The sequence below is a fragment of the Diceros bicornis genome, chromosome 1 (genome assembly GCF_020826845.1).
Source record: "Diceros bicornis minor isolate mBicDic1 chromosome 1, mDicBic1.mat.cur, whole genome shotgun sequence".
NCBI lineage: Eukaryota > Metazoa > Chordata > Mammalia > Perissodactyla > Rhinocerotidae > Diceros > Diceros bicornis.
In genome coordinates, this window is record NC_080740.1 from 2,332,079 (window position 1) to 2,476,257 (window position 144,179).

The 144,179-nt window shown below is 46.8% G+C and overlaps 1 protein-coding gene across 1 annotated transcript; it reads right to left on the minus strand.

The window, feature by feature from the left end:
• Window positions 1-3,036: 3,036 nt before the first annotated feature.
• On the minus strand, window positions 3,037-64,196 carry ZNF366 (zinc finger protein 366). The gene is made up of 5 exons (XM_058558900.1): window positions 64,086-64,196; window positions 19,446-20,791; window positions 16,044-16,235; window positions 6,509-6,683; window positions 3,037-3,578 (listed from the first exon to the last, which is right to left on the minus strand). Exons 2-5 carry the CDS (start codon window positions 20,775-20,777, stop codon window positions 3,037-3,039), a joined length of 2,241 nt encoding a protein of 746 aa, XP_058414883.1. The 5' UTR covers window positions 20,778-20,791; window positions 64,086-64,196.
• Between the last annotated feature and the right edge of the window lie 79,983 nt (window positions 64,197-144,179).

The following is a 144,179-nucleotide window of genomic DNA, read 5'->3' on the forward strand; positions in this document are numbered from 1 at the left end:
AGTGACCCATTTTCAGAATGTCACACTGCGATGAACGTCACACTGTCCTGGCCCTTCGAGCGCAGTAACCTTGGACGGTCTCATCTCTAATTCTCCGAGGATGGCCCAGGGCTTCTCCTTCAGGCTTGCGTTCTGGCTCATTAACTCATGAGGCAAGGTTGGCCAACCCTTCTCTAACTCTGCACTTATGCATAGCATGTCCATACAATATACCACCCAAACTGGGACACTTTTGAGAGTTAAGGTGACACTATTAATAATTACCCTGGGACAACAGGTCTAAACCAAGGTTGTCCCAGGCAAACCAGGATGTGGCTCACAAAGAAAACCAGGGTTTTGGCCTTGGTTCTCAAAAGGTCAGTGTATACTACCATCAGGTTAGATCTAGTTAAGTCTCCTACCCAGAGTCAAGAACGAAAAACAGGCATTAGAACACACTCCATAACAATGTTTTATTACTTTTCCTAGACCTGTTTTTCCTTCCTCCAAGTGAAATCTTACCTGGAAGGCTAACATATAACACGGGTGCAGCGTGGGCTGCTCTGAGTGGAGCGGGCATGAAGGCGAGGGCCTCTCCATCTCCCCACTGCTGCGGAGGGCCCAAGAGGGGCCTCTGGCTCCTCAGCACACAATTCGAAAACCACCGTTCTAGACCATGCTCTCTCCATCCCAACACTAACCTGTTCCTCAAACATTCCCACACGCTTCACCCGGGCTGGAAAAGACTAGACCTTGCTATTCGAGACTTCCTGGTTCCTATTCCAGCAAGGCATACCCAGGACAAACTGGAAGTCTGCAGCCCCTGTAGCGGGTCCTGAACACACGGCTACTGGAAGGATGACCACGTATCAGGACCCTAAGAGCTGGCGGCCCTGCAGACCGCGCTGCCAGCCTCCTGGGTGGTTTCATCGGAAGCACTGATGAGCTTTATTAATAATGAATTAGTAATTAATAATGAGTGGAAGGCAAGCAAATGGCCCTTCTGGGGACTTGGAGCAGGTTATCGGCTGAGAGTTGTGCTTGTAACTGCAGAAACCCACAGAATTCCCTTCCCCATCTGCTCTGCTATGCCCTGGCCTCAGGACTGGGGTGACAGCAGGAAACGCACGCAGCTTTGGCACTTTGTGGTGGGGCTGAGGCGGAAGGAGGGAGCTTCAGGCCAGGCGGCAGGAGAGTTGGGTCAGGACTGACCAAGCGCACGGGGGACGAGGAGAGCGTGGCGAGCTGAGCGGGAAGCACGTTGGCCAAGAGAAAAAGCCAGCGTCCAGCAGTCAGAGGTGGGCTAGGTCTTCTAACGAAACACATTGGGCACTTTGGGAGGAGAGGAAAGCAAATAATACACAAGCAAGAGTTGAAACTACCAACCGAGAGGCAGTTTTTACATAAACGCAGCACAGAACCAGAGGTCACTGCGTACGATCAGTCACACGTATGCGGTGTCCTGTCAACACGAGGCCTGCCCACTGGGCTCCACCCACCCGTTCTAGTCACCTCTCTCCCTGGAATCATGATGCAAGCACCGAGAAAGAAATCATTAGTCACTCTAGGTCGGCTATGTATTTTTAAACATACTCAGTGACCATAAATACCCCAGGCACCATCTTCTAGTACAAAAAGTATGTGTTTATACAGAGTGTGCTCACGTGTGAGTGTGCATGTGTGTGTGCGTGTCCCCTCGTGAGGCTCTCACAGAACAGGTAAAAAGGCCTACGTCAGCAGTGTGATTTCCAGGTCTCCTGCCCTCTGTCTTAATGAGTCTGAAGCCATAAACAGAAATATTGACGTCCTGGGAGGGGTCCAGTCAGTCTTCTCATCCTGGCTGCATGTAAGAATCATCTGGGGCACCTTGGAAAATGCCAGGGCTGGGGCTCCCCTCCAGACCAATGAAATCACAATCTCAGCGGGTGAAGCCCCAGCATCGGTAATTTTAAAAGGTTCCCGGAGATGATTCTAATGTGAAGGCAGCATTGAGAACACAGTCGTGTCCGCCTACTAGTGACTAGCTGATGGTTCCTCTCATACCAAAGTACGTCAGAGCTTAGAGCTCAGGGAGAATTCCTTCCCCATCCAGCCCCAGCACTGAGGAGAAGCGCACTGCTCAGGGAGACACCTCTTCCTGCAGCTGCTTCCTGGGGCACGAGGCCTCAGGGCAAGGTGTCCAGGAGAGAGAGCTCTGCGCAGGACACCAGGGTCGTTAGCCTGCATCCCCCAGCACTGCCAGCCCGTCTGAAAATCCGCTCCAAGTACCACATCTGATGAAGGTGGTTGAAGCTGGACGAGGCAAACCCAGGCAGGAATCTGAGTATCGCTGGCGTTTCCTTAGTCAAAATGATTCATAGTCTCTTGCAATTTTATCTCGTATCTGCAGCAACTACCTGAGAACATCCTCCTCAATAACTCACCATCCTGTGTCATTTCTGACTATTTAATAAAGGCAATTTTTATATATACAACTACTAATATTTTCATCTATCTGGAAAAATATTATAACTTTCACATATTCAACTAACTAGTCATTAATAAGGTAACATGTCAAGCACCATATTTTTGCAATTAGAAAGAAATTGACCATGTATTGCATATTAGTCAAAGGAAAATAGAATTTCTAAGAGCACCTCTGCATCAGCTTACAATCAGGTATCTAGAAGGGTATGTACAGTTTATTACACTGGAGATCCACAAAATAACACAGAAGAAGACCCTGCACGTGTGTGGTAAACGTCAGGGCCCAAGGAAGGACCTGAGAAGCATCTGCATTACAATCAGGTATCTAGAAGGGTATGTACAGTTTATTACACTGGAGATCCACAAAATAACACAGAAGAAGACCCTGCACGTGTGTGGTAAACGTCAGGGCCCAAGGAAGGACCTGAGAAGCATCTGCATTACTGAGGATGGTTCCTGCTCGCTTACTCTGAGCCATCTAAAGATCTGCCCCTTCCATCTCTGCAGCAAGTGACGGCTCACACGGAAAGCTATATTTGAACTGCCTGGTTTTCACTTTCCAACTGGAGTTTTAAAACTCCAGTTTTAAACTTAGATGCCTAAAAGCACTGCTGGCTTTTCCATTTTCCTCTCCAGTAATTCTTTTAGACTCTCATCTCTGTGCTGGAAGTCCAAATAATCAGAGAAGGTGGGCCCCCGCCGGGAGGTGTGCAGAGCCCTGCGGCTGAGACACTCGTCCCTGCAGGCGGGGCCTCTGTCCTGGCCGCCCTGGGCCCCGAGGCCGTCCCTGCTCTTCTCCGGGCCCTTCTCCTGGTGTGCTCCCTCGGGCCCGGCCTCCTCCTCCCCGCTGGCTTGCCCCCGCGCCCTGGGGGCCGGCTCGGACTGGGAGGGATCCTGGGGTGCGCAGAGCCGCCTGCTCTGGGAGGCCAGGCCCGGGCTGCCCCTCTCCACCTCGTAGCAGGGGTCCTCGTCCTCCTCCTCGTGGCAGGAGCTGCCCCTGGCACTCTCCCCGTCCGATTGGAATGCTGGCGCCTTGGCCCCGCGCTTCTGGGACAGGTCGAAGGGCTCCTCCTGCTCCAGACCCCTCAGCACCCCCGCCGTCTGCGCCAGGGCGATCCTGCCTCTGCCAAAACCTGCAGGACAAAGGCAGCAGTGAAAATGGGTCCCTGGGTCCCCGGAGCCGAGTAGCGCAGTGCGATTTCACATTTGAAACGTAGGTACATTCCCGCAGGGCTGTGGAGAGACGGGCCTTGACCCAGGTGGGGTCACATTGGCACAGCCCTTCACGGTGGATTGGTCAACGTGCACCAAAAGTTTGAAATAAGCCTGCCTCTGACCAAGCAATTACTCTACTGAGAACTTAAGCCGTGAAAATAGTCAGGCAGATGCACAAAATGTAGGTGTGAGGATGCTCCTCTCCACACTTGTTACAGTGAAACTGTGCAAACAATTTATCTATGTAACCACAGAGGTTTGGTTAAATTAACAATAGTAGATCCACACAATGAAATATGTGTAGATGTAGAGACCTACCAATGATCACAAAAGGGTATTCTCTATATGTCTTAAATAAAAAACATATATATTTATAGTATAGACCTAGCTTTATCTATCTATCTATCTATCTATCTATCTATCTATCTATCTATCTATCTATCTATCCATCTATCTATCTATCTATCTATCCATCCATCCATCACCTCTCTCTCTCTCTCTCTGTCTCTACCAAAGCATGTCTGGAAGGATGTATATCAAAATCTCAAAAGTGAGGTGGTTTTGACATTTTTCTATTCACTTCTAATGTATTTCTGCTTTTATTACTTTCAGTAGCATGTACTTTACCATAAGAAAGAATAAAACAATAATAAACGTATTTTCATCTTGAAAAACAACAAAGATATTTCATTTGGGGTGAGGAGGCCACCCATAACCAGGACTGCTAAGCATAAGCAAAGCAGGGAGGGCACAGAGGTCCTCTGTGGAGCGCCAAAGCCCCCGTGTCCCACACAAGCATCCCTGTCCTTGTCCGGCACCGTGATGCGAGAGGGTCTCAGTTCTAGTCTCAGTTTGAGGGCCCTGCAGGAACAGGCTGATTGGCAGCCAGCAGACAGGTGGTGGCCCTCCACCTGATGTGACCTTGAAGGCCTCTGCCCATGGTGGGCCAATGGTCAGTCCCTGAGGAACAGGTGAGGAGGAGAAACGGGAGGGAAGGGTCTGGATTGAGCCAGAGCCCACAGCGCGGCAGGAGAACCGGGCTTCTGGGCTGGAACCACACAAGGGAAGCTGAGGTTCAGCTCTGCCTACTTTGCGATATTGTCAGGCAATGAAGGTGCCTGTGGCTTTAATCTTGTCATGGGCACAGGGAGGATCTTTTTAACGTGGGTCATGATTTTTGAGCCACTTCAAAAACTAGAGTGAAAAAATACTAGCCCTTTTTGTAGATGAAAACATTAGAATTGTTGAAAGTAGGTTAAAAACTTTTAAAGCAACTCTGATATATAGTAATGCTCTTTATTTTTCCAGAAGAATGAGAGTTGTTAGGAGCCTTTTAGGATCCGAGCACCCAGTGGGGTGAGTCATGGTGACCAGGTTAGGCTTTCCAATAGAGGACTGCGTCCTCATTGCCTTCTAGGTCTCCAGCCCCAGCAATGGAGAAAACTTCACTTATTCTGGAAAAATCCAAGCCTGGCTTAGGAAGTGGCTTACGTAACTCAGGATGCAAAGAATAATTCAGAAGAAAAACGTTCTCATGTTTTATGATGACCACGGTTCTGTCACCCAGGAGTCACCACAAACTCAGTGGGTGTTGTGAGAAACCCAAATGCTCTGATCACACTGCTCCACACTGTGCGTGCACGTGTGCATCCTGTTTGTGAACATGTCTGCCTGTTTTACCACCGCGTTTGTAAAGGGTGGGAGAAGCAGCAACCATAAATGAAGCCCCCTCATTTCCCCTAGAGCAGTGAGTGCTTGATTTGGAAATTCTTGAGTTAGAATCCTGGTTCTGCCTTCAGACCTGCTGTGTGACCTTGAGCAGTCTGTGTAGCACCTCTGGGCCTTGGTCTCCTCTTATATAAAGTGAGAATAGCCCAGTCTACCTGTGGAATTGTGGAGATGAGCAACAACGTCTCTAAGATGCCTAGCCCCGTGCTTTGATCATACTAGTGATAAGATAACAGGAGCCAGTTAATTTTGGTCTCACTGCCCTCGAAACTGCCTGGCTCAGGGCACTGCGATGGACAGAGCGCACTGATGGCCTGTTGTTGAGGGGTGGCTGGGTTAGGTGCCTAAGGAGAAACCTGCTGAATTCAGTAGATCAGGAACACAAACTCTCATTGCTAAGGGCCCTGGGACTGAGATAACAAAGGAGGCGAGAACCTTTCATCAGCTCAGTTAGGACTCAGGGCGGGACATGGAAGCCTGTGCTCTGCAGGTGGGCCAACCAGCCCTACCAAGCAGGAAAACGGTCCTTGGGTGTATCTGGTTGTGGGCAGGGAGAGGTGAGCTAGCTACAGACATGCCTGCTGACGGCAGAGCTCACAGACCTGTCCTTCAGAAAGGAAAGAAAAAATCACCAGCCCTTTAACAGCAGTGCCAGGAGGTGGACACAATACTGGCTTTAGAGTCTGGAAGGTCTGTGTTCAAATCCTGATCTGCCACTTTGGACAGATAACGTCTCGCAGCCTCCCCCGTCAGTTCCCCATCTGTGACACAGGGACAATCGCAGCCCTTCCAGCCCGGAGCCGCCGTGAAGAGTCAAGGAGACAAGCCCTTGCTGTGGTGTCTCAACAAAGAACTAACGATGGAACCAACCGGCGTCTCCAGGATGTTCCAATTCACTCTCTGTAGCTCACTTTCACTCACTGTCTTCAGATGTTAGCATCGTACTGGTTACAATAATATTGTCAGCCTGTGCCTGCTACTCTGCTGGGGCCTGGAAAGTTACACTCCCTTTCTCAACAATAGGAATAACCCCCCAAAGTAAAGCCCCCTAGAAACAAGTTCAGCTCCCGCTTGCTGTGCCTGGCTTCGGCAGCCTGGGGCCTCCTGTGAGAGGGATTACCTTGAGAATGGAGGCCCCGCTCCATGACCCCGTGCTTGACCTTCATGTGGCGAGTCAGGTTCCCCTTCAGGGTGAACTTGCTGGGGCAGTAGAGGCACTTGAAGGGTTTGCTGTCAGAGTGCAGGTGCATATGGCCCATCAGGTTGTGCATTCGGTTGAATTCCTTCCCACACAGCTGCCGAGACGGGAGGAGGAGAGGGCAGGTTACTGGCGGGCAGGGACCGCACCCAGGTGAACCCCGTCTGGGCCGTGTGAGGACAGAGGAGCTGCCACCCACACGGCTTCTGCTTTGTCTGGATCTCGGCATTCCAAGCCGCTTCCAAGGAAAATGTCCCCGTAGAAGTCGGGGGAGGGTGGGGGCTGGACTGTGCCCAGGCTGGGGGAAGCAGGTGGGGATGGACTCACGAGAGCTGCGCCCGTTGTTCAGGGATTTTAAACTCAAGGTAAAAATTGCAAGGCTTTAATAAAAGCTTCTTTTGATGCAACCTTTGGAACAGAAGAAGCTGATCTGAAAAGCAACTGCTCAAAGCGTGCTTCGCTTTAATAACAAGAATACAACTGCTTTTAACATTTATGGAGCATTTACAATATGGGAGGCACTGTCCTCTATCTGCCATGGAATGCCTCATTTAATTCTCATACCAGTCCTGTGAGATGGGTGCTGTCATCACCCTCACTTACAGACGGACAAACTGAGGGATTAAGGCACCTGGCCAGGGCACAGTTCGTGGGCGTGGGAGCTGGGATGAGGAACTCAGGCCATGGACACCACATGGCCGGCCACCACACCTCCTGTGTCCCCAGCATAACTCTGCTGTCAGACTATGTCAGGCAGTGCTTCTCTAATTTTTCAATTCGCTAATTATTGGGATGGATTTCAATGTTAAAAGGAGCAAAGAGACATGTAAAGGAAGGAGTGTGTCTTTTCTCTGGGTAAAGATTTGAAGTACTGAAAATATTACCTTAGATATACAAAAAATAAACATGTTTTTCTCATTTCTTTTTTTTTCATTTCTCTCTATTTCCATCAAAGTGCAAATATATGATGGACCACAGCAGTGGTTCCACAACTTCCTTCAGAAGAGCAGAACCTTCCTTTTCAAAGGCAAGGTGTGCAGATGCAGAAGGTGAGAGCAGAGACAGCTGCCTGCTGCTTACCTGTCCCCACGCCTTAGCAGAGCGGGGTGTGGGAACCCGGCCCTTCCTCGGCCCACTGGGAGGAAGACAAAGAAGGATTCTGTGTCTGTGCTTGGATCAGAGTGCTGAGGGGGGAACATTCTCCTTCCCTGCCCAACCTCAGGCCCACGTCATGAGGGCAGCACCACAGAGTGAGAGATGCCATGGAGAGAGATGGGCACAGCATCCTCGGAAGCTGACAGCAGTCTTCCTTCCTCCCTGAGAGATGTTTTCAGGGCCAGTGTGGGGGATTCTGGGTTGAATTTTTATTCATGAAAGCCACATTTTCTGCAGGGGGCTATGGAGGTGAGAGTTGAGCTGGCCTTGGAGGAACGGGTAGATCTAACAAATGGTGACCTTGGGAGATGACCCTGAAAGGATGCTGGGTGCTAAGAGGAAACCAGCCTGGGATCACAGGTTTGTCACAGATAACCCACGCATGGATAACGAATGGCTGGTTCTGTATTTTTAAGTGATTCATATTTGGGGGTTTTAAGTACTTTTTCCCTTTTTACTTTCTTACCAACAAGAATGAATTCAGCACACTGGTGTCCCACACTCAGTCTTCAGTGCTCCCCTACACCACACTCATTTGGAAAAGGTGACCCAAGAGGGGAGGGCTCAGCGGGTTGGTCTAATTTCAGCAGAAAGCCCCCACGTGGGATGCTACTTGCTTTCTTTTTATTCTCAATAGAGACAGTTTATTGAGCTCTATCAGCCTGTGCTCAGTTCTGTACGTGTGTGGGAGTTCCGGGAGAGTCCTATTTATCAGCTCAGTTTATCCAGTTCTCCATCCTGGCTAAGGAAAAAGAGCTTTGAAGCTCAAGATGCTACACTAGGTATTTCCAGTCTTGGGTCATTTTAGAAAAGGTCTATTGTGTCCGGTTTGTGGGACCATCCCTGATTATCTCGAGTGATGTTGCTGTGGGAATTGCTGCATATGACAAGCCCTTCAGTCAGTATTTGTTTTAGTGGTGTCCTCGCTGGGTAGACTGCAACATCTCTGAAGGCTCTGCCTGCCTTTCTGTCGTAATCCCTGCCTAGTACCGGGCTCGACACCCGATGGGTCCTAAGGAAGCGTTTGCCAAGTGAGTGAAGGGGTAGGCACTTTGCAGCAGAAGATCTGAAAACAGCAAAGCCACTGGTAGTTAAGCACAAGACGCGTAGGGGGAGCGGGGCTAGAGGCGGGAAGCTCAATGAGGCGACTGCACTCATCCAAGCCTGGTAGGTCTCACGGTCCTAAAGACTCTACAGAGAACACTGAAAGGAAGAAGTGAGTGCCTTCCGCACCTGGCTCCCAGGAAGGGCAAGATTCCACTCTCGGACACTATCTGTGATTGCTGGGGTGTCAGAAGCTGGGCCGTTTTGAAGGGTTTTATAAAGCAGATAGAATTTTAGCCTAGCCTTGAAGTACGCATACACTGCCCTTTGTTTGTGTTTTGACACAAGAATAAAGTCTCTTCATCAAATATTTTCAGATACTTCAATCAATCGTAAACTACAGGCACGGTAACTAGCACTGCTGTGACGAGAACCGCTTGTCGCTGCTGTGCCTTTGGGGTTAGAGCAGGGCCTGTGATTCACCTGCCCAAGGTCCCACTTCCCTTCCTGCCACCCCACTCCGCCCCACCCCACCCCACACACACAGAGTGTGCACATGCCAGGATGGCTGCTGGTGGGTATTTTCCAGATTCTTCCTCAGCCTTAGACAAGCAACCTTTTACGACCCTTTATAATAGCCCGGTCGGTGCTTTTCTCCTCTAATGTTTTTTTGGATCAATTCGTTCAGTACTGAACTTCCGGGGACAAAGTGGTACATGGGGACATTAGGACATTAAAATGATATTGTCCCCTGAAGTCAAGGCCTATGGCCTTAGGGAAGGTCCTCTGCGGGACACAACTGGTCAGCTACATTATCTGATGTGTGATTGGTAAAGGATACTGATTTTTGTGCTGTTGATAAAATTTAATTTTTATATACCAGAGCTATCCTTCATGGTTTATGGTAGCATACTGGTGGCCAATGGAGAGCTTTCCCAGGCCTGAGTAAAGTTGTGTCAACTCCAAAAGATGTTTGGGGCACTATAAGGTGTGCCAGGTAGTCTTCAGAAATGCAAGGACTACCTTCCTTTTCTTTCTTATTTATTTATTTGTGAGGCAGATCGGCCCTGAGCCAACATCTGCCAATCCTCCTCCTCTTGCTGAGGAAGACTGGCCCTGGGCTAACATCCGTGCCCATCTTCCTCCACTTTATATGGGACGCCGCCACAGCATGGCTTGCCAAGCGGTGCGTCAGTGCGCGCCCGGGATCCGAACCAGCGAACCCCAGGCCGCCGCAGCGAAGCACATACACTTAACTGCTTGCACCACCGGGCCGGCCCCCACCTTCCTTTTCTTTGTGGTCAACCTCAGCATCAAGCACAGGATTACACACGTAGTAACACTTAATGACTATCTAGGTATTTGGTTGGGACAATAAACAAATAAGTCAGGAAAATATCACCACCCTGCAAAAATTCCAAAAAGCAGCCATTACCAACTCTCTTCCTTTCCCCTACTAAACCTATACACACTTGTTTGGAAACCCAAATCCTCAGCGGCAGAAGGATAGAGACAATTAACTCAGGACCTAAAGTACCTGGACACCATTCACATCTCAGGGGAAGTGCCTTTAGCGTCTTCCTCTCAGCCTCTGACCTTCCACAAAGCTTGGCCTCTTCATCTTTCTCAGAAGATTGTCCTCACAGACAACACACAAGTGTATGGAGATATTTTGTGTCTGTGAAATTGGGAGGGAGCCCTCCCAGTCACCGTTAGTGAAGAGGGGCCAGAAAAAGATGATTGGATCGATTAAAGACAGCGCCCTGGGGGGTCTGAGATGTGAGCTGCAAGCAGAATCGTTGTGGTAGAGGAGGGGAGTTAGACTAGATGGAAGAAGAGGGTTGGGAGGGAGCATGCAAGTCTAGCTGCTTCTCCTGGGAAGAGCAGCCATCTAAAAGGCCACCTCTGGTCACAAGATGTGAGGCTAGGAGCTTGCCCAAGTCAAGACTTGCTGAATCATCTCCTGCCAAGGTCCCTGGAGATTAAAATGGGGCGGGTATATGGAAGCTTCTGGAGTGGTGAGGACTCGGGCTTCATCTTGCTGGTGCTCATCTCAACCAGGCCACCCCCATGAACCCTCAGGAGCTCTGTGGGCGGCATTAGTGCACCTCTGACATAAAATCTCAGCTTTCCATCCCCACCTACGTCTATATCTACTTTTTAAGAGGAAGGTGCACCTCAAAGCATAATAGGAAATTGGAACAAATGTTTTGAACTGTCCTTTAAAGATGGGTTGGTGGATGATCAGGCTTTGAGACGGCAGAGCAGAGAGGCAATGGTGAGACCCCAGACGATGGAGAACTTGCTCCATCTTCTCCTCAGTAAAACGTCGATGACAATCGTAGTTTCCTATGAAGGTTGTTGTAAGGATCAAATGAGATAATTCATGTGAAGGCCTTGGTAAATAGTAAGAGCTCAATAAATATTAGCTCTTATCACTATCATTACCATGTCCATAGTAGACTCTTTTACATTCCAAAGATAGAAAGATCTTTGATGGGGGTGCTGTCTTTTTAAACCAAATTATTTGGAGAGAATATTAAAGGACAGACCAAGCGAGGAACCGTCTGGGTAAATACCTACCAGGTCACCAGAGGCACACTAGAAATAGAGGCAGGTGTGTCCGATGCAGCACTGGGAGTGTGGATGGAAAGAGGAGATTCATCCCAGGTTGCAGGCTTTGCGAGGGCCTATTATCTGGCTCTCTGATGCCCAGTCAGCCCTTTAAACAGCTGACAGGTGCCCTGTTCCTTCATCTTCATAGGAGCTCCTAATTCTGGCCTCCTGACCCCCCTTCTCTCCCTGGTCCTAGAGGTGCCTCAGGCAACTTCCCGTGAGCCCCAGCGACAATGCTGACAGCCAGAGTCACCGAGAAGTCGCTGCGTGCAGAGACAAGGTGATGGCAGCAGGCAGCAGCTGGGCTGGGGCCAGAGGCCCACAAAGCCGAGAGGAGGCACACCACTTCACACCAACCAGGCTGATCTGAGCCTCAGGACTGAGATGCACCAGGAAGCCTGCACTTTCCTACTCGGAGGGAAGAGGTCAAAGAGCTGCAGCCTGCAGCCCAGAATGGCCTTCGCTCAGCTGCCCTTCCCTTCCATTCTTCTCTCTCTCTCTTTTAATAAGAAGGGTGTTCCTTTCCTCAAAGGGAGAGAGAGGGAGGGAGGGAGGGAGAGAGAGACTGTAAACTGTCCAAAAGGACCGTGAGAAAACAGGAAGCTTTGAAAAGTACAAGAGAAAGCAAGATGAAATCTATTTGCAGGCGGGCCCCTGGGGACATGTGAGGCATTGTTAAGAGGCCGCTCATATGGCTATATCCTTCCTTCTGCTGAGGAGGCTTTGCTGCCAAAAGGCTGCTATCTGGTCACTGCCTTAACCCCCTCAACGCCAGCCGAGAACCCTGATCCCAAGCACCGGGCCCCCTAAAAGTCCCCATCTGGTTTCTCCCCTGATGCAGCACCCAAGAGCTGGAGGGGAAAATGCAGCCAGTTTGGCAGAGGTGGTGGGCACCCTTTTCAGGGAGACCTCATCCTCTGCCCTCAGCCCTCTGCTTCAGACCAGGCTGCAGATGACCTGGTGATTCATAACTTAGGCAGCTCCCGGCTTCACCCATCTCAAAGGAGAATTTGTCCCGGAAATTCTGGATGGCTGCTTTTCCTGGACAGGTTTCCCAAAGACGGCAGCTGGTTCTTTGCTATTATGGAGTGTGGCCACCACAAGGACAGCATCCAAGTCAACCCCTGCATGCTCACGCAGAATCTGGGAAGAGTATTTCTGAAACACGGCTTAAGTCTACAGGCACAGGGCTCTGGAGAAACTCCAGCTGGCTCCCAGAAGCAGAGTCCAAAGACGAGCCAACAGCAAAGAGCCCAGAAGGGCAGGAATTTTTTTATAAGAAAAAAAAGAAACATAGAATGGAAACCTTTCCTCTCCTCTAATTTTCCATCCTATTGTTAACGCTTAATCCCACAGTGAGCGAACGTTTCTGTCTGCTGTGGACAGCTGTCTCCACCACACAAAGAGCCCAGAGAACCAGCCCATGTCGTGACAGGGAGAGGGCTTTATGTTAGGAAGGATTTTTAGTGGTGAGAATCCCAAGAAATTAGAATCTGTTACTGAGAGAATCTCCCTTTTTTGCACGTTTCTGGGTAAAGAAGACAGAGCTAATTCTTAGAGGATGGCTGCAGAGGGGGCTGCCTCTTTTTTCCAGCCTTGTCAGTCATGTGAAGGGAATAGCGCTCCCGTGTAACCATGCGGAGGCTCAGGTTGAGTTGTCTGGGCCTGCTCCCCAGCATCACCACGCAGCCAGCCGGCCGTTCTTCTCTGAGGGTTATGAACTGCACAGCGATGAGCAAATGGCCCTCCATTCCTCCCCCAACTCCCAACCCCCCAACAACCTCCACCCTGGGCCGGCTTCCCAAGAAGCCAGCACAGCATAGATGGGAAGCGAAGTACACAGGACACCACCTCGATATGGCCTGTCTCACAGTGAGATCTGGGCTGGTTTACAAACACCCAGAGCCCCATTACATAACCCCAAACCTCAGACGTGCTCTGAAATTCTTCTGAAATGAAGAAAGGTGACAGTACAAAGAGGACACCATGCAGGATGACATTCTGCAGGGAGATGGGACTAGGAGAGGAAGAACCTGGTGGTATGCTTCTGAAACTTTCCAGGAGACAGAGAGCTCCTGATCGAGATGACTGAAACCTGTTCTTGATTCAGAAATGTCTAAGAATGGAGACAGGCCACCTAAGTTTGACACAAATCCCCTTCAACATCCAGTTCTTTCTGTTCTAATGATAGACACACTGGCCTGGGCAGCCTCCTGACCTGTAATGTGGTCTCCTAAGAGGACCTACCGCCAGGAGGAAGTAACCTTGCAGATGGCCAGTCCCATTCCTGCGCCAGGCCCGTCTCCCAGGCTCTCCCAGGAGAGCGTAAACTGTGCATCGTTTCAAAGCTGGCCTTCCATGCCACAAGCCCCTCTCTTCTGGGATCCGATGGTGTGGACCAGACATCCAGAGCCTAGTCTGCCCTCAAGGAGAAGTTACATTGAATTTCTGAATCATGAAATTGACCATCAGACACCCTCTGAGGCATGTCTGGCGCCCTATCCCGGGGTGGATGCAGAGGAGGGAGGCCTGACACGTCAAGCTGGGCTGGTGCGCCGCGTCAACGGGCCCGGGCTGCACTGCGCTGTGCAGTCTTCGATGCGCTGGTACTAGAGGGAGCCCTCTGAACCCTCAGACACCACCGGGTCCAAGAAGTCCTCCAGGCCCCCGAGGCCCTGGGGGGGAGGAGCAGAACTGCCTCTGTGCCCCCGGCCACACCCAGCCTGCAAGCCTATTCCTGTGTTCTCTGCCCCCTGACACACTCCTCTGTCTCAGGGACCTTTTCCGACTGGTGTAACCACGACCGCTGGACCTGAATTGACGTGGTGGAGGGAGTTGGATTGGACAGCTTTGGATTTTGGGGGGACTGTAAACTATGCCAATGGATCCCTTCATATTTTAACAACTTTATGTGCTCTGCCTGCAGTGCTGATGAGATAAAAAAATACAGTTCCTGCTCAAAGCCTAAGAGTAAACTCAAGGCAAGGAATGAAGAATGGCCAGAGGCCCCACCTGCACCTCCCTTGTAGGAAACACAAACCCCTGGCGGGAAATAGTTGCAGGGAAGCAGTGAAGCAGGAAGGAGATCGAAGTGCCCAAAGAGAGAGAAGAGGTGGTCTGGGGGGCCAGAGGCTCACGCAGCCAGGGCTGGCTTCCCGGGCGTGCGACTGTGCAGGCAGCCAGGCCCCCAAATCAGAGGGTCCCCAGCTCGCTGTAATGCTTTCCTTTCACCGTCTTGAAATTCTTAACAATCTTGACCAAGGGGCCCCGTCTTTTCACTTTGCACCAGGCCCTGTGAATCATCTAGCTGGTCCTGCATGCAGCTCCCTCCTCCTTCAGCTCGGAAGACTCGAGATGGACACACATGGACATTCAAACCACTGGCAACTTGAACGAAAGCAGGGGAAACACAAGTGGGCGGCAGGAAAAGGGCTGGAGGGAGAGGGCCCCCTCCCCCGCCTCCGGAGAAGGCCCGCACAGGTCGGGGGAAGCTCTGGCTCCTGACCCCCTCACCCCGTCCAGGAGCAGCCAACACAGGAAAGAAGTCAGCTTCCCAGGGGGTTCCTCCAAGTGGGGGACAGGCAGCAGAGGGTTAAAGCAGGAATGGTCGCTGGGCGCAGGGACCCCACTTTAGAAATAGGGGTCGACGGGCACAATCATTTGGACCCTACCAGATGGCAGCAACAGAGAGGGAGCTCTGCCATCGCAAGCAGAAACGAGCGAGGTGCTTTCCCTCGTCTTCCCCTCAGCCTCTCTTCGTGACCAGCGTGACACTTGCCGGGACATTCCTTGAGTTAAACCACCCGATCCTGAGCCAGATTCCTTCTCGTTTTAGAAGTGGAGAAGAGAAGGGAAACAAGGCGGGGAGGGGGACCGGCGTGGGAAGCTGCAGCATTTCTGGGTAAAACCAGCCAGCGCCTTGGGCTTTACAAATCTCCAGCTCAAACCCAGTCTCAGCAGATGAAATAAAAGCCCAACCAAGTTCATCTGACACAGATTTTAAGGAAGACGCTCAATCCTTGTGCCCCATGGTACTTAGAAATAAAGACAAACACTCAGACAACCATGCACACAGTTCTTCCTCGGCCCAAGCAGGCATTTCCGAGGTCCTCTGAGGGGCTAGCCTCAGAATCTCTTTCATCCTCTCTGGGAGCCCAGTGCTCAATCTACACTGCTCAGCCCAAGCGTCTGGAGAGCAGCAGGGAGGAGAGGGAAGGGGGAGGGGCAGTGATGGAAGCTTCTCTGACTGCTTTCTGTGTTCTCCTCATTGGCTTGTAAGGGGAAGAGGACAACACCCCACGGCTCCTTTCTAGATCTGGGCGTCTCCAACCCCTTCATCCTTTAGCAGCCTCATTCCCCAAGTGGGCCTTCCCCCTCAGACCTTCCACTAGCGGCCACCTCCAACCCCCGGGCTCCGACTCCACAGTGAGACAAACCGGCAGCGGCTCAGGGCCCAGTTGAGGGCCGGTGTGAGCATGGGTGTGGTGGAAAGAAGGACGGAGCAGCAGATGGGTCTGGGGTTGGCCGTGAACCTACTCTCAGCCTCGGTAGCCCCACTGGTGAACAGAGGAGAAGGCTCCCTGGAGACCTTGCCCATGGGGCATCTGCACAACCCTCCGAGGCCTCCCGGCCCACCACCCACCTTGCATTTGAAAGGCTTCACGTCAGAGTGGACGATCATGTGCGCCTTGAGGGTCTGCTTCTGCACAAAACTCTTGTAGCACAGGTGACACTGGTAGGCCCGGATGTTGGTGTGGATCAGCACATGTCTCTTCATGTTGGCCAACAGTGTGAACTCACGTCCACAAATCCCGCATTTGTGCTCCTTCACGCCCTGGAGGGAGGCAAGATTCAAAAAACCAGGTTAACAGGTAACACACCCCCATGAGGATTGCAGTCTTCGTGTTTCTCTTGCCACATAAATCCACAAAGAGCTTGGTGAGAGATGTTGAATTCCAAATGGGGTGGCTTTAGCCCTGTTAAATTGCTGTTCTCTTGAAAAGTGTTGATTATGCAATCTTTCTTTTTCTTCTGAAAACCATTAACTAGCCAGAACTTTAGAGGAAAAAAAAGCTACTGCTTTTGTTGTTCCTGCTGCTGCTGGGGTTAATTCTACAGTGACAGTTCTGGGGATTAATAGGATTTTGGTAAGAGTGCTGTGGAATGATATGTGCAAAATGAGTCTGTAATCCAGCTTTCATGATAATGAAAAAACAAAACCTCCTACACTGATATCACCATTTCCCATATGAAAACCGACGTTCTCTTGAGTTCTCATTAATGGACTTGAAAATCCCAGAAGAACAACTCATATCCACACTTCAGTAAATCACAACTTGACAATCACCTCTTGAGGTGCCCCCTGCCGGGTTCCCACAGGCCACAGTGACCTCTGTGCGACTGACTGTGGAGCGTCCTGGTGGCCCGCTTCTGTCCTATAGAGAAATTTGGCAGAGGAGAGCTTTCTGAATTAGAAAACAGGACAGAAGGAGATTTTCTGGTTTCCTGCTGTTCACGGGGAAGTGTTTGAAGACTTAAGCATCGATGCCTCAACTGAAAGCCTTTCCAGGGCTCGTAGCATGAGCAGAGTACCAGCTAATCTTGACTGACCCGTGCTTCCCTGTAAAGGCTTTGGCAAGAGATCTGGGCCCAGACTGACTTTTTGGAAGGAAAACTTAGAGAACTATGGCATTAAAACTAAAGTTATTACAGATTTAGGACAGTGGCTAAGCTAACAATTGCACCTTATAAACCCCACATATGTACCTTATATGGCCTGGTATCCATAGTGACCTAAGGTGGGAGCGGGTCCAGGCTTAGCTCTCTCTCTGCCCCTATTTCCATTTCTTTAATTCGGGACACGGTGAGAAAGTACCACTCCTCAATCTGGGTGAGCCCCGGCACCAGCCCAGCCTTTACTGGCTGCATTGCCTGAGACAAGTCTGGTAGCCTCTCCCAGGGAAGGCTTCCTCATCTCAGGATGAAGTGGTCCACCAGTCAGGAGAGCCTGGGGACTCTTTCCCGCTGGAATACTCTCTCGTCTAAACGACTGCAGAGGAGCACAGATTTATGCTAATGAAGAGATCTAAATTCTAATGTCCTCGTAAGATGAATGTTTAAAATGTGTTGCATATTCAAACAGTGAGTTTAAAATTATGAAATTAATGAAAACAATTTTCTGGATGGGTTTTAAAATTTACTTCAGCATCTTTCTTCTCAAGACTCTCCCTATACTTGGCCAGATCCAGTGGTGCTGGGACCAAGGAGAAGAACCTACTTATCACTGTTTTGGGAATTCTCTAAAGAGAATTCTGTGTCTAAAGTAAAATTCACACGTGGGCCTGCCTAGGACCCAAGTGACCGGGAGCCGGGACACAGCTTTGGGGAGCCAGAGAAGCTGCTGAGTCTCTCACAAGATCAGTGAGGTCACGGATTGGGAGCCTGCGGGGCTGTTGGGGTGAGGGCAGGAAGGGGAAGTCCAGACAACAGTGTTTGCGCTCAGGTGCTGGCGTCACAGATGCTGGGTGATGTCCCCACACCTCGGTGTCTCTACCTGCGAATCTGAAGTAATGATACCCTAGGCAGCCCTAGAGCTGATGAAGAGGATTCCGTGAGAAGTCACACTCCCAGCACGCAGCAAGCGTTCGGTAAATCCCCCCTCTCGCTGTCTGCAGACACATTTAACTCAAATGCATTTTGTTTCCTAATTCAACTGAGACATTTCAGATACCAGGCTGTTTTCCCCATTTTGACTTCATTATCTACTATCTTACAGAATTTGTAGATGTTCTAAAAGGTACCTTTGATTCCTTTTCCACACATGTAGGAGTCCCTGAAATCAGCAGAGGGTCCCCTTGTGGCTGGATCTCAGCCTAGGCTCTTTGTTGATGGTCCCTGCACTTGGCAGGCACCTCCTCTCTGGATGGTATCTCCAGGCGCCTTTTGTAGGGCAGCAGCTGTATGTGCAGAGCCCACCAGGCAGCCCCACATTTTGTCCCACTGCAGAGCCAGAGATGCCCCGTATTTTGTCCTAACCTATCAAATGAACCTCATTACGACAGAGCAGAAACATTACCTTGGCTGGACTAAGTCCTCCCTGACCTTTCTGAATTAAAGAATGTTTTAGAAGTTCGGGCTTGCCAGAAGTCTCTCCCGACAAGAAAACCACTTGAAGTCAAGGGTGTGAGGGTAGAGGTCAGTGGGGCAAACCACCCTTTGGAAGCTCAAAGCAGACCCAAGTCGCCTCAGCTGGGTGCGATGTCAGGGACACTGCTGGGGTCTCGCTTCAGCTCATCCGGAACAACTCCAGGGCTTCCGCTGCAAACTAGGCTGGACTTAGACCTGGGGCCCTTGTTTCTGCTTGAAGACCTGAGCCCAGGGAAGATAAAACCAAACCAGAGAAAGGTGTTCTCTCACGCCTCCTACAATACAAGCCACCAGGCACTGCACCCAACTAGGCAGGGGCTCATGGGGGACACACAGGCCCCACCGGACGCCGGCCAGCCTCTGCTCCCTCAGAGCCACCTGTTCACGAAGCAGGTCTCACAGTTGAAAACAGGAGAAAACAACCCAAAAGGTAGCCACTGCTTCAGCAGTGAAAGACCAAGAGAATTCTCTAGATTTTTCTAGAAGGCTCTGGTTAGTATGTCTCAGGCACACTAATCTAGACCACTAAGAGCTGGTCTTGGGTGCGCAGGGCCTGATGACACATTCAGGCTAGTGCCCCGGATGAACTTTCCAGAAACAGAAGTTTAGGGATTCGAGGAGGCTAAGAAGCCGCACACAGGACCAGCTGCTTCCTTCATCCTTGCTCCCCTCCTCTCCAAACTGTCCGCACTCCTTATTTCTAGGCCCACCGTGGGCCCTAGACGGCCAGCAGGGAAAGGGCCTCACTGCTGGTCTCCCCGGCCTCCCCCACGCCCAGGGGAGGGAGGCCCCGGGCCGGGGTCCCAGCCCCGCGGCGTGGGAGGTGCGGAGCGGCGCGGGGGGCCCCCCAGGGCTGCGCTGCTCTCCCCGAGGCCCCGCGGCGGCGCGGCGCGCGTACCTTGTGGGTGAGCGAGTGCTGCTTGAGGTGGTGCGGCTGCACGAACTCCATGCCGCACTCGGAGCAGATGTGCGGCCGGATGTCCTTGTGCTTCATCACGTGGTTCTGCAGCTGGCTCGGGTACTGGAAGGTCTTGTCGCACTCGGAGCAGCGGTACTGCACGGGGCCGCGGTGCGCCGTGAGGTGCCGCTTCAGCTGCGCCAGCGTGGGGAAGTCGAGGCCGCACTCCACGCAGACGTGGTCGCGCCCGCTGGCGTGCTTGGCCTCGTGCGCCTTGAGCTCGCTGGGGTAGGCGAAGCCGCGGCCGCACACGCGGCAGTTGTGCGGCTTCACCTCGCTGTGCTGCATCATGTGGCGCTTCAGGTGGCTGGTCTGCGTGAAGGCCTTGTGGCACACCTGGCACTTGTGGGGCCGCGTGCCCTGGTGCGTCAGCATGTGCGTGTGCAGGTGGCTCAGCTGCTTGAAGAGCTTCCCGCAGCGCGCGCACGCGTGCGGCTTGATGCCGCTGTGGCCCAGGATGTGGGTCACCAGGTTGTACTTGGACGTGTAGGACTTGTCGCAGGTTGGGCACTGCCAGCGCTTCTGCGCCCCGCCCACGGCCACGTAGTAGCTGTCGTCCACCTGCACGTTCACGTCCACCCTCTCCACCTTCTGCCTGGCCTCCTCGGCCCCCGCGGGCTCGGCCTTGTGGGGCAGCAGCGGCTCCGGGGGCGGCTTGGGCAGGAAGGCGTGCCGGCCGAAGGGGAAGGGGGAGGCCGAGGGCAGGAAGAAGGGGAGCAGGAGGCCCGGGGGCACCTTGGGGTAGTAGGGGTAGGGCGAGGGCAGGAACGGGGGCGCGGCGGGCTGGGGCCACACGGCGCTCGGCTTCACGGGCTCCTGCTTCACGGCCTTGCCCCCCAGGGGCTCCAGGGCGCGGTAGAACTGGAAGCCCACGTTGCACAGGTCGATCATCTGCGAGTCCTGCGCGGGGCGCGGGGGCTGCGCGAACAGCAGCGGGAGGCCTGGGGGGCCGTGGGCCTTGCTCTCCTCGGGCGGCAGCGCGAGAGCGGCGGCTTCCGCGGGCTGGTTGTAGGGCATCTTGGTGGGCATGCTCTTCCGTTTCCGAGACCCTCCTCCTTCAAAGACCCCCGGGAACCCGTCCAGGTCTCCCGGAGGAGGTTCATACCGAAACTGGGGAAAAGGCCCCCGGAGAGCTTCCGGGAAGGGGTGTCTTTGGGGAGCTTTCTCCCGGGAAACCACTGGCTGCAGACAGTGGGGGAAGGAGGCGGCTCTCTTCACACCCAGACCGAAATGCACATTCTCATCTTTGATCCTCTTCATCTCCTTCTGCATCCTCGGCGATTCTCCTTTAAAGAGAAAGAAATTTATTGTTTAAAGAAAAGATCCCTCTTTCCCTTAAGAGTTTTGGTTAGGTGGCAGTACTAATTCATGAAGAGTAATGCTGGTTTAACACCGACCCTCATTTATCCTGGGGCTGTCAGAACATCACTGTCTTTTCACCTTGCAAACCTGGTTACTAGTGTGGGAAGCACTGGCCTCCTGGAAGCGGACCCTGGGGCTCAGTGTAAATGCTCAGCCACAGAACCAGAGCTGGGGGGCGGGGGAGCTGGGGGGGGGATGCACATAGAAGTGGACTGACTGGGAAGAGACCTGCCCACGCATGGGCTGTTGTCCCCACTTAAGATGAGGGTACCAAGGCCCCAAGACATGAAGTGACATGCTCAAGTCCCACAGCTACTCAGTGCAGGAGGCAGAACCAGCTGCACTCTGCTGTGACTTTTCAGCCTGAGATGAAATTGCATCTGCTAACGGTGATATAAATATGTCTGAGTTGTTTCTTCTCTAAGAGAACCAGTGATTTCCACTGCCTCTTCCTGTCTTGAGGCCTTTGCTGCTGGAGGATAGGGACAGTGGAGGCTACACAGGAGAAGGGACTTTAACGCTTAACTCAGATCTCAGATTTTCTGAGCATCCACGCCGAACCAGGTGTGCTGCTGGGGTGTGTCGAGAGGACGAGATCCCTATGATTAAGAAAAGCACGTAACCCAGTGTTACAAAGTCATCTTGGCAACTTATGCATTCTAATTTTCCACTCAAAGCAACTTCAGGGGAAAAATTCCAAGATTGGAAGTCTCTAAAACTGCACATGGGTCTCCCCCTTCCCGCGGCTGTCACAGTCAAGTGCAAAGCGTGGCCACATTTCCAGTGAGTGAGAGCCCTATCTATTCAAATCCTCTGAGTCTGAATGGGATTGGTCCCCTTTGCTCATCAGAGGATCCCTCACGGCTGCTTAGCTGGGCCGTGTGTAAGGTCGGGCCTCGGGCCATTGGAGACAGGGCTGGGATAGGGTCCTGGACTAACTCAGGGAATGGCTTGGGAATGGCTGCATGCTGAGCAGTGCAGGCTGAGGGTCCCAGGGGCGGGTGAGAGGACCAACAGCCTCTAGTGATTTTCTGTAGTGCTTAGCGAGGCAAACGCAGTTTTTACCAGTACCCGGATGTACACAGATTGCATGTGTGTCCTTATGAGAGGTTTGAGAACTGCAGCACAATTCAAACAAAAATGGCCATTTTTATATTGGATCACCAAGTCCATACACAGACAATCCAACTGAGGGAAGAATATGTGTCCTTATTTTATGAATATTTGGGCGTTATTTACAACTGTTACATGAAAATGTCGGAGAACTAAAAAATCACGTCTATTAATCTTTGTGTTTATGTGAGTGGGAAGATAGCCCTGGCAGGTCTTCTTTCCACGGGGCTGAGACTTAGGGATTAAGCAAGAGGGAAAGCTTGTGTGTCCTCTGGCGAAAGGGAGGCCCAGTTGTGTCCCATCCTTCTGCTTCTTCCTAAAATTCTTAATGAAACGCTAGTCTTCTGCCACTGCTGCCTCAGGGACCAGGCACTTGCAGGAGGGCAATGTGGACGGGAGAATGAACGTGTGGCTGTATGAGACTGGGAGGTGTGCGGGAAGAGCATCGAAATGAGGGCAGTGGTGCTGCCTCTGTGGAAAGGACCAGGATGAGGATGGGGAGGGCAGAGGCTCAAGGATGGTTTTCCATGTTTGCTTGATTGTCTCGGCTTGCAATTCAGCAGGTCTTGAGCCCTAAATTCACGTGGAGTTATAGAGAGTGTGGCTCTGGTCCAAGAATTTGTTACATCTATAAAAATAATTGGCTTTCAGACAAGGCTGATGTGTCCTATCGAAATAGAGGGAAAAAATGGCGGCTCCTTTCTCTGGAATTTCGTTTTGGCCACAGTTGGTTTTGTACCCCCTTTGGAGCAAAAAGGCTGCTCAGACTGGAGAGAACTCTTCCAGGCTCCAAGTGACAATGGCAAACCACAGCAGAGCCCATCCAAATGAAACTGGTCCTGTCTGTTTTATTCTGATGTGGTTAAGAGGCAATGACCCCTGTTTCAGATTAGAGAGCTTGATTGGAAAGTTAGTGAAAAAGAGACATGTCAGAGCATGGCCCAGAACTTGTTGAGTTTTTTGTGTATTTTATTGTTAAGAAGGTATTGGAAAATGCACAGCTCATGACATCCAGTGTCTTTATACCATGTGCTATATCTTATGCTTACCTGGAAAGGAGTTATCACTAATTTTCAATAGGAAGGTATTTTGGTTTGTACACATTCTTATTGCCTTTATTCAATATTTTTGTTTTTAGTTATGACATAGTCTCCTAATTGACTTGTTTTAACATATTAGGAGTTATATTTCTAATATAATGCTAATTTCAAAAACATATTTATTTTCAGTGTTTGCATTTTTATTTTGTCACCATTGATCTAGTAAAGCAAAGAAACATTGTTGCATGGAGGCAATGGGTTTTTCAACATAAACGGCAGAATTACGTAGCCCAAATGCAGAGACCTTACATACGTACGTACATTTTGGTTTCCTCCATCTGTTTTTTTTGCTGAGGAAGATTGTCCCTGAGCTAACATCTGTGCCCATCTTCCTCTGTTTTATATGTGGGACGCCGCCGCAGCTGAGGAGTGGTGTCGGGCCGCACCCAGGATCCAAACCTGCAAACCCGGACCACTGAAGCAGAGTGCATCAAACTTAACAACTACACCATGGGACCGGCCCCCGATTTCCTCCCTCTTTTAATATGATAAAAATTTTTCCCCAGTTTCTGACTTGTGCATATACACACCCTCACCCCTAAAATAGTAGTGTGCCTGCTCTGGAATAAAATCATTAACTCAGGAGGTTTAAAACAACGTTGTGATCCATCCACGGACATTTTTCCAGATCTCTAAAACAGCAGTCCCTTTCTGCATAAAGATCTGAAGGAGCATTGCCAGTCCCTTCAGAGGTCAAGGAGAACTAGATCTACTTCCTCTTGGCCTCCTTGAGAGATGTCAGCTATAGCTGCTGCTAGTTATTAATATCCCTGTCTTTTGAGCACAGGGTGCTAAGAAAAAGCCCTAGGGGGTAAAAGAGAAACATCCCAAAAATAAATCCATATTGCGGATAGGGAGTGTGGAAGGGAAGAGCAGGGAAAGGAAGTCTTCCTCGGGAGATCATTTATCCTAAAATGAGCCAACTTCAAACTCTGAGCAGCCTCTGCAAAAATATTAATAGACTCCTAGAAAACTTCAATGTGGGCCACCCATGAGTTCCCCTCTATTTCTAAAATAGGTCCACAGGCATCCATGACAGATACGGGATTCCTATGCAGGAGGCAAGAGAGGCTTGGAGGCAGCAAAAATCTACTCAGCCAAGAAAGGAGGTGGGCGATCTGCGGGCCCTCCCTGGTCAGTAATCTGTGGCTGCTCCCAGAAAACCAGCAGGTTGTAAGGTCGTTGCCCACCAGGACGTGCTGAAACAATATGTGGAAAGAAAGAAGAACTGAAATTGTAGAAGTACACAGCTAGGGGATAGTGGAAAGAGCACTGGGCTGGAGCCTCAGGATCTGGGTTTGAATGCTGGCTTTGTTAGCAGCTGTGGGAAATTGAGCAAGTTAATTTGAGGGTTTGATTTTCTCATCCATGAAATGGGGGTTGGGATATCCCCGTAGGGTTGTTGGAGACTTAAAATAGAGTGTGTATGTGAAAGTGTGTTAAACACCAGACAGTGTGGTGCCCTTGAGGGTTAAGAAAGAGTGGACAGGAGAGGAGGGCTGGGGCGGTGATGGATGGATTGATGCCCACTGACATTATCTGTTCTCCAAGCTGAAGCCTTGGTCACCATGGACTGGCATCTGGGCCTCTGCTTTGCAATTTCAAAACCAAGACTCCACCCCTTTAGCTGAGTTGGTCTTGTTGCAGTAGTGAATGTGTACCACACTCAAAGAGTCCGATAGGTAAGGCCAGGATGAGTCCATTCATTCAGTGTGGAGCTCAACCTTCTGGTTTAAGAATACTCCCCCATCCCTTCTCTACAGCTCTCTTTCCTACTATGGAGAGGTCTTCTGGCCTACATTAGTAACACATGGCATTGGTGAGTGGGGACAAAGGGATTGGGTGTCTCGTGAACTATTTCAGCCAGTCTATGGGAAGCTGTCTAATATCAGAGGTCACCTTCCTAGAGATAGGAGGACTTGTTTGACAAACCCAAAGTCTCAGACCCTGGGACAGTGCTGGGTCAAAACCAGCTCTCGAAATTCCTGCTAGACTGTGGGGGCAGGGACTGAGTCTGTTCATTCACGGCTGCATTTCCAGTCCCCAGCATGGCCTCTGCCACAAGGCAGATGCTCAGTGAGCTGCTGTGGGATGAGAGAAGGGATGAATGGTTCTTGTTTCTAAAGTCTCCACATGGAACTTTAACATGTAGAATTTTATTTTACGTTATTTAGACTGCAGGTGACTTTTGGGGATGTCCCTAATCAGATCATGAGCACGCTCATAAATGCTCAGGTGGTTATTATGGGAAGAACTCAATATACACACGTGTGTGCTGTTGCTTTCCCTCCTCAGTGTCCAAGGGCACCGTTCTCTGAACTCACCCTCAGGTTCTAGATAAGCCCTAAATCCTGGCTACACTGATGCCAGGGAACCGTCCTCAGAGTGCCACAGGTTCTACGACCCGTCAGAAAACATGCCTGGAAAGTCCAACGGGCAGTAGGAGATAGAGAGAAAGACCACTAAACTGAGGATATGAGACATAAGGCAAGAGGGGGTAGTCACCCTGCACTCTTTCACCCAAAGGAAAAGTTTGAGAAGTTAGTGACAGTCCACCCTTTGTACTAATGTGGGGGTGGGGAGGGGACGGAGAGGCTTTAGAACAATCGTACATTTTCATTGCTGTGGTCAGAGAATGTTCTAGGTTCCTGGCTCTCTTCCATGTAAACTCAATCACTCAATAGGCTATACGTCAGGAAGCAAATAGTTTGAGGAGGAAAATACTGGATTGATCTGTGTTAGGGGACTCTGGGGCTCGGGAGGTCTTCTTTCACAGGTATCATCCATGAGACTTAGATGTGAGGAAATGGGGAATGAACGGATTTTAAAAACAAAAACAAAATCTCTTTTTTGAACCATAATGACCAATTAGAAATGGAAGGCCTAGCCAAGATGAAACTACATATAGTTTGGGGGGAAAAAAATGCTTCTAATAATGCCCTTTAATTGGGAATTCACCTACTGCACCAAAATATAAATATTCCCCAGATAAAATTACTGGTATTTTGTGGTTCTCATTCGAATCGAAGGTCATTCCGGTAAGTGCTCTCAGAAGAGTCATGATGAGTCAGCATGCCAAGGGCAGATCTGTCCATCTCCACCACACAACACTGATTTCTGTTCATCCTGAAATTCAGGAGAGAATATTCTCTCACGTTCTTTATTCCTTGAAGACTTCCTGTGTTTCATTGGAAAATGTTCTCTTTTACTCTTGGAGACACTGGCTTCCCTTTTAATTTGGGAGAGTGGCACTTGACTTATGTGGTCTATCCTGGGAGAGGGAAGCAGAGAGGAGGGGAGGGTTGAGGAAAAGTCTAAGAATAAGAAGTGAAGGGTGGGAGCTGTGGGAGGAAGGCAGGCTGGACACAGATGGACTGACTCTGACTGCTCTCTGTTCATACAAAGGGATCTTGTTAGCAGGTTCCTCCAAAGTGGGATTTTACTGAATCACCTGGTTCTTTCCGAATTTGTGATAACAAAAGGAGACTTCGAATCTTTCAATGAAACGTTCTAATGATTCAACATAATTGTCTTAATATATATGTAGTTGTACTGCTGAGCTCTTCAGCTGCATTATTTGGCAAGTAATGATCCAGTCTTGCATTCCTGTGATTGGCAGAAATAGATGGGCCTCTGCACCCATCTGGCAGAGAGAACAATGTGTTCTCAAAGAAGTGAATGGTCTGCTGTGTCACTCCCTGGGTTAGTGGTAGAGCCAAGAAGAGGTGACCAGATGTCTGGTAGCCAGACCCCAGGCCCTTCTGGATACCCTTCTGGCCCCTATTTAATTTATAAACCCAAATTCCTCCCATTTTTTTAATAAAAGTTAATCTGTCAGCCCATGACGTGGGCTGAGTCTCCTAGGTGGTCAGAAAATATTGATTGGTGACCAGAGCTGTTCACATGTGAAATAGTCAATTGAACTCACATAACATATTTTTTAAAAGTTCCTAAATAGCACCAAGACATAACATAAAGTCAAGTTTAGTTTTCCATTGTTTAAATTGTCCATAATGAGCATGCTTATGTACCATTTATATATATGTATATAAAATACATATATATATATATATTTGTTGTTGTTGTTTTAAAGAGCCCTTATGAAAACACCAACAACAAACTGAGCTATTGATTTGCACAGGTTAAATGGACTTGGGTTTTATTTAGGAAAGTGCTAATGCTTAGGTCTAGTTTCTGGAAAGCAGGAGTCAATGTAATTTCTTGAGCACTAGAACAGCTGCTCTTGTATTGGGGTTATCTCCGTCCTCGTGACCCATTTAAAGGAAGGAAATGAATTGGAGATATGACTTAGCAGTTCTCCGTCCCAACCCTCAGAGCTAATTTATCTCTTGTGGATGGAGCTCCCACTGGAATGTTAGAATTTCTCTCCAACTTTCTTTGGGGAAAATGTCCTTAGAATATATGTCAGTTTTTGGTTTTATGTTCATAGATCAAGAAACCTTGATATACTCACTCCTAGCTCAGCAAATATACATATGCGTGTTAAAAAGCTTCGTTTTGTCCATCTCTGGGAATGGCAGCATATTTGGTCTGGTGGGCCTCAGGACTGGTAGATATTGTCAGAAAATATGACCCTTTGCAAACAAAAGTGATGAGAATTAACACATAATAGATAAGGTTAGCCATCTGTGGAAGGAACATATGTTTTTGGGCAGGGATTGAAGAACTGTTTTGTATCTTGATTGTGGTGGTGGTTATACAACTCTGTATTTGTCAAAACTCACAGAACTCAAAGAATGACTCGTACTGTATATAAATTAAAAATTAGTTTAGAAATATAAAAGGAACATACAAAAAAATGCTACTGCACGCATCATTATAAAAAGAGTAACTGAGGATACTTGGGAAATATTCAACAATAGTCAAGGCCACCAGACTTCACCATCTAATCAACTCAGAGCCATGGCATGCACCCAATAATATGCATATGGTATATAAAGAGGGGAGATGGTTTGTAAGAATTTGATGATATCAATTCCTGCACTTCCTCCTTCCCCAATCAGTGCTCAGCCCTCTCTGTCGGTGTGTTCTATACAACAGAGGAAGACTCTGGGGACCTACGAAGTGGGGCTAGCCTTTGATTAACCACTAAGAAAGCCAGGTATATATAAGTCAAAAATAAACTACATTCAACCTTGGAAGTTCAGATAAAGACGAGTCTGATGTAAAGATTCAATGTCATTATGGAATCACACACTGCAAATATGACTGATGCAGCTTCTCCCTTCTCGCCATCCCTTAGTTTTTCCTTGGCTCATTCCCAATGCTGAGAAAGAAATCTGAGGTGCTAAGGATGAGACTCTTGTGTTTTGAGCAATGTCAGGTCCTCCCCAGGGCCCTAAGGTAGTGAAGTTGCTTAAAAGCTCCTTTCAGGCTTAAATTAAAGTCCAATCTTATTTATGCTACTGCAGAATCCTAAAATGTCAAAGTGTGCCCCAGCCCTCAGAAGGAGTGAGTCCCTCCTTCCCCTCGGCTCCCAGAGTCTGTCCCCACAGCTGGGGCAGCTTCCTCCCGGAGAATTGCAGCCATCTGCCAGCCCCCAACACTGACCCCCCGGAGGTCAGGACAATTCCTGAACTTTTCTGCATCTTCACTGCCTTGGACAGTGACTGGTACTTCCTAACATTTTTAAGTGATAAATTTTCAAATTGCAATAATTTTCTAGTCTTAAAATGATTTTATTCTGTTTTTTGGTTTTTTTTTTTTTTTTAACAATCACTAGTAGATAAAACTACAAAAAAAATATCTGTGGAATTCTTCCCTTGTATGCTTCCCTTTCTGCTCCCCTTCTAACAAATAGGAGAATGAGCTTTTATTTTGTTTAGGATTAGTCATCAAAAGGGATATAATTTGTTTCCAGATCTGGTTCAACTTGCTTGTTAAGCACAAAGGTATTCTACAGGCTATTCTAATGGTCCACTGTGTGTGGTGTTTAGAGAACAGCCCTGGAAAGCAATGCTCCCATTCCAGGAAAGAGCAGATTCCTATCAGAATCCTCACCTTGAACCTAACTCGTCCCTTTTCTGCACCTCAGGTACTTGTCACATTAAAATGTAATAGTATGTCAGGATTTGATATTGCCTCAATACGTCTGATTCCGGGATTTTTCTTTGTCAACTTCTCCTTCTAATAAGTTCTCTCATATCCATCCCAAATGTTAACTTGACACACAGAAAACAAATAATAAAGGACCAAGAAGTCAGTTTGCCAGCGCCTTCCGCTTTGACCACTCGTTGTTGGGTGGTTGTGAGAAAATCTCGCTCACTGTTGCTTGGAAATGGCCATGAGCTTCTCACCTTCTCTCTATTTCCAGATCTAGGACTCTGGTCCACGTGCCCACCACTTCACTCCTAGATTACTTTCAACAGTTTCCATCTGCCCTTCCAGATCCTTTTTCTCCTTCTTTCCAAATCCCTTGAATACCAGTGCCAAATCCATCTTCTAAAAAGTCATCACTTTTTCTAAGACAATTCTCTGTTCGGGAACCTACAACCACAGCGTAGAACTCGCTAACTGCTGCTGTAATACCCATTCCGCCTTCTTCTTAAGAATCAGAGCCTTGATTTTGCCTGTGGGGACGAAGTGCCTAGCGACAACACCAGCCTTCCCAGACATCCTTTCGGTCATGGGTGGCTTTGTGCCACAGTTCTGGCCAGTGGGATGTAAGCAGAAGGCTGCTAGGGATTTCTGAGAAAGGTTTTGCATTCCTAATGCAGAAACCACCTGCTTTATCCTTTCGTGTCTTTCTTCTTTCTGCCTGGAATGTGGATATGTGCCTGGAGGTGAAGCAGTCACATCGGAACCATGAAGCAACAAGGTTAACGGCAATGCTTCCTACAGAGTACGGTAGAGGGGAGAGGAGGAACATCAGTATGGAACTCCTGCTCCTGCTTGGTGCTGGTCTTGTTTTTGAGAAAATGAAGCCTTTACTTGGTTAAGAAAATGTGTTCAGAATTCTGTGGCTTGTAGCTACATACAATCCCCACCTGATAAACCATGCAAATCAAATGCACACTCTCCCCCTGACTTTCAGAGTCCCCTATGAGCAGGTCCAATTGATTCCCTCTCTCTAAAATCCTCTCAATCCAGGCAGACCAGGCTTTCCCTCCTCTCTACATGGGGCAAACTCATTCCGACCATTTTGCCTGGGTCTAGACTGGTCGGCCACCCAGGAATATTCTTTCCACTGATCCCTCCCATTCTTCCAGGCTGAACTTCCAGTTCAGCTTCTTCCGGAAGCCTTTCCTCCCTACTCTTAAGCCCAGCGTCTCTCCCTCCTTTCAAATCCTATAGCGTCATCACACAGAGCTGTGGGAGAAGCAGTGTTTTCCCTGCATCCCACTCTGATGATTTCGTGGTTAGGTTTTGTGTTCCCAGCCAGCACACGGGCTCCCTTAGCCTGGGGTGCATACGCTGTCTCCCACTGAGCCTTGCATGGCACTGACGGCTGGGAAGATACTCAGTACAGTCGTTGTTCTGGTTGGGAGTCTCTTCCTGGGAATCGATATATCTGCTTTTTAAAACAGGTCTGTCTGTGGCTTTAAGAGCAGATGCTCATTCGGGTTGTATTTCCATCCTGTAAGTTAATACTACCACTGGTTGCCAGTTCAGAACCAGTCTGAATGCATTTGCCCTGTGGAGAAATTTACAGCGGCAGGCATCGTCACTGTGGGCTCTTTCCTGCTGTGAGCATGACGTGGGGTTCAAGGCCGACAGGCCATGTGTTGGGATTGGAGAACAACCTCAGGCCCTTAAATCTGGGTTTTCGGCATCAAGAGAATGTGAGATTAGGACTCTTTGGCACGCATTTCTCCCTGTCTCAGAAGGACCACAAAGGCCAGTTAAAAGGCTCGGCTTGGGTTAAGGGCCACATATCTGCTCTCAGGCTCCTGCCCGGAGCTGGGGCTGGGTGGCTGCAGTGGGCAGACCCAGCTCAAAGTCTCCTTGAATGACAGCGCTCCTCCGCTAAATGCAAAGGAAGACAGGAGAGGAAAGGGGAAAACGCCACCAGTGCTTACACCTCGGAGGGTTTCGTTACTCTTCTAGCAAATTGAAATAATCATAGACTTATATCCGAGACAGTTTTGTGTTCTTCCTTAGGCATTTCAACTGTGAAGATCAAAAAGGACATCGGCACAAGGGAGGAGGTGTCCAAATTCAGAAGGAAGGTTATTGTAACTTCTCAGTTTTTTACGTGAATTTGTCTTCAATGAGGTATCACCACATTCATTTCCTCGCTCTCTTCCTCCCTGCCTCACACATACACACACACGCATGCACATGCACTCACGTGTGCTGCTACATTCTTTGTGTGTGTGCATCTGTTATTTTACTAAAATAGGGGTGCAGCTACTATGGAAAACAGAATGGCGTTTCCTCAAGAAATTAAAACTAGAACTACCACAGGATCCAGCAATCCCACCTCTGGGTACATACTCAAAGGAATTAAAACTATTATCTCAAAGAGATACTTGCACTCCCATATTCATTGCAGCATTATTCACAATAGCCAAGGTATGGAAACAAGCTAAGTGTCCATCAGTGGATGAATGGATAAAAGAAATGTGGTGTATATGCAATGGAATATTATTCAGCCTTAAAAAGGAAGGAAATCCTGCCATTTGTGACAACATTGATGGACCTTGAGGCCATTATGCTAAGTGAAATAAGTCAGAGAGAGAAAGACAAATACCCCCTGTTCTCACTTACATGTGGAATCTAAAAAAGCTGAACTCATAGAACAGAGCCCAGGTGATTACCATGGGCTGGGGGTGGGGGAAATAGGGAGAGGTTGGTAAAAGGTACAAACTTTCAGCTATAAGATGAATAAGATCTGAGGATCTAACATAGAACATGGTGACTATAGGTGTAACCATGTACTGTATAATTGAAATTTGCTAAGAGAGTAGAACGTAAATGTTCTCATCAAAACAAAAAACAAAACAAAACACAAAAAATGAGTAAATATGTGGTGATGGATGTGTTAATTAACTAGATGAGAGAATCCTTTCACAACATATATGTGTATCAAATCATCTCGTTGTACACTTGAAATATCTTATATCTTACAATTTTATTTGTCACTCATACCTCAATAAAGCTGAAAAAAATAGGGGACTCTCTTCAAAGATATAGCTCTCCTAATGCCTTAAAATATCAGCACAAGTCTGCCTTATGAGTAATGATCCCTAGTCTAGGAATTGCAATGACTTTATTTGGTGTTTTAATCTCAGTTTTTAAAAATTCAATTAGCAAAACAAAAAGGAAGGGGAGCATAAAATAACATTTCTTTTGGATTTTCCATGGGACAGACCTTGGGGCAAATGCCCACAGGACTGATTTATAAATGTCTGTGAGCTGGTTAAGGGCACTCTAAGGAGTCTCAATGTTGCGTGAGGAAGACTCCACCAGGCAGCCTCCAGGGGAAAGGACAGAGTCTGAGCTTATGAGCAGCAACACTGAGGCCTGTAGGCCTGGAAGCTTCCTTGAGTGATGAGGCCAGGCTGCCTCCACAGGTTGATCTCTGGTGTGTTTATTGGCCACCACAAGCAAGGCCCGTGGGGGCTGAGGAGAGAAAGATGTGTAAGATGCAATGCCTTTCCTCAGGGAGCTTGCCTCCTAGTTGAGGAAGCGACCTAGAGACTGTAGAACCACAGATTCTCCGAGGTGGAGGGAATCTAAAGGATCTGAGATGGCAAGCCACAATCCAAGTCTCCTCACAGTTCAGAGCCTTGGTTTCCACATGTATGAAGCGGCTGATGAAGCCTGCCTCAGCGGAGGGTTACATGAGATAGTATGTGTGCAGAGTGCCTGCACATAAGAAGTGTGGTCCAGTCTTCTTTTTGTATTATCATTATTACAGGTCAGCAAACTGTGTTTCATAAATGGTGCTGACAACAGGATATGGCTTCAGAGTGGAGTGGTCAGTTAACAGTAGGTGAAAGGGAAAGAGGGCGGGGCATTCTGGGAGTAACCCACGAGGATAAGGCATGCTCTCTGAGGTGGCTGTCCAATCAGGGTCTCCCGTTATCCCTCAGCCTGTAGAAACTGGGCTCGGGGACCACAGTGACGCCAGCTGTCCTGAACAAGGAACAGACGTCTGTCCACAGACCAGTCGCTGGCCCTGAGCGCTAATAGAGCTTATAAGCAAAGAAGAAAGTAGGACCCCACAACGATGCTGCCCTGACCACTCTACAGTTGGGTAACCTGAAGTTACAAATCTCCCCATCCTCCAGCTCTCTTCTTCACAGCCCCAAGTTTTATTTCCTGGTAGCACTATCAGAAAATATCTTGGCCAGTCATTTATTGATCCTCTGTCTTGCTCCACTAGACCATAAGCTCCATGAGACCAGGTGGCTTGCCTATATTATTCACTGTTGTACCCACCTAGAAGAGTGCCCGGCACATAGTAGGTCAGCACATTAGAATCATTTGGCACATTTTAAACATACAGTATCCCCCATGCCTAAAAAAATGCAATGCCTATGCCCCTCCTCAGATCTAAATTTCATCAAGATCTCTGGGGAGTGGGGCCCAGGCATTGGTGTATTTTAAGAGCTCTGTCAGTGATTCTCATGACCCCCGCAAGGTTAAGAACTACTTTAGGGAGGTGCTCCACAAAGCCCTGTTGAGTGTAAATGACAGAGTCTATACAAGAAGGGAAGTGGGAGTGGGCATGGGATGGTAGCAGAGGGATCCTGATGGAGGAAGCCCTGTGACTTGCAGTCACCCATGCTTTTCCACCACCTACCCAGGCTACTAGTGATGGAGTGGGGAGTGGGAGGTGGGGGAGATTCTTCTCTATGCCAAGGCCGAGTTGATGAAGCACAGCCTATGGCAATGGCCATTTTGGGGTCCAGGTAATCCACAAAGGGAAGCATCCTGGACAGGTCGTGCTGTACCTGGGGGTGGTGGGGTACCACCCGTGCACCATCTGTGTGCACATGAGTTTTCGACTGGAGAACTCCCCACCCCTTTTCCTCCTCCCAGGCCTGCACCCCACCCCAAGACCCTGCCCAGCCCCACTGGTGAGAAGCTAGGCTGGAGATTTGGCTCCCCATGGGGACGGTGATTCTTGGCTCTTTTAACCTGCAAAGCTTGACAATGAGGAAGAGGGTACAAGGAGGTTTTCTCACTACATGACTATGATACTTCTGAAAGGTTGAGCTGTGGGATTTTTTTTTTTTTTTCACTTCTCTCTTGGAAATCACCTCCATATGCTGATTGGGCTATAGGATAAGACTTCTTCTTTACGTTGAGAAAGCGTTTCCCACTATATTTAGGAGGCAAAGTGGGGCTGCCGTTTTCAGCTTCCTTAATGGCTTTCGATGCCATTTGTCAAAGTTGGTCTTCTTTAAAAAAAATTTTTTTTTAATTTTCTAACAATAAACAACTAGATGTAAAATCTTCCCTTGTACTTGGATTGATGGTTCCCACCTTTTGGAATATCTAGCTCATATTTTTAGGAGGAGGCAGCTGGTACTTTTGCCATTCAATTCCAACCAAACGCCTCCTCGATTCCCCTCTCCCAGAGAGGCACACAGACTACTGGCGAACATCCAAAGACGCTGATCCAAATGTCTGCATCAAGAGAGGAGGGAAGGTAGGGTGTGCTTTCAATATCCTGGAAGCTGAGCTAATGGCATTGAAATGGATGGTCTTAAGAAAACATGATTGCGGCAGCAAAGAGTGACTGTTTTAGCTGCTGTTGGCATCTGCAGGGAGAACCTTTGACAACTGGGGTGGACAATCAGGGCTCTGTTCCTGGGTCAGGATGAGTGTTTTACCCCACTGTAATCCATACCCCACTGGTTTGCTGTAATCAATGGGATGAGTAGTAATAATGATAGCTGGCCTTAACTGAGGACTCACCATATGCAAGGCTTTTACACCAATTGTCTCCTTCAATCTCTGTTATTTTTATTCCTATTTTATAAGATAAGGAATTTGAGGCACAATGAGTCTAAATGATTTGTCTAAGATCACATAGCCTGGAAGTAGCAGCTCTCAGCCAGGGGTTGGCAAACTTTGACTATAAAGGGTCAGAGAGTAAATATTTTGGCTTTGTGAGGCCTACAGTCCCTGTTGCAACGACTCACCCTGCTGTTGTAATGAAAGCAGCCATAGTTGCCTTGTAAACAAATGGGAGTGGCTGTGTTCCAATAAAACTTTATTTACAAAAACTGGTGGTACGCTGGATTTGGCTTTGGGGGGTAGTTTGCTAACTCCTGCTCTTGGCCATGACACTAAGCTCTCTCTTGAGCCTGTTGATGGACTGTTTTACTTCAATAACCCTCTTTCAAGATCTCGTATATTTACATATGCGCTATTGCACACACTCATCAAGCCTACTTGTACAATGGCCTACTGAGCAAATAACTGGGTTCTTTAATGAATCATATTCTTCAATGCCAGCAACACTCCAAATGTTATGATGGGAAAGGGCTTTTGGGTGAGTGGGATGATAAACCGCTCTACGACCCTTCAGAGAAAAGGCTCCAAGCGCCTCTCAGCTCTCAGCAGCGTGTAAGTTGGCATGGTGGGAGAGACTTAGGTTTGCAGAGTCCGCTTTGTGCCAGGTCCTGTGCAGGGGCCCTTCATGCTCTCCCATTTCTTCCGAGTGTCTTCACATAGCACTCCTTCCATGCAAGTTTCAAGGTGGCACTCAAAAACACACAACCCCATCAAGATCAAAGAATCCAAGAAAATGGAGCGTTACATGATTTAATCACCACATCAAACCTGCAAGACAAGTACCATTATTCCATTTTATAGATGAGAAATAAAAGCTCAGAAGGGAAGTTACTTGCATGAGGTCAAAGAGCAAATAAGTGGCTGAGCTGGCATTTCATCTCACATGTACCCATTTCTTTGCCTGTGCACCTTCTCTTAGGCCCCTTTATACTGGACTGTGCACCTCACCTTGCTTCATAACTCAATCGCTAAGTGAGTTTGGAAAGTCAGTTAAATTTGAATTTCTGTTTACTTCTACCCTGTAAAAAGGAGCATAGGAAACCCTGGTGCACCCTACTTGCTTCACATAGCTGCTATAATAATCGAACAAGGTAGAGTGTGTGAAAGATCCTTGCAGACAGTGAAAGGATGTACTCTGCAGATGTACAGTGGTGGCATCTGTCAGGGACCAGTCATAGTTGTGGTGAGGCATGCCCTTTCACCTCCTTACCACGCTGCTGCCCACTGAAAGGGGTATCCTGTACCCAGGAGACCCTGTCCACTGAATCATTCAGATTGCCCAAGTCTGGGAAGGAACTGGCCCCAAAAACTCCCCTGAAATCAGCCCAAAGCTCAGGAACTTGGAAAAGGTTACAGAATAGTCATCCAATTTCTAGTCACATAATGACTGTTATAAACACACACATAAGTGACATCACCATCCCTCCCCACACCGCCTTCCTCATAGAGACTCTCCTCCTGCTTCCTCTAGTTTCAGAGTGGGCTCTTTCTCCTTGGGATGAGTATAAAGCCAGCCCTTCCTCCCAGACCCACCCCTGCCCAGGTGTTTCAACAATGTGGGAGGGGACATCACACCAGCTTCATTCAAAGCCCAAGGCTCCAACTCATCGGTAGGAGGGCTTTCATGTGTCTTTGCCTTAAACCTGTGACCTTTCAATGCCCTTGGTTAAAAGTTAGAATTTAGAAAAGTTGACTAGCTTGATTATATATGAAAAAAATTTCCTGTATGTCAAAAATCACATAAAATTATAAAGGAAATGGCAAACTGGGAAAATATTTGCAACTTATGACACAGAAATAGTATCGTTTGATATCTAAGAGCTTCTACAAATCAATCACAAAAGCAACTACTTAAAGTGGAAATCTGGGCAAAAGCCATCAAAAGGTAATGCCCAAGAACAGCTCTAAAGACAAATGTTAAAAACCTGTTTTGGCTGGTTTCATGTAACCCCAGACACCCAATTCTCATAGAATCACCAGTAATGGAAATGTTTTTTTCCATCTCCATCCATCCTGAACATACAGGATCCTGTCTGGCATGTTCAAGTTGCGGATATGCGCCCGGGTGTGTAATCTTTATAAACCTATAACTGCTGAGAGTTTAGATGACTGGAGAGAGCGATGCTGGAGACAAGGATTGGACTGAATTTCAGATTCAAAATTTATGAAAATATCATATACCAATATAAGCAAGATTTCAACTCTGGGAATTTGGCAAAGGGAGAAAGAAATATACATATATACATTTAGGGAGAAGATGGAAGCAGCCTCACAAACCGCTTTTGCAACAACGTCTGGAATGGAGCACACAAGGCCTGGGGCTCATCTCACACAAAGTCACAAAGGGGGAAAATCATCCTGATGCGAATGACAGTTCATGAGTCCTGAATGAAACTGAAGTGTGAAGGACATTTTCCAAATCAATGTAAAAGTGTGCAGAAATAACCGGATCTAAATCGAATAAGAATTGTGGGACAAATTGATGAGGTGGTGAGGAAAAGCCAGTTAAGATACTGATGGGCCTGTTCCGAGAGTCTGAATGCTACAAGACTGAATCTAGAAGATTTCAGGAAAAGAATATTTCTTTGGAAGAGTTAGCAAAAGAGTTCTTCTAAGTGCTTTCCCACGGTATATTTTCTGTTCGTTGGAGCTTTTTGACTTTGAGCAGTTGGGAACAACTTGGTTTGGGTTGATCTCAATCTCTCTCTCTCCCCCACCCTCCATCCTTTACCAGCAACAGGCTGATTCTGTTAGATTATTGACCTTCTCTGGCTTCCTCATAAAAAGAGTACATTTGACAACATCATTTTATGGGGCACTTGGGAAATGGTCCATTCAAGTTTTCATCTTCATTTGTGCTGATTGAAGAAACAGTGAGACTAACTTAAGATAGAACTAATTCAAATAAGTGAATAATGGAGTGAACAAATAACAGAACACCTTTCTACTGAGAGTCTTGCCTGGTAAGAGGTAACTCATTTGGATCCATTTAACAATAACAAAATATGAGCAAATTCAATCTAGCTTTTAGGGAATTTCCCATGATTTCTAAAATCTTTGGGTTTTCAGGGTAAACAGCTATTCTGTAGGGACTGATGGGAAATTCAACATGAGTGGAGAATGCTCCTGCCAGAGAACTTCTTAGGGAGAATCAAGCAAGCCACACTTTAAGAGTGTTGCTTGGTATATTTTATTCTAGAAGAAAGGAGTCCTGGACCAATTCAAGTCTTGTGAACCTCATGTGAAGAAAGAATGTGTGGGATATTCAAGGAAGGAATGAGCACCATCTGTGGACACCCTAAAACTGACAGTGACTCAGCGCTCTGGGTGCTCTCTAGGCTGCTGGCAAATGACAGGCATCACATAAAGCTCCCACAGCGCTGTATTAGCAGAACAGAAGAAAGTCGTGAAAGCAGTTGAGATAAACTGGCTATTGATCAAGATGGATTAAAAGACAAAATGAGTTGGCACCAGAATTAGATTAAGGTGAGCAACTCTACACAATTTATTTTTAATGACCTTTAAATAATACAAATTCATTATTACCATTGTAAAATTTAATACTGAAATGTTTAAACAAGAAAATGAAAACAATCAATAATACCACCACCAAGAGTAACTGTTAATATTTTGGTTTGTGTCTTTTATGTCTTTTATATGCACGAATATGTTTTCTTTTACAACACTGACTATTTACGATACATCTCTGTGCACTATACAAATAACACTGCCGTCGACAACTTTACACATAAATCTTGGTTGAGTCTCATTTCATTAGATTGGATTCTCTAGAAATAGAATTGCTGAGTCAAAAGATATGAATTTTCAGGTCTTAGTACATATTGCTAAATTGATTTCCAGAAAGGCCACACTAACTTATACTTAAACTACTCATTTCTTTAAATGTATCTTTTTACCTTCTATAGATTCTTCCATTTTCCACCTGAAAGTAAATAAGCTCCTAAACCTGACCCAACATTTTTGTAATAGGAGTAAAAACCAATTTCAGGTTTACTGAGAGAATTATTTTGTGATTTTGTGGTAACTTACACGGAGATAATTCTCATCTTTTTCAAAAACTTTCATACCCATTATTACATTCAGTCCCCACAAAAAAACCCATGAAATGAAGAGAATGAATTGTAGAATGTTTCAGGCATGGGAGAGGATCTCAGGTGCCATCTTGTTCAGATTTCACTCATGTCTCCATCTGACAGAGGAACAGGGAGGATCTGAGAGATGTGAAGTCATAGAGCCCAAGCGTCTAGAATCTCAGTTCATATATTACCTGCCCACTGCATGACCCTGACTCTGTCCTGGTCCGCGTAAGGCTTTGTGTCATTCCCAATTTTCTCCTCCCCCTGTACTGTTTTATCAATCCGTTGGGAAGTATGCCGTTCAACCTCTCCCTGTCACAGGGATTTGCAAATAACTGGAAATCTGGACTCACACTCATAAGCAGAGACAGAGCAAGCTTGAAACGAGCACTTCATCTGTGATGTACATGACGACCTAGAAAAGAACCCCCAAGAGCATGTGGATGACAATGAGCCGTTGAGTCATGTCCGAACTTGGGGTGAACTTGATAAACTGAAGTGGTCAAGGGAAACTTAGTAAGAACAAGTCTAGGGCTCCAGGATCAATATATTTTGCTACCAGACTGTTCTGACCATGAGGACTGCTGAATGCTGGGGTACGCCGAGACACAGGGGGAATTGTTTCCATTGGATAATTCCCACCTGCTCATGTGACTTAGGTAGCATAGGTGAGTTCTGTCAACATACAGGAGGAATCCTTAAGGAAAACTGCCAAGGCTCCTTCCATTCCAAAGATTTGGACATTCTTTGCAGATTATCACCTAATTAATGGACTATGGAATTACAATATATTGCCTAGAAGTTAAAACAGTATGCTGCTGATGTTTAACGGTCAACCAACGGTTCACCAGGCCCTCTGGTCAGCTGTTGCCTCGTTTTCCCCCAGGGGTCAAATTTATTTTATTTAGAAATATCTCAGTAGCATTTACATTTACTTTTTGTGTGTGTAATTTTAAATTCGGAGAACCCATTTCTTAAAATGCCTGACATTTAAGAAAATCTGGCACTGTATTGCCACCACTGAAGCCAAGTATCACGTGCATAGAAAGTAGCATAGTTAGCATGTTGAGTGTGCCAAATTTTCCTTAAAATTAACATTGGTGCCATATGTTGGTGCCCTAAACTCAGTTCTCCTCTGGCTGATGAAAATGCAAAAGGAAAACATTCTCAGACTGAGTCCTGTTCTCTTTCTTTGGAGACACTGTTTTAGGTAGACATTAGCAACGATCTTCCTTTGGGAGCGAAAATGAGCACATGCTCTATAATTCTTGGTGAGAGGTCAAGCACCCAAAAGTGTGGAAGCTGGAAGATCTGAGCTTGTCAGGCAAGGGTGCTTGAAGGAATTGGACCTGCAAGATGGCCCTGTGTCCTCAATTTACCATTCAGCTCATTACAGCGCCCTGGGCAGGAACTTGGAGGTAGACCCCAGTCTCCTCATCCCCCATCAGGATGTTTGAGGGGCAGGTGCTTAGGAGGTGGCCAGAAATCTCTCACTGAATTTAGAGAGAGCATTATGCCAGAAGTTTAGACAATGCCTAGGCAACCCAGGGCAACAAATGACCTATGCTCACACATCCCCCTTGTAGGTCCCTGGCTTTTGAGGTCACATCCGCTCTGAGTCCCTTCCTCTGCTCCTACCTGTTTCGTCCCCTGTAGCCTCTGTGATGCGAGGAAGAAGTAATGTCTCTATGGCTGTGGGCCAAGCGCCTGCACCGCTCTGGTTTGCAAGGTGCTTTGTCTGTGTGATCTGTCACCATTCTCTCTGGGCCCCCGTGTGGCTCGGGCAGAATCTGGGGTTCTCCTCCACACAGAGGGCACAGCCCTCTGCTGGTACATATTGATCCTAAACCTGTACCAGAGGTTAGGATGAGAAGGCAAAGTCACACAACCACTAAAACCACCAGAGATTAAACTACGATGGGAACTTTGTGCCTGGGGCTTCATTCCACGGCAGTATTAAATAAGAATCGGGTGTTCTCGACGCTCAAGCAGGCTTTTTCACTTGTACCATGAAGCATGCATGGTATTTAAGGGGAACGTTTGAAAAACCCAGCTGTCATAGAACCTAAGAAAGTTTGGAAATCTACCTTTTTAAAAAACTTTTTATTATAGAAAAATTCAGGCTATAAAAGTAGAGAGAATGATACAATGAATCCTCATGTCTCACAGCAAGTTTCAATTATGACCGATCTTATTTCATCTGTAGCCACCCACTCCCCTTCCTCCTAATTAGGATGACTTTCAAGTAGATCCATAACAGCATATTATTTCATCTATAAATATTTCAGGATGTATCTCTGAAATGTAAGGATTTTTTCTTAAAACGTAGCCACAATACTACATGTAACAGTGTAATATACGCCTTAAATATCCAGTCAGTATTCAGGTTTCCTTAGAAAATCCAACTTTTTTGCCTTGGAATGAAAACCATTGTTGGAATTCTGTTAGTTTACTATTGAACTAGCCAATTTTCCACCTTTCAGATTTCATAGAAAAGTTTAGAAGATTGGAAGGAAAGATCTCTTTCTCATAATTAAGATGAAGAGAAGGGAAAACTATTTGAGCTTCCTTAACCTGGAGTCAGTGACTGTTGAGACTGAAAGGGCCGTCCGCACTTCAGCACACTTCCTTTTTGTCAGCTGAGGCATGCAGGAGAAAACTGACTTCCCCGAATTCACACAGCTAATTAATGACAAAGAGTTCAATTTTAAAATTTAAGAGGTTCTATTTAAGGTATTACTTATCTTTTAAATTACTACAGAAGGACCTATATTTTGGGTGCTTTGCATGTGGATTTAAGATCTGTGTGGCTGCTCTGATGGTTCAGAGCTGTGCTGTGTGGGTCAGTATTCACCAGCCACGTGTGGCTTTTGAGCACATGAAATTTGGCCAGTCCAAATTGAGACATGCTGTACATGTAAAAAGCACATTCGATTTCAAAAATTTAGTAAAAAAAAAAGAGACCTAAAATACTTCATTAATAATTATTCTGCTGATTACATTTAAATAATATTTTTGATTTATTGGGTTAATTAAAATTATTCAAATTAATTTCACCTGTTTCTTTTTACTTTGCTACCATAGCTACTAGAAAATATAAAATCACATTTGTGGCTTGCATTATATTCTGTTTCTGTTGGACAACACTGGTTCAGAGATTGTGTTTCCAGGCAAGATTCCTCCATTCATCATACACCTAGGCCAGAGGGCTGGAGAGGGCTGGGAGGTCATCCATCCCGCCCCTGTCTTCCCTGTAAGGCTGGACATTCATTAAACCACCCCACGGTGAATCTCACTTTTAAAGATTTGCCAAAAAATAAATTTCTAACTCTCCCCCGTGTCGTGGTCTAACTAAGCAGATGAGTTCTACAAGCAGGAGAGTTGACACCCACGAGGACAAGCATTTTAGACAAACACTGGGGATTATTCTTGACCTCGCCCTCTGCATCAACCCTCACGGCCAATACAAACCCGAGCTCTACTTTCCGAACACCTCTCAGATCTCCACCTTCACCGTCATCGTGATGTCCACACCGGCTCCCCGGCCAGCCCGCGGCCGTCTCCCCCGAGCCGCGGCGCTGGCGCCGCCAGGGGTCGGCCAGGCCACTCCCGCCCCGCGCGCCTGGGGCGCGTCCCCGACGCAGCGCGGCGAGCCCCTCAACAGGCTCACACGCCCGTGTCGTCGCCCGGCGTCGCGGCCCCCGGGAGCCTCCCGCCGGCTGCGGCACGAGGTTCCAGATGCGCGCGCGGCCCACAGGCCCCGCGCAGCCCGAGCCCCGCCGCGTCTCCGGCCCTCTCGCCCGTGCTCCCCGGCTGTCCGCGCTCGCCTCGTGGCGGCCTGCTCTCGGCTCCTGCTCCACAGCCCGCGCCTCTCCTGCGCAACCTCCGCGCACGCCCTTCCCGCTGCCTGGACCGCGCCCCCGCCTCCCCGCCTGCGGGACGCCTATCCACTGGGGTCCCGGCTCGAGCATCCACTCCTCCTGACCGCCTGAGCCGGGCAGGCGCACCCATTCCGCACTCAGCGCGCACCGCAGTGGTCATTTCACCTCTGTGTGCGGCTGTCCGCTTCACGTCCGACGCCCTGCAGACCGTGCCCCGTGAGGGCAGCGAGCCGCTCAGTTCGCGTCCACGGCCGTGGGCCCACACGCTGCCTGGCGCGTGCCGGCCCTCAGTTCACAGGAGGAAGGTGAGGGGGGCGTCCCGGCGCGAATCCTGCCTCTTCCTCCCTCCTGCTCTTGACAGGGAGGAAGCCCCCTTGTCACCGTTCCCTCCCAGCTCACTAACGTGCTCCGGACAGACCACCAGAGCCCCCCGCCCGGTGTTAGGATCAGCAAACTCTGTGGGCTCGGCTTTCAGTGTGTCTCAGAAGCAACCACTTCTTACCTCCTCTGCTGCCCCTACCCTGGTCCCAGCCACAACCACCTTCTCCCAGGGACTTCGGCTTTTACTCCGAAATACATGGAAACTGGCTTCCTAGCAGCCTCCTAACTCTTCCCCTTACTTCCACCCCTGGCTCCCTTTAGCTCACTCAGCACAACAGTCAAACTGATTCTATTAAAGTGCAAGTCAGATCTGGTCCCTCTCCTGCCTGAAACCCTCCAGTGCTCTTCTATTTCAGAGTAAAAGCCAAGCCCAGCGGGGGGGCCGAAGGCTCCAGTGATTTGTTACCCTCTGACCTCACACCCCCCACACTCTCCCTTGCTTATTCCACTCCAGCCCCACTGGCTTCTGCTTGTTTCTCACACACCCCAGCCAGTCTCCCACCTCAGGGCCTTTGCACCAGCTGCTCTTTCTGCCTGGACAGCTCTTCCCCAGACACCTACATGGCCTCTCTTTCGCTTACTTCAAGTTTTTGTTCACTGTCCCCTTTTCAGTGTGGCCACCCTAACCCTGTCCCCAGCGCCCCCTGTTCTCTCTCCTTCTGTACTTTATTTGTCCCTGTGTCTTCGAACATAGTATACAGCTTATTTACGGTATTCATCATCCATTTTCCTCTACCGGAACGCTAGCCCCATGAGCACAGGATATTTGTCTTCTGTTCCCTGACTTATCCTCAGTGCCTGAAACAGTGTCTGCCAGGAGGTTGCTGCCTGGTAAATGTTTGCTGAATGAAAGACTAAGGCTCAGCCCATGCCCCTGAAAAATAGGCAGGCCTGACCTGGCCACCCAGCATGACCGTGCAGAACTGGCCTGTGCTGTCAGCTGGCCGACTAGGCGCCACCTTGGAGCTGCTTCAGGAGACCTGGGGGCTCCCTACGCCCGGAGCAGCTGCCCAGTCTCCCAGCTCAGTCCTGGTAACCATCTAGGAGGCCCAAGGAAGCAGTTTGGTTTCAGAGAACATCTAAGTGGCTCCTCTCAACATCCTCCCCTCTGCCCCCTCCTGCACCCCACCACACACAAATACACCACACAACCCTCTCCCTTTCCAAGGACACAACTCAGGCTATTTCTAAAACGGAGATTCTGATCCAAAACAGTAGCCAACACATAGTGCATCTCCATGTGCACAGGAAAAGACAGGAGACCTCTGAGCAATTTCCTGGCCCTCTATTTTTCCATTCCAGTAAACGAGGCCTCCTTTAGCTCAGGAACCTCTGTCTGAACCAAGCCAATGCCTTAATGGTGCATGCCATTTGTTACCGCCGGGATCATTTCTTTGTTCTTTTATTTTCCATTTTAAGTGATCCATGCCTGGGTCCCTCTGTCATAAAATTGTTGACAACCAGCTCTACCAGGTGTGGACTACTAGTTAAGGCACATACAGTGCTAATGGAGAGTTGCCTTCCTAAATAGGTATTTTATTTAATAATACATAATACTTAAATTGCACTCTCTGCCTTCGAGGAGTTTTGCAAACTTTACGCTCCATTAGGCTGAGCAGCTCGTGAGTTCATGCTTTATGGCTGGGAAAGCAGCACGGATAAACGATTTGCCTAAGGCTATAGCGAGCTGTGCTTCAGACAAACGACTTAGTCTTTTTTAATAGGTAAGGAAAATATGACCAATAAAAAATGTAGTTCTTTAACAGCTGTCTTAATCTGTAAATTACAGAAGTTCTGTGTTCTTTCCATGTGCTTTTTTTTGTGTGTGTGTGTGTGAGGAAGATCAGCCCTGAGCTAACATCCATGCTAATCCTCCTCTTTTTGCTGATGAAGACCGGCTCTGAGCTAACATCTATCGCCAATCTTCCTCCTTTTTTTCCCTTTTTCTCCCCAAAGCCCCAGTAGATAGTTGTATGTCACAGCTGCACATCCTGCTAGTTGCTGTATGTGGGACGGGGCCTCAGCATGGCCGGACAAGCGTTGCGTCGGTGCGCGCCCGGGGATCCAAACCAGGGCCGCCAGCAGCAGAGTGCGCGCACTAACCGCTAAGCCACGGGGCCGGCCCCTTTCCATGTGCTTTTTAGGCCACATTTGTGACCTGCTCCTCCTTGTCTCCAATACCATTTCACGGTCCTCTCTTTCCCCTCCTCCTCCTCTTCCTCGCCTTTGTTCTCTCCTGGTTTCTGGGGTACTCCAGCTGCCAGGAGGAACCTGACAGTAACCCTTATCCTTGTCCCTCTGGGACTCACTTCAGGTGGTAAGCATATTGTTGTTGATGGATGGCGACAGCTTGAGGTCAAGTTCCTAGGGGTGAAGAACACCATGGACTAAGTTGGTGTATCTTCCTGGCCTACCAATTTTATGTAGTGGTGGGTAATTTAAAACATTCTAAATGAAAACAAATATGGATATGTTATGGGGCAGAATGCAAAAAGCCAGGACAAGTTAAAGTCTGAAGTTCCACCTGTGGTAGACCACTTAGGATTTCGTTTCCAGATTTTTCTCTCCCATTAGGGGTACTTGGGTTGGAAAAGTCTGAGAAGAGCTGACATAACATAGCGTTTCCTCTGGTCTCCAGAGAGATGAAATATTGGGATTGATTTTCTAAGGGCTAAGAGAATCAATCATGCTATTGTTCCTTTGAGCAAGGATTTTTTTTTTTTGAGACTGTCTTGAAAGTAACAGAGGGAATCTGGAGCATCCTTTCCCCTGGACCTTGAACATTCACCACACAGCAGCCTCACCAAGCGAGGGGCAGAGTGGCCCTTCTCTCATGATTCAGCAAATAAAAGCAATAAGCAAGGAGACCTATGGCTCTCGAGACTACGATTAAAAAGGAAATCTGGAAAGGCGAAACTTCTATTACATAATGATTTCACACTGAATGTGTTGAAGACCTGTAGGGGGACTAGAAATGAGTAAAATACAATAAAGGCTGAGCACAGCACCCTTGATCTGGTTCTAGCCCGCCCAGCCCCAGGTGCATGTGCAGACCTCCTCGAGCCTGAGACACTTTCGCCAGCACGGTGTTTGGAGAGAGGGTGCAGGTGTGTGACCTGCTTGTAGAAGGCAGCCACAGCAAGAGAGCAAAGAGCTTGGGAGACGAAGTCAGAAAGCCTGGCTGTGAATCCAGCTCCCTCACGGACTGACTTTCCTCAGCCTCCATTTTCTCAGCTGTCATCACACTTTGTTCATCAGGTATTTCTAGCTCTCCTGGGCACACAGCTGGATTGCATTTCCCTGTTCCCTTTATATGGAGGCATGGCCCCGAGACTTGCTTTGGCCAACAGAATGGGAGCCCAAGTGACATGTGTCATTTCCTTGTGGAATCTTTGAGAAGTCATCCATGATTCCACATGATTTTCTTTCCCTCTGCCATAGCAACCTGAACATTTCCCAAAATAGCTCTTCTGTCAGAATGGGGCCTAAAGTGAAGATGACCTGGGTCAAAGCTACAGTTGATCCTATGTGATGGTTATGCAATGGAAAGGAGATATAAATTCTTGTTTTCTTTTTTTTCATTTGTTGAACCATGGCGATTTGGAGGTTGTTTGTTTTTAAAGCCAAATCTGGTCTATCTTGACCGATACACTACTTCATGGATCTGGAGAAAGAGTAGAATGAGATACCACATAGGCAATGTGCCTGGCACATAGCAGAGGCTATGAATGCTAGTTCCTTCCTCCCTCACCAGGTTCTCTGCTTTGTGATCTTTCTCGGCCCTTCCTTATCAGCCCTGAGCGACACTACTCTTCAGAGACTTGTTTTCAGTTACAGAAGAATGAAAATGAACTTTAAGACTTCTTAAAGTATTTGCTAATACCCTTTAAAAAAACAAGAGAGCCCCTGAGTGGAACAGAGTTGGGAATACCCATAATGGGAAGAGAATCTTCTCTCTGAAATTTAAAAAAGAGAAAAGAGCTAAGGCTTTTATCAAGGAAATCAGCCAGAAAATAAAACCAATATACTCTGAAAATTTCCGACCACAGAGAATGCTCCAACCTGCAGCATCATGCTGCTATCCTGGAGCTGGACCAGGGCACAGACGTCTTGTGAGGATCCAGGTCTGCTCTCCTCTAACAGGTTCTCTGTCCTGGAGGGAGGTGGAGTCCTTGATCTACTTAGTACCAGCGTTCCCAACATTTCAGTGAGAGTGATGAAGATGGTCAGACCTCAAGCTTTTAGCTTTTTCTTCACTGCTCCTTAAGAGGCCTCTCCCTTCCTCCACTACATCCAGGCTGTAGCTTCATGGGCCTGGCAGGGGAAGCCAACAGGGCCACTGCTGCTCCTTAGCCAAATCACTTAGTCACTTAACAACTCATTCAATTAGGCCATCAAGCTAATACCTTTTTAGGATGTTTAAATCTACGTTGCAGGAAAAAAGAGTTCCTACTTAAAATTACTCTAGAAAGCCATGTCTTTGAGCTTTATTCAAAGAGTAAATTGTAATTGATCAATTTAGAAGGCATTCATTAGGGCTGTGAGTCTCCAAATTGTTGAAAATTTTGAGAAGAGGGGAAGGGAAGAGGAATGGAGTACAGATGAGACAGAGCTGTCTAAGGCCTCCACCTTTGAAGTCACTTCCAGAAATTAGAGGCAAACAGGACAGCTCTCTTTCAGAATCTCCAGTGGGAGAAGAGACACGCAGAGAAAGGGGAAAGGCGACAAAGAGAAAATTCATTCAAAAGATTTGTATTAAGCATGTATGAAGGGACAGGTACTGTGCTGCACTTGGAGGGACAATGGTGAGAAGACCGTTATGGCCCCAACCTTCTCAAAGGGAGCGGACGCTACTGCTATTTTGTGTGGCTTCATTGCAGAACTTTAACATCTCTGCCCACCCCCAACACTAGATGCCAATAGTGCCCCCTAGTCCCTCTGATAACCAGAAGGCACCCTCCCTATTTCCAGATGCCTTCATGGGGGACTGGACTGCCCCAGTAGAGAACTCCTGAACTTGACTATGATGGCTGCTGAAGATGATACAATAGAGAGCTCTCAAAGGGACCCCAGTGAGGGTAGAAGGAGCCAAGGAGAAGGCGACCCTCAGACACCCTTCCTCTCCCTGAAATGCCACTTGCTGTCTGCATCTTGCCCTGACCTATGGACTCAGAGGTCCAAAGGAGGTAGGACCACGTTTGAGGTGCCGTGGAGCTCTCAATAGACACTGAATCCAACTGGATGGTTTGGGGGGTGAAGAGAACTATTTGAAGACAGAGAAGGAAGCTACGAGAGATGAGGATTGGTTAGGAAGAAGCCCCAGACACCCCCTGCTAGTAAATAGGCTTAGTGAATGTTAACGGGGGCCCTTTAGACCTGATCCACTGCCCCGGGGGGGGCTTAGACCATGGCAGAGTTCATGTTGCATGCCCACCTCGGGGGTCTGGCACATACTTTTGGCAACTCAAAGCTCCATTTCTCATTTTCAGGCTGTGTGTGATTACTTGGAGGAAAAAGAAGGATGATAAGAGAAAGAGAAATGAATATTTATTGAGCCCCCAGTACGGCCAGCAGAGCACTAAGAATGTCCGAATGAGTTACAGCACAGAGAGGCAGAGCGATGTATAAGAAGGGGCATGAACTTGGAAGTCAGGTGGCCCAAGGTTTGAACTCTAGGTTTTCCACTTACCAACTGTGACAAGTGACTTAATCTCTGAGCCTCAGTTTTCTCGTATGGAAAATGATGATAAAAAAATCATAACCCATCTCACAGGGTTATTATGAGATTTCATAAAATAAGAAATATACAGCACCTGATACAAAAAAAAAAAAAGAGAAAACGGCACTCTATAGTAGTAACTTGACTAGTATTTGGGCTTCCTAACAGCACTGGTAAGAAGATATTCTCCTGATTGTAAAGACAAAGGAGGAAGACCGAAGATTAGGGCTGGGAGCTAGAAAAATAATAAAGCAAATGGAGAATTCTCACCCCATGCTCCTTGTTGTCACTCCAGGCCCCTTCATCGGGACCCTCTGAGGGAGAAACCTGGAAAGGGGCCTCCGAGAGCCCAGCTCAATCATGCACTGGCCAAACCATTGGGATTGGGGGAGAGGGGACACTCTGGGTCAAACCTGATGGATCGGGACAAACCAGAGAGTAAGCAGAGGCATGCAGCCTGCTGGTGAGGAGATAAAGCCATAACTTACTGAGATGGTGGGAGGAACCTGGTGTGTCATGAAGGGGGCATGCGAGAGGCCTGGGGCCTTGAGAGCTTCCGTTTAAATGCTTCAAAGAGCTGACACTTAGAAGGACTGGGTTTGTTTCATGTGATCCCAGTCGGCAGAAACAGGGCCAGTGGATGGAGGTGACAGGGTACAACCATTAATTTACTGGAAACTTCTGGAAAGCTCAACTGGATCTTATTCACTTTAGTGCCCATAGCACCAGCACAGAGCCTCACCCACATGGGACAGCCAAGGAGCAGCAGCTGCTGGCATTGTTACTGGCTGGTCTTGGAAAAAGCCACCAGCCCTGAGAAGCTGACTGTCTCTGCATTGGCCCATCTGCCTGAGACCTTTGTTAAAAAAAAAACAAAAAACGGTGTCAGCCAGCACTGAAACTCAGGGCAGCCCATCATTTAAAGTCCTGCAACAGGTTCTTTTCTCCTACCTTTAACACCTCAATTTGCAAACACTAAAAAAAAAACAAAAACAAAAACTGTTTCTTTTAGGCTGAAAGGTTGTTTACGAATTAAGCTAAATGACTCTCCATGAAATGTTCTGGAAGTGAAATTTTAAGCTAGATAAATGTTGAGCCTGCTACGAAAGTTCATTCTAACTTCCTCTGACCCTCTTCTAACTGTGGTCCTCAGCATTTTGGTTTGTGGCAAGAAAGCGTTGCTTCTCTCCTCCTATGTGGGTGGTCTGCTGGTCTTGTTTCCTCTTACAGTTTTTAAGGAGGACTAAGGCCTGTGCTTCACTTCAGTTCCAAGCCTGAACTCCTTCTGCCTGATCCCTTAAATGCAGTCTCGGTGCAGCCAGCACAGAAAGCTGATAGACTTGTAAAGTCTGCTGGACCAGAAGATGGAGAAACATTGTCCTCTCTCCAGCCTGAGCTCACTGAAGCGAATCCACCCAAACACAGCATCTGCATAAAGCAGCTGTCCCACCTGCCCGCCTGTGACTAAGGAAACGTAGACGAGGAATTACATGTCTAGACTTGCCCTTTCCTCCTATTTCACATTTTCCTCTATTCATTAACTCATTACAAAAATATCTATCAAGTTCTGACTGTGTCAAAAACAGTGGTACGCAATGCCTAACACCACAACAGCGTGTGCTGGGTGCTTCGTGTGTGACGGGGACGTGTGGAGACATCACATGGGTTAACTCATGTGACCGTCACAGCATCCTCCAAGGTAGGGGCTACTCTCTCCCCCATTTTGTCAATGAGGAGACTAGGACACAAATGGGTTGAGCAAATTGCCCAAGGTCACACAAATAATAAAGGAACGCACTGGGAGCTTTTTTGGAGACAGTTGTTAGAGGAAGGACAACATTAAACAGTGATGGTGAACACTTCCAGACATGCTCTACACATCTATCTGACACACAGACTCACTCCAGGCAGCAGTGTCAGAATAGAAAAGCTCATTGCCGCCTGGAGACCCCGGTTGTTCCAAGTACCTCTCTACAGTTCACCAATGAACCCCGGCTTTGGTCTACTGCAGCGGTTCCCAGGCTTCTCGGCGTGAGGACTCTCTTTGTAAATTGAAAAATTAAACCCATTTTGCAAATCTGGGTTAGAAAAAATACAAAATAACCAAAAGCTGTTTTGAATTCAGTAACATCTTTAAATTAGTTTATATATTTTTAATGACCGCACTATAACCAGATTAGAAAAGCAGAGGTACATACACGTTCAAAACAGGACTTAGTCAGTCTGCAAACATTGGACACTTGACATCTCAGTAAAGGCTCCCTGGCTCCTTGCAATGACCCACAGACCCTGTGATCCACAGAGCTGTGTAACTTCAGGTGAATCATTTTCTTCTCTGAGCCTCAGTTTCCTCAACTCTAAAGTGGGGATAATAACTTTTTCAAAGGATCTCAGAGAGAATTAATGTGAGACCAGCAAGAATTTAGAGGGCTCTTCTCCTAGAGAGTACAAAAATGGTTAAAAACACAGTCCCTGACAAATATGATTCTGCTGTAGTTAGGAGACCAGACACACACGAGAGAATTAGTAAGCAGAACAACCCACTAAACTCAACTGTGCCTTGTGTAGGCTCGTTCTAGAATGTGGTATGATAATACACGAGGTGGGGAGTACACGCACAAGGGGTTCACTCTCACCTTACACACACACACACGGGAAACTCAATTCTTTACAAGCTATCAAATATATTTTTGGGGGAGTGGGAAGAGCTGCTGTCTATGACAGACATTCTCAGTCACAAGGATCCACGAGCTATCTGGGTTTAGACACGTCCCTTGCTGTGCTGCACTGAGATTGAAGCTGGGAAATGTGGGCAGGTGCACATCACTGTGATGGAAGATTTGGGGTTGGGTCGGTTTGAGTTTGGCCTGAAGCTGCAACTCAATTTATTGAATGGCTACCATGGAGAGGAGGTTATACAGAGGCCCTGATGTTAATGTTTAATGATATTTTGATCCAGATGTAATTTAAGGCACATTTGTCACACAAACTGAAACTTGCTGTTTAACTTAACTGCCTCAAACTCCCCCCCCCCCCACCATAATGTCACAACCTAGCAACTTTACACCTGCATGCGTCACGTTTTCAGGATATAATTGACTCCAGGGGATGGAATCTTGGAAGAAGTTTCTCTCAATGCTATTGGCTTGGAAGCAGCAGAAATTACTCCAGTCTCCCCCTTTGGGTTGTTGGATTGAAAACACAAGCTACCCCATCTCCCAGGACCCCCAGTTCACGGTGCTAGTGAGCACACAGCTCAATAACTTCACTGCCTCTCTTTCCCCACCCCAGGAAAGCTCCAGGTCCCATGAACAGGGGGAGATCACACTAATAATGAAAAGGTCTAACGTTTATTGACTATGACTATGAGGCAGGCACTGTGCTAAGCAATTACATGAATTATCACTCTTAATGCTCACAACAAATCGTAAGGGGTGGTGCTATTTTATACCTGTCAGGCAGACAAAGAAATTAGAACTCCCGTGGTCACACCACTGGCAAGCAAGAGGGTTGGAGCTGATCTCAAGCAGCGGCCCCCAGGATGTGGCTGTAATCACTCCTCTATATTGTCTCGCACTCATCCCATACACACACCAGCTTTCTGGGCGGCCTCCCCACCCTGGTCGACACTCATGTTTTACATGTTTCCAAAAGGACGGGGACCCAATAACCTGAGAGGCAACTGAGTGAGAAAGAACAAAGCTTTTGGTTGTGGCTTTATATGTGGCAGTTGGTGACATGCTGCGAGGGAAGGAACAAAAGGAATGTAGACAGGTATGACACGATCATCCTTAAAGAAATTCTCACGGCACGGAACTTGAAATCAGAAGCATCCTTAGAGATCAACTGGTCCAACCGTTTCATTTCACAGATGAGGAAATTGAGGCTCAGACAGAAATAGAGGAAAAAGAGGTCTCTATTTCCTAGGCCCACAAAGCTAGTGTGGGACTCAAAACTCCTATCTCCCTTAATAGGAGAGATATTAAGGAAGATAATATCCCTTTTATTAATAGGAGGGATTAATCCTCCTCCTTCTCATTAATTATTTTTGATTGAGTACAAAAGTATATACAGTGAAAATTTTTCCCTTACACTGCTGTCCCCCACCCCAGCCATTCCACTCACTTGCCCAAAGGCAAATCCTATTAGCTGGTCTATTGTATCTTCTAGAGGTATTTGACACATATCAAAAATATGCTCTGTGAGTGTGTGTGTTTTATTAAAAAATGATAGCGTTCTAGACACTGGCAGAATCTTGCTGTTTTTACTTAACTATACAGGTTGGAGATTGCTCCATTATCAGAACCCATAGAACTGCCTCATTTTTTCCTCCACTTTTTAACAGTTTTATTGAGTTGTACTTTACATAATATAAAATTCATGCATTTTTAAGTGTCAGTGTGATGGGTTTTAGAAAGTTTATACAGTTGTGCAGTTCCAAAATCCAATTTGGAATAATTTCATCATCCCCCAAAAAGTTCCATTATGCTCATTTACAGTCACTCCAAGCTTCCACCTCCAGCCCCAGGCAACCACTAATCTACTTTCTGTCTCTATAGCTTTGTGCTTTTCAAATTTTCATATAAATGAAATCATTCAATATTTATTGTATATCTGGCTCTTTAAATAATATTGGCTCTGGCTTCTTTCACTTAGCATGATGTGTTTGAGATTCATTCACATTGTTGCATTTAGCAGCAGTTCCTTTTTATTGCTGAGTAGTATTCCATTGTATTCATATAGACCATCTTTCATTTATCCACCCCCCAGTTGGTGAACCTTTGAAGTGTTTCTAGTTTGGGGCTGTTATGAGTAATGCTGCTGTGAACATTTGTGTACAAGTCCTTATGTGAACATTTGATGTCATTTTTAGAAGTCAGAAGTAGAATTACTGGGTTGCACGCTAAGTATATATTTAACTAGCTAAGAAACCGCCAAACTGTTTTCCGAAGTGGCAGTACACTTCTACATTCCCACTAGCCATGTATTAGAGCGTCCTCCTTATTAGAGTTTCTCCACATCCTTGTCAACATTTGGTAGTTTCAGTCTTTTTGGTTTCAGTAGTTTTATTGCGTGTGTAGTGGTAGCTCATTGTGGTTTTAGTTCGCATTTTCCTAATCTATTGATATTGCACATATTTTCATGTGCTTATTTGCCATTTGTATATCTTCTTTGGTTAAGTATCTATTCAAAGCTTTTGCCCAGTTTTTTGTTTGTTTGTTTGTTTTGTTTTTTTGAGTAAGATCAGCCCTGAGCTAACATCTGTTGCCAACTCTCTTCTTTTTTTGCTGAGGAAGGTTGGCCCTGGGCTAACATCTCTGCCCATCTTCCTCTACTTTTATGGGACCACAGCATGGCTTGATCCGAACCTGCACACCCCGGGGCGGTGAAAAAGAATGTGCAAAATTAACCACTATGCCACTGGGCCGGCCCCTTTTGTCCAGTTTTTAATTAGGTAGTTTGTCTTATTATTGAGTTGTTAATAGTTCTTTATATATTCTGGAAACAAGTCTTTTATCAGATCTGTTTTGCAAATATTTTCTCCTTGTTTGTGGCTTGTCTTTTCATTTTTATTATGGTGTCCCTTTTTCTGAAGAGCAAAAGTTTTTAATTTTGATGAAGTCCAATTTATCAATTTTTTAATTTATTGTTTGTGCATTTTGTGTCATAACTAAGAAATCGTTGACTAAACCAAGATTACAAAGATTTTCTCCTATGTTTCCTTTCAGAAATTTCATAATTCTAAGTCTTACATTTAGTCCATGATCTACTCCCAGTAAATTTACGTGTATGGTGTAAAGTAAGAGCTAAGTTCATTTTTCCATTTACATGTAGATATTCAATTGTTCCAATGCCATTTGTTTCAAAGACTTTCCTTTCCTCACTGCATTACCTTCGCACCTTTGTCAAAATCAGTTAAGCATCTACCTAGAGGCCATTCCTGGATTCTATTCTATTCCTTCATTCCTTTTTTAGAGCTGCATAATATTCCATCATATAGATGTTCTGGGTTTTTTCCTATTTCAAATAATGCTGTGGCAAATATATGGCATTGTAGGTATGTCTTTTAGTATCTTGTATTTGTAGGATAAATTCCAAGAGGAGTCAATTTTACGTTTTGATAGACATTCACAAATCACTCTCTAAAGTTCTACTAATTCACTATCACACGGCAACGTATGACAGCACTCCCTAGATCCCCTGAGACAAATATGCTAACAAATGTTTCACCTTTTGTTTCATTAAGTAGGTAAAAAACAGTATGTCATAGTTTTAATTTGCATTTTTTATTATGAAGTAGGATAAGTATCATTTCTTTTTTACATGTTTAAGAGCCAGCTGTATTTTATATCAAATGTGTTTCACGTCATTTGCCCGTTTTCTGATCATATTAAGTTTTTCGTAATACACATTACATACATTTCTCCCAGTTTTTTTGGTTTGTCTTTTGATCTCATTTATTGAGTTTTGGCCCAGTAGAAGCTTTTTATTTTAATGTAATAAACATATAATAAATGTTAAGGCTTCTGGGTAAAACTAGAAAGACTTGCCCTCCTGTGAGATTAAAAAAAAAAAGTCTCCCATTTTTCCTAGTGTTTTTATGTTTTTAACATTTAAAATTTTTGCTCTAACTGGAATTTGTTTTAAGTAATAAAGTGAGGATATAAGCTTATTTTTTCCCAAATAGCTACCTAGTCACCCCAACATCATTCATTGCATAACCCAACTTGCTGCTCTGATATGCAATGTTATTTTTATCATACACTCAATTTCCATATGCACTGGGTTTACTAGTGTGCCATCTAGTCATGTGTCAGTAAGTACACTCACACCTCTATTCTGACTCCAAGTTCAGCCTTCCCTCCTGCGTTGCTTACGTTCTCAGAACGACACACGTGAATGAAGCACTTCATGAACTGCTTGTAGTAACATTTGAATCTTCTCTCACCTTCTACCCCACTGCCACTAGCTAACAAAATCCAAACTCTTTCTAACTTTGCTAAGAACAATATGATTAGGACAGTAAATGTGTTTGGAAGTACAGAGGACGGCGAATCACATACTACACTCTTGAGTCAAACAATCTGGTGCTAACCACGGTTTTGGACAGGCTGCGTGTGTGTATTTCTACACACGTGCATAAGGCACATGTGCCAAGTAAGAAGACGTAGCACTTTATTAAGTAAACCAACCCCCCCTCCCCAAAATTTCATATTAGTTTAACAGCAAATACGTTTGGCACTTTACGTTCTAATCCTTCTGGGGTGGGATTTGCTCGAGGATTGACGTCCATCCCAACTTCACGTATTAAACATGTGATACGGAAATCCCTCTCCTGGGAGGCTCAGACGGAGCACGAGGGGGCCACCGTCGGCCTATGGTAAGGAGGGGGATATCTGAGCACTTGGAGCTTGTGGAGACACGCCAAACGAGACTGCCTTCTTCAAAACGAAGTAGTATTGGGCTGCAGCTTCTTTTCCAAAAACTGGGCTCCCTGCTCCTCCTCCAACGTCCGGGTCAGCCCGGGGCCCAGGCTGCAGCCAGGAGAGGAGAACTCTCCCTCCCTGGGGACCCGGACGGAGCCGGAGACGGGGGGGGGGGGGGGGGGGGGGGGGGGCCGGAGGGCCGAGGACGACGCTCGAGGAGCCGCCCCCGGCTTGCCCAGTTACTGGATGTCGCCTGGGTGTCCAGAAAGACGATGGCCGGGACGGTGGCTCCTCGCCCGGCTCTCTGCACGCCCGGCAGGGCGGGACCCGGATACACCGGGAGTAGCCGCGTAGACCGCACACGCTCCTCGCCCTGCGAGTTCAGGTCCAGGGGTTCAGGAGCCCCGTCTTCAAGGAGTGAGCACCGTGCCCCTCAGCACCGTGTGTTCACAAGTACATTCTTCAGAAGGCTGGAAGGCCTCTCCCCGGACTCTCCTAACTGTAAAGCCCTGGGGGGGGGGCAGCCCCACTGAGCTGGGGAGAAAACTAGGAAACAAAGCGGTGGCTGTGGTGGGAGGTCCGTAAAACGGAGGGAAAACGCGGGGCTCCCGGTCCCCCCCGCGCCTCCCGCGGAAGGAGGCCGCGGGCCGCGGTCACGAGGCAGAAAGCCCCACCGCCGCCCAGGCAGGGCCGGTCTTGTCCCTGCTGGACGGCTCTTCCGGTCCTCCTCGCTCTCTTCCGGTGCTCCCCGGCCCTCTTCCGGTCCGGCTTCCTTTCCCCACCCCTCCAACAATAGCCCCTCTCGATTTCTGTTCCAAGAGGGAACAGTGAGTCCCGGGGCGAAGGAGGCCCCAAGGCGTCTTTCCGCAGTCTTCTCTCTGGGAAGAGCGGGGCGTGTGCCGGCGTCGGCGCCCTGGCGGTGATGCTGGAGACGCCCCCCCCCCCCCCGGAAGACGAAGGCCGGTCTCCGTGCTCCAGCCGTCGGAGGAGGAACTGGCCGAGAGCCTCCTCTTCCCGGAAGGGCTCAGGCTCGCGCGCGCTGCCGTGTTCGTGTTCACATGGTGTTCAGGCTGCTGCAAAGGCTGAAAACCTGCTGGGGTGGTGTTCCCACAATGCTGTCACTGCCCCCCAGACTGCCTTCCCTGGGGCGGGGGCGTGTGTTCGGGCCAGGCCTGCGCCTCTGCGCGGACCTGTGCTCTCCGGACTGGCGGCCTCCCTCCGTGTGGCGTGAGCTCGCCGGCTGAGGCCGCAGGACTCACGCCCAGGGCTGCGGACACAGCGGAAGCGAGCCTCGTGCAGAACCCCGCTAGCCCAGGGGGGCTGTGTTGTCCCGGACGAGCTCACAGCTAACAAACGGCTTGACGACTCCTCGGAACAGGGACCTGCATTCTGAAGCCCAAGTGTGCAACAGGTCGAAACCTTGGGCCGGTGCTGCCCAAACCCACCGTGCGCCGGAGCCACGCGGGGGTCTGGCCACAAGGCGGGTTCTGACTCAGGAGGCCCGGGGGGAGCCTGCCAGTCTGCGTGTCCAGCAGCTCCGAGCGATGCCTGCTGGTGGGTCTTGGGCTACATTTGGGAACACGGCCTTAAGGGTTACTTAATCAAACAAAAATTATGAACTACAGATGGCTCTTCCTCCTTAAGGAGAGACCTAAAAACCAGCAGCACCAGTTTAATGACCTCAAGCACATCACTTACTTTCTCCAGTTTATCTGTTAAACAGGTGGTTGCCTTTCCTTATTTTAAAATGAGGGGAATGAAACACTCACTTCTTAGAATGGGAGATTAAGTGAAACAATGCATTTGACGTTCTTAGCAGGCCCCAAATTTGGTAATGGCTCCTCCATGGTGTTGCCATTGGTGATGGTGGTGCTCTTTTGTTATCTCAGTCTCCAGTTTAATATCAGTGGCTATCATAGAATGAGGTCCAAGTGGGCCCCTAACATATCAGAAGAACATAGGAGAATGGGTCAGAATTGTCTCTGTGTGCCCTGGTCCTTGGCACTAAAGAGATGGGCTTTAGCAATGTGAACAGAGAAAGCTTTTTCAGTTTCTACCACAAATAACAGAAACCTTGGACGCAGTGTTGTTAAACTCAATAAGCATCATCCAAAATCCCAACTTGTTATTATGTTTACGTTTATATTTACCACTTTAAATTTGCTAAATAAGTGCAAAAGTGTCTCAATCCCGTATTTGTCCGTTTTGGCTGTCTCCTTTGCCTCCTTCTGTAGAGGAAAGGGTATTGTGCTCCACAGGGATATCGCATTTCCCTCCGGAATTCACCCGTGGTGTTGGTGTAAACTCAGCCCAAGTGGCATCCCTTTAACTTGCGTTGACAGCCCTGCTTGTGAAAATCCAGGGAGCACACGCGTCTCCTACAGGGCTGAATCCTGGCTCACGGTCTTTTAGTCAAGGGAAACAAGTGACCGTGCTCTTTCCCGCCAAAACCAATTTGCTAACCCATCATCTGCCCGGAAAACAACTGGAAAGTAAAATGCAACTAACAGTCCTTTCTGTATGTTTGATAAACGCTTATCTACCACAAGCAAGCGGGTGGGGTCCTTGCCAAGATGACACATTAATATACATGCAGCAGCCCCATGCACATAACGGTGGAACAAGCCCATGATTCCAGTAAATTCGGGGTGGGGGGGAGTAAACATGTCAAGCTGGCAGTTTGGCATTGTCCTCCAAAATTTTGACTAACTTTTTTATTTATTAACTGCTGCATTTGGCATTATATAAAGATAGCATATTTCATTCTATAGCCCACTTATTTATTGTCATCTATTGAACACATATTTGTTGTGCCTCTGTTATATGCCATGTGCTCTTGTAGGCCCTGGGCATACAGAGTGAGCAAAACAAAGTCCTTGTCCTCGTGGGGCTTACTTTTTAGGGAGCTTATATATGACACACAACTTCTGAGGGGGACAGGTTCTTATTCTTTTGTCTAAATACCATTGTTTTATCTAAATGTATTTGGTACTTGAATAGTCCGAAAGAACAGCCATCATTAGGCTAGCTGTTTCTGAGAGTGCACATCAAAATGGTCGCCGTCTCTGCTCCTGTCAGACAGGGACTCGTGTCCATTGCTGCTCTGCTTCATCAGCCACATAAACAGATGAGAGAAAAATGGAATGATGTGGGTAGAAACTAAATCAGGAAAATCAGAGCAACTTTTTCTACAAGTTACACATTTTTCTTTTAATTAAAGCAGATTTAACACATGAGTGCTGGTTTTTCAAACATCATGATCAATCTTCTGTGCCGCCATTAACTTAGGACAAGGATCTAACTTCTAAAATAGGCTCAGCACAGCACATGTTGTAAAAAGGTCAAACCAAAACAAACCCCAAAATCCTCATGAGATTGAATCTACCAATAGTTTTTCAAATGAATAGAAAAATTTAGTATCTGCGTTCTTCTTGATTAAAGAAAGAATGTGTGCTTACTGTAAGATACAAATAAGTTAGAAATGCGTAAATCAGAAAGTGCTATTCATACAGAATTATAATATTTATAGATCTAAGTAATCGATCTTTTTGTGATTTATATACAGTTATAGAACATTGATCAGACTCATCAGATTGCTTGCCTGGCTAGCATATGCCTTCCTCCATAACACTCATGGCTTCTAGAAGAACAATTGATACACATATATTCAAAACTAACTTCTAGAAAGAACATCCAGTGCTGAGTAGGAATTCCACTTAAAAGCATGGTTGGCAGCACTTGCATTTATGTTTAATGTCAGTGCGGTCCTGAAGAAGACGGAGCAGGACACTGACCATCTGTTTTAGAAAGTCATGCCACGTCAGCCTCAGAATCTCACAGGTCATCTCGCGCGGTGGGCAGGAGGAAGACGGTGTAAACAAGCCCCAGGTGAATTGTGATCCACACACAGGCCACCTTGAGGATCATTGATTTAGTGCAACCCCACTACTTTACAGACCAGAAAACTGAGGTCCAAGCACGTACAGAACCCTCTCAAATCACACGTAGCGGGGGCAGAGGCTGCACCAGAGCAGAGTAGAAGTGTTGTGACTCCTCATCTGTCTTTGTCCTCCCGCACAAAGCCGCATTAGAAGGCACCTTTTGCATGTTTGTATAGAACAACTCTGCTTCAATTTGCTCTCCAAAGGTTAAGCTGTCCAAACGAGTCTCTGCTGTGTCAGAGCCTCTTATTCTAACAAAAGAACCTCAAAAGTTTGGGTTACTCGTGGCAGATTTTTGGTTGTTGTTATGGTTGTGTTTTGCTTTTGGAAATTGGAGAGGGAAGTTTACCCAAGACCTAAGTTAAAGTATCATTATTACTTGGCAGACTAACCAGCATGTAGGTTTCAAAGTTTAGATAGAGAGAAAAATAGCAATTTTTCTCCACACCCTACACACACACACACACACACATACACACACACACACACACACACACACACAGGGGTGATAATGGTGTTCCCTTTATCCTTGTGAAGGTAAGTGGCTTGCTACTAAAATGTTTGAAGAAAGGGATTGCCGAGTGCTCTCAGCCCTCGGTGAGGGGAGAACATGTCACCTCAAGTCCTTTTCTCTCTGGCTGAGTCATGGAACTGCCACAATGGTTTCCAAAAAAAGTGTCCCCAGCCCTCCATGGCCAGGGAAAAGGTCACCAAGGCACAGAGCTGCGAGCTGGGGGAAGTGGGTGAGGGGGAGCGGAGCATCTACAATGTGAGTGTGGTCTCTTCCCACCATCATCCAAGTTGGAACTTCTGTCCCAAGGCAAACTTTCCCTTGCATCGGGCTCTGTTGAACACAGCCGGCATTGTAATGAGGCTAAATCTGGAGTTTCTGGCATTAGCAGAGATGAACATCGAAACATTAAACTCTACCTTCCTTTATTTTACAAGAATTTGGGGTTCAAGACAACTTCACTTAATGTGTGCCCACCTTTAAAGCTATGAGGAATAATTTTGTTCTGATAAACCCTTGGCAGGGTATTGATTAAGAATAACGATATAAATTAAGGAGATGTATTCTATCCCCTACATTCAAAAACTACATTACCCTTTGGTATTAATAGAGGACTCTTAAAAATTCCCACTGATGTTGGCTGACTCCACTTGCCACGAATTATGTTAACTGTTTTTCATAAATAATCTTTAATCCTCACAACAACTCTATGATACTGATGCAGTTTTACATTTGGGGAAACTGAGGTTTAGACAGACTAATTTCCTCGCCAAAGGCCCACAGTCAGGAAGTAACAAAGCTTAAATTCAACCCAAATTTGTGTAACAACAAAGCCTGTGCTTTTGAGGCTCTGCTTGTCCTAACTTGGTTCACGCCCCAGCACACAGACCTACAAGACACATCCTAATACAATTTAACATTTTTACGACAAATTTATAATTTTGTTATATGTACAGTTTTGGCACAAATTAATTAACGAAATCTTCTGTGTGTCAAATTCTGGATCATTCCAAGCTGGAGTTCCCCTAATAATATCACAAAAGAGCCTCTGATGACCCCAAAGAAGAATCACACCCTGGAAGTTTCCACAAATGCCGACTCACTCCTTGGAGTTGAGTGAAGACAGATGGGCAGCAGCTGGACTGACCTAGTCAGTGGCTTCGTCTTTAGGTAGCTAACATTTTTTCCCCCAGTATCCAGCAAATATTCTCATGGCCATGACTTAACGACCTCAGTGGAAATATTGAATATATATTTTTTCTTCTAAAGGAAAGCACATCTCCAAGCCCCGTAATCTCGGGCCACTGTGAGGACACTCGCCGGGAATGGGGTGTCGTCGGCATTATTGGGCAGCCACTTTCACCTCACTTGTCCTTCCTCAGTGTGACTCTGCTGTCATTGTTCATATTGTGCTGCCTCTGATGTTTTTATCAATAACCAAAACTAGAGAGCATTCTATAATGTTGTTTTAATTGGGCACAAAATTAAAAACATTATCAAGGAAAAATGAAACTGAAAGAAGCAAGTCAATATCTCAGCCCTGAGTTTTCTGCTGGGGTCACAATTGCTGATAAAAGATGCAAAATGCCCAAGTCGATCAGTCCGGCTCCCTTTTGACTAAGATCTATAGAGTGGTGTGGAGAAGGGAGGTGGTGGGGTAAGGGGAAACCACTTTCAGCTGTGGTTAGAATAATTTTGCATCCTCGAGCAGGCAAACGCTAATCACATCTCTTTTACATTGCTCATTTTATAGTGCTCCTAAGGAAGGTCTCTTTAAAAAAGAAGAAAAAAGAAGTCTGACTAATTTAACAAAACCTATGTAACAGTCCAATTCTATCATATTTTCTCACTCTTATTAAGATGATGGCTCAGTTTTGAGTAAAGATTAATTACTTGATTGCGGTTAATACATGGTCGGGCCAAATTAATTTATAAATGAGAGACTGGCTATTTTTATCACACTCTTCACATCCCAGGTGACTTCAATCAGTAACTTTCATAGAAATGAATATTAAAAAAATTCTGTATGGTCGTTGTCTTTCACCCATTCAACACCTCTCTGAATTAAGTTATTAATATTAGTAAATACACACAGTCTTTCCGAGCAACCTTGCTGGCCTATTTTTGACAATGTGATCTTTGCTGCCTCATGGCTTGCCGTGATGAGTTCCTGGTAACATCCTATTGACAAATCTGAAGCAAGTTAGACATTTAAAAACTAGTCATGTGTACCAGCTCAACTAGTTGGCTGTGTTCTATTTGGTGCTTGGAAACCCCGCGCTGTGTGAATATGCTTCCATTGCACCTATAACTAAGTTTTTCGCTCCTACTGACACAAGCGATCAACCTCAGTCCTCCTATTCTAGTCGAATGTTGTTTTCCAAAACTCAAGCCATACGCCCCCAAATCTTTGCCTTCCTTTGTGTGGCAGATGACATCTTCCACTGACAATGGATAATAATTTACGTTCAACCCACACGCGGAACCTGAACACCTAGGCGCCCCACACAGTGCAATTCAAATGACAGTCCCTTCTTTTTTCCTCCTACCTCAGTGATGCAGAATAAAAGTCATCAATTAACATCACTCTTTTGGGGGGTGCTGAATGGAAAGAAAAGAGCAGAGAAGGGCACCTTAATCTAGACGGAGGGTAACAAAAGCCCCAGAGCAGACCCCAGTTCTCAGCAGACATCCTGATAAGGCCCCCAAGACACAATGCTTAGGAAGAGAGGGTCCTCCTGGGAGACACAGCACATACTCCAGTGGCTCCTGGCTAACCTGGCCACGTTATCTGTGCCAAAATTCAGATTTAACACAATGTCCTCCTCAGCCCCAATGCAATTCTATTTCCAGTTCTGCCAGCCTCCGCTCTGCAAAGCATCAGTATTCTCTTTAAGAAGAAAAAAATATAAGCTTCAATTCTGGGCCACCCATCAGTTGTACCCTTTGATCAAGGATTACACCCAGTAGAGTATTTTCTGTTGAAGATGCCCACGGCCCTATCCATCCCGGGGACATTGAAATGGAAGTAGAAACGATTGCATGGTAACTTACCAGCTCCTGAGTCTGAGTGGCTGCAGCCGCCCCCGTGCTTTACCTGATCCCTTGCTCTCTGTCTCTCTCCCTCTCTCTCCCTCTTTCTCTTGTGTACAGATTGCAGGGAACTTAAAGAACTCGCAGGGACAGTGTTTCGAATGACTTAAGAAAGAGAACAGGAACAATACTTCGTTCTCTTTTTCTCAGATGAGTACCTTCGGGAAGAAGGAAGGAAGGGAGGGGAGAGGGAGGAAGTCAACAACCCTTTGCTTTCCTGAAAAAAAATAAGGAAACAGAAGATAGACATCTCATTTTCTCTTAAACAAAATGTTGGAAGGGGCAAAAAAAATCTTTGAAAAAGGAATTCCTCAAATATGCTCTCTGCCCTGGGAGCTTTAAAGAGAGAAAAAGCCTTACTGGCCTGTCCTGTCCAAACAAATGGTGTCTCAGAAAGGCAGGCTCTCCTGAACTTGCAGCCTCTGCTATCTGGTTTGCAGAACCGACGCAGCCAGAAGGGAACAAATCATGTCATGTCGACTCTGAGCAAAGGAAAGCGTGGTCTGCTGTGCTCACTGAGGCAAACCTGCAGCCTGTGAGCTGGCGGCACGGCCGGTCAGCCAGGGTGTTGGGCTCTTCCAGGCTCTCTGCAAGTCCCCAGCCTGACTCTAGAGGCTTAGTTCTCCCAGGATCCAACAGCAGATCCGTGCCCTGCTCACCAAGCTTTATGCAATGTACCATGTCAAGCTTCCATCTTTGCTGATGGATGAAAATGAAAACAAGCAACTGGCCCACTGCTGCTGGATATGGTTATCTCAGAACTGTCGTTTATTGTCCTTTCCTGCACATTCTTAATGCTTGTTGGATTTAGTCACCTCTGGAGAAACTGGAAGGCAATTTCTAATTTGTTTTCAAAATCCTGTGAAGTAGCATAAGTCTTAGATAAGTTGGCCACAGTTTTTGAAAAGGGTTGGGGAGGCTGAACAGGAGAGAGAAAATGGAGGCAATATCCTTTACCAGGTTAGGGGTGCCGGGGAGTTCCATGGGCAGGCATGGGCTCCATTAGGGTTAGTTGCAGTTAGGAATAAACTAGGTTTAAAATTCTCTGGTTTGTGTTGTGTCTTGTGTTCTTCATTCATCTGGTTATGAACATTTTCACCACGAACAGGAACCAGCAGTTATGTGGACCTTTGTGGCAGCAAAAGAGAAACCAGCTTTAAGGTACTTCCTTATTTCACCCAATTGTCAAAAATGGGGTGAAGAGTTACACCTGATCACAGGGAGCAATTAAAGTGAATTCGGGGCAAGAGCGGTTCTGACGCAGTCTCTCTGTAGGACTTCTACTGGGTCCTGTGGTCTGTAAGATCCTTGTTTAATCCCAGCAGTTTTCTTCCCACATTGTGATCTATCATCTATCGATCTATCGCTCTATCATCTATCTATCTGAATATGTAGTGTGTTATCAGAGGGAACATAAAGACACCGTTATCCAGTAAGTTTGCAAGAGCCAGGACAGAGTCTTATTCTTGGCGCTCACAATGACACCAATACCAGCACAGCACGTGGATTCCTGGCGTGGGAGACCCAAGCCCATCTACAGCTGAGAAAACTGACGCCCACGTAGAGCCTGAGCGGTTTGCCCAAAGTCACACACATCAGTGGCAAAAACCAGGTGCTCGTCTGTCTCCCAATTCAGCTCCAGGGCTCTTTGCCCTCTGCTGGCCTTCCTCTGTATCCTGCCTTTGTAGACAGAGGCAGGAAGATGAAGACGAAAATCTAAGACAGCAAGAGAGGAGCCTGAGAGAATGGAGTGGGGAAGGATAGGAACTGACTCTCTTAAAGGGGCAGCAATCTGGTACCTCTTTGAGTGAATGGCTGGGCTAGGTTTCTGTGGCATCAGTTGCGGGGCGGGGTGGGGGGTGCAGCGAGGGAGGAGAGGGAACAGAGGAGCTCAGGCTACACAATCCTGGCAGGACTGCAAGTGTCCCTGGTCACCTGAAGAGCCAGTGACAGCCACATGCAGCCCTCTCCATGTTTTATTCCTCTTGCAGCCTCAGGACCAGGCCAGGGCTGAGCCCCAGGAGTCCAGGCAGAATCCAGAGGATTTCCCTTTCAAGTCTGCAGAATGTGGGGACTGTCACGTTGAGCCCGTTGTTTTCTCCAGGCCAGTGACCCGCCCACAGGCAGCCTGGACGGGGACGTGTGCCATTGGAGCTGCACGGCTTTGATGTGATGGAGCGGCATCCTGTTGGGACCTGCCCACATCACCTCTGGAAAAACTAGAAGGCGATTTCTAGTGTTTTGAAAACACTTGAGGCAGCACCGGTCTTAGAGATGTCAGCCCGTTTCTCACAAGGGATTCCGGGCCCTGCCCGTGCCACGCGGTTCCATCCACGGGCTCGTTGTAACCTGCCTGTGAGATTCGTGGCACGGGCGTCTCCTCTCCCTGTTCTGCCAATCACAGAAACAGTCAGCCTCTAACGCTCGCACAATCCCCCCTGGGTGTCCAGGAGCCGACGTTCCTAAGTCCTCCCGTAGGTTTCGCAGGAGCGGTTTCTACCCAGGTCACTCACCCCGGCGAAGCTCGCTCTCCAGTGTCTCCAGGCTGTTCCAATTCTGACTGGAAGTGAGGGAAGGGGTGTTTGCACTGCAGACACCTGAGGAAACTCATGTGTGGAAGCGGGACAGGGCCACGCCTCTGACCCAGCAGGGAAGCTCCAGTTGGATATTATAAAGGTCATTTGAGTAAAGAGAGAGGCTGCAAGACCCTAGACTGGATCAGGGACAAGGAGAAAAACCAAGGCGTAAACTTCGGTGAGACCAAAGAAGTAACCCGAGACTCAGAACCAGCACCACAGAAATACGGCCTCTACTCAAAATGGCGCCTCACGTCTGAAGCTTCCTAACTGGCACTTCCCCAGTTTCTGATCATCCAGAATCCTAGGGCTATCTGTTCACCCCAGGGCTAACTGGACCCCTGCTGGTGCAGAGTGGGGAAGTGATGGGTGGATTGAAATATCATGTGTTCAGAACAGTGCACAGAAAAATAAGTGTACTCATCAGGAACTTTTACAAAATGAGCACATCTGAGTAACAGAAACGAACTGAAGACCCCCTGTGGCCTCCAGCTACTGCCTCCCCTCAGAGGTCACAGAGTGCTAACAGCTCACACCTCTCACACCTGATGTCTGACCTAGGTTTGAATTTACGTAACAAACGGCATCAGGTTGTACATTTTGTTTGGGGTGTCTGTGCCTCAGTGTTGCGTTTGTGAGATTCACCCCTATGCTGAGTGTGGGCCTGGTTCTTTCCCACTCATTGCTGGAGAGTATTTCATTCTGTGGTCATTCTGTGACCACACCACATTGTGGAGACCCACCGACCTAGGATGGGCACTTGGGTTGTTTCTAGTTCGGGGGCGTTTGGCATGGGCTGCCAGGAATACTCCTGCCCCTGCCACGTGTCCTTCTCAAAGTCCCATGCAGGACACGCGTCTCTCCAGGAAGACTGTCCCCTCCCGTGACTCACAGCTTGTGTTCGGTTGCCTTTGGCGCCGGCATCCTCCACGTGGGGTGCATGGATAGAGCTTTTCGTTTGCATGGATTCTGTCTGAGTACATGGCGATGCCCTGGGAGAGTTCCTGAAGAGCTTCAGAGTGGCTGGGGAGCCACGGCCCCCACTTCCTGCCGCAACCTGGAGATGCTTCAAGGCCGCACTGCTCTGAGTCACGCCCTGTCGGCTCCCCTCTCCCATCCACCTCCTCTGGGCTTCTCAGCGACAGGCTAAGTTTCGTTATGTTGACGTGCAGAATTGATGCCCAGGTCCTGGGCCTGAAACTGCTTCGAAACTTCTTTGTTTCTTTAATTTATTCTCGTCGTCTTGCCAAGCCCCAATGGCCCCCAAGTCCCAACTCTCAAAACGTGAGAACTTCATTTCTTTCTTCCTTCTTAGTTTTTTTAAGTATGAAAAGATGATATGAAGGATTTATTTAAACAAGTTATTAAAGAAAGTCTGTTTCATGCATCTAGTTTCCTCATTTGATGGTTGGGGATAGTAACGTAACACTATTTTTCATAGTATTAGGAGTAAAAAAGAAGAGTCTTTGACATTCTCACCACGTGAAGGCCCCATTCTTAACACTGTAGTGTTGTAACTTACTAAACCATCACAGTGGGCCTGCGAAGTCAGTGCTATTACTGTCCTTTACTTCCCACTCTTTTTTTATGGATGGGGAAACTGAGGCATGGAGAAGTTATAGTACTTCCCCAATGCCACACAGCTAGCAAGATTTCAAACCCAGGGAATTCTGGCTCAGAGCCCTCATTCTTAACCATGACGCTAACTTCCCCTGCCCTTTAAACAAACACAACCTGTCACATAGTCAGAACTCAATGAATGGTCCCTAAAATTGGACAACATGGATTATAACGTAAAAGGTAACAACGTACGGCACAGAGGCTCATTCGGCCACCATTTGGTAAGCATGTCTTATGGACCAGAAGGCCCCATGCTAGGTGTGGATAATGTGCTCTGGATTTTACTTCCTGGGAGAGGAGACACATTAAACAAATCATACCTGAACATCTAAACTACTACAGCTTCGGTCAGTGCTCTGAAGAGGAAATCCAGGAGCCAGGAGAGCTTACAGTCAGGTACCAAATCTGGATGCACGGCCAGGGAAGGCTGCCCAAGAAAACGACACGTTAGTGAGTCCACGTATGAGCGAGCAGGCAGGTGCCAGGCAAAGATGGGGAGGTGGCAGTTCAAACCAGGGGCAGCCAGGAGGGCCTGAGTTTGGATTCTGAGCTTGATCCTAAGTTGGATGGGAAATCATTAAAGATCTTACACAGGGGAAGGACACAATCAGATTTGCGTTTCAGAAAGCCTGTGTTGGTCGGTGTGCAGAGTGGACTGCGGAGGGGCCAGAGTGGAAGCCAATGAAGAGTTGTCAAGTCTGGTCCAAATCTCATCGCACCAGGGAGGGCTCTCAGGAGATGCAGGTGGGCGTGTTAGTGCTGGAGAGGTCATGGGATGCCAAAGTTTGAGAGCCACGCTGATATGCTGTATGACGAGAGCCTGTTGGAGAGTGAATAGAGACAGTGCCTGGCACACTAACAGCTGGCTTATGGAAGATGCCTACTTCTGAGTGGCAACACCTTCTACCACGTCCCTACCCTGATCCCCAATTTCCAGTGCCTTCTAAGCTAAGTACCTGCCTACCTCTGCTCCACCTCAACCTCCCGGTCTGCTTGCCTCACTGTCGCTGTCCTAAGGTGCATCCCCGTGCCTAAGTCACTTAACATTCACCCAACAGAGTTCCCCTTCCTCTAGCGCATACCCCGGGCTGTTACTGAAAAGCTGGTTGGTGGCATCCTCAAAGCCGGCGCAGGAGTAGATGAGGGGTGGAGTAGAGCCCAGGTTTGAACTACTAGTGTTGGGGAAATGTACTCTAGGCATCACCTTAGAACCCAGGCTGACATTTTCTAAGGAAAGTCTGCTAGAGTTGGTAGATTGGTGGTGGTATCATTTAGTTACAGCATGTCATGGTCTTAAGGACTGGCCTGTGCACATATTTACCTATGAACATGTGGTTTCCACATGAAAATGCATTCTGAGCTCCAAATATCTGATATAAACAAGTGGTCATTTTTAAGGTAAGGAATGGCAGAAAATATATTAAAAAGCAACTGTGGGGACCAGCCCGGTGGCGCAGGTGGTTAAGTGCGCACGCTCCACTGCAGCGGCCTGGGGTTCACCGGTTCAGATCCCGGGCGTGCACCGACGCACTGCTTGGCAAGACATGCTGTGGTGGCGTCCCATATAAAGTGGAGGAAGATGGGCACGGATGTTAGCCCAGGGCCAGTCTTCCTCAGCAAAAAGAGGAGGATTGGCAGATGTTAGCACAGGGCTGATCTCCTCACACACACAAAAAAGTAACTGTGGGTTTATGATCAGATCAGAGATGAGCAGGCATTCTCCTCCGGGGTTCTCTTCCATAATTCGATAGAGCTCATCTTTTCACAGTCTTCCTCCAGAGTGGCGTAAAGGCCTTCTCTTCTACTTACAAGCTCTCTCCATGCATCCTAAGATAGTATGTGTCTGTAGTATAAGGGCCAAGAAATAAAATATAATTAGAGTCTCTCCTCCTTGGTAAAGGTGGCTGATGGTTCCATATCATTTTTTTTAATGACTCTCACACCCTTTCTTAGGTTGCACCAGACCCAGGACTTTCATAATCCTGGGAAAGTAGCACTCAGCCTTGATCTGTGGTGCCGGATTCATGGTCCCCTCAGAGGCAACCTCATGAGAGATCATGAGCCAAACCACCCAGCTAAGCTGTTCCTGAACTGCTGACCCACAGAAACTGTGTGATAATAAATATCTGGTTTTTTAAGCCAATAAGTTTTGGGGTAATTTGTTATACTCCAAAAGATAGTTAATGCACTTAGCACTGGGGAAACTGCTAATTTACGACTCTTGGCCTTAACTTTTCAAACTAAAAATCCCAAGTGGGAATAATTGCTAGTGGCAATAAAGTTTGATTCTGAAACTCAGCAAGGCTGTCAACTGCTACACTCACATCCATCCACCACCAATCGAGAGGGTCAACTTTAAAGTGTTCACACACCTGTCCCAGCCTTTATGGAATACCTGTGAAGAGAATGTACTAGTGCCCCCCAGTGTGGATGTAATACTCTAAGAGTTCAGCTCACCGTCTGTACCGTCGGTTTGTTTATTTCTTTCCCACATTTGTCCGTGAGTAGAGGTGATGCCATCCAGGGCAAGTTCTCTTTGTAGGTGTCTTTTCTTGATAGATTTTAAATGACCAGGGGTTGGAAGATCAGCAGCTAATTTGCTTTGTGTAGTGGCAAAATCTCCACTTGGCATTGTGAGTGCTTGAGGAGTAGCAGTTAATGCTTTAAAAGCTAGATATTGGAAAGATTTTACTTTCTTTAAAAAGAAAAAAAATTAACAGAACTCTTACCAAAAAACAGTCTTACTTGGAAATGAATACAGACAACAGAATGTAAGTTTCATGGGAACCCAGACTTTGCTGGTTCATTGTGGTACCTCCAGCGTCTGGAAGTCACCCTGGAAGTTACTCAGTAGACATGGCTGAATGAATGAGTGAGTGAATGAGTGAGTGAATGAGTGAATGAATGAACAAATGAATGAAACCAAGAGAAGACGCTCCATTTGGAGGGTGGGGTTCCATCCATTGGGCCTTCTCCTTCTGCCTCCCTTCCCCCACCCCTCTCAACTGTCGTCATCACTGAGGTACCTTTGAGGTGGGCTGACTCCTTGACAAACACAGTTTTAACTGCAAGGACCAGGAAGAAGCCCTTCGGACCAGTGGCCCCTGTCCTCCCACTGACTGGCCACACGGCCCTGGCAGTAGGCAGTAGGCTCTCCTTTGGTCCTGACTTCTCCTGCAAAATGAGATACAGCCTGAAGTCCAAGGGTGTCACGAGTCTGCCCAGGCTTCACCTTCCTTTAACACTCGCCCTGAAGGAGGCGAGTCAGCACTTGTGAAGTGCTTTGAAGCTGACAAACCGGAGGCCTCCGAGCGATGTGACCAGAGGCTCCCAGCTTGGCAGATGACCTGACGTGACTGATGTTCAAAGCAGCTGTCAGTGAATAGAAGGCGGCCTGTACAAAGGAGCCAGCCAAAAATAATGAGGGAGGTAAAAAGAACAAAAAAAAAAAAAGAAAAGAAAGAAAAAACAAGCAGGGCAGGGCCCGGGTCACTGGAGTTTCCTCTGGTCTCTCCTCCTCCCTCTCCTCCTCCACCCAGTCCTCAAACAACCCTCTCCTGCCTCCTCCAAAAGAAAAGTTAAAAGCTTTCTTTTGGAAAAAGACTAGTTTGCTTAGACTGCCACTGTTTACCTTTGGTAGGACAGCCATTGGTGGCGAGTTCAAACACAGGAAAAGGCCTCTGTTACAGGAAGAGCTGCAGACGGGCCTGGAAGACTCGCTGCCGTGCTGCTGCGGTCGCGCCTTCCCGCCGGTGCGCAGCCCGGACCACGCTGGGCCCTTGCCTCCACGGGCAGCCAGCCTTCGGCTGCTTCTCGGACTGCGCCTCTCCCCTTCCTCAGGGCTACTGATCCTGAAGCACAACGTGGTGAGGGAGGCGGGTGGGAGGGGAGGGAAGGGGGAACAAACAGAGGAAAAGGGGCACAAACAGAAATACCATATCCCTCTTTCCAGTCTAGTGCGGAAAATATAATTACAACAAGCAGCAAACTTCGGGTTTTTATTGGGGGTGGCGGTTCTTATTTGTTTTCAATCATTAAAATCAGCCTCCATGAAGTACAGAGGCCACATTTGCCGAAACAAGGCCGCAGTTCTGCTCCGGAAAGCTGATTTTTCTACAGCTCCCTCCAGAACGACTTATTTGTGAGATGGAAGGGAAGAACATGCCTTCTTGCCTTTCAAAGCACTGGCTCATGAGACCTTCCCGCACTGAGAAGACGCGGACTAAACTGTGAGAGAAAGGAAGAACATCACCCTGAGGAAACAAACGCTATCAAACAACCAGCACCTTCTGGGTCTTCCCCATGCCCCCACTTTCTTCCCTCTAATTCCACTTCAGAAACTCCCCTGGCTCCAAGCAGCGCTGGACTCTGGTCAGGCCAGTCCCACGTTTACATGAGGATCTCACGTCTCTCTTTCCCTGAGTTATTTGTGTCAAATCTTTCTGTCTTCCAGAGAGCCCACAGCATCCTGCCTCCTCCAGAAGCTTGCCCAACCAAAATGGAAATGGACTGCCTCTAATCTCCTCTCCAGCCACTCCGCCATCTTACCTGACACTCGCTGTCAGTGAGCTCCTTAATACAGGACATGCTACGTGGTGGAAAGTGACAATTTCTCCTCCACTGAAAGTTTTCCCCCAGGACTCCAAGTTCACTAAACTTTGACTGCAGTATTTTACTTGGTTTGGAACAAATCTATAGCAAAATCCTTTGGGTTCTTTCAAGATTTTTCTCTTTAACTTTAGTTTTTAGCAATTTGACTCTGATACACCTGGGCGTGTGTGTGTGTCTTTAAATCTGTTCTGTGTGAAGTTTACTCTCCTTCCTAAATCTGTATATTTATCTCTTTCTCCAAATTTGGAAAATTTTCATCTATTCTTTCTTTCAAATATTCTTTACTGCCCCATTTTTCTCTCTTCTCCTTCAGCAACTCCAGTTGTACTCAGGTTAGATGGATGTTGTCCACAGGTCGCTGAGGATCTGCTTGCTTTATTCAATCTCTCTTCTCTGTGTTTTTCATACTGGATCATTTCTATTGAACTATTTTAAAGTTCACTGATTTTTTTCCTGTTCTATTTTACTATTAAGCTCAACCAGTAAGTTTTTTTAGGTATTGTAGTTTTCATTTGGTTCATTTTTTAAAAAATAATTTTTTAGAATTACTTTCTGATCTATCACCACACCTCATCTATGAAATATCCATATGAAGAAGGGTGGGATACTTTTCTTAGTCCTATTTTATATCTAGAGAAACCAAGGCATTGAGAGGTTAAGCAGATTTATCAGGATTGGAGAGGCAGTAATAAATAGAGCCAGGATATAGGATATATAGTATGTAAGATGGTGGAGGATGATGGACAAAAGAGAAGGACAGGAGGAGGTTAAGAAGAATGAGAATGAGGAGGAGTTTGCAATTTCAGATAGTATGTTTAGGGAAGGTCTCAATGAGAAGGTATGGATAGAGAAAACATCTGAAAGACACAAGGGAAGGGGAGAGGCTATCGTTCAGTGGGAAGAGCAAGTGCCCTTAGTAGGATACGACATTATGTATGCACGTTACATATGGGTCACCGGATGTGCCGTTATATTTTTATGGGTTGGTGGGGCACAAGTTTATCATACTGAATCCCAAAGGTCAGAAGTAGTCATGACTTAAAACTGTCTTATGAACGATTTCATATCCCATCAGATTGGGTTCTTTGAAAGGATTGGATGTGGGCTGCATAATCGGTTGGGTTCTGTAGAGTATGTTCCACCCTTAGAATAGGCAAAGTGCTTTACAGGGACTAAGAAACTGATAAACATGAAGCAGAAATAGAAGACTGTGAAAAACTTCCTTTCCTCTGATGAAAACATAAATCGTAATGTCTACTCCCAGGAAGTGATGAGTAGGAAATTTGTACCAACCCTCCCACTAAGGAAACCTAGAGAACTGGATAAAATATAAAAAACACCTTCTTAAAAGCCCCAAAATGTTCACAAGGGTGTGAGGAGTTTCAAAACCAATGTGTAGAAGAAGAGACCCAGAGAACGAGATTGATGTTCAAGTCAGATTTTGCCCCAAGGGCATTTGCCAATCCTAAAGAAACAGCTGCAAAACTGAGCCGTCCTTTTGACAAATTCCTGGGGCTGGGTGGGGAGTGACAGGCAAGACCTGCAACCCACCAGCGGTGAGGATTCTAACGGACATCCCACTTTAACTGGGACCCTAAAGACTTGCAGCTTCAGGGAAGGTGGCTCATGAGTAGATCGATCCCTGCAGAGAATGTCCTTCCCATTCTGTGATGCCTGGGTGGTCCAGGGAACCGCACACCTTGACTTGGTTGGAGATGGATCCAGACGGGAGCACCTCAGGTATCTGGCAGAGGTCAAAGAAAATCCTCTCTGGAAGAAGACGCACTCTTGCTAAGCCTCAAATTATTCTTGAAGATAATTTTTAAAATACAATGTCCAACACACTGTCAAAAATGGCCAGTCGTACATGGAAACAAACACACTGAGCAAGAACCAGCAGAAACAACAGACAATTCGAATAGGCCCACGAGCACTGGAGATAGGGTCTGTTGGCATTATTAGCCACAAACTATAAAACCACCTTGCTAGGTGTGAAGAACGGAAAGGGAGACTCTTGTTTGAAGAAGACTCTATGTTTGAAGAAGAGAGAACCAAAGGTAAGATATAACAGTTGAGAATATTCAGAGTGAATGAAAGACATCAACCCATTGATTCAAGAAGGCTAATCGATTCTACACAGTATATCCACACAGCACTCCCGCACACATCATAGTAAAGCCATAGGAAGCCAAGGAAACTGAACTGTATTGTATGCCATATATTAGAAATAAATATATTTTATGTATATATATCAATAATAAAGATGAATAAATACTTTTTTAAAATGAGAGAGCTTGGGAAATTCTAAAAGATGTATTTCAGGATGAAGTAAAATGATCCAGATAGAAAGTCTGAGATGCAGAAAAAACAAACAAAAAAAAAAACAATAAAAGTATCTTGTGGAATTAAAAATGAGGTAGAATTTTAAATTTTGACAACAATAGCAAATGAGTTGGGATGTGGCTGAATGGGGTTAAAGTGTTCTTACGTTTCTGAAGTGTGTAAGCCAATGATAAAGATCAGCGTATACCGTAAATCTGGATACCTTAACGATGTGAGGTTAAAAATAAAATAATAAATAGCAAAAACATAGTTTTTAAGCTAACTCCTAAAAGAAGAGATAATTAGTGTAAATCTTCCAAAATAGGAAAGGGGAAAAAATAATTATAAACAATTCTTAGTCAATCCAAAAGAAGTCAGAAAGCAAAAGAAAAAGAATCATACAAGAGATAGGACACGTCGAAATCATGAAATAAAATGACAGATTTGAACTTAGACGTATCAGTAATTACATTAAATGGAAATGGGCCAGCCTAACTATGGCTTAACAGGTGCACATTAGGTGGCTGTGAGGAATTTTAGGGTGGGCCCAGGGCGGAGGGTGGGGGCCTGTGGTTCAGCTAACCACAGGATTCTGAGCAGTTCCCCCAGGAAATGAGGACATTAGGTTGGATAATGAGTGAGCTTCCTTCAGCCCTTATAGCCACAGAAACTGCTCTCAGGACCCCTTTCCACAGGTCCCAGGTCTTACGACAGCCTCTTGTTGCTAAGGGCTGTCACCTTCCCAGAAGGAAGGGACGCCCTCTGCTGAGATAAAATTGAATTCTCTTAGCCTCTGTCGGTTCCTGGGCAAGACCAGTGAGACGGCATACGGACAGGGTGTGTGTTAGAGGGGAGGCCGTAGCTAAAGCAGCGTGAACACCCCTTTAAACAGCTGCTCGTACTCTTGCCAGATCTCCAGCAATGACTGACTTGAGCTGGCAAATGAAAAATGCAACTTATTGGTCTCTAAAGAAGGGCAGGCAGAACTTCCAAAGCTATTTCTGTTCATCCTCCTCCCCCATAAGAAATTTAGATTTATCAACATTTAATATACCTGATGACACCAGGGCCCTCACTTAGTGCATGTGTAAGACGGTCACAGGTCACAAACCAGAGCTGGCATTATCCTGAGGGAAAAGTAGGAATTCCACCCCGTGAAGTGGTTGACCCTCATTCCTTCACTGGCTTTCAGTGTATTGCAGCATAATACAGCTTGTATGTTGCCAACTAACAATGTGGACAATTGGCTTAAAAAGATCCCTGCCAAAAAAATTACAAACTGAATAGAATATTAATAGTGCAAGCTCGAGCAAAGAACAAGAAAAAGGTGGAGCTGACATTTTTCCTATTCCTTCAACCATATTACAAAGTAAAAACAATGATAATCTAATCGAATCTGCAAAGAGGCCTGTGAAAAATACTAAACACTATCCAGCTTTTTGAAATAGAGATTTATACCCTGTGTCACTAATGTAAACCCCAGCTACCGTCAGCTGATATCAGCTCAGGATAGAATGGGGCCATCATAATTAGCAGGAAACCTTAAAATATGGCTTATTGCATTTTTTCCGTCCTTTTAAAATTTCTTTTGTGTATGTTTTATAGTGAACTAATATGATAGCTTGTGTGAATAATTAGTAAACAAACAATCAGACAGACAAACAAACTGATGAATCTGGAGACCCCAGGCCTAGTTAAAAACCAGACCCCTGGGGTCACCTTGAGAGTGACATGAGTCCTAGGGCTCCCCAGGAACGGAGCAGCTGCAGGTGCTTGGACCGGAAGGGTTGAGCACTGTGGTGTCGTGGCTCTGAAGTCAGACAGACTCCAGTTCCAGTCGGTGCCTCTCCGGACAAGTGGAACGTGTCCAGCCATCACCGGGTGGTCACGCAGAGTTATTTCAGTCCCCGTTCTCTGGTTGGACATGCTGCCCCAGCACCTGCTTAACACGGGGAACCTGGACTGCCACCTCGCCTAGAGTTCACTTGGCCTCCATTCCAAAGGAAATTGACAGAACCCACCTTCCACATGCCCATGACTTTACCTTTCCAAACATTTGCTATTTTTAATTTTAAAAGGAGATTTTTCCTTTGGTTTCTGAGTATGTGTGATATTGTGATTTATAATAAGAAATATGTATATTTGGGCGTCTTCCACTATTCCTGACACAGAGCTCCTAAAACCCTTGGAATTTGCTAAGTGATGAGAGCACAAGTTTCTTTTGTTATGTTACTGAGGTGACTTTTGGATGGCACCTAAGGATTGGGTCTGGTTGTCACCCCCCGGGAGGGGAAAGGAGCTGGAGGTTGAATCAATAGCTGATGGCGAAGGAATTAATCAACAATGCCTATGTAACCAAGCCTCCATAAAAACCCAGAAAGCCTAGGTTCAGAGAGCTTCTGGGTTGGTGGACACGTGGAGATTCTGGGAGAGTGGCTCACCTGGAGATGGCATGGAAGCTCTGTGCCCTTTCCCCATACCTTGCCCTCTAGATCTCTCCCATCTGGCTGTTTCTGAGTTGTATCTTGTCATAATAAACGGGTAATCTAGTGAGTAAGCTGGTTTTCTGAGTTCTGTGACCCGCTCTAGAGAATTAATTAAACCCAAGGAGGGGGTCGTGGACACCTCTGACCTAGAGCAGTTTGGTCAGAAGCACAGGTGGCAACCTGGACTTGCAGCTGGTGTCTGGAATGGATGGGGGGCAGTCTTGTAGGACTGAGCCCTTAACCTGGGAGATGTGATACTATTTCCAGGGAAATAGTGTCAGAATTGAGTTGATGTGTAGGACACCCAGCTGGTGTCCTGAGAATTGCTTGGTGGTGTGTGGAAACCACCCCCCCGACACACACACACACGTTGGAATCCTGAACACTTTAGCATGATGTGTATCTTTTAATGCTTTATACTCCATTTATATCACCATTCCTGTGTTTTTGCATTAGAGCAGGGAGAAGTATTCATGTGATTACTTTACTATCTCGACTCAGAATCTTTGGACCTTCACCGGACAGGTTAACCAGCTGAAGCCCAGAAGGGCTCGTTGAGCTTCACAGGGGCACAACGAGGTGTTACTCAAGCAGGGTCTCCCGAGGAGGGAACGGTGCTCTCTCCACTTCACCACATGGAGCTCTGGGGGTTTATTTGCTTTGTTTGTCTATTTATGTAAAGTTATTTATGTATTTATTAAGCTTCAGTCACCTGGGGATGCAAATACAATACCATCTCTTCTGTGTTTCAAATGAAATCAACTCACTTGCGATACAAAATGTGTCATGGTGATTTCGAGACCTGTGCCCTCTCCCTGAATCATTCAAGAACCTCAGGGTTCATTTGGTCCAAAATAGCCATCCCTCCTTTCATAGTCTTGGTTCTTCTCTCCCCAACAGATGTCTCACTCCCGATCACTCCAGCCAGCCAGTGAGTGATGAGCACTCATGTGACCCAATTCTGGCCAATCAGACATGAGAGCAGTGGGGGCAGGGGAGACATCTGGGAAAGGTCCTCACTTTAATAAAAGCCCCCTTGTGTTTCCTTGGACACTGAAGGTGTCTGGATGTGACTCTGGGTCTTCCAGATGTATACATTCACTCGCCTTCAGCTGAGCCACATGAGAGTAGAGTGGATAGTGAGAAGCACCAGGCCCTCCTGATGCCGCCGAGCCCGGATATCAACACCCGCGCCTCCCAGCCGCGGACTGGTCTCTCTGTGAGATGAGACATTTCTTTATTATCTATGCCACTCGGAGTTGAGGTTTCTGTTACTCGAACACTGCAGTGTCCTAGCTGATGACACCAGCTTCCAAATGGCCCAGCAGTGAGGATGGGACATCTAGCCAGCGCTGGACATGGAAATACAATGCAAGCCGCAAACACGGGCCACATGGGTCATTTGACATTTTTTAGTAGCCACATTAAGATGAAATTAATTTCAACAATATATATTTAGCCTAATATATGCAAAATATTATCATTTTGACATGTAATCAACATAAAAATTATTGAGATATTTTACAATCTTTTTCGTCATGTAAGTCTTCGAAATCCAGTGTGCATTTTGTACCCATAGTACATATCTCTATTCAGACCAGCCACATCTCAAGAGCTCAAAGCCATGTGTGGCTAGTTCTCCAGCAGGCTGCGTTGGGGCCTGGGTCGCCGCTCTCACTGCTGCTTTCAGGATTGGAAGTGGACCAGGTGGGGCGCTCTGCAGGGCTCCCAAGACAAGCATTTTGGTTGAGCGATTTGTACCTGGGGAGTTGGGAATATGCTCAAGTTTCAGCACATGCTGAGCTAGACAGGCTCTCCTCGCAGGGACATCCAGGCCTCGTACTCAGCCCGGGTCACCAGCCAGACCCTCACCACTCCCTGGGGGTTATCCTGAGAGGGTCTTCCATGTCTCTTCCGGCGGGTGTACTTCAGTCAGATCCACACTGAACTTCAAAATAGAAGAGATCTTATCTCCCTCTTCCCAGAGGATGTCTTCACCTCCATCCCTACAGATTTTTTAACTCTTTATGGACCACCTCTGCATAACAAGGGCCGTTGAGATGAGCAGTAAACTTTCTTTTTAGGCCATAAATGCCATTTACCTTCCAGAGTATCAAGTGTCTACTCATTTTCTGTTTGGATCATTAAGAGGGGACGCCTAGGTCCCAGGCAGGCAAAGAAGTCAGTAGCTGCTTTTAAAAGGAAGATTTTCTGGCTCAAGTTCCATTTAACCAGCTAACAAAACAAAACCAAAAAAACAACTTTTGTGTTTTCTTTCACTTAGGGATTTGGAAGAGTGAATAAATAGACATAGTGGGTGCCTGGTGAAGTGTAACTTTATTATTTTTATAATAGCTGAAAAGGTATTTCTGGTTGCTCCCAGAAAGGCACCCCTGTAGCGGCAGACAGCACATGAACACTCACCTTAACGAGGGGGCGCCATGTGGCAGTAACAGGAGGGATGGCAGCAAAAGAGGAGGCTTGCTGGAGGAGAGAACAAATCCCACCACTCTTGCTCCCTGAAATGTTTAGAATCAGGACTGGCCCTCTGACTGAGTAGGCCCCAGGGGTGTTCTTGGACAATTCCAAGGTCAGAATGAGGATGAGGTCTAGAGAGGGGTGTAGGGTGTTCTATGAATTAGTGCTGGTTAAGTTGGGGAGAGGGGCGGAGGGCTCAAATGTTATTCTGAACACTAAAATTGAGTGTTAACCTCGTTTGTACACATGGCAGGCCATACCAGTTACAGCAGATAAAAAAACACCAGTTATTGGCTGTCTAGAGTTATTGACACTAGCTTTTAATGGCAACTACATTTCTAGATCTCTTTTCTGTATGGAATGTGCACAATAACGATGGACTATGATGATGTTCTCAAATTTTCTAGTTTTTAGAATCACTTGCGAGCTTTTAAAACTCCCAGTGCCCAAGCTGTGGCCCAGACCAATTAAACCAGAATCTCTACAGGAGGGACCCGGGGATCAACATTTCTAAAGCTCCCCAGATGATCACTATGTGCAACCAGGTTTGAGAATAAGTGGATTATGGAATTAATGATGTCTGTTGTTAACAAATACTTTAAAACATATTAATATCTAAATAGGTTTAATGAAGAATATCCAGGTGAAGTTGATGCTATTGACTGTCTGCTCAACAATCCTTCCCCCACCTTCTTTTCCAACAGAGCCCCCATTTTGTTCAGCCTCCTCTGAGTGGCCATGTGCTTCAAAGAGTATCATGACTGGCCTTTCCTTTGTGGTCGAGGTGGAAGAGTTGAGGGTTACGCATTGGGAATGGGGATGACACCCCTCAGTGTACTTGCTGAGGCCTAACCTTTGAGAAAACCAAGTAATACTCTTGTAGCAGAAGCAGAGGAGAGGGTTGGGAGAAGGAAGTGTTATATTGTGCTATGCGGGTGGGAAGATGCCAATACTGAGTGGGTTCTGTCCAGTCTGATGATAATGGATGTAAGTACCTGCACAAAGTTGCACACAGGGCTCTGAGATGAGCATGTGCTCCCAGAGAGTGGCTCTGTTAGCTTTGTCCTCTCCTTACCTGTCTGCTGTCTGTGGTGGCTGGTGACATTCCTTGAACAGGAGAGCTGCTTTGAATTCCTGCCACTTAGAGTGAGTTTGGATGCTTCTGCCAGCAGGGTGAACCAATTACCAGGCAGCGAAAACATGCCCAGAGAGGCAGGCTTCCTGAGGAGGAAGCCACAAGAAAGGCCAGCCCAGCCCACAGGATAGGCAGCTCCTGGGTCTGCATTTACCTCTGGGACACACTTCAAAAGGACTGCAGCTCTGGAAGGCTGGCTCTCTCCACCTGACTCCGGCTGTGGGAGGATTCTGTGGGTATTCTTCTGCAAGTAGGCAAAGAGTCCTGGCAAATGGCCTCTGAGAGGAAATTGTTTAAATATAAGACAGTCTTAAGAAAATAACAGGGAAAGCCATCCTAGAGACACACGAATACATGAGTTATCCCAAGTTACCGTGTGATCTGTAAGAAGGCCTGTAATTGGGTCCTTTCTCAGAGCCTCTGGATTGCTGTAGGAACTGGACATTGCCCACCAGGACAGCCTCCACTTCCAGCAATGTCTGAGGAACCCTCCTGCAAATAACAACTGCAGTGAGACAGTCTATTGCACATGTGACCTGAATTACTTTTAAAGCTGGAAGTGTAATCGTTTTCTTTAGGCCATGTCCAAATGTGTGTGCATCCCAGTATTAACTATTACTGAGGCCTATTTGTTGGGGGTGGGGGGTTCCAATTTTTCTTTTTCTTTTTTTATTCTGGGAAAGATTCGCCCTGAGCTAATAACTGTTGTCAGTCTTCCTCTCTTTTTTTTTTCCTCCCCAAAGCCCCAGTACATAGTTGTATATTCTAGTTGTAAATCCTTCTAGTTCTTCTATGTGAGCCGCCACCACAGCATGGCTACTGACAGACAAGTGGTGTGGTTCCATGCCCGGGAACTGAACCTAGGCCGCCGTAGTGGAGCGCACTGAACATTAACCACTAGCCCATCAGGGCTAGCTCCCAATTTTTCTTTCTTTATTTTTTTGGGGGGGAGAGGACTAGCCCTGAGCTAACATCTGATGCCAATCCTCCCCTTTTTTCTTGAGGAAGATTGGCCCTGGGCTAACATCTGTGCCCATCTTCCTCTACTTTATATGGGATGCCACCACAGTATGGCTTAACAAGAGGTGTGTCAGTGTGCGCCTGGGATCCGAACCTGCAAACCCTTGGGCTGCCACAGCTGAGCACGCCCACTTAACCGCTGCGCCACCAGGCCAGCCCCCCCAATTTTTCTCAATAAAACTATATGCCCCTAGTTATTATAAAGGAAAACAGGTACTTGGAGTGGGAATAGTGAGAGAATTCCATCCTCTTTAAGATATCTCCTCAATTAAAACTAGAAAGCCTCGGAGATATTGTGGCAGATTTAATAGCGTTTTTCTGGATGTAACTTTTGAGGGTCTCTTTTTAAGTCAGTTACGATGACCATTGTTCCATGTAGTCAGTTCAGTCTGCTTAACTGAGTTGGGATCTAGCTATGAATTTAGCTGGCATTTTCCAAATAAGGGTTCGACAGAACACTGTTGTGTAGGAGGTAAAATATAAGTCACAATGAAAAGGTTCAATGATCAAATACTTTTGAGAAATACTGAGTTAAACAGATTTCTTTTTCTGCAGGGCCTTTCAGAGCCTTCAAGATGGGAATGTGCATTATGAATCGCCAAGGGTGGCAGGGTCAGGCGGCACAAAGCCTGTCAATCACCTGTGGAGCAGGGCTGTGGATAGGGTAAGGACTCGGATGTTCTCCCAGAGGGAGAAGCTCATGCATTCACTCAACAAATATTAATGGAACACCTGCTATGTGCTAATCTAGGCACTTACAAATATGTGATAGATAAGACTGCTCCCCTTGAACTCACCATTTAGCTAGAGAAACAGACACTACCAAGTACATAAACAAACAATAATATAACTACAAGTAGTGCTACAAAGAAAAGAAACTGTAGAGGAGAATGTGCAGGATGGTAGGCTAACCAGACAAGAGCCATCGGGAAAGGACTCTGGGAGACCTGATCTACAGCCTGAGACCTGAACAGCAAGGAAGTGACAGCATATGAGGAGCTGAAGGAAGAACGTTCAAGGCGGAGGAAGCAACTTGCACGGAGGTCATCAGGCAGGAAGCTATTCTGTGTGTTCAGCCCCTGAAGAGGGGACATGTGGCTGCAGCATGGACAGTCATCTAGAAAATGGAATGCGTTAAAAGGAAGAAAATGATCCTTACAGCAACGAAATGAGAGCTGAGTACACACACCCGTGAAGAATTCACTGAGTTTTCTGCTAGTGAGAATGTAAAACAGCACAACTACTTTGGAAAATAGTTTGGCATTTTCTCACGAAGGGAAATGTGCACCTGTAACAAGAGCCAGCCTTTCTACTCCTTGGTGTTTCCCAAAGAGAAATTGAAGCACTTGTCTACACAAAGACTTGTACACAACATTCATAGTAGCTTTATATGTAATACCTCAAAATTGAAAATAATCCATATGTTCACCCACAAGTGGATGAAAAAATTGGGGTATAGCCATACAATAGAATAATACTCAACATAAAGGAACAAACTACAAATACACATAATAAAAATAAATGAAAGGCAGAAAGATGGGAAAGGAAGAAGAAAACCTCTCTTCTTTTGCAGAAAACATAGTTGTGTACATAGAAAATCCTAAGAAATCTACAACATAAAAATAAGCGAATTTAGCAAGGCCACACGATATAAAGTAAAAAAGAAAATCATCTGCACTTATACATATTACAATGAAGAATTGGATAACGGAACTTTTAGAATTCAATTTATAAGAGCGTCTAAAAACATGAAATACACTGGGATAAATTTAGCAACATTTATGCAATGCCTCTACACTGAAATCTAGAAAACATTGCTAAGAAAAGTTAAAAGCCTAAGTAAGTGGAGAGATAAGCCATACTCAATATTGCAAGACTCTGTATTGGGCTAAGATGTGAATTATCCCCAAACTGATATACAGATTCAAAGCAATTCCTATCAGACTCCCAACAGGGGTTGGTTTGGGGTTTTTTTGGTTTTTGTTTTTGGTGGAAATTGACAAGCTGATTCTGTAATTTATGTGGGAATACAAAAAAACCTAGATGAGCCAAAACAATTTTGAAAAAGAAGAACCCAGCTGGAGGATTTACTCTGCCTTATTTTGAGACATACTATAAAGCTGCAGTAATCAAGACTGTCTGGCATCAGCGGAACAACAGGCGTATAGATCAGAGTCCAGACACAGGCCCCACATAGACGGCAAATAGATTTTTTAAAAAGGTGCCATGGCAATTCCATGGAGAAAGGATAATCTTTTCAACAAATTGTGCTGAAAAAATCGGATATCCCTAGGCAAAAAATGAACCTCGACCCTAACCTCACATGGTACACAAAAATTAACTCAAAATGGATCATATATTTAAATTTAAGAGCTAAACCTATAAAACTGGAATAAAACACAAGAGTAAGTCTTTGCAACCTTGGAGTAAGCAAAGATTTCTTAAAACACAAAAAAGACAAAGCATAAGAGAAAAATTTATTAAATTGGATTTCATCAAAATTAAAACTTTATGTTCTTTGGGAAATATCATTAAGAAAATGAAAACACAGGTCACAGACTGGCAGAAAACATTCGTGATACATATATCTGTGAGGGACCAAAATATACAAAGAACTGTTACAACTCAATGATAGAAAGACAAATAATCCATTAAAATGGGCAGATTTGAGCAGTCACCTCACAAAAGAAGACATATGAATGGCAAATGAGCATATGAAAAGATGCTCAACATCATCCATCATCAAGGAAATGCGAATTAAAACCACAATGAGATACAACAACCCTCTAGAACAGCTCAAATAAAGAAGACTGAAAATACTATGTGTTGGTAGGGACATGGAGCAACTAAACTTCTGATACATCATTGGTGGGTGCATGTTATTACCTGTAAATTATATCTCAATAAAGCTTTGAAAGCAGAGTTAAGCCAATGAAGTTTCAAAAGAGTGGGAAATGATTTACAAAAAAAGCAATAAATAAGTAAAAGCCCAAAGATTACCAAGGAGTATTGGAGTAATTGCTAATATTTACAGAGGTACTATGCCAAATCTTTGCTACATGTAATTCCTCATTCAGTCTTGACAAGGAGCCTCTGAAACAGGTACAATTACTATCTCCGTTTTAGAGTTGGGCAAACTGAAGCTCATAGAGATTCAATAGGGAAGCCTGGACGGGCTGATGACAGTATTAAACTCCTAAGCATTAAGCAGAAGAAGCTAAACTGCTACCTTGCAGGTTTCTTTAAGGCTGCTCATAAAATTGGGTGAACATCATGCTCAAAAAATATGCTAAATTTTCTTTGAGCCCAGCTCCAATTTTATACACAGCACTGCAGGTAGGAAGATCTTTATGGGATTAAGTTGATTTGAAGAGGCTTGGGCTCTGAGTCCATAATATGGCAGCCTCATAACCATGTGGAAATTCTTTACCCTTGGTTTCATCAACTGGGAAATGCAGCTCTAATCCCGCCCTTCTCCACCTCAGTAGTCTCCTGTGACGATGAAATAAACATCGCATTTAAAAGCGCTCTGTCAACTATACAGCCCTAAACAGTTGCAAAAACATTTGAATAAGCAAGGAAGTCATACTGCAGTCTTGAGTCCAGAATAAACTTGAGATTCTCTTTGGCTTGGGTTTTAGGTATTCAGACAGATATCCCCATTGACCTTCATCCCCCACGCCCAAACAAAACCCCATCTCCATGTAAACTGTTCAGAAAGTGAGAAATGTTTATTCTAATTATGTTGATGTTTGAGGGTAATCAAAACTTGCTCACATCATATCAGGGTCTGGGTGCAAATACAGGAGGAATCTGGGTCTGGTTAATCAGAAGAAGACTGTCCCTTTGAGCACAGAGTTAGTGGAAGCTACAAGGAACCAAGTTGGAGGCAAGTTAAGTGGATTCTGCAAAAATTCAGATTTAACCTAATGCTCTTCACTAATGCAATTCTACTTCCAGTTCTGCCAAACTCAGCTCTAAATCTCTGACTTGCTTTGTCTCTTCCATCTCTGAATCTGGTTGTTATGTCCTCTGTCTGGCTTGAGGTAAGGACAACAGTCCAATTTCACCACTAAGAGGATCCAGCAATTATGTGGACGTTTATGGTAGCAAAAGAAAATCAGCCTTGAGTTAATGTCTTCATTTTATCAAATTTTGAAAAATAAAATGGAGTGCGAGTTACATCTGATAGCAAGGAGCCACTAAAGTGAGTCAGAGCTAAGAAATATTCTGATCCAGCCTCTAGGGGGTGTGTGTGTGTGTGTGTGTGTGTGTGCGCGCGTGTGCGTGTGTGTGTGTGTGTATCAGAGGGAACATAAAGACATCGTTATCCAGTAGATTTGCAAGAGCCAGGACAGAGTCTTATTCTTGGCGCTCACAATGACACCAATACCAGCACAGCACGTGGATTCCTGGCGTGGGAGACCCGAGCCCATCTACAGCTGAGAAAACTGACGCCCACGTAGAGCCTGAGCGGTTTGCCCAAAGTCACACACATCAGTGGCAAAACCAGGTGCTCGTCTGTCTCCTGATTCATTCAGCTCCAGGGCTCTTTGCCCTCTGCTGGCCTTCCTCTGTATCCTGCCTTTGTAGACAGAGGCAGGAAGATGAAGACGAAAATCTAAGACAGCAAGAAAGGAGCCTGAGAGAATGGAATGGGGAAGGATAGGAACTGACTCTTTTAAAGGGGCAGCAATCTGGGGGCAACCCTTTGAGTGACGGTGAGGTTGAGGAAGCACTCTGCTGAAATGCACCCTGAGAAGTGAAGCCGGGGCGAGTGAGGGGAGGGGAGGGAGGAGGAGAATGGAATGGCTGGGCTAGGTTTCTGTGGCATCAGTTGGGGAAGGGGGCGCAGCGAGGGAGGTGAGGGAACAGAGAAGCTCAGGCTACACAATCCTGGCAGGACTGCAAGGGTCCCTGGTCATCTGAAGAGCCAGTGACAGCCACATGCAGCCCTCTCCATGTTTTATTCCTCTTGCAGCCTCAGGGCCAGGCCAGGGCTGAGCCCCAGGAGTCCAGGCAGAATCCAGAGGATTTCCCTTTCAAGTCTGCAGAATGTGGGGACTGTCACGTTGAGCCCGTTGTTTTCTCCAGGCCAGCGACCCGCCCACAGACAGCCTGGACGGGGACGTGTGCCATTGGAGCTGCACGGCTTTGATGTGATGGAGCGGCATCCTGTTGGGACCTGCCCACATCACCTCTGGAAAAACTAGAAGGCGATTTCTAGTGTTTTGAAAACACTTGAGGCAGCACCGGTCTTAGAGATGTCAGCCCGTTTCTCACAAGGGATTCCGGGCCCTGCCCGTGCCACGCGGTTCCATCCACGGGCTCATTGTAACCTGCCTGTGAGATTCGTGGCACGGGCGTCTCCCCTCCCTGTTCTGCCAATCACAGGAACAGTCAGCCTCTAACGCTCGCACAATCCCCCCTGGGTGTCCAGGAGCCAACGTTCCTAAGTCCTCCCGTAGGTTTCGCAGGAGCGGTTTCTACCCAGGTCACTCACCCCGGCGAAGCTCGCTCTCCAGTGTCTCTAGGCTGTTCCAATTCTGACTGGAAGTGAGGGAAGGGGTGTTTGCACTGCAGACACCTGAGGAAACTCGTGTGTGGAAGCGGGACAGGGCCACGCCTCTGACCCAGCGGGGAAGCTCCAATTGCATGCGATTTACAGTTTAAAGAAGAGCCAGAGATCTGAAAGCCCTTGGGATGGGGTGGGAGAAGCAGAAGGACTGTGGTTTGCAACTGATGGGGTAGAAACAGTAACAGCGGCACTCTCAACATGCAGAAACAACAACAACTCAGAAATCCTAAAGGCTATTCAAAACGGCTCTCCCTGTCTGAGCATCCTTATCCCAATTTCCTACATCAGGTCTAATTATCCAGACCAGCAGTGCTGTCCATTCAACCCAGGACTAATTTAACACCAGACTACTGCTGTTTGTTTGTTTGTTTTTAAATTTTTTGAAGTGTAATATCTATACATAAAAACACACAAATCATAAGCAGTCAGCTTGCCACAGAGCCAGATCCAGGGATGGAACACGATCAGCACCCAGAAGCCCCCTCATGAGCCTTTCAGCCACTGCCTCCTCAGATGTAACCGTGACCCCGACTGCTAACGATGGCGATTCGTGTGTCTGCTTCTGAACTTGTGTAGAAAGTAGAATCTGGCAGTGCACACTCTTTCATGTCGTTTTTGTTACTCAACCGGATGTTTGTGGGATTCTATCGTGTTGTGTGTTGTTGTAGTTTGTTGACTCTTAGGCTCATTGTTATAAAGTATTCTGTTGCTCAATAGACAGGATTTGATATCCATTCTCCTGAGGAGGACGTCTGGGTCGGTCTGGTTTGTGACCACATGCACAATGTTGCCGTGACCATTCTTGCACACACCAGATCGTATTTTAAAGCCAGATGCAGGACTGCCCATTGTTGCTCTGACCCTTTCTATCAGGAAGACGGTCTGCACCCAAGATTCACAACATTTTTGGACTTATGAGCCCCTATTTTTTTTCATTAGGGCAACTACTTTCTCCCTAAATCATGCATGGCATAGATTTTTTTTTTTTTTTTTTTTTTTTGGTGAGATCAGCCCTGAGCTAACATCTGCCAATCCACCTCCTTTTTTGCTGAGGAAGACTGGCCCTGGGCTAACATCCGTGCCCATCTTCCTCCACTTTATATGCGACACCGCCACAGCATGGCTTGCCAAGCGGTGCATCGGAGCGCGCCCGGGATGCGACAGCGGAGCGCACGCACTTAAGCGCTTGCGCCATCGGCCAGCCCCCACACAAATTTGTTTTAATAAAAACTAACCTGGTTTAAGGACATGGCAATGTTGTCAGCATCTACTCACCCCTGTGTGCCCACAGCACCTCGTTCTGCACCAGCAAGTGATTGCAGCATTCGTTCACTTGCACTGAGTTCTGTGAGAACAACCCACCACACACGCCCTCCACAATGCCCACCTCTCTCCATCTTCTCTAAACCAAGTATCATCCCCCCTTGACCATTCTTTACAGCAACTGTACTCTCTTCTTGTACTTTGATATCCCTGGGGTAAACTATTTTTGGAAAACTCTATACCCATTCACACATTTTTAAACTGGCATCTAAAATTTTTTATTATTAGTTTAAATAAATGCAAAGAGTGGAATTTCTGCTATATTTTAAGTTAATATTTTAAGTATTTTTTTAAAAACTTTGAAACTACAAGTTAACTCATAAAGTTTATGAAAATGTCCACATTGTTACATTGTTGGCAAAGCTGTCCTCATTGAAAATTAATTAGCAAAATCAAACTTACTTTCCTTCACACATGGCTTTGTTTTTTATTTCTATCACTTCAAATAAACATTTTAATACAAACCCCTTGGCAAATATTATATCTAAATTATAGTTCTCAGCTACATGGAGGAGGCATGGATGGAGGCATGGATGGATGGAGGCATGGATGGATGGATGGAGGCACGGATGGACGGACGGAGGCATGGATGGATGGACGGAGGCATGGATGGATGGACGGAGGCATGGATGGATGGATGGAGGCATGGATGGATGGACGGAGGCATGGATGGATGGACGGAGGCATGGATGGATGGATGGATGGAGGCATGGATGGCGAGATGGAGGCATAGATGGAAGCATGGAGGCATGGATGGATGGATGGAGCCATGGATGGATGGATGGATGGAGGCATGGATGGCGAGATGGAGGCATGGATGGATGGATGGAGGCATGGATGGATGGACGGAAGCATGGATGGATGGATGGAGGCATGGATGGATGGACGGAAGCATGGATGGATGGATGGAGGGTGGAGGGATGGATGGAGGCATGGATGGATGGATGGAGGCATGGATGGAAGCATGGAGGCATGGATGGATGGATGGAAGCATGGATGGAAGGATGGAGGCATGGATGGATGGATGGAGGCATGGATGGACACATGGAGGCATGGATGGATGGATGGAGGCATGGATGGATGGATGGAAGCATGGATGGATGGATGGAGGCATGGATGGATGAATGGAGGCATGGATGGAAGCATGGAGGCATGGATGGATGGATGGAGGCATGGATGGAAGGATGGAGACATGGATGGATGGATGGAGGGATGGATGGATGGATGGAAGCACGGATGGGGGCGTGGATGGAGGCATGGAAATTCACCATGACCTTTTCCCCCGATTGAAACAAAGTGCCACATCTTCGATATTTCCACCCAACACTTCCTTTGGTTTGCTCTCATGAGGCTTTCTCAGAAGGGCTGCCTTCCTGAATTGTTTATTTGTTTGGTGCCCAGAAGTCTTTTACACTCCGGAGTAATAATGCTTCACAGTAAGATCCAGAATGGGTAAGAGGTCTGTTTTTCTATTTTTTTAAAGTGGAGAAGGGAAGAAGAGATGGAAAAACTGTGCCCTGAGCCAGTTTGCTCCACACTTTCTTGCTGAAATCATATGGGGAAAGTGGTGTTTTAAAGACATTGGGTCACTTTATTTTCTCCTGCTATTAGGCCAACCTGTGATCCTTCATTCCTCCTTTATGTCAGATGGAAAAGACCCACGGGAATCCAGAAACTAGACAAAGGATAGCTTTTCCAATCTCTCACGAAAATGGACTATAAGAGATCTCCCAATAGGATGTTTGCTTACCTAGTATTTGGAAAGTTTAAAATTATCCCTCTGAATTATCCTATTTTGCTTGTTTATACTGTGTCCAGGTGTTTTCTAGATAGTATTTGAATCAACACTATCATCAGTTCTTAATTGTCTAACAATATTTATTCTGTTCATTACCTGATGTCAGTTTTTAATTCGGGTTGACTTTTTCCCTAAATTTAGCACAGCAAACATCTCTTGGCTCATTTGCCCCCCATAGCTCAACTAGTTTGAGCTCATGAAATGCAAACTAATTTTAAAATAAGCAAGGGACTCTAAAGGCAAGATTTTGTTGTCAAAAATAAATAATAATAATGAATTATGAGCCAATTGATATTACTCTGACATATGGCACTCCCTATTCTCCACAACAGCTGCAAACCTGGAAATATCCCCAAATATCAGAGCGAGCACTCTGGGAACATTCAAACCTTGAATGTTACAGAAGACGCAAGGCAACCAGCTCTTCCCCCAGACAGCAGTGCACACCTCAGTGAGCAGGACCTCTGAAGGTTATAAAAGCCAGCCATGGAGAATGTCAGGACCCAGAAGCCCAGGAGAATTAAGAGGGAGAGAAACAGAAGGAGCCCAAAAAAGTAATGAAAAATGAGAAGCAAGTTGCAAAAAAGAGAAGCCAGAGCAAAGCCTAGAAATGTTGATGATTCAGGAAGAAATTGACTCCTCAAGAGTGAGTAGAAGGGACTTGGGTAACTCAGAAAACACCTAAGGAAAAGTGGCAGCAGCCCAAAGAGCAGGGCAGACTGGAGACCTTCCATGCTGGCCCCATGTCCTGGGTACCTCAGACCTCTGGGGACCTACACACAGTATTCAACAAGGATCCTTGTTCTGTTTCTAGCCTTTGGGCCTTAAGGAACAGAGATCCACTTGAAGGGGAGGAAGACTATCCTCTACCCACTCTGGGTCCTTTCTGGCTGGACTACAAATTACTTTGACGTGAGACAGAATAGCAGGAGAAAATCAAACAAAGCTTTATAACATGTATACATGGGAGAGACCTGGGGAAACTGAGTATCTCGACAAAATGGAGGAGGTTCTCTTCTTAAATAGATTCAGGTAAAGACAAAGGAGGATGTTGAGGGTGGGGGAAGTCAGTTATGGGAGATTGCCAGAAAAGCACAGTAAACAAGAGTAAGGTTATTGTGCAGATTTAAGGCCTCACCTTCCACATTGACAAGTTTCTAGAGATGAGGTCATCCCCTCCTTTTCTCAGTACAGAGAGGGAGATACCTTTACAAATGGAGACTTCCCTTACAAATGTAAATGTTTGGTAAACAGAACTTTGATATGAATGGGCTTAGCAAGGACCCTCCCAGTCTATCCATATCCAGAGTTATCTACAGTGATGGCCTGTCCTGGGGACAGGCCTTCTATCTTAAATCCTTTTAGGCACTTAGTTGCGGGGGTGGGGGGGGTGTCAAAGTTTCTTTCAGAGTCTTCTGAGTCTTTATTGTCTTCAGCTCAAAATAATCCACACACCACAGTGGCACATCTTGGGGTGGCCTGCCCTGAACCCCATCAACTTCATGCCATATATAGCTGTTTCCCCCCCCAAAGCTGGACCCACCTCACGCTAGCTTCCTCAGAAGCCACACTCAGGACTCCTGTGCCCATCCGAGCACAGAACCCGTCTGGTGTCATAGTGGTTAACTTTCCCATTTTTGCCCCAGGACCCAGGGTTTTAGAGTGGAGTAGGGTGGGGAGCGGGGTTCCTCCTCCTCCTCCCCCCCTTCCTCCTGCCAGGTCCCCAGGCATCCTCCCAGTGGCTCCAGCCCATCTACTTCCCCTGGATCCTGTTCTGACCACCCCACCAGCCCGTCGTGACTCCCCCACCTGCTTTCGCAGTTCACACGGTCTCTCATCTCTCAGTGTGTTATAGGTCTCCCCAGTGAAACTGTAAAACACATAAAGAACCATATGCTCCTTTTTTCTTAAGCTTTCTTTTTTCTGATTGTAACATGCCTCTGTAGTTTCTGCTGTGTTTAACCCAAAGCAGTGACCCTGACCAGCCACTAACCGCGTGACTGTAGGAAAATCCTGTCTGGACTAGTTTCCTCATGTGCAAAATGAACTCTCTAAGTCCCTTCCAGCTTCTAAATTCGGGGCTTTCCAGGGGGAACTCGAGTTGGCTCGCTGGACAGAGCTGCTCTGGCTGCAGCGCTCTGGGCTCTAAATGCAGCGTATCTGGGGGTCTCGGGTGGGCGGCCTCTGAGGAGCCACAGCAACCCCGGGTTCTTCCCTCCTGGACACTTAGTACCTGCCCCAGCTCTTCTAAAACTGGATCTCCAGGCCACACACCTGTGACCTCTCTGATTCTGGCTGAGGGGTAGAAAAATCCCTTCTCCTACATGTTCAACTCTGAAAAGAAAGAAAATGTTCACAAAGACTTTTTGCCAGGAAATTATAAAGTAAAAAACACAAAACCATAGAAGCATCCAGTCAGACCCCACATTCTTTGACTAACTTTAATAAAAGGCAGATGTTAGTTAGCAAATTTTAGGCAACGCTGAGCCCCAGGTCGTCTCCCTCAGCTGAACCAGGGAGGAGGAGAAGGCCAAGCAGAAGATTTTCAAACTGCCACGCGGCAGCGTATGCAGCCGGGGCCGGGGTCTGCACAGGGGAGAGGGCATGGCTTTAGGATCATTCACATGGGAATTTGACTTCAGCCCTGTTTTGGCTGTCTGGCCCTGGACAAACCTCTTAACTTCTCTGATTCTCACTTTCTTTTCTATTAAGTAGGAATAATATCTTCTATCCCGTTGGGTTGAATGAATATTAAACAAGAATATTAAATAAGAATTCAGAGTTCTTCACTATAAACATGGATTTACCCTGTTGGCTTAAACACAACAACAATTTACTAAGAGATGCTGAGGGACCACAATCTGTCTGGAAGGCCGGGGACTTGGGCTCAGAGGCAATGTAGGCAGGAAGCCTTCCCAAATCACATGTCAGGTGCTCCCGGCAGGAGCAGTAGCTGGCACAGCCCGCAGCTTACGCCACTAGTTCTGTGCCGGCAGGGCCTCGGGGCTGCTGCCGCTGCCGCTTCTGAGAGCTAGACTTTCGGGACACCACCATCACTGCACCATTGCCTTCCCAACTGAAGTCTCGCACCGCCTGATGGTTCCCTCTGGTATCGTTCCTGAGGTCTCTCTCTGGCCCAGGCAAGGCCCACCCTCTCTGGCCCATTTTCTTCCATCTTGTTTGATTTCATTTGAGAGTCATCTGTGTGTTTTTAAGGCTGATTCTACTCTTGAGTGAAATTCAGCTTTGTAACTCTTCTTTGGGAATAGAACATTGTGACCTTGGCATAAAGCACCAGCTTTTCCTGAAACCCCATCCTTCACCCCTCACCCACCCCAAGTTCATCCCTTCTCCCTTCCTCTTCTAAAGTCTACACTGTCTTTAGACTGCCCGGTGCGTCCCCATGTCTGGTGTGAATGAGGTTTGTCTCCGAGGCCTAGACCAGTGGTTCTCAGCCTAGCTGCACATTAGAACCCACCCCCTGGGCTGGGCCTTGGAGAACTGATTTCACTAGTCTTGGTGAGCCCAGAGTAGGCAGTTGTAATAGCTCCCTAGTTTATTTTATCAGGGAACTGTTTTCTAAATCCCTTCAAGGTTTTACCTACAACACCAATAGGTTTAAGCAAGGTCTAAAAACTGAAATCATAATATCAAACAAGAGTATAAGAGGGTGATATACTCCCAATCTCTAATAACCATCTGCAAATGCTAACTTTGGGGTTAATTTTGCAAGTAGAGGTGATGAATTAGCCTTTTGGGGCCATTTCAGCTTCTGGATTTGAAAGTCACAGGAATATTTCGTAGGGCATTTTGCACCTATTAATATTGAATTTAAATAGAAATGGGTGGGGGGAGAAAAGGGGTCTTTAAGGCTTGTGACGCAATGCCTGGTTGTCCAGTCTCTGTAAGACAAGTCGGGAATGGTGGATTCTAAATTCTGTATATCCTAAACTTTTGATTCATTCAGTTACATGAGCCATCTGATGACAAAGTGATTGAGATCAAAATATTGACAGCTGTGAGAATACCAAGGTGTTTATTAATCATCCCTGACTCCACAGGTCTCTTCAATTTCCCCCTCTATTCACCTTTCTGAACTGTCAATTATAGTGGTAAGAAAGGAGGAGAAGGAGGGAATCAACACGCCTTCAGTGACAGATTAGGTAAAATGCTGTAGAACAATGGAAAAGTATGGAAATAACATCTCAACGTGACTCACATTATGTGCCTGAATCACCGACGTTGTGAGGGGGTGGTGTGGGGAACTATGGGAACAGTCACATTCTGCTGCTGCTGCCACTGTGGGAGACTTACCCTGAAAGCCATTTGGTGCACAACCAGGCAGAAATGTGGGGGGTAAGGAACAGAAAGAACCCACCAGTGGTGGATCCTGGTCGTTCTTTTTTTGCCAGTTAACGCTCTGAATCCCTGTCCTATGGTTTGCAATGGCCCACCTCCCATGTAGAAGCTAAGAACATGAGACACTCACTCTGCCTGCTGCTCTTGTAGCAAGGGCATGGGCGTAGCTACCCGAGGCTCCGTCAATCACAGGTAATCTCCAGACTAGAACCAGAAGCCCAGTGATCAGAAGTGACACATGATGGCAGTAGGCAGTGGTTCCAGCAGATGTGTTCAACATCTGTGGCATTGGGGGTGCAGGGCTGGCAGTGGAGGGACATCGCAGGGCCAGTTCTACACCACGATGGAGCTAACTTTTGGATCTTTCAGTTATTTGATGAGCTAGCCAATGTCTTTTTAATAAAAATTTTCTTATCTCCTTACATGACCCTGGATTATTGCAACATTCATGTAATTGTTGCTCTACCTCAATCCTCGCCCTTCAATAGTCTCTCCTCAATGGAGGAGCTAGATGTTCCCATGAAAACTTCAATCATGGCATATTTCTCAGCTTAGAACCCTCTACTGGCACCCTTCTCACTCAGAGTAACAGCCAAAGCCTTTTACAGTGGCCTCCAAGGCCATACACGGCCCTCTGACCGCATCACCATCTCCCTCCCTCAACCTGCAGTGGCCACTCAAACTTACCTCCCCCAGGGCTGTTCACTTGCTGGAATTCTCCCTCAAAGTCCTTCCCCCGGAAATCCACATGGCTCACTGCCCCCGGTTCTTCAGGCCTTTGCTGAAATATTATCTTATCTGTGGAGGCTTCCCTGATGATGCTGTTAAAACTGCATCCTCATCCCCTGGCGTTCCTCATGCCCTTGCCCTGCCTAACTTTCCTCCATAGAACTTACCACCATCTAGCACGCTTTATACTCAACTTCTCAGGTTGTTTCTGTCAGTCTCTCAGCCCCCACAGGAATGCACGCTCCAAAGGCCAGGGATCTTCGCTCACTGCAGCACCTACAGTGCCCAGAACAGCGAGTGCCCTGCACAGAAGGGGTCCTCAGTAAATATTTGTGGATGGGTGGATGCACGGAGAGGATGCTGATGGTCAGCGAAAACTGTACGTTCACCTCACAAAGGGACAGTGGCAGGCACATGAAGGTGAATTGCAGCTGTACAGTAGAATTCCAGCTGCCACTGGAGGGTCCTGAACCAAGCAGTGTTACACCGTGATGGACATCCTGCAAGGGAGGGTCAAAGACCGCATCTGAGGGCTCTTTGCTTTTCCTTTTTAAGGAGTGGGCTGATTTTTGTCAGTTCAAGAGGAAACCAGCAATCAGTCTTGGTCGTCAGAAATTCTGATCATGGGACAACTGTACAGATTCAGTCGAGGAGGAGCTCGGCAGGGTGACAGCAGGGAGAGAAACAGGGGCCACATTTATTGAGTGTTTACCAAATGCGGGTACCTCTTTAAAGGCTTTCCATGGGTCATCTTATGGAATCCTCACAGCTAATTTATGAGGTAGGCACCATTTTTTTTTCCATTTTGCAAATAAGAAAATGACATGCTAAACAATTTTCCAAAAGCCATATGTCTAGAAAGATTTCATTTAATTATTTGGTTGTGTATTGAGATAAGACAAGAAAAAAATTTTGAGGTTGATCTGGCTACCCTATATTCTAAAAATGACCCTGCAGAATTATAGAGAGCGAGTATGATGTTGTGGAACCTGAACAGGCAAACGGGGCTTGAACAGTAGTTCTGCAGTTTACCGTCTCAGGACCTTAGACAAGTCACCTGTCTCCCTGAGTTGATTCCCTCTTTTGTAAAATGTAAAGTCATATGCTCCTTGCAGAGTTATCAAGATTAAATATAATCACACTTGGAAACACCTAATATATGTAACGTCTGGCCCAGAGAAGGCACTCAAGAAATGTCAGTAGTAGTAGTAGTAGCAGTAGTAGTACTGTTGTTGTTATTACTGAAACAGCTCTGAGTCGGGCCTCTTGGATCCACACTTGTGAATGTCCACATCTGTGCTTTTCAAACATTAGGATAGCATTTAGAATCAACTAGACAGCAATCTAAAAATGTAAATTCCTGAGTTCCACCCCTAGGAATTCTAATTTAGTATGTGTGATGGGACCTAGAAATCTCACTCTTGGATGGAAAATTGGCATTCTCTTAAAGAACTCCAGAGAAAGAGAACCTCCGCCCCTCCTTTCTAATGCAAGCTGAAGTCCTGGCGTGAAACTGACCCCTCAAGCAGTGCGGCCAAATGGTTACGGGAGTGTGTTCTGGAGTCCCACAGCCGGGACCTGGGGTAAGCAGGTGGACATCTCTGTGACCGTCTTCACGTGTAAAACTGGGACGACAATAATTCCTACCTCACAGATGTGGAGCAAGGCTTAAAACAAACATGTAAAACAGTTGGAAAGAGCCTGACATGGATTAGGGTCAATAAAAGTTAACTTTTATCATTTGAATCCATTCCCATTCTTTGGGATTCTATTGTTGGAAGGATTAAAAAAAAAAAAAAAAAAGTGGAGATTTTTCCAGTCCCAAACTTTGCCAACAAGCATCCCTGATTGGCCTTCACACCGAAAGAGACACCGCGCTGAGCTCGCTTCTGCCAGGTCCTGTGCTGAAGAAGGTCAAGCATGCTGAGCGGCTCCAGACTCATCCTAAGGAGCCTTTGCCAACATCCAAACATGTGAACTTAGGAAGTTTTTCTCAACAGCTAAACTAAATCTTACAAATTAAAATTCCACGTATGGTCACTGCTGGTGAGAATGCAAACTGGTGCAGCCACCATGGAAAACAGTATGGAGATTTCTCAAAAAATTAAAAATAAAAATACCTTATGATCCAGCTATCCCACTACTGGGTATGCATCCAAAGAACTTGAAACCAACAATTGAAAGAGAATTATGCACCCCTGTGTTCATCACAGCATTATGCACGGTAGCTGAGACGTGGAAGCAACCCAAGTGCCCATCAATGGATGAATGGATAAAGAAGATGTGGTATATATACAATGGAATACTACTCAGACACAAAAAAAAGACAAAATCATGCCATTTGTGACAACATGGATGGACCCTGAGGGTATTGTGCTAAGCGAAATAAACCAGGCAGAGAAAGACAAATACTGTATGATTTCACTCATATGTGGAAGATAAACAAACAAACACATAGATAAGGAGAATAGATTAGTGGTCACCAGAGGGGAAGGGGGAGGGAGGAGGGCAAAAGGGGTAAAGGGGCACATGTGTGTTGTGACAGATAAAAACTAGACTATTTCTGGTGAACACGATGCAGTCTGTACAGAAACTGAGATATGATAAAGTAAGTCTGAAATGTATACAGTGTTATAAGCCAATATGACCTCAACAAAATAATTTTTTAAAAAATCCCACGTATGTTAGCGTGTAGAGAAGAGGATGTGCATCCGTCTTCCGAGCGGCTCTGGGATCCATCTGTTCCTTCCACTTGTCATCCTCACTTGCCAGAGAACCCAGTGCTTTTCCTCTGCCTGGAATCAGGTCTGCACTCTTGGTGAAGCTGCTTCCCCTTGCCACATTTCAGAGGAAATGCTACCTCTGCAGAGAGACCTCTGCCCACAGGCTCTGAAGAGCTTCCCAACACCCAGACGGGCTCACTGTCCCCGGCCGTGTCCGCTCTCTCTGCGCTCCATCCACACCCTAGCTCTTATCACAGTGCAAAATTACACAACTCGTGTCCTGCTTCCCTGTTTCCAGGCTGTGTCTCCTCCACACACACACAAGTCCCTAGGTACCAAGAAGACAGGGAGCAGCGTCTACCTCAATGCTGGCTCTCAACACACAGCAGCTCTCCACAATTTCGAATAAATACTGAATGAGTCTAATGCCTTGAATCGGAAAAGGCACTTTCTCTAGACTCTTCTCTCTGGAAGAAAAGGCAATGGGACGGATCTGAACAAAGGGGAAAGAAACAAAAACACGAGACACAGCCCCTGTGATTTCCCAGAGTGTGGCCATTAGCGAGCTTCACGCTAATAGTTTTAAGGTCATTAAATGAAGATTTCCCACCTTAAATGTGAAAACCAGCGGCTACACAGAGGCTGGTAAAGCACCGAAGTCACTGGAAGGTATTATGAGTAAAATAAAGTACAGTACAGTTTTTTTTTGAGAGAGAGAAAAGAGAAAAAACTTTGATGAGATCAAATCTAAAATCTCCTGCTCTTCCTGAGAGGAGAGAAATGGGGTCCTTTCTTCTCGTTCATTTTTGCCATTTTGATTTTTAATCTGGAGTTGTTCCCTCCACGCCCCGTGTGCCCCATCCCCCACCCCACACAGGAATGAGCGTCAGAGTTGGAGAGACTTTGAAAACGATCTCGTCCAATCTTTCTTTCTGTTGAAGAGGAAAGAAATCCAGGCCACTCTGTGAGAGGGTCTCAGGGCCCAGCAGGGGTCCCAGGTCTCCCAACTGCCCTGCTAACCCCCTGCTCCTCCATGTTCAATTCAGCTCACTTTGACTTGTCCCCTCAGACTCACCAGGGCCCAGCCCACTCTCAGCCCCAGGACAACAGTCCAGGAGGCTGCCGGTTGATATCCGTCTGCTCTGAACACAGGACCAACCCCACAGAAGTCAGCAAGACGTCTCTGGCAGCACTAAATGAGCCTTCCTTTCTCCAGTCAGCAAGTCCAGCCAGAATATTTCCAGCCAGGAAGTGTCCCATCCCTGAAGACCGTCCCTTGTCTCCTCGCTCAGTCTGGGTTAGCTCTCTCAGTTTGACGACGGAGGACATGGGTGCGTGGCCGAAGCCCCAGAGTGTGCATCCTAATCGTCAGGAAGCCTGCCTTCCTCTCCCGAGACTGCCAAGACCAGAGCATCCCCAGTGCTCTTCTGCTGCATCCCCTGCTCCAGAAGGAGAGAAGACTCCCCAGATGCTTTGGTGAAGAAAACAATGGATGTGAGTCCCGACAGCCATAAGGAGGCTGAGGAAAGACTGTGTCCTCGTTTACAGTGGGTCTGGGGCACCGGGAGGCTGAGGAAAGACCGTGCCCTCGTTCACAGCGTGTCTGGGGCCCCACTCTGGACACCAATAGACCCTGAAGGGTGGGGGCAGAGCTGAGCCGGTCAGTGCTGCCTCTCCCTCCCTCTGTCCACCTCTCCGGCAGAAGCTGAGACACGCTGAGAAATCCTTTGCTGTGATCCTTTTCTCCCTAGAAACTCTATTCACTCAGCAATAACTCCCATGGGCGGTTCATTGTTTCACATGGTTCCATATATTGCCTAGTCCCGGTTTATTCTTGATTTTTTGTTGGTTAGTTTGGGATTTGGGGCCAGTGTGTGGTGGGAGAGGCGAGTAGGATTTGGTAATTTTAGGACAGAGTGTCTCATCCTCATCTCATCTCTAACATTGTCTGTGAGTTCCTTTCCCTTCATCCCTTGACTCATCCGCTCACCAATACCAGTATTGGGGCTGTTTATTGATTTTCTTCTCAGCATTGTTTATGGGGTTTTGTTTTACTTATGTGAGACAGTTCTTGATTTTAAGACAAGGAGGCCACCTTCACCTCAGCCTCCAAAGCTGTCCATGCCTGAGGTCACCCTCCTCGAAACACGAGCTTTCCAGGGACCTTCCCTTGTGTCAGCATCACGTTCTCTCAGTCTGTGAGCTGGATTATCTTTGTCTCTTTCCTGTTTTCTCCACTTGGTCAGCCATTCTTCTTAGAAGAGTTTCGCATAAGAACTTAATTTTGATAACTTTCAGTTTTATTTGAGTATAAATTTTAGAAATTATTGGCATGAATTCTAGTCAAGATGGTATTGTAAGTTCAAAATTGAGGCTTTGTTTTGCTCTGAAGGCATTGCTGTGATATATAAAATAGAAAAAAAGAAAATCAATAAGCAAGGCAATGTTCAAAACAAGATTAATATCTCTATGTGCTATCATCAGAAGAGAAACAAAAAGTGGAAGGTAGGACTGTTGGGGTCTGAACCATAAGTGAGCAGAGGTGGCCAGGACTTCTGTCTCCTGTGGGGTTCTGGGAACCAAAATACCTCAGAGAAGGTGGGGACAGAAGTGAGGCCCCCTGCTAGTTACCCATCCAACCCCCTTCTAAAGGGACAGTGCTGGGAAGCCATATTTTGGACCATACCGTCCTGACTATGCCCTCCAACACTGGGACTGGACAAGGGCAGGCATCTTACCCAAGACCTCCACGCCATAGGGCTCCTATGAGGGGCCTGGAATGGATGGTTCTAGCAAACAAAAAGAAGTGGCCCCATAGGATTCTTGTTCCAATGAAATTAAATTGGGAAATATGTGGAGAAATAAACCATTTTCAGTGGGAACTAAAGCTAAAAGGTCCTGAGGCAGAGAGAGGCTAAGAGGCTCTGACGGATCACAATTCAGCCAAAGTCATGAGGAAACAGAAACTCTGGGATCACAAAATTCATAAACTTTAGAGGGGAGGATGAAGATGCCACTGGATACTAAAAGAGGAAAGCAGACCCACAGAGAAATTGGGAGTCATATCAATGTAGAAAAGAAAGCAAAATTCTCCAGCTCCACCTCAGAGACCTAGAGGAGTGCTCAGGCTTCCTCGGGTCTTGCTGACGTCAGCCGCCAGGAGACCAGCTCTGCAGTTGTTCCTACCCGCCTCCCGGAGGCTGCTTGTTCAGCTCCTCCTCGGTTCCTGTGAAGCTTGAACCTGGGCGTGGACCTCCACTTCCTTGGTTTCACAGATATCTTTATAACTGTCTCCCTTCCACCACTCCAATTACTTGAGGTTCTTATAACCAAGAAAACCCAACTGAAACATATGTTAAGTCATATAATCCTCCAACAACCCTAAGAGGTAGGAATAATATTCCCATTTACAGTTGGGGAAAACGAGGCTACAAGACAATAAGCAACTGGATCACATAGCTCCTGGGCCAGTCATTTGCCCGTTGGCTCTTACATCCATTTCCCAGCCTTCCTCTGCTTTGCCGGCCATGCAAACTACATTTCCCAGGCTCCCTTGCCAGCCAACTTCTGGCTCACAAAGAGGGTCACTGGCAGGAAGTTGATGAGCTGGAGGAAGGCGGAAGCCAGGATGTTTGTCCCCTCGTGCTTTGGGCAGCACCTCTGGCAGTGACTGCCTCTTCTTCACATCCCAGATCCCACGAGAGTGCCTTTCTCCCACGTTCCCAGCTCCCAGCAGGCAGGCGCATCCTTCCTTTGACTCTCCAGGCCTTGGGGTGAGAGCACTTCCTATTTTTGCTAGTCTTTGGGTGGCCTCACTGTCTCCTGTTTAGCTTTTCACTTCTTTTATTCCATTTGTAATTAGTTTTCCGTATTAAATTTCATCTAGTAAGTGGCATAGCTCAGTTTTCCTGAATGGACCCTCACTGGTCAGCAGTTACTGAGTAACTGAGTGAGGATTTGGAGTTCAGTCCATTGATTCCAGAACCCAGACTCTGAGGACCACATGATATTGACAGTTAAATCACAGAGAGGTTTCTCTGAACTTCAACTACAAACTAGTGATGCTTCCTCCAGAGCAAGCCCATAAGGGCTTCCACTCTGTGTTTTCACTGCCCACAGTCATGCTGCCACCCCAAAGACCAAAATGGGGCTGGAAGAGGTCATTTCCAAGGGCTGCCTCTGGTCCCTGAATCCTCTACCCCTATTCTGGCTCTGGTCCATAAACCCTCGAGGACAAACTAATAGTCCTGGATTTGCTACCAGATGAGGATTCTCGTGGCACCGAGTGGGCACCATCAAGGCAGGCTGAAATCTGAAGTTGCTCAGTAGGCTTGCCGCTGCTTGAGAACAATACAGGCTCCTCCTAGAGCTCCTAGAGCTTCTTGCCCCTCCCCTAAGCTTCAACCCTAGGAGACCCTATCATTTCATGATAATCCACCCTACTTGCATGCCCAGGTCTAACTCTTTTATTTGTGCACTCTCTCTTGCTCTCACCACTAAATTCCTGGATTTCTGACCATCCAACCTCCCAGGCCAGGAGGTGCCTGCTAAGGCAAATCATATATCAATAGTCCTCTGTTGGTCAATCATCCGTGTCACTCCTGACAAGCCACCGTCGTCTGTTTAACCTTGCACTGAGGTCTGGCTTAGTGTACTGTATCGCATTAGGGGAGCCTATAAGAAGATGAATATCAGATTTCTCAACACTAGATGCTCTGCCAGAGGGAGCAGAATGTTCAGATCATCGTCCCTGAAAATCTAAAAAAAAAAATCAAAGAAAGAAGCCTCAACTTTATGGTCTTTCAATAAACTCATATTGGCTTCCCTAATTGTGAATGCCTCCTGCACCTGGTCTCAATCCTTTAAACACTAACTTGAGTGTTTGGGTGAAGGTGGATAATTTCAGCATTCAATTAACAAGTGTATGATGGGAAATATGCTAAACTCTTGAGGTTTGTAGTACACAATATCCTGTAACTACTGACAAGTGACAGTCTCTGTTTCATAGACCACAGTTGAACAATCTGTAAGATCATTTGTAAAAATAACCAAGTCTTGTTATAAAAATGGGTGTTATCTTTGGCATCTCCCTCCTCATTCCCTCCAGCTACCACCTCCCACATCCCAGCTGTCTCCTAATCCTATGAGGGTTTTTGTTCCCCCAAAAAGCTTTAGTGGCTTCTTTGTTCTTTCCTTTCCTCTCTCTAAGGAGATCTCAACATTACCAGGGACTAAAACGGGTGGCCATGTGTCACAGAGAATGAAATGTCTTTTCCCAATCCCTGTCTTCTGAGCTAAGAGCCTAGGAGCCACTCCACTGCGACAGAAGGGTGGACTGCATGACCTGAGGAGGGCTCCTCACCCACCCCACCCCACCCCACCAGCAGCTAGTTAACTCCTACTCACCAATCAGGGCTCAGCAAAAGAGTGACATCTTTGGGAAAGTATTCTCCACCCTGTAGCCTAAGTCAGGGTCTTAATAGTAATTATCTCCGTTTATAAACGTATCCTCATCTATATCTTCTGGATAATGACTGTCTACCCCAGTAGTCTGCAAAAACCGTCAATATTTCTATCCCAAATTCTATTTCATGAAAGTGGTGGTGGTGGGGAGTCTGTGGCAAGTAAGTTAGAGAAATGCTAGGTTAAGCCAAATTAGGCAAATTTCTTTACTGTAGGATTTCTTGGAGCCTTTAAAATGTTAATGTGTATAATAATCACCAGTGTTTCACAAACTGTATTAACCATGGAAACGTTTTTCTTAACACACGTTAACACCTAGAGGATGTAGTTTGAGAAAAGCCGATATGCAATGAGTCACTATTTCTGCCTTTACTCTAACGTTACAGCAGACTGGTAATTGTCAGAGCACACAGACTTCTAATGATCTTAGAAGCTACAGTGGAAAACTGTGACAAAACTTCGGAGTGAAATAATCACACTGACAGAGATAGTTGGGCTAAAGGTGAGTTTGAGGAAGATACCCAGAAAAGGGAGTGGGGATGAGAAAGAAAGCTGGCTTTAGAGTGTGCAATGACGGAGTTCCAGTTAAAGTAGAATTCATGCCAACCAGCTGAGTAAAAAGAGAACTGATGAGATTCTCCTCAGTACTTGATGCTGCTGAATGAGAACCAATATGGCGCCTGCTGTTGGCCCAAGTCAACAGGGAAAGGTGTGGTGACCTTGTGTTTCTGGCTGGCTTTCACATGTAACTGAGCCATATGGTCAACTTGTTCATGATAATGTGAATTTCAAGTTCCATGGGGTTACGTTATTCAGGAACCTGGCAATATAACAACATTATAGCTGATTATTTTAAATAATATAAAAATATATAATTTTTTAGCTTTTGATAAAATCACTTAAATTTTTTTAAATGAAAATATATCAGTCCTATTATGAGCTATTGTTATACGTATGAGGTGAAGATAGATGTTCATTGATATTCCAAAGGGCTGTCTCAGGTCCTTTATGGAAATACAAGTGTAGACTTAATAAATGAATGCAGAAACAATTCTTACAAGTTTTGTGGTTAATAAAGTGATATCTGGGAGGTTACTATGGCTACAGATTATCTTTTGGAGTTAATCCAGTGAGTAGGGATTTTCTTTTTGAGTTTAATTTCACAACAAGGCACGTGGTCACATGTGATCAATGGGAAATGAGAGTGGAAACCTTATTTTTGAAAATCAACTCATGTTTAGTTTTCCACTTCAGCCAATCAACTGAGAAGACAGTTTTTATGGTGAGGAAGCATCAAAACAGCATCAGGTAAAATTTCCCTTTTTATGCATGAATAGCAGAAAGAAAGTAGAAGTTAGTTGTTTGAGAGTCTGCAGGCTTTCAGCCATTTGCATTATTGCTGACAACAAACTTAATCCATAATCTCTTGTAGAATATTCTGGATGACATGTAGACATAGGTATGCGTTCAAAGGCAAAAAGAGGAAGAGAACTTTGGAAAATGCTATACAGTGGGGATTTGGCTTTACCGGGGCTATCTTTTATGTGGACTCTGAAATCTATCTTCAGTTTAAAAGATTACTGTCAAAAGAGGTTTAATTCCAAAGGATGGCTATCATTTAAAAAGGTTCTTGAGTCTTGACACTTAGATGCAAAAGCAGAACGTGCATAGTCTGGACCAAGGGATGATTAGAAAAGATTGTTTTAAGCTTCTGTGTTCCTGGAATCATGGCTATTTCACAAAATTCTGAATTGAGGAACCTGAATGCCAGGTGGGAAGTCAGAGAAAGAGCCAGTGTGGAACGGGATATGGAAGTGTCCCTAAGAGAAGGAAGATTGGCTCGATCTGGTGATCAAGTGCAAGTCTGGTCTGCTTTCTCACTCTGCAATCGGCCATCTGCTTTTCCTCCATCTTCCTGGGCTCAGGGAATTCCCTCAGCAATACGTTTCGGGTCCAGAAATTTCTACCTCACTAACTCAAGACCTCACCACCACCCCCCGCCCCCCGAGGGACTACCCAGTCTAAACTTCCTCAAGGGGCTCGAAAATGTGAAAGCTCTTACTTCCCCTCCCAGAAGTATGTACGTGTGTGTGTGTGTGTGTGCGCGTGTGTGTGTGTGTGCACGCGCCTGTGGTGGGGAGGGGTGTTCATTTGGCGCAGGCTGTTGTGCGAGGACTCCTCAGGCTTCAAAAGCGTGGTACCGGCCTCTCTTTGCTGAGAGGAGGGTAAAGGGACACTGAGGCTGGTCAGGCTTCTCCTGGCCCCTCGCTCTGGCGCGGGAGGAGTGAGGGCCCGCTCTTGGTTTGGTCCCGAGTTTTTATCCGCACTGCCCGCCCGCCTCGCCAGGCTCCAGTGGCTGTCAAACCCCAGAGCCTGAGCCTGCTGGCCCAGCGCCTGCCCCCCTGCCTGCTCCCCTTTTCACTCTCACCCCTCCATCTTTGGACATCCCCAGCGTGCTCCCACATATGCCTCAGGCCTGCCTGCTCTGAACTCGCCCGTCGCGTTCCTCTGGCTCTGGCCACAGGATTCCAGCTCAACACAGTGCCGGACAGGTCTCAGGGGCCCCGGGAACCACGGCCACCATGGGACACTAGCTCCTTCCAGCCCAGGCAGACCAGATGCCTGTCAAGATACAGCCCCCGCAACAACTTTCCCTGCGTCCTCAGGGAAAGGAGGTCTCACCTTCTTGGGTGACAGATGCATGAACAATTAATTTCAAGCCTTCTTGTTGGTTCCAGAGCGTCTTGGGCTCTTACTGTGCTCACAAACCACGGCAGGTGCTTCGGAGAAAGTCAGGCTCCTCTCCCCCTCTTAGGCTCAGCCTGGCCGTTCAACCCAGAAGGGGTTTGGGCCACAGTGCCTGAACCAGCCTGAGTTCCTCCTCCCACTTTCTGTCTTTCTCATCCAAACCACGAGGCTACCACCAGTTGTGGTAAAAATTGCCCCAGTGGTTTCCAACACTCCTTTCACAGTCATCTTAGGCCTTTACATTTGGCATCTCTTCATGGAGAACCTGTCACCACAGCAGACAGTTCCTTCAGCTCGACTGAAGTCATTTATTTTTTTTTTATTTTGTCTGTGTGTGTGTGTGTGTGTGAGGAAGATCAGCCCTGTGCTAACATCTGCCAATCCTCCTCTTTTTTTTTTTTTTGCTGAGGAAGACTGGCCCTGGGCTAACATCCATGCCCATCTTCCTCCACTTTATATGGGACGCCGCCACAGCATGGCTTGCCAAGCGGTGCATCAGTGGGTGCCCGGGATCCGAACCGGCAAACCCTGGGCTGCTGCAGCGGAGCACATGCACTTAACCACTTGCGCCACCGGGCCGGCTCCTCGACTGAAGTCATTTAACGCACAGTGTACACGAGCTGTCCTTGGGGACGAAGCTGGTATCTCAACCAGCCCTCCATCTGGACCAGAAGTGGGCCTGGGTCCACAGACAGACGCCGAGAGAGGACGGGCAGCTGTCCACTCCACATCAGCCCTGGGGCATCCTGCATCTCCTGACTCATCTTCTGGGCCTTTGTTTCGCTCCAGGGTGAGCAATAGCTCTTTGCTCAAGGTTCAGTTCAGGAAAGTTATGTATCTTTACAACTGTATTCTATTCCATTCAACGTGAGCATGGCTTCATGGATTCCTCTGGGAGTGTGTATTCATCCAACTTAGTTTATATTAATGAATAGGGTAAAGCCAAAGAAAAATTGCCATGGCCTTTTAGGCACCAAACGTTCATATTCACGTGTCTGAGAAGCAGCAACGTGGAGGCAACCTTCTGAACTTTTGTTCTGAATGGGCTTGGGCAGCTAGAAAAGAGGAATGGGCCACTTGCTCTCTCCATGCTCCCATCTTCGGCCTGTGCCCAGCGGCCGTGAAGCTAGATCTAATAGGTTCCCCAGCCTCCTGCAGGCCTTCTTTGTCCTCCTCTAAAGCTCCAAACTCTGAGGGGACTTTGAGAATCAGGTGTGGCTTCTGGGAGGTCTGGAGTGGGGGCCACGCCTGGTTCCTTCTGTTCTTTATAGGCCCTGAGCAGAAGCAGCTTCGCTTGCGCCATTTAAGAGCCGCAAAGACAACGTATTGCCAGGGAGCTGCGTCCTCCCCTGTCCCTGGAGGCCCTGCTGTGCGCAGAAGAATGAGGCCCGGTGAGCTGGAGAGTGGATGAGTCCTCCACAGGGAGATTCCTGGAGGTCGTCTTACTTTTCCACTTAGAATAATCCTCAAACTATCTAACAAGTTTTCCAATGATTCAATTCATTTTATTTATCTTCTTAAGGTAAGATGGAAAAAAGTTTTAAAATTACCCCCAAGGCCCTTTGCATCAACTAGATAATGGCAGGTCTGTGAGAGGTTAATACCTTGTAGCCTAATCATCCTCTGGTCTCCCATCGGGGCAACTGTGATCTGCTTAATATCAACAGGATGACTACATGTCTCCTGGAAGGAGTTATCAACTCATTTCAGAGTAGAGATAAAAGCCTGTGAAATATGCAAAGCTTCTTTTTTAATTAAATAATTCACAGAACAAATTCTGCTAAAATTCAGTTCCCCCACTTAGAACAGTGCTATCCAATACCCCACGGAGATGGCAGGCAGGTGGCAAACAAGGCTTTGGTGACCAGATGTGGTGGTCATCTGCTCACAGGGGGTGTGGCACCCATCTGTAGGATTATTCAAAGAGGACTTTAATCAGGTCTTGATCGTATTCTGGTCTCTGCCCCATCCATTCCACAAGCCTTGCAAAAGAATTGACTCCAAGCCACACCAGAGGAGTAGGGGGCTCTCACTTCACTCTGGTCCAAGCTCCCCTGTGGCTCTCCAGATTCTCCGAATGACCTTTGAGACGGACTCTCTTCTTCCGTCCTTGTCTTCCTACAGTCTATGCCCAACACAGCATTCAGAGTTATCCTGTTACATGAGTCAGATCACGGCGTTCCTCTGCTCAAAACCCTCCAATAATTCCCCAACTCACCCAAAATAAAAACCAAAACCGTCATGGCCTGCAGGGCCCTTCCAAATCCACTCTCTACCCCGCAGCAATCTGACCACACTGGACTCTCCCCAGCCGCCACTCTCTGCCTGTGTCCTTACTGCCTGCACATTTTTCTTACAGTCGTCTGGGTGAGCCCTTCCCGCCCCTCCTTGTTCAGTGTCACACTCTCTGATTTTCTCTATTCTACTTTGCTCTGAAACACTTGTAACCATGCGACATAATACCTGCTGTGCGTGTTCATCCTGTTTATTTTTATCTCCCTCTACCCTCCCCCCCCGGACACGCATTCTAACATAAGCTCTAGAAAGGCAATCATTTTCCTTGGTTTTCTTCTCCGCTTTGTCCGCAGGCCTAGACTGGTGCCTGCCACATAACAGGGCTTCATAGACCCTCGTTGAGCGACAGGGTGACCTGAGTCAGCCCCTTGGAGGCCGTGTGCAAGAGCGGTAAGCAGAGGGGGGCAGAGAAGAGACACACATGGCGGGGGGAGCAGAGCAAAGAGACTGTGAACCCCTGAGAGACGGAGGCGTAGCCTTGACCCTCAACTTACCAGGTCCGTTCTGACTCCCACTGGGCCCCTGACGTGTGCTGTGTGTCCTGTCTGTATTGTCCCCTATGTCCATAATGTGAGTACCTGGTCTCTACAACAGCACTTAACTTGAACCAGCTGGAAAGGGAGAACAGAAGGAGACAACAGCAAAGACACAGGCAGGCCCGGAGCTCCCAGGGCCTGTCAGGCACTTACATACATCGGCTTTTGTGCTGTTTGAAATGGGAGGCCGTTGGAGCGTTTTGGCTCCGTGGAGTGATGTGCTGATCTTCATTTTAAGGAGCTCCCTCTGACTGCTGTCTGCAGAGAACCATTGCGGGGAGGTGTATTAGTGAGGGTTCTCCAGAGAAACAGAACCAATACGATATATATAGAGAGAGAGATTTATTTTAAAGAATTGTCTTGCACAATTATGGGGGCCGGCAAGTTCAAAATCCATATTGCAAGCCAGCACCGTCTCACATCCATTAGAATGGCTACTATCCAAAAAAAACCTCAGAAAATAACAAGTGTTGGCAAGGATTGGAACCCATGTGCACTCTTTTTGGGAATGTAAAAAGGTATAGTCACTGTGGAAAACAGGATGGTGGTTCCTCAAACAATTAAAAATAGAACCGCCCTAGGACCCAGCAATTCCACTTCTGGGTATCCATCCAAAAGGACAGAAAGCAGGAGCTCAGGGAAATATTTGTGCACCATGCTCGTAGTATTATTCACAACAGCTAAATCATGGAAGCAGCCCAGTGTCCATCGATGGATGAATGGATAAGCAATATGTGGTATAGGTATACAATGGAATATTATTCAGCCTTTAAAAGGAAGGAAATTCTGACACATGCCACAATATGGAGGGACATTATTGAGGACATTATACTAAGCAAAATAAACCAGTCACAAAAAAGACAAATACTGTATGATTCCACTTATATGAGGTACTTAGTCAAAATCATAGAGACAGACAGTAGAATGGTGGTTGCCAGGAGCTGTGGGGAGGGGGGAATGGGGAGTTGTCATGTAATGGGTACCGAGTTTCAGTTTTACAAGATGAAACAAGATGAAAAGAGTTATAGTGATAATGTTATGGTGGTGAAAGTTGCACAACATTATGGATGTATTTAATACCACTGAACTGTACTCTTAAAATGGTTGAGATGGTAAATTTTATGTTGTATGTATTTTACCACAATAAAAAAAATTGGAAAAAAAAAGAGGTGATGTTGCAGTCTTGAGTTTAAAGGTAGAAACTTAGGCAGAATTTCTATGTTGCAGTCTGGAGGCAAAATTCCTTTTTTTTCAGGAAGCCTCAGTCTTTGCTCTTAAGGCCTTCAATTGATTGGATGAGGCCCACCCATATTATGGAGGGCAATCTGCTTTACTTAAAGTCTACTGATTTAAATGTTAATCACATTTAAGAAAAAATACCTTCACAGCAACATTTAGGCTGGCATTTGATCAAACAACTGGGCACCGTAGCCTAGCCAAGTTGACACAAAAAGTTAGCTGTCACAAGAGGCTGGGATGAAATCAGAGAGACCAGCAAGGAGACAATGATGATGATCCAAATGAGCAGTAATGGTAGCCTGCACCAGAGTCCAGGCAAGCAGCAGAGGGGAAGAGAAGTAGTCAGATTTGGGATAGATTTTGAATTGGATGTGGGACGTGAGAGAAAATGAAGAGTCCAGGATGGCTCCAAAGCTCTTGGCCTGAGCAACCAGAAGAATTGCGCTTCCATCAGTAAAATAGGGAAGGCTGCAGGGAGAGCAGTTTGCAGGGAGAGGGAGGAAAACCAGGAGTTTTGTTTCTGACCTGTTGTGTTGGGACGCTCAGCTGGCATCCACACAGATTGCTAAATACGGTTGGATGTACAAGTCTGGAGCGTGGCGGAGCGGCCGGGCTGGATGGAATGTAGGCATTTCAGCATACAGATGTAGGGGTAAAGCTGTGAGACGAGTGACCCCAACTACAGCCATGTTGATGGAGTAGTGGAGTCAAAGCTTGATTGGAGCGGCCTCAAGAGAAAATGAGAAGAAGAGACAGTGATGTGTCTACAGACAATTCTAAGAGCTTTGCTATAATAAAAAGGAGAGAAGTAGGGTAGTGCGGTCCACTGGATTTTTTAAATTAGATTTATATCAGCATGTTTATATGCTTGACAGAAGGGTTCACATAGAGAGGGACAAGCAAGGATTCAATGAGCGTTTACTGTGTGCTAGGAGCTGGGCTAAGTGCGTTACAGGTGTGCGGCCTCTTAGTCATCATAGCAAGCCTGTGAGGTGGGAACTGTCATCATCCCCACTTCATAGCTGAGAAGACTGAGGGACCGAGTTAAAGTCACTGTCACGGTCACACAACTAGGAAGGGGCAGAGTGAGAATCTGAACTCAGGAGTGTGAACCATCTCCCTACATGGACTCTACACTTCAGCTCCCATTCTCCATTTGTAGAATCCACTGAGGATATGAAGTGATATCTCAGAGGTTTGTTTAAAATACTAGTGAATTTTAGGGGGGAAACTCTGCATTGTAATGGTGTTTGCAAAATTGGGGAGTCTCAAAGGAAAGGGTCCTTCTCAAATGATAAATGTTCACGTTTTAGATTTCCAGAACTCAGCTTGCTCTCTCTTATCTTCATCACCTTGCATGTTTGGTTCTGGGCTGCCCCCCAATCCCCTTTCCTGGGGGGATTCCAGCCAAGTGCTATCACCTCTCTGAGGACTCTGAGGTCTGTCCCCAGACACTGCCCATGTGACATTGTAGTATCATCTCCAGTTTGTTCCCATATCTGTCTCCACTGCTAGGCTGTGCACACTTCCAGGCAAGCATTTAAACTCGTTTTGTGTGCCCAGATCTGATACCTGAAAAGTTCTCAGTGCATCTTTGTCAAATGACTAGTTGATCCAACAGGACAAAGCTCACAATCCCTTGTTCTCATTGATGAGAGATTCTCGATGAAGGGGAGGGGGATCCCCCCAACACCCAGGGACACTTAGCAATGTCTGTGAGGGGATTAGTTGTCACAACTGGGGTGAGGGGATTGTTACTGGCATCTAGTGGGTAGAGGCCAGAGATGTTGTTAAACGACCTACAACACACAGAACAGTCCACCACAACAAAAAATTATCTGGCCCAAAAGGTTGAGAAACTCTTTCATAGATTAAAACAGAAAAATGAAGTCCTGAGACACATACCAAAAAACATTTCTCCTCCTTTTCTTCTCATCCTGATTATTCCTAGGCTGGGCTGGGGTGGGTGTTATTCCATCAGATTATGGATTCTATCTCCAGCAGCTGCAGCCTGGAAGTCTTGCCCCAAAACTGAGGTACTTCCCTAAATTGAAGAGGCACAAGCCTCTAGAATTAGGTTACAACTTCCCAAATCCAGTGCTGACAACAGCTCTTCACCTCTTGTCTTTTCATCCTTCAAAATTCCCTCCAGGAAAACATGCATCCACACTAACTTCACACCCATTCTAGAATATAATGGAGTCACAACTGCTGATAATCTATGCACCAGTTCCCTCTAAAGCCACCAGATTCAAAAAATCTATAGACAAAAGCTTTTCACGAGCTTGCTCCCATCTCCAACCAGAGAAACAGAAAATATCCCTTCAGCTCCCTCCCCTGCAAATACACAGAAACATTGTATAAATATTTTAACAATATTTGTCAAGTTCAAAAACAAAAGAAAAGCTTTAGGTGCCAGAACTGAGCAGGGGCCCCCAGGTGCTGAGTGGAATTGGGGTTTTGCGACCCACAAGAGTAACCATACCTGACACCAGGTTTTCTCACAATTTAGGGACTGGGGTGTGTGGGAAAGGGGACAGAGCAGAGGCCATAGGCCCCGCACAAGGGGGGAATTGAATTGAGTCCCTGGACGAAGCTGGGAGTTGGAGAAATCTGTCTGCTGTTCAAGGACTTGGAAGCAAGAGCCAGTCCCTGTTAGTCGTAGAAGAGTCAGCCTTGAAAAATCAGAATCCCCAGGCTGCTCTGCATGCAGATATGTGGCTAGACTTTATACTACATACAGAGAGAGAGACAGAGACAGAGACACAGAGAGACAAAGAGAGAGACAGAGAGGTGAGAAATTGGCAAAGTTCTTAGGACCTGTCAGAGGTGATCACAGAGCTGAGCTGAGGGCTGTCTCTCCAGCCCAGGTGTGCATAGGGCACTTGAGGAAGATAATTTCCACTGCAGATGAGCTGAAAGCAAATAAGGAAATGCAATTTTTTCAGAGATAATCAACCAGTGCAAAAACAAGAGAAATTATACCCAAAGAACTGCAAGTATTAGACTCCTCTGAAAGTGATTTTGACATAAATATGTTTAAAATGTTCATCAAAATGAGGAAAGAAATAGAAATCATTAGGCAAGATGGGGCATTTTGAAGGAAGGAGCAGAGAGATTTGAAAGATAACCAAATAGAAAGTCCAATAATGACAAAATATTTTTAAAAAGAGAATCTCTCGATGGTGGGAAAGCAGCAGCTAGAAAGGGTTTAAGAGCCACCAGAACAGTAAACTACCAATTATTTGATGTAACTGATTACCGAGGCGTAATCTCAGCTCGCTGGGATATACATTTACCATTTTCCTAATTACTCCTTAATAGGCTCTCCGGGCAGCCTCCCTTCATGCCGGGTAGCTGGTCCATAAATTCCTCCTGGCCAGCTGCTGTACCCCTCTTGTCACTTACGGTTATGCGAGCAATCGCGTTTGGATATTTAAGACTCAACCTCCTTATTTTAAACTTCATTCCAGTCTCAGCTCTTCCCCTCCCCTCAGCTCTGGGATGAGAGGGAATGAATCTTCTCTTCACACTGTTTTGCCTTTTTTCCTGCCTCTGACCTTCCCCCTTCTCCACCCTTCGGACTCGGGGCCGAGCTCCTGCCTTCTTCTGGCGACCTCTACTGATGGGTGCTCAGCTTGTAGATGGCACTCCAGATTTCTCAGGGTGGGGTTCACTCCACTGCAGCCCCTCTGTCGCTGAACCCCTTTCTCCAAGGACAGCCGCATTTCCCTTGGGACCCATGCACACACGGTGACTCTTCTGCTGGGTTGGGCATCCCATCATGCAGCCCAGAGGCCACTTGGCAGTCCCATAGCTCCTGCCTCTCCACTACCCTCCAAGCTCCTTCGTGTGGACATAGGGATCCAATTGCACATCCTTCCAGGTCCACAGATGGGGTGGAGTTTCCCCCTCTTTCATTGAACGTGGAATGCGGAGTGCTTGATGTCTGTTGTGCTCATCCTTGGTGTAGCCCCAATTCTGGGACAACAGGGAAAGTCCACTCAGCATCCTGAGCTTCCCAACTGTGCCACATCCAGCATTGGCAGGAAACTGGGGTTCGGGAGGGTTAAAAATCTTGCCCAACTTGTTGCCTAGGGGAGTGTGGATCCAAATACAAATCTTTCTGACTCCAACGCCAATGCTTTCCACCGTGTTTTGCCGTAAAAGAGGATATTCTAAGTGTAGAAAAGAGTTGGGGGAAATTAAACCACTTCCTACCCTGGGAGAGTTACTACAGAACTGCGGCAGGAGTAAAGCATCAGTGGAAAGAGCAGAGGGCGTGTGAGCCAGGGTCCCCGGTGGAGCCCAAACCTCACACCCGGGAGGCTCTGGTCTGAGGGCTTTGGGGCAGCAAGATGCATAACAGTGGAGGCCCGTGGCTCCTGAGGGAACTAGAGCAGGAGCGGGGAGAGGACTGTCTTCCGTGCTGTTGAAGGTAGGCCACAAAGGAGAGGAGGTGGGGAAGCCTGTCCTCCCGCTGTCTGCAGGCTTGAAGAAAGGAAGTCAAGGGCCCTACTGATTTTCTTCCAGGTTGTCCACGTAGCTCAGAGCACCAGGATCAGGAGGAGGGAAGGCAGCCAGGGCAGTAGCTCTGCCCAGGAGTAAATGCCGTACCTTTGACTGGCGTTCCCTTTACACTCTCATCCAGGAAGTTGAGCGGCGCAGTCTGGTTACAGGAAGGTGAGAAATGACCATCTTCCTAATAGCCCAGAGCCCATGGGTGGAGCGGGCATTCATAGTCACAATTTGCAGATAAGGAAATCCAGGCTCAGAGAGTGAGTGTGACTTGCCCAAAGATATAGAGTCAGGACTTAATCCAGGTTGCCAAGACTAGCATCTCACCCACTTCTCCAGGCTGGCTGTCTTCTCTGCTGTATCTTCCTTCCTGTGTCCCTCTTGGGTTTTATTTCTTAGCGAAGGAGATACGGGCAGGAATAGAATACGAGTGATCCTCAAAGAAGATGATATAGGTAAAAACACTTTGAAAGCTATAAAGCTACATAGATGCAAGAAGTATTACTATAAAGTGTGGGAATGTTTTATATCTTATCTTTAACTTGATGTTATCTTTCCCATGATGACTAATCATTTTAATTTCCCATCTTCCCTGAGAATCGAGCGTTAAGATAGGGCAAGTGTGACCTAGGCTAGACCAAGGAATGCTTACATTGGAACCTGATAAAGAAAGGTTGCAGAGACCTTCTGGCAAAGAAATTGGAGAAGGAGCCCATCTCTCTAGTGACTTCTACTGAAAGCAAAATAGACCATGAAAACAGGCTGAGCATTCAACGAGGAGCCAACACAACGGGTTTCCATGAAGGCAACTCTGATTTTTTTAAAGTGATCTGGTTGGGGGCAGCACCACCCCACCCACCCAGAAGAAGTATTGGGTGGAGGAAAAATCTGAAAGTTCAGGAAAAATTTATCACCCCACAAGTGAACGATTAGCCTAATTTGGGTCATGTGTGAAAGAAAGAAAAGATCATGAACCCAAACAGAAAGCTCTGAGCCAGAGAAACCTGTGTTTCTCACTTTCCCCCACACTCCTCAGCCGGCCAGAAAGGGAAACAATTCCATCCCATTTAAGCACTTTGTTAGTGAGAAACTAGGCCAGTCATCATCTAGCGACTGAGGGCCATCTGTTGAAGGAAACGGGGCGTGCCTACCAGACTCGGACAGATGTGCTTGTGAGCGGTCATCTGAATGTGAACCCTGGTGTCCTACATGTGTGGCACTCACAGAGGAGAATCCAGGTGATCTGACAGGCTGGAACCATGGGACCATGAAATGCTAGAGCTGGGAGGCATTAGCAAGCACCCAATCCAGTTCCCTATTTTATGAATGAGTGACTAAGGCCCAGGAGTGATTAAGTGACTTGCCCAGGGTCACGTAGATAGTGGCGGAGCTGGAATTGAACCCAGGACTTCTAAGTTCCGTCCATACTATTTCCTACACTCTTGGGAATATTTCCTGTAAAATGTGGTTATGTAGTTCATGATAGGACCTGTCTATGGAAGATCGTGAAGGCTAAGTGTTTATTTCCTGTGGGCTGAATTATAAGAGGGTATTGACATCATTTACTTGTTTTGAAGCGGCACTAATCAGTAACTGAATCTTAAATTGTTCATGTTCAGAATTGGTAAAAAGATTTAAAACTCTTTCCATATTTTCCCCATTACACACCACACATTTAAATGACAGATTATGCCATTTCTTCTCAGCCCAAGGTTCATAGTCATTTTCAAAGGAAAGAAATTAAACCGTGTAACGGGAACAATCAGTCAGGGTGGAAATCAGATGGACCTGGTCCCCCAAGAGTCCCAGCCATGGCCATTTGGGTCATCAGATGTTATTTTCCGTCCATTTCCTGTCCTTCTGCTCACAGCACGCTGAGTGAAGCCAGAGGACATCATGGCACCGCACACGCTGGTTCTCTACAGAACCCGAAGAGCAACCCTCAGCTGGCCCCTCCCCACCATCCGGGAGTATTGGGGTCACTCCCTTCAAGTTCTTTCCACCTTCCAGTGTCCTCAAGCTCCCATCCCATTGGTCCCCTCAGTCTATAGAATGATCTTGTCCTAACTTCGCTGAAAAACAATCAAAGGCATTCAACATGACCTAACAAAACTTCCCTTCTCTTCACTCTAAAATGTCTCTTTATCGTCTGTCTGTCTGTCTGCAGAAGAAAGTTCCTTTCCTTTTCAAAGTCTAGGCATCTATTTGTGCTTGTGAGTCCTTCCTGGAACATTGCTCCATCAATTATCAATGTTCTCTTCTTCAGTTCCATTTTCTCTTCTCCTCTTTCTGACTCCTCCCTTGCCTAGAAAAGTGCCCAAATTTCCCTTAAACTTAGAAAAGAAGCTTTTGGCCAATTCCCCTCTAGCTATCCCCCACCTCTACCCTTCCTTCTACTTGATCTGCTCTCACCACCTCCTTAACGCCTGTAATCTCCACTGTATTACAATAGTCTGCTGAAATCATTTTTCTAGAAAATTTAAATAATCAAAATTTAATCATGAGACGCAAGGGCCTGTTCTTAGTTTTCATTTTTCCTAGACCCTGCTGCAGGGTTTTGTTCACTCAAGAAATATTTACCAAACATCTATTTTGGCAAGGCCCTGAGCTGAGCCCTGGGGAAATAAAGACGAGTGATGCCCTGCCAGCAGCTTACAAACTAATAGAAGAAATAAGTACAGAAACGCATCAAGTGAGAGCTTTTTCCTCACAGTCCCAGCAATTGGTTATATAACTCAATAATGCTTTTCTCATTATTCGTGTATGTGTCTCATCACCCCAGTTAGAGCATGCATTCCCAGAGGGAAGGGACCTTTTCTTCTGTTCCCAGTTGCGCCCTGCAGAGGACCTTGGCCCTGGTCAGTGTTTGCGGTAGTCAGCCTCTGAGGTCAGCCTAAAGATCCTCACTTTCTGGTCCTCATGCCTGTGTGTAGTCTCTTCCCATACTGAATAGGGCTGCCCTATGCCAACCGTAGGATACTGAGAAAATTATGGTTTGTGACTTTTGAGGCCAGGTCATAAAAGACATTACAGCTTTGCCTGGTTCTCTCAGATCATTCACTCTAGAAGCCTGTCATGAGAGCATTCAAGCGGCCTTACGACTGAGGCCTCCAGCCAGCAGCCAGATGAGCGCCTTAGAAACAGATCCTCCAGCCCCAGTCAAACCATCTGATGACTGTAGCCCTGGCCAACATCTTGACTTCAACATCTTGAGAGAACCTGAGCCAGAACGTCCCAGCTAAGCCATTACCAAATTCCTAACCCACAGAAACTGTGTGTGATAATACGTTTCTTATCTTAAGATGTTAAGTTTTTGAGTAATGTGTTATACAACAATAAATTGTTAATTCAGATTTTGGTACCTGAAAATTGCAATGGTGCCACTGTAATAAAAGCCTAAGACGTGGGAGAGGCTTTGAAACTGGGGAGTGGGCAGACGTTGGAAGGACATAGAAGAAACTGTCAGAGAACCCTGAAGATCCTTGAAGGTTCTGGTGGCAGAAGCTTGATGGCCTTTGAGGAGGCTGCAGGTGAGGCTTAAAGGGAACTAAGGAAAAGGTTATCAGAAACTAGAGGAAAGCTGATTCTTCTTATGAAGTGGCAAAAAGTCTAGCAACATAGTGGAAAGTAGAAAATGCAGCTGATGAACTAGCTGGTCTGTCTAAAGAGAGTTCCAGTCAGAATGGTGAAGGTGCCGCCGCCTTCTTCTTGCTGCCTATAGTAAAATGTGAGAGGAAACAGATAAATTAAAGACTGATAAACAAAAAGAATCCAGAAAGTGTTATATTTAAAGTTTCCCAGTTTGTCCTTCTGAGCAAACTCTTTTGAGGGTACTCAGAAAGACATGGTCTAAAGATGAAGCCAAGGGATTGATTATCAAATCCTCTGTTAAGATCTCAGAAATATCCAAGTCTGTGCCTTGGAGAACTATTCAGTCAAACAATAGAGCCTCTAAGGCATTGAAGGATGTTGTCCCTTGGCAGTCTCAGAGAAGCTCAAGGAGGGAAGGACTTATCTTGAAGCAATTTGTGGATGTGGCTTTCATCCAGTGGATTGACCACCAATGGGATTACAGGAAACCCACAGACTCACAGATTGTATTGTCAGAAATATGTCCAGCTTGTATTAAAAGGGGCAGAGACAGTAGGAAAGCACAAGTGGCCTCTAGACTCCCAAACTTCTACAGGAGGAAACAAGTTGAGAAAACTGTGCAGCTGCACACACGGGCTACCTTTTAGTGGAAAGGAAGGACAACTTAGAGGATGGAGCCAAGAGCCATTGGGAATCATTCTGGGAAGGAGCACTGACCAGTGAGGCCTCTTATGAACAGCCTGTGAGGAACTGAGGCCTCCTGCCGAGAGCTATGTGAGTGCGCGATCTTGAAGTGGGTCCTTCAGCCTCAGCCAGGCCTTCAGAAGACTGCAGCCCCACTGATCTCCTGGCTACAACCAGAATCATCGGGCTAAATTGCTCCTGAATTCCTGACACTCCGACTCTGTGTAAGATGATAAATGCTCCTTTTTGTTTTAGGCCACCAAGTTTTGGGGTACTGTGTTATGTAGTAGTAGATAACTAATATAGTGCTCAATAAATATTTGTTGAGGAAAGAAAAAAATCCTATCTCAAGAAGAAATATAACCAAATCCCCAATGTGCCCCATAATTTAGGACAAAAAATCTCCTAAAATGTATACAACTAGGCCCTTGGCAGGGAGAAAAGCTGACTCTTAATCATATTTCTTCTGTATGGACACATACAAAGAGGAAGCAAGCAGAGGTATCACAATGCACTTCACTTGTTGACCACTGTTGTCCTCTTACTTGGGTCCTCCAAGAGCGTCCAAAGTAGATGTGGAGGAACATGCAAACAGATTGTGACCCAGATCATATTCTATAGGGCTGAAGTTCATCATCCTCTCCTTCTCCCTTCTTCCCTCTCTGTTAGGTCTGAATTTATCTCTGTAGTCATTGCTTCATTTTCCAGGATTTTACCAAAGAGACAAAGTATGACATGTGAAAGTGATATAGCCGGAAACTCCCATCTTATTTTGACACCTTTCCTCAGAGCAGAAGGGGTGTAAATGCTAGATCTCAAGATAGTGAACACAGAAGTGTCATTCCAAGCCAGCAAGGAAGATACAATCCTGCTTTTCCCATAAGTCAACTGACTTAATGGAAAGTTGTCCCCCAAGAAGAGAATTGTCCCCAGGCTGAGAGGCTGAGAGGCCCGAGGAGAACAGTGCTCACACTGGCCTGTGCTCACAGGTCTGGCCCCGAGTTCTACAGAAAAGCTGAGTCATTGTGTGAACATTCCTGGTGTAAACTGTCACCCTGAGGGATACAAACGGTGCTGCTGTTTTAGTTCTACTAACCCAACCGCACTGCTGAAGAGTTATCCTCTGAGTTGAAAAATCTTTAAATTAGGCTTGTATTTGACCGCGAGCCACAAAAACCCTGCTGAAAATGGCTTAAACAGATAGAGGTTCTTCTCTCACGCGAGAAGGCGCCCATGAGTGGACAACTCGGCTCATGTCAGCCCCCTGTTCTGCCATCCTTTCAAACACAACTGCTGCCCCTCCAGGCAGGCATCCTGGCCGCCTTCCAAGCACGAAGACGGGAGGAGGGCAAGGGAGCAAAGGCCATGCCAGTCACATCTGTCCCTTTCCAAAAGCTTTCCCGGAACTGTACTCAGCAACCCCACTCACATCCCAGTGGCCAGAACTGGATCACATGACCATTCCTGACCATGAAGGAGTCTGAAAAGGTGAACTTCCTAGTCTTCTTGCCTCTTCAACAGAGGAAAGCAGAGAGAAGTGAACCCCCACCTGGGGCTACAAGAGATGGTGGGTAATTCTGCAAAGCTGTCCTTCCGCCTCAAACAAGATCACTCCCCAAACAGAACTCTCTCCGTTAGAGTACATGGTGAGTCGTGGAATTCAGAAAGGATCGCTGCTCCTCTCCCCGTTCACAGCAGAGCAGAACGGCAGATTCGTCTGTTAGAAAACAGATGCCTTGGGAGTTGCTTCACTGGGGGTCAAACCTGTCCTCTCAGCAGCAAAGGTGATTCTTTTTCTTAATTACCATTGCTTCACATCTTGTTATGGGAGCTGTCAGCATCTTAATTTAGCTGATGACTTTCCACAATCATTTTAGATTTATTTGGTACCTAATTTACTTAACATGGTTTTTGCTGTGAAAGTTAATCAGAGGCCCAAAAACTCTTAATAAGCTCGATATTTTACAGTGAACACTACCTTGAGGAATGCTTTATGAAAATGATGACAAGGGACAGGGTCTGTAGCTTTCAAAATCAGTAAGTTACCGACTAACGAATCAAGAAGGTCTTGAACGTCTGCTTCACTACAGGCTTCATGTAGCAGATGCACAAATGAGCATTTGTAAAAGCAGCTGGTTCTTAGTAAAAAATTTCCATTAACCCAGCAGCTGGGTGTAGAAGGATCTCTATAGTCTTATAAATAACGACTAAAGAACTTATACCATTCAACAATTTAAATGATCTTGTTTTTGCCATCATTTCTTCAACTATTTCTTTTGAGATGAAACTTTTTATTTTATTTTTTTTTCATGTTTCTCCCAGTCCTGACTTTTGACCTCAGTGGCCATCCCTGAGGTAGAAAAAAACCCCTGTTAAGATATCTCCCCCATATACCAACCAGGGGTGAGGTCAAAATACAGGGACCCATCCTCATGTAATTTACAACCCAAGTTGAAAATACAGATGTAGAGGAACACAGGCCGTCAGAAAGCAGGCACACCACTTACAAATGCAGCCAGCGGCCCCCACATGCGCGCACCTGCTGCCTTCACCACTGAGCATGTAGACAGCACCCGCAAAACGTAGGATCTCAAGGAATGTCGGCTGAATAAGTCAATGATTTTCACAGTGATGGTGAGTGAAAGGAAGGGAGGAAGGATGAGCATGGGTGGAGCACCTTGCTCAGGGTGGGCAGACACCAAATGCTTGTGGAAAGGCTGGGATTTTTCTTTTTCTCTCACATGAAGAATTATAGAAAACCTGAGAGTAAAAGGAGCATGAGAGGAGGACAGCCCCGTGGCTTAGTGGTTAAGTGCGCAAGCTCCGCTATTGGCGGCCCGGGTTCGGATCCTGGGCGCGCACCCACGCACCGCTTCTCCAGCCATGCTGAGGCCACGTCCCACATACAGCAACTAGAAGGATGTGCAACTATGACATACAACTATCTACTGGGGCTTTGGGGAGAAAAAGGGGAAAAAAAAAAGGAGGAGGATTGGCAATAGATGTTAGCTCAGGGCCAGTCTTCTTCAGCAAAAAGAGGAGGATTAGCATGGATGTTAGCTCAAGGCTGATCTTCCTCACGAAAAAAAAAAAAAAGGAGCATGAGAGAACATTTGTCTTTAGGGTAGGGTGGGGTGGGGAAGAATGACCCAAGCTTCTAGACTCTAAACTGGAAGGCACAGAGAATGGGGAAGGATCTGGAGAACCGACACGTGAATCTTAGGGAAGCAGAGAGAGAAGCTGGGGAGTGGAGAGGAGTCGAGAGAAGTGAAACGCTCCTGGCCTCCGAGCCTCAGTCCCCACATGCCTGAAATAAGAATAAGAATGCCACTTGGTCTACCTCTTTCAAAGAGGTGTTGTGAGGATTAAATGAAATGGTGTGTGCGACAGTGTTTTCAAAACTTGAAAACACTATGTTAATACAATAGGTCCTTTTAAAGATAATTTTGGCGTGGGAACAAGTGAGCAGGTGCCACTTGATGATGGTCAACTCGGCACAGAGGCAAGTCACGAAGGGATTATGGCCTTCGGATATAAATAGCCCAGGGCTCTTTAAAGGTTCATGGTAGGAGGCTCAGATACCCTCCGTCTTTTAGGGTCCCAAACTTCCTGAAATGTTTTCACATAAAATGTGTTTATCACCAGCAAGACTTCACGAGGCATAAGGAGCCCGAGGCTCCAGAAGTTAAGGGGCTCCCCAGGCGCACACAACTGGTAACAGCAGAGCCAGGACTAGGGCTCAAGCCTCCTGGCACCTACTCTAAAGCTCAGGCCACTCCAGGAAACCCTCCAGCACAGTTTAAACCCTTTCACGCCAGTTTCCTTTGTTTCAAGCCCGCCGGAGTTAATGAGCAAGAACAAGGAGAGATGATATCTCTTCCTTGGACTTCTGATACCTCACCAAAGAGCAATTTTCACAGGGAAAGTAATGGGTACCATGTTTCATCTAAATTGGTTTCCTCTCTGCAAAGCCGAATCCATATATTTTCGGGGGAGAAAAGCTGAGTGCTCATGGCCTCCCTGTGGAGTTGTACACGGAGATTTGACAGGATGGGGGCATTACAATGGGCCAGCCTGCCAGGCCTCATGATGGAAGAGCTGGACCTGTATGAGATTGCGGAGGGGTCCCATCTGTTTGACAGGTGCTCTGTTTTGAGCTAGATTTGTTTACCTTGAAGCTGGACAATGCACTGGTTTATGCTGTTATGCTAAAAAGTTTGTCTTAATCAGTTCAGGCTGCTATAAGAAAAATACCATAGACTGAGTGACTTAAACAGTAAACATTTATTTCTCACAATTCTGGAGACTAGGAAGTCCAAGATCAAGGTGCCGACAGATCTGGTGTCTGTTGAGGGCCAGCTTCCTGGCTTGTAGATTAGTTACCTTCTCCTGTCTCCTCACATGGCAGAGAGAGATCATCTCTCTCCTGTCTCTTCTTACAAGCGCACTAATCCCATTGGTGGGGGATCCATCCTCAAGACCTAATCACCCCACCTCCAAATACCGTCATATTGGGGAGTAGGCTCCACAAGTGAATGTGGGAGGAACAAACATGCGCTCCACAGCACAGTGTGAGTGGTGTTTCTTCCCGACCTTGCCTGCTTGACCGGATGTTGACTCTGTCTGATTTACATCCCTCTGAGAAGGGTAAGCAATGGCCTGTTTTTGGTTTCAATTACACAGACCATTTTCCTTCCTACTGAAATGACAGTAGGATGCATATGCAATAAAATAAGCAGTTTTGAGAAGTAAGCACTCAAACTAATGAAGGCTTGTTGCCTGATAGACGTAACCAGCTTCCCCCTTTATAGCGTAAGCAGCTAGCATAACCAAGGCAAATTTGTCTTATAAACTTTATATCAGGGAATTACATATGCATAAATTATATGTGGACACATTTGTGGACTTTTATGAACCTTAGTAAACCAACCTAGAAATATACTTCACATTGCTTTTGTAGTCTATACCACACAATTAATCACTTAATTATCCAATAATTCTTCTTATGTGTTAGCTTTGAAAGCCCTTAGAAGTTGAAGATTATGTACTAAACTTCTGTGTTCTCCACAAGACCTCATGCAATCTTAAGCATGTAGAAGGTGTTCAAGAAATATTTTAGCTGGTTGATTTCAATGGATAAAATATTAATCCGTGGATACTAACAAATAGCTGGAGAGGAAAGGAGGGTCCGCTTGATGGAGAGCTGTAAATGCCAAGTCAAAGAAGGTGGAAACGTCTGCAATTTAAGATGACTCTGATGGCTGCATGGAGTGTGGAGCTAGAGGTGGGGAGGTGATGATAGCACAGAGATCTTTTGGAAGCTGTTGAATGGTCCAGGTGGGAAAATGTCTAAATGATGGCAACGATAGGGGATGTGGAAAAGACGAGATGGTGTAAGAGATTTGTTGTAAATCCAATCATTGGGATCTCACTGGAAGGGAAAAGGGAATCTGGAATGACTCCTAGGTTTCGGGCTTGGATAGTTATATCATTATCCAAAATAGCAGCATGAGGAAGAAGTCGGCAGTAGGAAGAGATAAAGAATTTCATGTTGGGCATTTTGAGTTTGGGGGCCAGCAGGAAATCTAGATAAAAATGTCTAGTTAGAAGTTATGAATGTGCGGGCTAATCTCAAAGAGAAGAGGGAAGTTTGGACTAGGGATTTAGATTTTGGGGTGTCAGAGCATGGAAGGTCACTGAGAGGGAGTGAACAGAGGAGGATGTTAAGATTTAAGGCAGGCCCATGGAAGAACTTGAGAAAGAGTTCTAGAGGCGCAGGAGGGAAAGCAGGGTGATGCCTCAAGGCCTCGTGGAGGGGGAAGCACGAGATGGTGACTGCAGTCAATACAACCGAAGGCCCAAGGTCTCAAAGAGATCAAAAGGCTGGAGAAAGGGAATTCTAAAGGGCGACTGGTGATTAGGACCCGGAGAAAGCTAATGTCAGAGGGATGGCAGTGTCCAGGATGCCGCCACAGGAAAAGCTCGTCCAGGGTGAATCCTGAAACCTCATTCCTGCACTGTGACCACTCACCAGAGTCGCCAACGTCCTCTTTTTCGTTTTCAGTCACACTTTCCTCCTCTCCTATCATCTCACACTTCAACCAGAGTCTCACTCTCGCACGCAATCTCTATGTCGGTTCCTAACATAGGTTCTGTTGTTTGTTTTGAAATTGGGCCAACGAGGCAGTATTTGTTGGACAAAAAATGAGGCTATTTTACCAAAAGACAAAACTGGGTTTCTACAGACACAAAAGAAACTGCAGGGTGCAGTCCTATTTTCCAGTCTTTTTGTAAATATTTAAATTTGCTGATGATAATTGACATGTGCATGATTGTGAAGGTTAAAAGGACACATTTTACTGAACCACAGCAATTTCATGTTGCATAGCCAATGGATAGAGGGCAGGATGATGGTCATACCTCATTTGCACAGGCCAGATCATAGATGAGGTGGAAACTTTACTATGCATGCCAGGAGGAATGGATGTTTAGCCGGGAAAAGAGAGGAAGGAGGAGGAACAAATAATGGACAAAGTATTTTAATATTGTTGCAGTTAAAAAAAATAATGATACTGATATTTATTGAACCCATATCAGGCACTGAGTTCTACGTAAGCTTTACATGTATGATCTCGTTTAATACCCACAACACTCCTAAGAGATAAAATAGTAACCAGCACTTACATACAAGTGCTTTACAACGACCCCATGAGTTAACGTGCTATTATGATCCCTGTTTTGCAGGTAAAGACACTAAGGTACAGAGAGGCTAAGGAAACCCGTCTAAGTCAAGCTAGTAGATGGTGGAGGCTGCATTTGAACAGAGGCAGTTGGAAATGAGAGTCCAGCTCTTACACACAATGCTGTGCAGCATTTTCATAGGAATTTACAGGTGAGGAAAATAAGGCACAGAACTATGAGCCCCTGAACCACGGTCACACTGCTAATAGTGATGAAGCTGGAATTTGAAGCCATTGGAAACGAACAAGCAATTAGGGGGAAAATCATGGTTCAGTACAAAGACTTATCTAACTGGGAAAGCTACATAACAATGAGATGTGCAGCCGCTGGGGTTCTGAGTCCCCTGTGCCCAGAAACATCCAGGTAAAGAGATGAAAATCATATCTCCTATTTGCATCCACTCTACAATTTCCCATTCTCGGAAGACTCCCCGTCTTGGTTTTAGATTTGATGGCCTTACTGCTTCCTGCCCATCTACTCTGGTCAAGGACTTCAAACTGAGAGTAGATTATCTTGACATGCCCACAACTAACTGCTGTCATTGATGTTTGAGTTGGTGTCTAAAGGTCCCAGACGGTTTTTGACAATTGACTAGCATTTGCTGAACCATTAAACTACATCTGTGCACACGTGCTCCTCATTCACTCATCTGCTCATCCAACTAACGTTTATTGACCATCTATGAAGTTCCAGGCACTGTCTATGTGCTAAGGATGCAGGAGGAAGAGGGCACAGTCCCTGCAGCAGAGGCTATTGATGCCCCACTCATAGTCTACCCATCCTGGAGGTCACTGGAGACAGGTCCCGCCCAGGCCAAGGCTTCCAGCCTCTCTGTGACCCAGAGTGTTCTCTGACCACGGCATTCTTGGCCCATGTACAGGAGTGTCCCTCAGCCCACAAGGGGAAGGAAGTTAGTGGATAAGTGCCCCAGCTTCCTTTCTCTTCAGTGGGACAATGTGAGGTGCTCTCTTTATAGACGGTCCAAGGCTCCCCAACAGAACCGAGCCCCAGTTCTTGAACCCACAGCAGGAACATCCTTACGGCTCCCTCCCATTGTCTTTCCTCCACTCTCTGTCTCACATCCTCACTTTCTCCCTGTGCGTCTTGGGATCACTTCCTAAATAAACTACCGGCACCCAAATCCTTGTCTCAGGATCTGCTTTTGGGGGAACCTGTCCTTAAGGGGCTTCCGACCTACTAGTTGGGGCATATGTGTTATTATTGAGGCTGTAGATTCACTCGAATAAACCACACTGAGAAAACCAGAGGCAGCTTCCTTAGGAAAGACGCATGCCTCATGTGGCCATTCCCCTCCTCCCCAGGGCTTTTAGATCAGGATTTAAGATGGAACAAAGACACCCCAGGACATTTGCAGGGCAAGGCCAGGCCAGCGCGCCCACCCGTGCTGAGAAGGGAGGCTCTGGCCCCTCACCAGCACAAGAGGAGAGAGAAGAGCCCAGGAGGAGAAGAGGACCTGGTGGAGTCGCCAGTAAAGACCTGGCTTTAGCCACTGCCGGCCTTTGTCTGCACGGGGCGCAGCCTCTGACCCAGCAGAACACTTTGCCCTGGATGCAGGACACGCCTGCAGCAGCTTTGGTTGTTGGCTGCTGGTACAGTGGAGGGAAACTCGAAAAATCTGGGCCTTCACGTCCTCAAAACAGCAGCATCAACAGGAGAGGAGGTGGCGTCTGACTGCAGGCTGATGTCCTCTTGTACCGACGTCCGTGAGCCCAGGCTTCAGCAGGTGAGGACCACAGCACAGCCTTCCCCACAGCTGTTCCACGTCCCCTCACAGACATGGTTTGTGCCAAGAGGATCACAGAGTGAGCTCTCGGGTCTGCTCCCCCTGAATTTCAGTCAGATTTTAAGCATGTCTAGCAAACTGTCGGAGAAGCTTCAAGACCAGCCCACATCATAAGCTGATTTGCATGAGGGAGGAAGCTGTGAGCTCTGCTCTCTAGGGGAGAGAGGGCGGACAGGAGGATCTGTCCCCTGCCAGGTCCCACAGGATGGGCTCTTCACGCCCTCTGGAGAGGACTTCAGGGAAAGGCAGGAGGGGCTGTTGTCCTGAAGCCTCCTATGGCTGTGGAGGCCCAAGCAGAGCTGCTCCAGCCCACGTGTCCGCAGTGGGCCAGAGTTCAGGAAGGATGCTGCTCTCCACTTCCCCCTGGAGCAGAGCTGGGTGGTGAGGCCAGAGGACATGTGGGACCATGGGGTCATTTCATGGGGTTTCAGGCACGGGGGCCCAGTGACAGAGCAAGCCAGCAGCCGTGCCCACTTTCTCACTGACCGTGATGTTGCCGGGCACCCCTTATATGAATGATGAAGGGGTTGGGGGAGACAGGAGAGAACTCAGGGAGCTCCTATAAGATCCCCCAGGGATCCCGGAAGAACTGGCAGGAGAAAGAATTTGGCCTCTTTTACCTGGAGGTAGGAGTTAAATTTGCAACTTTAAAATTCCAAATCCAAGGTTGGGAAAACTGGCCAAAACTTGTGTTGGTGCATCGTGGAGAGGCCAACCCAGCCAGGTGCTGCTCCAGCTCCCAGGAAGGCACAGGTCCACATGGTCCTCAAGGGGCCGAGCCCAAGTCAGGTCCAGCCTCAGCAGAGCACACCACCTCCGGCCACGGACAATGGACTTCAGGCCAGTGAACCTACATGTCTCCGAAGGCCCGTTGTACAAAATTCAACCCTAAAGGTGCCCAGCTCATCTGCAGGGGTTTGGACTATTGTCATGAACTTGTTTTAATTTTGCACCTTTATCCTTAGCTATTCTATGCATAGGTGCAAAAGCTAGATACACATCTAGGATCTTTGTCGGTCTGAATGAGGGTTGTCAGATTAGCAGATAAAATACAAGATGTCCAGTTAAATTTGAATTTCAGATAAACAATGAATAATTTTTAGTATAAAAAGTTAGTATGCAATACTTGGGACATATTTATACTAAGAATTATTCATTATTTATACAAAATTCAAACTTAACGGGGCATCCCGGATTGTGTCTGCCAACCCTACTCTGAACAGATCTCTCCCGCGAGAGCAGAGCAACGAAACATCTGGAATAAAGAGAAGCTTCTGGGGTCTTTTCTCCTACCGGGTAAAACTGCACAGCTGATTGAGTCTTCTTTCTTAAGATGTATTCCCCGTTTACTTCCCAAAAGGATGGAAAAGGCATAAGATAAAAGGCACAAACGATCAGACCATTAGCAAAGAAATAGAAAGAGATGGGAAGGTTGAACTCCGAAGGCCTGGCCTGACGGCTGTGGCGAATCTCTGCATTCTCTCCTGAGCTCCTTGCAGCGGAAGCCGAAAGAAAACACTTCCTGACGCAAGGATGCGGGCGAGTAAAGCTTGTCTCTGGTCCCAATTCCTAGAGGACTTGATCGTGTAGGTCCTCATACATCGAACAGCGGGCTAGCAGTGTGGTCCTAGGGGACGCTGGGATGCGGCGCTGGAACACCTGGAGCACCTGGGCCTGAGGCTCCGCTCGGCCTCGCACCATCACTCCAGCTGTCTCACCTCGTTCAATCATCTTCGACATGACTTGTCCCACTGAATGCACGACAAGCGTAGGATATCGTTACTGGAGCCAGGACCGAGGGCGTCCACGTCGGCAGTAACAGCAGTGTGTTCTGCGCGGGTTTTATAGAAGATACGTAAACAGTCTTCAAACGACTGTGATTACATTAACCCTCGATTTTAAAAGATGAGGACACAGCATGAAAATGGAATTCAGCAAAGCTCTGTCTTGCAAGGTGGGTCATGAAACAAACTCATCCTGGCTGACCACCCGCCTCCTGACCTTCGCAGACCAGATGAAGCCCAGGGCGGGCCCTGGGTGCTCCGGCTTCACAGAGCACAGGCATTTCACCAAGTCTTTCCTTTACCATCGCTAATAATCCCCAGCCTGGAACCTGAGGACAGGTTGTCTCGACCTAAAAGCAAGCCCAAAGCGAACAGCAGTGCCCATCCAAAGCCAAAGCAGGACTGCAGGAGGTGCTTCTCTCATGGACTCGGACACGCTTGGCCACAGTGACGGCAGAAGGAAAGCCGTGTGTCTGTGGAGCCACCGGATGTGCAGCAGGCATGGAATGCAAATGCTTAGTCACTGAGAAACGGCTGCCAGGAGCGACGGCCTAGCCACATGACCACCGCTGGGTTCCTTCCGCACCAGCCACATTTGCATGGTGCCCTCTTCTCTTCAAAGGGGAGGGCCCGAGGGCTCCCATCCTGCTCACGGAACTCCTAGAGAAAATACACTTCGTCTTAGAGATAACAATCCAGTAATAATAATAACAGCAATCATTAGCCGCTGTGCTGCTTTATATGCCTGACCTCACTCAACCGTTGTAAGAAGGTTCTATCATTACTCCCATTTTACTGGGAGGAAATAGGTTTGAAAATGATCTACCAGGAGAGCAGGGGGAAAAAAGACCTCTGGGACTCGGGAAAGAAGATTGTTCAATTTTCTATTCTTATTTGCGAGGCCGGGTTACTTTAACTGGGAGAGGTGTGAGACCTGAGGGCCAAGGATTCACCAATTTAAACCGCGATGAAGCACCTACTGTGAGACGGGCATGAAGCTGATCCCACGAGGAACGCACCGAAGGTTGCTGCCCACACGCACTCACAATTCAGTCAGGTCTACAAAGTCCCCGGGGTGAACTAGACATGCCCTCGGAAAGGTGCCAGCAGGACCCGGTCACACTGCACCCTCTGACCACAGCCTCTGGGCAGCCAGAGGGGCCTGATGAGGGGACCTTGCTTGCCCCGCCCGCTTCCCCTGGCAGAGGGAGGTTTAGAGGCCGAGTGTGTCTCTCTTGGTCTAGCAGGCAGGCTCCCTGCTGGCACCTCCAAATGAGGTCCCTGACTCCTAGATATGAGCAGGCCTATCAAACTTGGGGTTCAGAGTGAACCCATCCCACTGGAGAGACTGGCTCGCCTTATTTTCCATCAAAAACAGTTACTGTCACCCCTTGGGCAGAGAACGGAGGAGCAGGTGCCAGGGTGGGCACTGTTGCTCGTGCTCAAACTGGGCAGCACTGGTCAGAGAGGGAGAGGATGGTTGGCCGCAGGAGTGGGTGGGGTGGAGCCTCCCTCCTCACAGAGGATGTTCCCCAGTCGGCATCAGAGCCAGGGACCCCGAGAGCCACAGCCTGGAGGAAAGACAAGCTGGCCTCAAGGGACCGCAGAGCCCCATCGCCGGTCCTGGGCAACCTGAGGCTCTCTCGGGGGGCGGCTCCGGTCCTCCCTGTGTTCCGAGCCAGGGGTTTGCGCAGTGGAGACCTCCTCCTTTGTCTGTGTACTTCTTGCGTTTTTAACAGCAGTTTCTCAGAACAGACGCTGTCTTCCTTCCCTCGCAGTGGCCTTTCTGCACAAACAGCAGATTGCCTGCTTCTGTCATCCTAATCGAGGGAAGGAGAGAAACATGCTCATCACGTTATTTTTCTCTTCCTTCTGCCCACGATCAGCCATGTGAGCAGGAGCCCTCTCTCCTCCTCAGCCTCTCCCCATGCAAACACCCCAAGCACCTGGCTTTCCTGGGCCCTTCTCCCCACACCTGCTTCCCTTCACTGGAGGGGTTCTTTCTAAGCAGATACCTTGGTTTTTTAGATCTCTGTTTCCTTCCTCCTAGGAGTCAGGCTGCCCTGCAGTCTCCAGCAATGCCCTGATTTCCACTTCCCCTCCGTATTAAAGACCCAGGACCAGGCTGAAATCTATGGGGGCATCAGCGTCAGAGTTATGCTCATGCCTTGTTCTCCAAGGGCTGCCACATCACAACTCCAGGGGGCAGCATTCACGCAGGGCTACGTCTCTACCTGAGAGTCGCACCGCATTATGCACAGATGTTGTGTAAAACAAAAACAATGCTGAGCCATAAAACAAACGTAATGAAGTGCAACACAGTTCTGGAGTTTCTTCTCATGGTGACTATTTTGCTGCTGCTTTTGAATGTCACGTATAGATTCCCCTCCAGTACTCTTTGTTTGGTGCCATAAACTCCTGAGTAGCCAGCACTGAGCAACCCCACTGGAGGCTCCCTGCAGCTCCCTCTCCAGCAGGTGCCCCCGTGTTCCAGGGAACTAGAATGGGCACCCTTAATCCTGAGAAAGAAAAGAGCAAGATGAGCATTAAGACTTGCCTTCTAGAAGAGTCAGTCACCACAGAACAATATCTGAAAGAATCCGAAACTGAAAAAGGCTAGATCCAAACCTTCCATCAGCCTTGCAGAGTTGTTAAATGTTGTACCTAGCAGAAATGGCGACTCTCTGCCTCTTATAGGCTCCAATTTACATAATTTGCCCCAGGCCTACCTTTCGGGGCTGCTCTAAGGAACAGAAGCTTGTAGGTCTCCTCCTCTTCCCGGCACGGCACGGTGGAAAGGTGCCTATGGCAGGGGTCCTCTGTCAGAGGGCAGTGTGTCAGTTGGCACCTAACCGGGGAAACAGAAACCACGCCAGCACTTAAAGCAGAGAGGACTTAACACAGGAAACAGGTTGCACAGGCTTCTAGGTTGGGGTCCCAGGAGACCCAGAGACAAGGATTGAGTGCAAGTGGTTTCACTGGGAGGTGATCCCAGGAAACACAAGTCGAGAAATAGTGGGATGGGCAAGGAAAGGACACGGTCTAAAGGGCCCGTTACCGAGCATATGCCCCGTGTGGAGCTGGAGCCAGGCCTGTGGGGAGCCCTGGGAGCCAGCATGGAACAGCCCCAGGGTTATCCCCACCCCCACGGGGAGGGGTGCTGGGGTATTTATCTATCAACACTCCTCCTGAGTTGCATTAATCCTCCAGCTTGCTCTGAACACAGGCATGCTCCAGTGGCCAGAACCAGACTCAGCCAGGGAGTCCCAGTGTCCAGGAAGCAGCCTTTGGCTTGTGAAGGTGAATACACAGAGGATAAGGGTAGGGCGTCATGGCGTCTGCCTCCACAGGTGCGGGAAGAGCTGAGAAGCCAAGCAAAAAAGACAGTGAGGCCACCCGGACATGAGCAACAGCAGAAAGTGTCTACCACTTCTAAGCTGCAAAGATAAAGGTGGGGAGCCGTGTTCCTGGGGTCCAGGGGTTGAGACCACATGGGCAGTAGCTAGAACCAAGGAAAAAGAGGTGATCCTGCCAGAGCAGAGCAATGGAGAAGATGCATCCACTCTAGAGACATTGCCCAAGGCAGAAGTAGGGAGCAAATACCTTGGCTTCTCTTCCTCCCTCCTTTCCTCCTTCCCTCCTCTCTCTCACCAGGGACCAAACCTCGCTGGGAGCCAGCGAACAGGGGAGCTGGAGAATGGAGCTTGCCTGAGGGAGTTAGTGGCCCCCCTCAATCCCCAGCCCCCCACCCACCCATGATACAGAGCAAAGCAGGGGAGGGGCAAGGAAGGGATCTGAAAGCAAACTGGCCTCGGATGGCACTGGAGGGTGGGAACCAGCTTCCCCACCGCCTTCTCTATACACGCACCCCTTACAGTAAGAGGGGAAGAGGGCTTCTGGATAAGGCTGTGTCAGTCCCCAAGCGGATACAGTGACAGGAGACTCCTGGGAAACTGTGTGATCTGGGCCCCCGTCCTGAGAGGATAATAAAGGTGGGAACCTAGTGTCCATTAACCACAAGAGCCACACGGGTTGACCTCCAAATCTCTAAGAGGGGGGCAAAGGACCTTGGCGTGCGGTGGGATCTACAGGAGTGGAGTCCTAATCTCCACTGTGGGCATTTGGGGGCCTCGGGGGTGCCGGGGAAGAGGCGGAGGCTGCCATGATGAAGCCACAGTGTTATCACAAGTCCGTTCGTGGTTTAGCAGCATTTTCTAAACTAGATCCTGCTAAATAAATATAATAACTGAATGTTATATATTTATATATTCGAATCCGGAAGATTCAAATGTGTGCTGGCACATTAGGGGCTCTGAGAAGGCCTACATTTCTCAACACTCCTTTGAGTCTGGAATGCCACCCCTCCCCATCTTTCTTTCTTTCTTTTTTTTTTTTTGTGAGGAAGATCAGCCCTGAGCTAACATCCATGCCAATCCTCCTCTTTTTGCTGAGGAAGACCAGCTCTGACCTAACATCTCTTGCCAATCCTCCTCCTTTTTCTCCCCAAAGCCCCAGTAGATAGTTGTATGTCATGGTTGCACATCCTTCTAGTTGCTGTATGTGGGACGCAGCCTCAGCATGGCCGGAGAAGCGGTGCGTCAGTGCGCACCCAGGATCCGAACCCGGGCCGCCAGTAGCAGAGCACGCGCACTTAACCACTAAGCCACGGGGCCAGCCCCCCATCTTTCTTAATATGGAGTGCCTTTCAGAATTCATGGAAAAAATATTCCATAGCACAAAGTTTAAGAAAACTAAACTAAAAAATTTGCAATCAGAAGAGTGTGGAAATCTCCAGCAGGGCATATTTATAAAGTATGATAATCCAGCAAATAGCGTGAAGTCCGCTGGTGCACTGAAGCCGGCTCACACTGGTTCATGCAAGCCAATGTTAAATTTCCTGGAATTTTAAGAGCTAGTTGCTAAACACAGCCATTATTAAAAAGTAAATCAAATGAACTTATAATTAAACATATTTTATTAAAAGCAGAGATAATAAATATTCAAAACTCACCACTACCTAATTATTTTACTGTCATCTGTGTTCCTTGGGTGATGCGTGTCTATTGTACTGGTTCCGTGGAAATACTGTAGAGGGGGGTGCTGCCGGGCTTCTCTTCCCAACTTGGTGCCATGACGTTACAGTGGGAGCTTGAAATCAGTCATGATGGGAGGGTTTACACCATGGAAAGCAGAAAATGCTGTAACTCAGGGCTTGATTTATTATTTTACTGTTTGTCTAGACTCACAAAAAAAAGATAGAGAAAATGTTAATAATGTAGGTTAAATTTACAAGTTGTTCTACAGACATTACTCTGTGAATAGCACACCCACAGAAACTGAGGAAATATTCTTCCAGTGTTCAAAAACTATAACCCAATTCAGCAAAGAAATTGCTAACATCATTGACGGATAGCCAGGGTCCGACATGCACACTGCCCAAGCTGAAAGAGGTTTCCGTGCAATGGACGTAATCTGCACAAGGGTCAGAAATGGTTTAACAATAGATTACACATCAGAGTAACAGCGAGAAGTTTCCTGGCGAGAGTCGGAAGACTGGGACGCAACTCTATTTGTTAAGTCGTGGTTCAGCTGCAACCTCAGCCTGGCTGCCTATACAGGAGTTCAGCAAAAATCAATTAAAACGTTCTGTGAGAATCGATAGGCTGTATGGGATTTACAGTAAAGGATAGTATGTGTTTTATTATTGTTTGTAAATTGTGTGCTACACATCCTTTATATCAGTGAAAGGTATAATAAACGTACGTACACAAATATTGGATATTTTCTTTGTCCCTGGAGAGCTGGTGGTTAAGCCTTTACCACTGAGAAGTGCATTCAGTTCAGTGACTCTGCCCCACAGGTTACACTATATTAAGACCTGGAAGATGTCGTCTGATCCAGATATCTGTACATGTAGGAAAGTGTTGTCTCTCGTCCAGAGAATCGCACTCCAGTGTTTCTTTCAATTCACCAAGCACTTATGTATTTCATGCTGGAGCAGTTTCATTAAATCCTAGGGTCTTAGAGCTTAAGAAGTCTTTGAGACATTTGAGTTTAACCTTGTCATTTTTTTAATTGGGATAAAACTCACATAACATAAAACTCACCATGTTAGTCTTTTTAAAGTGTACAATTCAGTGGTTTTTAGTATATCCACAATGTTGTGCAACCATCACTACTCTAGTTCAGAACATTTTTATCATCTCAAAAGAAACTCTATTCCAATTACGCAGCCACTCCTCATTTCTCCCTCCCCCTGCCCCTGTCAAACACGGATCTCCTTCCTATCTCCATGGATTTGCCTCTTCTAGATGTTTCCTGTAAATGGAACACAACCATGTGTGACCTTTGCCTCTGGTGTCTTTCACTAGCAGGTTTTTGAGGCTCACCCATGCTGTAGCGCTCACTCTTTCACCGGTTCATTCCTTTTTATGGCTGAATATGTCCGTTGTATGGATATGCCACATTTTTGTAATCATTTTTACTCCTTCATCAGTTGATGGACATTGAGTCGTTCCCACGTTTTGGCTATCGTGAATAACGTTGCTGTGAGCATTCACATACAAGCTTTTGTTTGCACATGTTTTCACTTCTCTGGGGTGTGGAATTGCTGGGTTATGTGGTAACTCAATGTTTAACTTTTCTGAGACTGTTTTCCACAGCAGCTGCATCATTTCACATTCCCACCAGCAATGTCTGAGGGAAACGCCTCAACTTTAAAATGAGGATTCCCCGGCCCAGGAGGATGGAGTGACTCGCACGATGTGCCAGCAGAACTAGCACTACAATCGGGTCTCCCGACGCACATGCGGGTGCTGCTTTTACCAACGTCCCGCTGAGGGCCCAGGCGAGATGTTCTTCCCACTGCACGACTCAGGGCAGGAAAGTAGTCATTGTAGCAAAACATTTCGATATTGGCAAAAAAAAAAAAAAAAATAGGATGAGTTTTCAAATAAACTGAATTAATCAGAAAAATAAATTAATCAGACTCTCACCTCATTTACCCTCCTGCCCCCAGCTGCACTTCACCCACAATGCTTCTTGAAGTTCGCCGCCACTAATGCGAGCTCTCCCAGTAACACGCTGGCCTCAGCACAAACGCCCAGAACATAAGATCACTGTTAAGCCCATTTTTAAGGCACTTTTCTGAGAGATAAGCCTTGACTCTTTCCCCTTCTTTCCAGCCCCTGTTCTATTTCAGGCCCCTGTCTGTCCCCCAGGCCTGCAGGGAAGCAGCTCCTCAGCTCTCCCTGCCTCCTGTTTCCCCACTGCCCTGGCAGCAGTAGCCCCCCTGTCCCCAGCCGACCATGCGTCCAGACCAGTCACATGGTTCTCCTGCTGTGATAACATCACGTTGGTCATTACTCAGAGTTCAGTCCTTCCTAGCTTAGGCCCCACCGCCCTTTCGTATCCACACCCCTCACTCGCTCCATGCTCAAGCCAGGCCAAAAGAACTGCAGATCTCACCATGCCCAGCATCTTCCTACTTTCAAGAGCTTTCCAAACTAGAGTTAACCCAAAAAACAACACTGGGAGGCTTCTCTGTGCCAGCCCAGGGATTCAGATGAACACATTTCCTGCCTTCAAAGATGGAACTCCAGCTAAGCAGGTGAAGTTCCCGCTGAGCACATAATGACAGTACCTCCAGACGGCAGCCCTGGGCACAGCGGCCAGGGCACCCTGTACCCCAGCGTTCGCTGCCCCCTCACTTCCACTTCCTACAGTGCTTCCCACCGCCATTAAAGTGCAGATCTGGGTTCAGCAGGGCTTGGTGGATGTGAGACTCTGCATTTCCAGCAAGCTCCCAGGGGCATGCCACAGATCACGCACTGAGCAGCAAGGACTCAGCACACAGACTTGTTGGCTGAACAAGAGTTGCTCCTGGAACCTAGGCTTACGGAGCACACCCCTCCCCTGCTGCCCAGACCTCTTAAAAGGACTTCCCGTCGTGTGACGTTGGGTCCGCAGAGAAGAGGAGAAAAATTCTCCGTGAATAAACCCCTTCTCTTCAGTAGAAATGCACACCGTTGCCGAGGCAGAAGGGCGAGCAAGTCCAGATCCTTGAATGGACACCGAGTAGCAGGACAAAGAACCAGTCGGTCCTCAATACGTTAACAAATGCCTTGGGAGGCAGAGGGCCCTTGAATAACTGATGAGCGTTCAGGGGTTCAGTGTTTGCTGCAGCTCTGGCCGACACCACTCATTATGGGAGATGATTCACTCTGTTCTATGGAACAAATTGTTCCAAGGTCTAACTCCACTTCCCTTGCCTTTTTTTTTTTTTTTAAATAAAAAGCATGCACCTGTGGAATTCATATGCATGCAATTGTGTCCAGAATAGAAATGAGAGAATTAATTCATGTCCCACGGCCCATAACAGAGCAACCTCAGAGGACCCTAACAAGGGGCTTAGCCTTAGGAACCACTTCTTTCCTCTGAGGGGAGGAAAGATATAGATAGTTGAGTCTCTGCTGGCTGTGAAGATTTCAAGAGCAGGATAAATTGAAATGAGACCATCTTCCCCAATAAGGCTTGTTATTTGCTAGGTTTGGCGAAGGGACAATGAGTATTTAAATTGTATGCCTACATTTTAGACTGTGCATCTGGGAGCTAATTCAATGTGTCCAGGTCCTGGTAGCCATGTGTGTCTAAGTGCTCAGAGTCGCCTTGTGACTCGCGTCCAGAGGACAGTTTAATCTGGCTCTCCAAGTCTGAGGGTTTGACAAGCACACGTCGAGCTGCTGTGGCTCGCCTACATCCCTTCTCTGCCCTCCAAGTTTAGAAATTTCTCTGTTTCATCTTTCCAATTTATCATTTTGATGAAAAGATGCCTATTTGTTTTGTAGAATGCAGTAAAACCAGCAATTTCGCTGCACACATTTCTGTGGTTGTTTACGTGTGTGCAGATTGGACCCCGATGACACTCTTAGTGAGAGAAGGAGAGGGTGACGGCCTGGGACACAAGAGTCTCTTCTTTATACAACCAGAGAGACTTCAGAATTGAAAGAGTCGGGTGGTCCAGCAAAGCCTGGCTGTGCTGAGGCCCAAGCATGAGCCCTGGAAAATACCATCCACCCCTTTCTAGTGCCAACTCCTGCTCCAGCTCGCAGAGGCTTATATGACTCAGCCCAGTCCCCAGACTATAATCTGGATTGGGTTGGGCTCAGGAGCTGGACCCAGCTGTGGCTCTCTTCTGACTGTCTCCAGCAAGGCCTTGGACTGAGCTGGGCTCTGGGCCCACCATACAACAGACTGAATTTCCCTGCCAGATTGGAGCAAACCACCGCCTGAGGAATCCCAAGGACCAAGAATGACCAACTTTGGTGGAGCTGGACCACCAGAAGAGACAGTAGTTTCCTTACCCCACTTAGATTCTGACCACTTTCTTAGGACCTAACGAGTCAGTGGCCCTTTGAGGGTGGAAGATCTTTGCTTTCAGATCTTTATTCTACCCCTTTGCTGTGAGATTTTCAATAGTCGGCTAAACGTAGGAGCTAGAAATGCTGTGGAAAAGCAAAGATCCTCAATCTCTTCTCTCTTGTTCCTTGGATCCTCCAGCATCTGCTGCCTATTGTTGAAACTTGGCCTGGCGACAAACTCGCATATTGACCTCTGTGATGCTCATTTGGAAGGAGCAGTGTCCGGACAGCATTCCTTTGTCTTCTGGCTGATTCTAGAGCAACTGAGGAGGTCAGTACAGATTCTCACATCTGTCCGCTCTTCCTTCACTCCCACCTCCACTGTTGCTTTCAAGCCCACGGCCCCTCTAATGCCCAGAGGCGTCCTGCATCCCACAGAGATGGCATGGACAAGAAAGAGACGAGAGCACGTGCTGGGTAAGGACGCCACGCCAGGCAACGCTGAGGGCTGCTCCTCTGCAGTCCCCTCTCGGCTGGGGCGGCAGCCAGGACTCCTGCTGCTGCTGCTGAGAAGCCCTTCTTTGGCCAAAGACGGGGATGACACTTCAAGAGACTTAGAAAAGTGGGTCCTAGGTGCCAGTGTTGGGGGAGAGGTTACAGGTCAGCCAGTCACCACCCACCTGGTGTTTGACTTCCGCCCACACCGTCCTTCCAGAGTAGCCAGGCAGGAGCTGCTCGAGTGGCCTATATTGGTCTGGACACTCTGAGAAGCAGATGTCAGGCAAGGATTAAATGTGCAAGGATTTTATTAGCAGAAATGCCTGAATGAAAGAAATTGGAAGGGAGCCAAAGAAGGCCAGGAGAGCATCAGCAAGACATAGCTCTGACCCTGAGTGAAGGACAGAGGGGGCAGATGGGGTGAAAGCATCCTAGACTGTCACATGGCTCAAGGAAGTTTCAGCAAAGCCTTTGGGGGATCCTTGGGGCCAATGTCGGCCGGCAAAGGAGCCCCGTGTCTCGCTGGAGTCACTCTGCTTTAGTATCCCTGCCACAGCCATGCACCAGCAGGGAGCAGCCCGCAGAAGGCATGCCCTCGGTACAGATGCAGTGATGGCATTTGCACCCCTCCTGCCCCGGTCTCCACGGGCTCAGCAGTCTAGGCTGCCCTGTCTCAGCCTAGCTCCCTCCCAGAACAGGGGGAAGGACGCCCAGACGTCCAACTGGCGCTCCACCAGAGCAGATGAGCAAGGCCAGGCCTGGAGAGCAGGAGGCTGCAGAAAATCAAGCCTGCCCCTCGTGGGCACTGGGGACAGCCGTCTGACCAGTGCTCAAGGTCCACGGACCACAAGGCTCGGGCTAGTCCTGGTTGAAAGGGCAGGGCTGTGTGCTGGGTCTGCAGCATTTTGTTTTAACACGAAAGTTTAGCTCTGCTTACAATAAAAACCCAATCAATACAAGTGCTCAGACATTCTTCCCTGAAATCCATTTTCAATTTTCACCCAGCGCCAACCAACACATTTACATAAATGCTGATCAGAATTTGGGGGTGGGGGCCTTCCCAATGGGAACAGATGATTGAAATGCCCACTAGTTCAAGATCCCATTGTTTCCCTCCTTTGTAAAAACAGTAGCAGCTCTAGGGCAGTTGGAAATAGCTCTTCTGGAAAACCTTGAGGAAATGGCTTAAAAACACCATGAAATGGTAAAGTTTCACAGAAACTCTTAGTGGCAGTGTACAGCATCGTGGTCATCAGACTCCTCAGTTTATCTGGAGAGCTCCTGCCTTCAGCCCCCAGGGCCTCTGCCTGGACATTAGAGGCCTTCATCCCTAGCCTCTGGCTCCTACTGTCTTTGTGATGAGTCTGGAGTGTTGCATGGAAAACATTCCCAGCGAGTGGACCAAAGTCGGGCTGTTTTAGGTTTGAGTCTGGCTGGTGCATACTATCTTGTGGCCAGGCTTTGCTGTAACCATATTCAGAGATTCACAACACACCCACACACACCATGGAAAGAGAAAACAAATGGAGAACAGCCTCTGGTGACATTCCATGATTCTTTTTCCCTCTCAAGTCTCATTTTGATGAAATGTGAGATCTGAGATTTAGAAATATTAAGAATCATAAAATCTCCTGCTCTCTCTTACATCCTATGTGCAGTGTGGCCAACATTACACACTGAGCAACTAGAGGAAGTAAATAAGAAAGAGGAGTTCTAAATGAGGAAAACTATTCTAAAGTGCAGATTCTATTCCAGTAATGGACCAAAGATCTATACAAGGACACAAATAATAGATTTATAGGAAAACACAATGATTTTTAAATAGTGTCTTCCAAAACAACATGGACAAATTTCAAAAATATTAAGTTGAGCAAAAGAAGGTACAAACAAAAGAATACTCTCTGTAGTTCCGTTTACATGAAGTTCAGAACTAATTTATGGCAATAGAAGTCAGAATTGTGGTTGTCTAGGGCAGGGTGAGGGGTGGATTAACTGAAAAGGACCATGAGGGAATCTTCTGGAGTGATGAAATTGTTCTGTATCTTGATTTGGGTATTGGTCACAAAATTAAATACATTCAGCCTTGGGCTGAGCCCAGCTCTCATGCTCCTGACAGGCAGTTCTTAAATAATCAAGGTAATTTTGTGACCCAGTTGTTAAACCATTGCTAGCTTGAAATCGGCCATGGTGGGAATATTTAAACCATGAAAATCAACAAATGCTACAAATCAGACCATTTTTTTCTAGAAAGCCAGCTTACCAGCACATCCCTGAATACATTTGTCAAACTCTATCGAAGTATGCACAAGATTCACGAAGTTTCCTGTGTATATGTGCCTCAAGAAGGCATGAGGAGCAAAAAGCAGGCAGCGGGGGTGGGGGGTGGGGGGTGGATAAACTAGTGTCTTCAGTTAGTGACGTGGTCCGGGTGTTCGTCAGTGCCGTTCCGGCCCCTGGGCGCCTCTTCAAGCCTCACAGGGGTTCTGTGGTCTAAAATCCAGGGTCACCATGACTACAGCAAACAGTTGGCTTGGCCCTGGCGATCCTTGAAGCTGTTGAGCTTATTTAGTTCACATATAACTACTTTTAATGCAATATTTATTCTAATTTTTACCCCCACTCTTAAAATATACTTACACACACAACATATAGGTGTATCCCTCTTTAAAAAAAAAGTTTAATATGTAAAAATCTTAACACGCCCAAGAGAGCAAACATTATATTACTGAATACTAACTTAGTTCACAAAGTATTCTTTTTAATTGGGTAAATCCCTTCTAGCTTTATGTTTTATTTTCATTATCTTTCATTTTGTGGGTTTTTTTAAAGCATGAAAAGGGCACATTGGCCGTGTCAAATTCAAACAAGGCAAAAAGGAGAGAGAGGATGCCTGTCCCGGACTCCAGCCTGGGCCACTCCAAGGGCAGCCATGGGGAAATGCTAGGGTGTAGCTGACCAATCTTTTTCTATGCATGTATTATACACAAATCAAAATGTATCAATCTATACACACAGGAACACTTTTTTAAAACAAAAGTGGGATTGTGCATAAAGCCACACAATTTACTATTCCAGGGTCACCCTTCCTTTTCAGTGTAGATCAGCCCCACCTCTTGCTTAGCTCCACTTTGTTTATTTCATCTGCCTCCTACGGCTACACATTTAGGCTTTTTCCAAACTGTCATCATTCCCAGATGCTACAGTGAACACCCTCGTATTAGGTGAAATCGTTTGAAATTACTGTTACACAGGAGGACGGGAACGTCACGAGTGAACACCTGGACCAGGTCACTACCTGAAGACTCTAGTTTATCCTTTTCCCCTCTTCTTTGCTCCTAGTGCTTTATTGAGGCATAATTTATATACAGGAGACTTCAGGAATGTATGTCACAATGGCTGACAGCAGTAGTTTCCTCTGGTTCACGCTATCCATTGGTATTTCTATCGGACACACTTCTTAAAGTGGGATCGATGAGTCAAGCATAAGTGCATTTTTTTTGTTTTAGCTACTGCCCAACTAAAAGGTTATGCCAGTTGATACGACACTCATTTCCCCCTGCCCTTGACAGTAATAAGAGCTTTTCATCTTTTTAGTTTGTGCTAGAAAATTGCATCTCAGTGTTTTGATTTGCTTTTCTTTCATTACTATTGAGCAGGCTGAACATCTTTTTGTATGCATATTGCTCCCATAGCATTTAAAATATCATTTGATTCTCCTACAACTCTCCAGATGCACTCCTATTTTAAAAAGGAGAATCAAACTTGTTTTTAAAAGAATTAAAAAACATATGCCTGTCATTAAAATAATCTCTTCTAGGAAGCTGGGGTGGATTATTTTTCTGCCTTTAAATTTCTATTTGTTTCTGTTATGGGCACACAGACATGTATTGTTTTTACCCAGATTGAACTCCTTTGACCTCCGTCTTCTGTTTTCTGAATTTGAATCACTTGGAAAATCTACTGGGCTTTGGCTCTGAGGAGAAGCAGACAGTAGATCCCGCAAAGCCGGTCACCTCGCGGCCGTGTGGCCCGCCTGC

Bases quoted from the DNA above. Each gene is read 5' to 3' on its own strand.
- ZNF366 (XM_058558900.1), bottom strand. From the start codon at position 20,777: ATGCAGAAGGAGATGAAGAGGATCAAAGATGAGAATGTGCATTTCGGT. The intron at 16,236-19,445 runs GTACGCGCGCCG...GCCTCCCTCCAG, and splicing joins AGCACTCGCTCACCCACAAG to GGCGTGAAGGAGCACAAATG. The intron at 6,684-16,043 runs GTGGGTGGTGGG...CCGTCTCGGCAG, and splicing joins TGAAGCCTTTCAAATGCAAG to CTGTGTGGGAAGGAATTCAA.